Source organism: Mesoplodon bidens (assembly GCF_964165515.1).
Source record: "Mesoplodon bidens genome assembly, chromosome: 3".
In the NCBI taxonomy this organism is placed as follows: Eukaryota; Metazoa; Chordata; class Mammalia; order Artiodactyla; family Ziphiidae; genus Mesoplodon; species Mesoplodon bidens.
In genome coordinates, this window is record NC_138178.1 from 80887660 (window position 1) to 81031838 (window position 144179).

General features: G+C 46.3%; 1 protein-coding gene across 2 annotated transcripts; it reads right to left on the minus strand.

The window, feature by feature from the left end:
• Nucleotides 1-51411: 51411 nt before the first annotated feature.
• On the minus strand, nucleotides 51412-118128 carry ST8SIA2 (ST8 alpha-N-acetyl-neuraminide alpha-2,8-sialyltransferase 2; the record flags this gene model as incomplete). 2 transcript variants are annotated; one of them, XM_081226814.1, is made up of 6 exons in its annotated part: nucleotides 51412-51697; nucleotides 65137-65430; nucleotides 70071-70328; nucleotides 74633-74761; nucleotides 76816-76878; nucleotides 118031-118128. In XM_081226814.1, the coding sequence occupies 6 exons, from the start codon at nucleotides 118126-118128 to the stop codon at nucleotides 51412-51414; spliced, it is 1128 nt and encodes a 375-aa protein (XP_081082940.1). The 2 variants fall into 2 exon arrangements, with proteins under 2 accessions (XP_081082940.1, XP_081082941.1); XM_081226815.1 differs by lacking the exon at nucleotides 76816-76878.
• Between the last annotated feature and the right edge of the window lie 26051 nt (nucleotides 118129-144179).

Sequence of the window (144179 nt, forward strand, 5' to 3'; positions counted from 1 at the left end):
AGCCCAGGAGACATAGGAGAGGGGAAATGCATCCGGCAGGGATCAGCTCCTCTCCACTGTGCGCGTGCGCACACACGCACACACACACACTTCAGCAATACAGAGCAGAGCAGGGGAAGGGTGAAGAGATTGTCTAAGGACAAACTCACCACCAACACATTGAAATTATATGGACATGTGGTTGATTGCGACCATCCGTGTTCTTCCCTTCCATTCTTTTTTTTTTTTAGGTAAAAAGTGAATTTATTTAGAGAGATACACATTCAGTAGATGAGAGGTGGTCCGTCTCAAAAGGCAAGAGCAGCCCTGGGAGAAACACATTCCACAGACAGAGTGTGGACCATCTCAGAAGGCCTCTTCCCTTCCACCTTGAGTGGCAGTCAGGTTGACGGGGTGGGTTTGTCACTACTCCAGCTCCAGTGGTGGGCCCTGATTGGTTTCCATGGCTAAACCAGGAAGGGGGACCCCACTCCCCTTGCTATAGTGATTGGTTACATGAGTGTTGGCTTAAATCAACAGCTCAACACATTCCTCAAGCCTCAGTTTAGGTCTTAGGGTTCTTTCTCCTGGATGTGAACCAAAAAAAGCACATAACCCCCCAGTGCTCCTAGCAGCCATCTGTGGCTGGGTCAGGACAAACCTGAAGGGAGAGGCACAATACTGAGTCTCTCTCTCTCACACACACCTCACACCAAAGCAGAGACAGAGCTTACCTCACAATCCTGATGGTCATTATTCCCCAGGGTCCTCATTTGTTTGGACCAGATCAATCCCCTTTCATGTCCAAGCCAGTCTGAACTGGGTTTTCTGTTGCAACTAACACAATAATAAAAATAAGTTAGGTCGGCATTGGGAGTCCCAGAGATAAAAAGTAGTGTGTTAACAGAGGTACAGACATCGTTCAAGCTTGGGAAACACTAGCAACTGCCAACAGCCCCACATCTTCCTTTCCGCACTGGAGATGAATAAAGAAGAACTGCACCAGGCGTGGACCATGCCAGGTCACGGAGGCCTTTGGATGCTAAGCCGAGAGCGTGTGATGCTTCTGCAGCAGCTCCACGGCGCACCCCTGGCTCTGAACCAGGAGGAGAGATGGTTGCTTGGTGAAGTGAGGACCTCCCAAGCAGCTGTGCGTGGGCTAAGCACAAAGTGTGGAGTCAGGCTCTACAGCATGGGTGAGACTTGGGCCAAACAAGCAGAAAAGGGGGTCGATGCTACCATGTCAACATTCTCTCTTTAGGTGGAAAAACTAATGGCTTAGAATTTTAATAGGTTAAGAATTTGTCTTACTGAATTTGGGGCAATGCTTACATGTTAAATCTATTGACAAGAATGTCTGGCCTGAGTTTCCTCAAAAGGAAGGCCTGTTGGAGCGACTCCCTTCTACCAAGAGAGGCCATGGTCTTGTAATTCCTGGACAAACCACCAGGATCCATGCAAAGTCAGGGAAAGTGGGTGGGTTTAAGCATTATGGAAGCTTCTTCCCTCTGCGGGATTTTGGTAGCAAAGGCCTCTGAGCTCGCATGAACATACTGAATAGGGTCCTTTGGGTTTCTGCAGACTGATTTTTGAAATAGGAGGATTGTTCAGCCTGAGTCCTTTGTCTCCTCCTGAATTAACTTGGGACCGAAGGTCAGTATGGCCCAGGGGAATCTAGAGAGCACCTTCCCCAGTCCCTCTGGTCCCCTAAGGCTTGGCTGGATTAGAGGATGGGGGTTAGAATTCACTATTTCACACTGGACCATGAAAGAGTTGCTATTTCTGTTACTGGCTATGGCGGTTTGCCGCAGGTCATTTGGGATTAACTTGGGTCCCCTACAAAGTGTACATATAACTGTTCCCCTCTCTTCCCTGGTCTGGGCTGCTGTGGGTTTTCTCTGAGGCAGACCGAAGTCTGGTGGGTGGAGGAACAGAAAGCGGGTGCTGACATTTGCTTGGGGACCAGCAGGTATTTCAGGGAAAGTTTTCATGGAATAAATAAACCAGCTCAGTTTAATCTTTAGCCGTAGTCTTGGAGTTTTGGGGTCTCCTGGGCTTTAGGGCAACAGTTTTGATTTGATTTGCCCAAAACCACCCTCCACTGAGCAGTTGTGCATTTGGAGCTGTCTCTGAAACCTCCATCACTCCCAACGTCTGACTTTCATTGTTCAGGGAGCAATTTTAGGGCAGCCTGCATCTAACTCCTAATGCATCCATTGATTTCACTATCAGTTGAAGTCAGTTTTCTCTTCTTTCTGGTGGTGGTGGGGACAGCTGGTAGACCGGAGATGTGACTTGGGCAAAGTTAACAGAACATTAAGGCAACAAGTTTTCCCTTTTCTTCTTTGGTTCCACAGCTGAGTTCCTGATACATTGCCCTGGCGATTCAGCTTGGATTCTCAAACCTTTCCTCAGTCCCTCTTTGAGTGTGAAGTCCTGCTCATTTCTGAGACTCAGGAAAAATTTAGTGACGGACACTTCAGATCCTTTGGGAGGATCTTTCAGAAGATCTCAGAGGACAGGAGGCTGACTCAGTCGGTTGAGTTCGTACAAGACACTTACCATCATGCTGAAGGAAGTTTTGGACTGACCATCATGTCTAGCTGCTGGTCACGAAGTTGGGATGGCGAACACTTGGAGGTCACCACTGGCACTGGAAATAAGAGCCTTCAAGCTGTTCTGTTTCCTCATCAGGAGATGCAGCCTTTCCTTTCTGCTGTGTGGTTAGTTTAGGAAAACCATGCCGTGCAATAATATTTCAGAACTCCCAATTTGGGGACTTCCCCCCGTTCTATGTCTTCTCTTTATTCTCTCCCCCATTGGGGTGATCAGGCCTTTCTGGGTCCATTGGCCCAGGGTTTAAAGGCAAACAAAGAGGAGTTTCCTGGACTTTAGCCTCCGAAAGCTTAAGCCCCTACAGAAATGGTAGACAAAATGTTTTGCCTGCACAGAGTCTATGCAGATCGGCAGCTCCATGGAGATTTCCACACCCCACTGGGACAGGAAGCACCAGAGTGGTTCCAGAGGGGCCCCCCAAACAAGGCAGGCAAGGAACAGAGTAAGTTTCAGGGCCTGAATGGGCTAGGCACCCACAAGAGAGGTGTCTGCAAGAGGACATGCCTCGACAGATGTCTGACAGATGTACAGAAAGAGGTATGAATTGGGGATGTCTGTAGGCACAAATGACTTGAGTCCATGGAGTGGACTTTTCTTCCCTTCTCCCTGTCCCATTACCCACCCACCAGGCACCTTGCACAGGAACCCCATAGAGTGTCGACTCTACGATGGCCCAAGCTGGGGATACCCTTAAATTTCATTAAATGTGACCTTCTCAGCTGCCAACACGTACTGTGTGGTGGTATGAACTGCATAAAAATGCCCCTTCTGGGTGGTCAAATGCCAAAATGGTGCACCTCCCCAGGCTGATTCAGCCATATGCTAGGGTGTGTGGCTTAGCGGGTAGGGTGCAGGCTGAATTTCAGCCCTCACTGAGGCCCTCAGCTGTGAGGTGCTTAAACTGTGCCACTGAATGTGGAGGCCCCGTGTGGACTGAGGCTCATCCCCTCCACGTGTGACTTTAGGTCACCTATAGCTGTGTAGAAATGAGCATTATGACCACCTATGAAAGGGGTGAGTGATTCAGTGGTGGTGTGGCAATACTGGAAATCAGAAGGTTCGGTCCTGGAAGCGTCATTTGTTCTCAGTGCGGTGGAGGCAAGCATTTAACATTGGAACCGCAGTTTCTTCATCTGTTTAGTGGGGATAAGAGCTCTGCTGCTCTTTCTCGCACAGCTGCAGTTTGGGTCAAAGGCAGGGATATCCATGAACCTGCTCTGGGAATGGTGAACTAGGGCTGAGCCCCTAAAGTTCACGGAGCCACCGAAGGAGGTGAGATTATAGTGCAACCCTCTGTGAGTGAGAGGAGAAGGTCAGGAGCCCTGGAATCTGCTTTGGTGGCAGACTTTGTGAGACTGGGGAGGAAGGGCAGGAAGAGAGACCCAGGGCTGCTGGGTGACCGAGGGCTGGCCTGTGTGACAACTATAGGTCATACTTTAAGGCTCTGTGAGGTGGATGTGAGTGTCTGCTGGGGCAGAAGAAGTCTGGGGCCACTGCTATTTGGCTGTTAGTATAAGTGGGCCCAATTTGCTTGAGGTGACTTGTCATAAGTCTGTGCAGCTTTGGGGACGTGAGGCCTGGAGCCTGTGGTAATCTTGGGCCAGTCAGGTGACAAAAGCCACACAGGAGGTCAAACAGGGAGAGCTGAATATAAAGAATGATAAACTCAGGTGGAAGAGTATCTGTAAGGTAAAAGAAACTGCATGGCTCTCTAGGGCTGAGGACATCCACCCCAGGAAGGACGAATTTGGAAGGGGGCTGGACCTCACTGGAGGGCGTGGTTTGCTCACTGGGTAGCAGAGAGGTTTATTGGTTCAGCCAGGCTGGAGTGGGCCTGGAGCAGCCGGACAAGTAACAGGCCACCCTCAGGAGTGCAGCCATCCTCAGTGAATGGCTGGGTGTGCAGGGGGAGACAGGGAGGCCTTCAGAACACGTGACCCACCTGTACACAGGCCCTGGTGTCTGTGTCAAGGATACTGCAGAAAGGTGATCGCCAGGCCAAGGCTGCAAGGTTGCAGAGGGACTGTGTTCTGAGCTGCGGGGAGGGGGTTGGATGGGTTGAGGGGGCAGGTTCTTAGATGCCCTCATACCACCTCCAACTGGCATGGAACTGCAGGCGACCCCCTCCTGCAATGTCCCTCCACTGCCCTCTGAGAAGAGAGCTCACGTCGTGTTTACTGTAAAGAAGCCAGGGCACTGGCCACACTCCCAGACTAAGATCCACAGCCCTTTCATTTCCACGAGCTGCCTGCCTGGCCTAACCTTCCTGAGGCGACATCTAGGATACTCTTGAGAATATGTGCTCAAATTCAGGGTAGAAAATAAATGAAAGCGCCATTCCTTCCTCCTCATCCCAGGGAAGAAAGAAAATTCATGCAAGGTTTCTCAAACTAGACTCTATAGTCATCCTTCATAATTTTGTTTGCCATATTCACAGTCCATCCGTACTATGATTTACTTGTTTTCTTTTTTAAAGAGTTGAGTCACTTTTTAACCCTTAACAAAATGATTTGAAAATGGAAGTCTGTAAAAAAAAAAAAAAAAAAGAAAATGGAAGTCTGTATGGCTTTAATTAATGGAAAATCAGAGAAGGGAACTTCAAATACATTGAAAACAATCTTTTAAAATCAGGCTAGATGCTATGTCTGGCCAAAGACACAAGCATGAAGCCTGTTGCTTCTCTGCGAAAAAGAGAGAGTAGCAAAAAGGCCTGACTGAGAGTCTTTCATTAATCAGGACTCAGAGAGTTGGAAAGGAAATAAATTTTTCTACCTGGTATTCAGTGGTTTAAGACCCTGTCACATGGCACCTTGAGCATCTCAGATACACTGGGACAGCCTGGATTCACTGAGAGACCTGGACGTGGGATCAGATGCATCTGTGATGAATTCCTCCCTTGTGACATGAGGTGAAATATTTAACGTTGCTGGTGTGCAGGTCAGTTGTTAAAAACTTGAAAAAAAGTGAAGCCTTAGAAATACTCCTTAATGCAGAAATTTATGTGTGTGTGTAAAATATAAATAAAACCTGGGAAGTGAAAAGACATATGTACAAAGATGTTTATTCTAACATTGCACAAAATAGAAATCACAAATCCAATCTCCATGGTCCAAAAGAGAAAGTTGATAAAATAAATTATGATACCATCCTAAAGAGAAATGCAGTGTTGCTATTATAAATGATGTATATTTTTTCTATCTTAATAGGAAAATTAAAATTTTTTGTATGTTGATGAGGTGTGTAGAAATGTAACTTTTAATGTGTGTAGGTGTGAGAGTAAAACAATGGCATCTTTGTCAGGGTTATTTGGAATCAATCAAAAGGTAACATGGTCTTTTCTAACAGGAGCCTTTCTTACTGTGATATCTACAAGAAAAATTTAAAATAGAAAAACACGGGACTTCCCTGGTGGTTCAGTGGGTAAGACTCTGCTCTCCCATTGCAGGGGGCCCAGGTTCAGTCCCTGCTGAGGGAACTAGATGCTGCATGCATGCCGCAACTAAGAAGTCCACATGCCACAACTATGAGCCCGCATGCTGCAACTAAAAAGATCCTGCATGCCGCAAATAAAAGATCCTGCATGCTGTAACGAAGACCCAGCAGAGCAAAATAATAAATAAATAAATATTAAAAAAATAAAATAGAAAAACACAAAAGTCCTAATTCCCTTCAGTAGGGAATAGTTGAAAACATTATCGTATTTCCATAATGAAGAGCCATGCAACCATTAAAAAGAATGCTCTAGATCCTGCACATGTACTGACAGAGATGTCCACACTATATTGTTCAGTGAAAAAGGTAAGTTGCAAAACAGAAAAAATGGTGTGTTCTCACTAAAAATGTATACACACACACAGAAATATGTGTATATATGTACACACATATATATCTTTAGTTCTGTATGAAAAATATCAGGCCAGAGTCCATTAGTCCATTAAACTATTAACAGTGGTTACCTGTGGATATCAGGACTGGAGAGGCAGCACATTGGCAGGAGAGGTAGACTTAAATGATGGAATTAGGGATGATTTTTACTCCTTTTAAAAAAATACCCTAAATAAAATAATCTTAAAAAATGACAAGCTCTCTCTTTCAGGTTACAATTTATTTTTATAAAATTCTGTAAGTAATTTTAGAAAAAAAAACCCCAAGGTCATATATAAACACACACACACATACACACACACACACACACACACACCTGAATTGACCAGAAAGAGTGTTTATATTTACAGCCTAGGTTAAGGGAGAAAACCAGGCCACAGAGCATTATGATCCCAATGTTGCTAAAAATAAGTCTATTTCAGAGTACAGTATATGCATAGAAAAATAACTGGAAAGATACATAGAGAATTGTTAGCAGGGTTTTTCTCTGGTAGTATTGTGGCTAATCTTTGTTTTTCTTTTCGCTCATCTGTATTTTCCAGTTTTCTATAATGAACTTGAATAAGGAAGGAAGGAAGGAAGGAAGGAAAAGAAAGAAAGGAAAAAAGAAAGAAACAAAGAAAGAATGAAAGAAAGAAGGAAAGAAAGGAGGAGAGAGGGAAGGGAGAGAGGGAGGAAGGAAGGAAGGAAGAGAAAGAAAGAAAACAAGAGAAAACCCCTGAGCCAACCTGGACAGGGATGAAATGTGAAGAATGCAGGTATCCAGCACAGGTGGGCATCTGACACATCTGGGTTGCTCTGTCCTTGCTTTACCTGGTGGAGGAGAAGTGGTCCAGTTCTCCCTGTTAGGACCTATCCCCTGCACCCTCAGAGCTGCGCTCTGTCCCTTGTGTCGCCTGCAGGGAAAGTTGTGGCCTTGGACACTCCTAAGGCTGCAAGCCCTCCAGATCATCCTTCCAATCTCCCAGGTGTGCAGCTGGGGGTAGAGGAGAGGCCAGATTGCAGCCTCTTTGGCTAAGCAGGTCCCACTTTTATTAGACACAAACCTAGGGAAAAAAAACCTCAACCTGGGGAAAGATTTCTATTTAGAGCTGGGAAACTAGGCCACTTGGAAGATCAGTGACCTACATTTCCTGCTATAGAAATGTAAGATGAAATAGCGGTTGTTAGTGCTGTGTGCAGGCGCTGAGACTCCATCAAAAGGCAGGGAGGAGAAAGGGAGGGAAAAAAGGGAGAGAGGGAGAGAGGGAGGGAGGGAGGGGATTTTAAAGAGCTTCTGTATTTGAAATCTTTTTCATCCTAGCTAATGATATTTAACCATGGAGGAAAAAATGGGTCTCTCAGCTGTGTACTTGTTTTCCTGGAAGAGGAGTGTTTGGTAACTGGGGGCTCCTTCAGCAGGTAAAAAATCCATCCCCATTCTGGGCCTGTTAGAAAAATAGCAGCTTCCCCAGGCTCCCGCTAGCCTCCCACAAAGACCAGTCTTGGTATCTCATGCTGGCCTCCAGCTGTCTGCTTTTTGCTTTAGACTTCTGAGAAACTGTTTGCTTGATCTCATCGATCTGGGCTCTTTGCATTGGACCCTGCGGAGCATCTAAGGTTAATAGGCTTTTGGAGCCCGAGTTCCCATGAATCTTGGTGGTGGAGGTGCATGGCTGTCCAGAGGAAGAAAAAATAAAATGGCAGCCTCACGCAGGGCTTCTTCTTATCCATAGCTGCCTCATAGCAGAGTCTGGGGCGTCAGGGCCAACGTTTAGATGGTAATCACTAGATGGAGAACACTGAGGCCATGATCATTTTATTCATTGTCAATTCACACTGGGGTTCTCTGTAATCGTTAAAATGTGGAGACAAGGAGATTACTGAATCCATACCTGCAGTTGACGTTTCTAATATTCCTCAATATCTAGTTCTCTCCTAATTCTGGTTCACTGAGCATTGCCATTTCCCATGCCAGGGGTTCGAGCCATGGTAATGTAATAGAAGTTACATGATAGACATAAGCATTGAAGCACTGATGCTGGATCCTCAGGCCTCCTCCCCTGCAGCAGCCAACCCAGCTGCCTCCTGTAGAGATCAACTTCTCAAGAAGGAACAGCCCCTGTCAGTCTGGGTCCCAGAGTGAGGGTGTCAGGGAGCAGAAGCTCTCCAAGCCCAGCCCAGGCTGACGGGTCATGTGAGCGAGAAATCATCTTGTTATTTCGGTCACTGGGCTGGAGACAGTCTGTACACCTATGCTGCTTGAGGCAGTACCATATCAATGCATTGCTGAACTGGTTATAGTTTTGGTCATACAACCGAAAAACCAAAACCAAGGAACAACTACACAAAGCGAAAAAGCCAATGATCGTGTTTGTTGATGGAGACACAGCAGGAATTACTCAGACGCAGCCTCTCCTCTCCCGGATCTTACGTGCAGATACAGGGAATTCACACATTCTGGGATGTGTTCGTAATAACAAATAAGTAAATAATAATAAATAAATTTGCTGTAGCAAATTATCACAAACAGTGGCTTACGACAATAGGAATTTTTTTCTCTCACAGTTTCGGAGGCCAGAAACCAAGGCGTCAGCAGGGCTGTGCTCCTTCCCAAGGCTCTGGGGGAGAATCCTTTCCTACATTTTCCAGCTTCCGGTGGCTGTTAACATTCCTGTGGCCACATCTCTCCGCTGCCTCCATGGTCATGTGGCCTTCTCCTCTGGGCATCTCAAATTTCCATCTGCTTTTCTCTTATAAGGATACTTGTCACTAGGGTCCACCTGGATAATCCAGAATGATCTCACTTTGGATCCTTAATTACATCTGCAAAGATCCTTTTCAAATAAGGTCACATTTACAGGTTCTGGGTGGACGTATCTTTTGGGGACCACCATTCAACCCATTACCGGAATATTTTCTAAGTGCCAGCCACTAGGCAGTTTACGGCCATGTTTTATCTGACTTTTTCTCCCAGTCAGTCTCTGAAGTAGATATTATTGTGCCCATTTTAAAGGCAGAGAAACTGAGCTGAGTTTCAGGGATGTTAAGTAACTTGTCTAAGGTCACACAATGGTGGGAGCCAGACGACATTCCAGGTCTTATTCCTAAACCCGTAGAATTTCATGTCTATATCTGTATCGTCTATATATTATATGCCTATATCTATATCTCTATCTATCTATATATATACATCTACACCTCTCTCTCTCTCTCTCTCTCTCTCATCTATCTATCTATCTCCAAATAATTGTCATTTTCTCCAAGCCACTGTTGCTTAAAAGATTTCTGGAACCCCTCTGCTTCTAAACCACTTTACAATCCACACAAAAAAAGTCTACCTACTTGCATTATCGTCACAATTTGTCTTATATGTGGTCTCAGGCAGCTTTATTTTCATATGATGTAGTTCCCAGATTAAATTCTGCTCACAGTAAACAGGCCCCAGTACCTGACGAATCATTGCCTATGGATTTCTCAAAGCACTAATTACTCAAGAGCAAAGTAAGCTGGTTAAATCCAGCTGAAGGCTTTGCTCTGCAATTGAGGGGCCCAGGTAGAAAGACAACGTGGAATGCTCCCAGTACAATCTGGGTTGTCACACCAGTGTAACCCTTCTGCTGTGTCCCAGGGATGTCTGGAAGGCATGCAGGTGTGGCTCATTAACCAAACATAAATATATGGAGTCCATGTTGCAGAAAGCCTTCCTTTTCCCATTGAATTCAGTCTGAGCCACATACTATTGGTGCCATCCCCAACAGCTATCTCCTTCTGTCTCCTTTGCTGGAAATACTGCCTCCCCACTTTTTTAGAGGCCTTGTGGCAGCTGGGAATGCCGGGTTACCTTACAATAGTGGGGAAACACTTCTTGACCTCCTGCAGATTCAGAACAGAATGACGTAGAGCAGCTGGGATGTAACCAGAGGTGCCTGGAGCTCCCTACCTCTGGGCTCACAGCAAGGGAATCAATGCCTTTATTTGAATCTTGCGTTACCTACACTAATAGCACACTGCCTGATCACAGGAATTATAACAACAATAAGGTAACATTTACTGAGTACCCAGTATGTGCTGGGAACTTTTCATAGATTATCTCATTTAATTCTCACATCAATGCTATGAGGCAGGTATTGTTATTCCTTCCATTTTACAGATGAGAAACCAAGGTACAGAGAGGTTAAGAAACATACCCAGGGGAGCACAGTAAGTATGATGGAGGCAGAATTTGAACCCAGAGCCATGTGCTTAACCCCTATGCTATGCCAGCTGAATGGGCATCTGGGAACCTCTCTTCTCTTCCCCCCCTAGAAAGCCCTATTCTGCCACCTGCTTAGCCAATTCTTCCTGAAGTGGAAAGAGTAATTCCACTGGGAAATACTCGCAGCCCTTAGGACCTTGGGCACAGAATAGATATTTTCTCATTGGAAGGGGGATGACAAGTTTGTTATTTGGGAAGAAGGAACATTTAGAATGCCTTGTTTCTTTTGGGTTGATAGGGATCCTTAAGCTGAGATCAGCGAGTTATGTCTGCAGAGGGCTTGAGTAGGATGAGAGGTATTGTGTGTGCTAGGGGTTTATCATTCCCGCTATGATGAATAACAAGACATTACATCCAACAGAGGAAAGGAATTTATTGCTAGAATTTATTGCTAGGTTGGGTGGCAATGGATCGTACTACTTTTAAATAAACTTGGCCTTGAATGTCACCCCATAGGTAAACAAGAGAATGTGTGTTTGGCACATATGATATAAATGTCAAGGAGGGACACCTATGTGGGATGGTTTTCCATGTCTCCTGCCATCCTGATTACAGTGTGGGAGGAAAGCCCTGTTGCCATAGGTTGAGGGTAAGCTTTAACTTGGCCCAAATTAAATGGCTGCAGATTATGATTAATTGATTTTGATTAAATTGGATTTTAATATCTATTGCCTATCTCTATAAATGTAATTTCTTGATGAAGGCATTCTTTATGTAGAGGTTTAAAAGAAAAATTGATAAATAGCTTAGCCCGGCTGTTGGATTTCTATTTCCTCTCCAACTCCTGCCTGTACCATTGCTGCCTGCGCTTCTCAGAGCCTTCCTTGAAACTGTCCTGTTTTACATGTCCTGGTCATTCAGTTATTGGCTCCTTTGTTCACCAGTAAACTGAGGCTCTGGCTAGCGTCGTCCCACGGGAACACCTCCCTGAGAAGCTAGTTTGGGGAATCTCTCATAATGTGGCCTACTTCCATGCCCTGGAAGCATGTTTCTTTTTTTCTTTTTTTTTTTTTTTTTTGCGGTACGCGGGCCTCTCACTGTTGTGGCCTCTCCCACCGTGGAGCACAGGCTCCCGTCGCGCAGGCTCAGCAGCCATGACTCACGAGCCCAGCCGCTCCGCGGCATGTGGGATCCTCCCGGACCGGGGCACCAACCCGTGTCCCCTGCATCGGCAGGCGGACTCTCAACCACTGCGCCACCAGGGAAGCCCGGGAAGCATGTTTCTTGATGGGGGCTCCTGGCCCCTGAGGGCTAATGGTTCTCCCATGTCTCACCAAATGATGCTCTTAGTGAATTAAAGCTGTTCCCATTTTGCTCATGGCAGGTTCCAGAGTGCCTTTTCAAGAAACATGCAACCCTGCCTCCACCAAGGCTTGTCCGGGCCTCTACATTTTTATAAAGCGCCAACCTATTTGTTTTTCTATTTCCTTCTGTGGCTCCCTTTGTGTTCAAGGCTCTGTGCAAAACTGTGAAGTAACTGCTGCTTTTCTTCCCAGCCTTCCTTGCTGTGTCCCATTACTCTGTGGAAGCTCTGCAACCATCTTCCATGGAGAGTTTCCCATTCCTGAGCACCTGCAGTGAGCTAGACCTGCCTTAGCAATGTATACCCTAACACTCATTTAAATTCTCTCAGTAAATCTCTCTGCTGTTTTATAGAAGAGGGAAATTGAGGCTCAGGGAGGTCAAATAACATTGCTAATTTCCTCCCCAGTAAGAACGTGGGTTCAGCTCAGGTCTGAAGTCCGAGCTGTGGAGTGTCCCCCGTAGGCTGTCTCCCACCCCGCCCTCTGACCCCTGTTTTCTCCCGTTCCCTATAACATCTGCTCTCAGCAGCCTCTATTTTCCTAACCATTGTCATTTGTTCTCATTCATTTTCTATTCCATTATTTTCCTCGATGACAGTGCTGCCTCTTTAAAATACAAATCCAATCACATTCCCACTTAGGATAAAATTATTCCTGGCTTCCCATTGCTTTCCAGACAGAATCCAGACGAGCACAGCCTCTCGGGCCTGAGGGGCCTTTACTCTCCTCCATTCTGTCTACTCCTCCCCTCCTCCACCAGGGATGCTCACCCCTTGTGCGCTGCACAGAATTGTTGACGGCCCCTAGAAGATAATCCTGACTCTCTTTTACCATCATTCCTTTGCCTGTGATATTCTCTGCTGCCTAAAATGAGCACACTTCTGCCTGACCTTGAAGATTCAGCTGAGGAGTCGCTGCTCTGGGAAGCCAGCTGGGCTGGGCCATTCTGTGTGGAACCCCTCCCTGCAGGACAGCCTGCCCTGGGTTCGGTGCTCTGGAGGCCCCTCCTGCAGCCGGGCCCTCCCTGCCCAGCCTGTGCCCCTCATCTAGACCACGCCCGGAGTGTCAGGACCAGGAATATTCTTCCCAGAGGGCCCCAGCCTGCTTCCAGGGCCTGAGGGGTCAGAGTGACAGCCAAGGGGAGGCCACTTTTAAGGAGAGGAATGTCACGTGAACTTAGGTTTACAGACTGGGTTGGACACGAATATGCTTGGGAGGCCTTTTGTGATATCCCATGAAGCCTGGATGGGAACAGAAAGTGGGGATGGTGAGCTGGGGCTGGGAGCACGCCACTCCTGGGTGCTACAAGTACTAAACATGGCCTGCAGCTACCACTGTGCTTCCTTTCCTCCCCTTCTTCCTCCCTCCCTCTCTCCCTCCCTCCCTTCCTCCCTTCCTCCCTCCCTCCCTCCCTTCCTCCCTGCCTCCCTCCCTCCCTTCCTCCCTTCCTCCCTCCCTTCCTCCCTTCCTCCCTCCCTCCCTTCCTTCCTCCCTCCCTCCCTCCCTCCCTCCCTTCCTTCCTCCCTCCCTCCCTTCCTCCCTTCCTCCCTCCCTCCCTCCCTCCCTCCCTTCCTTCCTTCCTCCCTCCCTTCCTTCCCTCCTACCTCCCTCCCTCCCTCCCTTCCTTCCTTCCTCCCTCCCTCCCTCCCTTCCTCCCTCCCTCCCTCCCTTCCTCCCTTCCTCCCTCCCTCCCTCCCTCCCTTCCTCCCTCCCTCCCTCCCTTCCTTCCTCCCTCCCTCCCTTCCTTCCTCCTTCCCTTCCTTCCTCCCTCCCTCCCTCCCTTCCTTCCTCCCTCCCTCCCTCCCTCCCTCCCTCCCTTCCTTCCTCCCTCCCTCCCTTCCTTCCTCCCTCCCTTCCTCCCTTCCTCCTTCCCTCCCTCCCTCCCTTCCTTCCTCCCTCCCTCCCTTCCTTCCTCCCTCCCTCCCTTCCTTCCTCCCTCCCTTCCTCCCTTCCTCCTTCCCTCCCTCCCTCCCTTCCTTCCTCCCTCCCTCCCTTCCTTCCTCCCTCCCTCCCTTCCTTCCTTCCTCCCTCCCTTCCTTCCCTCCTCCCTCCCTTCCTTCCTTCCTCCCTCCCTCCCTCCTTCCTCCCTTCCTCCCTCCCTCCCTCCCTCCCTTCCTTCCTCCCTCCCTCCCTTCCTTCCTCCCTTCCTCCCTTCCTTCCTCCCTCCCTTCCTTCCCTCCTTCCTCCCTCCCTCCCTCCCTCCCTCCCTCCCTCCCTCCCTTCCTTCCTCCCTCCCTCCCTCCCTCCCTCCCTTCCTTCCTCCCTCCCTTCCTCCCTCCCTCCCTTCCTTCCTCCCTCCCTCCCTTCCTTCCTCCCTCCCTCCCTTCCTTCCTCCCTTCCTCCCTTCCTTCCTCCCTCCCTCCCTCCCTCCCTCCCTTCCTCCCTCCCTTCCTCCCTCCCTCCCTTCCTTCCTCCCTCCCTCCCTCCCTTCCTCCCTTCCTTCCTCCCTCCCTCCCTCCCTTCCTCCCTTCCTCCCTTCCTCCCTCCCTCCCTCCCTCCCTTCCTCCCTTCCTCCCTCCCTCCCTCCCTCACTTCCTCCCTTCCTCCCTCCCTTCCTTCCTCCCTCCCTCCCTCCCTCCCTTCCTCCCTCCCTCCCTCCCTTCCTTCCTCCCTCCCTGCCTTCCTTTATTGTTGTAAAAAAACACCTAACACCCTATTTACCTTGTTAACCCTTTTCTTTTTATCAATATTAAGAAGGATCCGCTAACACTCGGGGTGTGGCTTTTTCATACGAGGAATTCTGGAGGTGAGACCACACCTGAGCAGCCAAGGCCAGGGAGTTTGACTTTGGTTGAGAAAGAGTAAAGTTTGGATTCGAAGGCCAGCTCTGGGCAGGTGATGGGTGGGGTTGGTCAGAAGCAAGGTCAAAAGCCAGGGCCTTTGAATTATTGTCAGCACCGTGAAACGAGACTTTCAAGTTCAGGTCCAGAAAGGGTCGTGACACAGGCTAAATCCTTGCAGGGTCCTGTGGCTGAATGTTATGCCAGGAAAACACCTTTTAAACTGCCTTTGCTCACTTTCCAGGCCTGGACTGGGTGTATCCCTGGTCAATATACTTTGAGAGACAGTGACAAGCTGGAGTTTTCCAGAGTAGGGTAAAGAGGGCTCTGCACGTGTGCCCTGGAACAGTGGGAGATGTGTGCTCTGAAGAGAAGACTCACTGGGGCCATTGATTCACCTTCAAATCAATGTTATATATAATTCATAGCATAAAATACTGCATAAGTAACTGGAGAAAGAGCCCCCAATGCACCACGAATCAGAAGAAGCCAGTTACAGAACAGTGTGCTTGGAGTGTCCTCATGTTTTAAAAATGTTAACAAACATATATGTATGCATACCTGTGTATGTGTGAGTATTCATACATATGTGTGTGTGTGTGTGTGTGTGTGTGTGTGTGTGTATAAATGTATTGGATACAATGTTTCAGAAGTCGGGCAGTTTGTAAAACTCAGCTTTTCACTTTACAAAAATGAATTTTCTTTCATCTCTCCATCCACATTCACCTTAGAAGAGGTCCTCGTTTCTATGAGGGTAGGAAAACAGAAAACTTGCCACCACAGGGCACTTAATCATTTCTGGCCTGAACTTTGAGCTTTTGGGGGAAATGTCAGTTAATTGAAGGTTGTCACCGTGACACTGTCTCCATGAGGTGGTGGCCGTGTGTCTGGTCAGGGAGCGTCTGCTGGCTCCATCCTGGACCTCCTGCTTCTGGGCTGGTCCAGGTGGGCCTGGCCCAGTGTCTGTGCCTGCACAGTGGTCTCTGCCAGGCAGAGATGCAGGTTTCCTTGGGCCATGATGGCTTCACGCTGGTTTCCTGTTGCAGGTGTCCCTCAGAGGTGCGGCCTTGGCTCCTTTTGGCCTCTGACGGTCTTGTATGTGACACTACCGCCTGGTTTCATCCCCAAGTCAACCACTGATCCCTTGGGGTGACAGAGAGATGCTGGGTCCCTTTCCATGGCCCCTGATCCTCAGGGAATTGGTGATTATTGATGATGATGGGGTAGTAGAAGAATATGGTAGAAATAGTATGGTAGAAATTAACACTTTCCAACTCAGATGTGAAAACCCGTCTGGGAATGTCAGTTATTTCCAATACTGGCAGAGATTGAATTTCTTTCTTTCTTGTTGTCTGATGAACTTGTTAAGATAAATACTAGAAGCAGAATTGCAAGGTCAGATGTATGTTGATTTTAAATTTGGAGAAGTATTACCTAATTTTCCTTCAGATACTCTACTATCAGCCGAATGTGAGGGTTAATTTTCCTCTCTACCCTAGTCAACATTGGCTATAATTAAAAAAAATTTTTTTTTGCATAGTCTTTTGTAGTCTTGTAACAGTTCTCATAAGTTATTTCTAACTGTCCTCTATAAATATCTAATCAAATTCAATGTTCAAACCTCTACCAGGCCAATATTTCTTCTTTCAAATGCTTTGTTCTATCTTTTCAAGATGGTGTTTGGGTATAGATATAGATGTATGTGATTTCATGGCAACTAAGGGGTCCTTTTACCATCCCCTGGATTCTTGATGACTCCTCTGGAGAGAATCTTTGTCATGCCTGCTCAATGGGCATCCTACTAGCATCTGCCACTTACACCTGTTGAAGATGGGACTTGGTTCTATCACTACCCCATTGGCTAAATCCCACCTGGGTTCTTTTTGGCCTCACAGAACTTGAGTCTCGCCACACTTTCCCTCTGGCTGCTGGCTTGGGCCATCCCCTCTGCAACCTCTGCCTTCCATGGACTCCCCTTAACTCTCACTGCAGGCCTGATGCCTTGCAACACTCTACTACTTCCTGCGTTCCCTAGGGTAAAGCAGTGTGAGGATTCTGTCTGCTTTCTCACTAGGGAGACATCCTCAAAGTATCCCAACATACATATGCTGAGGCAAGGCAGATAAAGGCTGCCCAGCCTAGCAACTAGTAGGTACATAAAGTCTATTTTCCTTCCCTTCTCTTTCTACAGTAGGCAACCAAATGCCTGGCTCGGATCCTGTCACTAATCAACCATGCTAGAATAGTGGATTAAGAAAGAAAAGGAAATAGTTCCACTGCTGAGAGATAATCACTCTGACCATTCTGATAGATATTCATCTTCAGACTTTTTTTCTGTGAATATTGAAATCCATGTTAAGGTTGGGGTAGGGGGAACCTCCTTTCTCTTGTCTCCATGTTTCCAAATGGTAGAACCTCTAGTAGAGTAACATCCTAGCCTTTCTCTAATGCCTCACTAATCCTCTGAAGAGAAGGGGCTGGGAGAAGAAGCTGGGTCTGTGAGGCTCAGCACCTCCACCTTCCAGAGATAGGCTGAGAGCCCCCCTTCTGCCTTGGGGCTCCCTCCTGTGAGTTTTACAGAGACAAGATTTGGTCCTGCTGAGGGAGCCTGTGTTTGTCCAATGTAGCCTGTGATCGAGTAGGCAAGGAAGTCAGTTGTGGGGCTCTGTATTGGGAAGGTCGTAATAAGTATTTTCTCTCTCTCTGTCATAGAGTGTTTAACCCCCTATGGATGGTAATTAAGTTGTTTCCATATTTTACTATTAAAACACAGGCTTTGTAAACATTCTTGTACATATTTCTTTTCTGCTTGCCTGATGAACTCATTAGGATAAATTACTAGACACAGAATTGCAGGGTCAAATGTATGCTGATTTTAAATTTGGAGAGGTATTACCCAATTTTTCTTCAGTTACTCTCTCATCACCACAGTGTGGGAGTTCCTTTCCCTCCACACTCTAGCCAACATGAGCTATAATTAATTAAAAAACTTTGCTCATCTGCTAGCTTAAATATTGTTTTAATTTCCATTCATTTTATTACTAGTGAGCTTGAACATATTTTCAATTTTTTCTCTTTAATTTGCTTATGCATGTTCTTTGAGAATTTTTCCATTAGAGTGGATTTTCCCTCTCCTTTGATTTGTAAGAGTGATTTTTTGTGTTAAGAATCTCAATCCTTTGTTGATGGCAGATTAGTGTAGCGATTGACAGCTTGGGTTTTCCAGATGTGACTTTGGATTAAGTCACTTAAATTCTGTTGTCACTTCTTCATCTCTACGTTAGTTCATATATATCTATATCCCTGTCACTCCTACTTCTCTATGTTAGTTACAGGTATGAATATCACTGCTCTCCTCTCACACCCTCCACCTCGACTGCTCCAGGAGTAACGTGGATAGACAGTATTGGTAGTAGCCAGAGGATCGGATGACTTTACATGACAGTGACTTATCTAGAGAGGGCAGCAATCATAAAGAGAAGAACCAGGCAATGTTTTGGAGGAGGGATGTAGAGAGAAGATTGGAGGTAGCTGCCACACTCTGTGGCATGTGGGGAGGATAGATGGGCTAAACATTTTTTAGGGATGTTTTTCTGAGTGTTATAACCTCTTTGTAGTCTCTGACCCTGCAGAGCTACTTATTAAATAGTGTTCTTTTCCGGAGCTTTGATTCAGAATTGTATTTTTTCATTATCTTCCTCTGTGTGGCACTGGATTTAGAAAGAGCAAGAAGGCTCACTTGACCAGAGTATTAACTGAAATGGGGTATGTAAGGTGCATGTTGCAAATATTTTCCCCAATCTGTTATTAGCCTATGCTAGGTTTATGGCATTTTGCCATAAAGAAAAATTGTTTTAACTTTAAATATTTTAAAATAATATCTTCTAGGCTTGTGCCAGTTGGGAAGTATTTGTCTGCAGGTAACAGGAGACACAGGGTAGAGGGGCTTGAACTGTAATCAAATGTATCGGCTCATGTGGAAGGAAGTCTAGCAGTGGGATGGACCTCAGATACAGGACTCAGAGCTTTTCATCTTTCTGCTCCACCTTTCACAGTGTCAGTGACATCTTAAGGTTGATTTCTCTTGTGGTTATAAGATACCTGCCAGTAACAGTCAGGGTTTCATCACTGTCCTGCTCGTGTTTGGGTTGGGGGAAGAGAGAGAAAGTCTGGCTTGCCCTGTGCTTCTTTTTTTAAGAGAAGGAAGTGTTCTCCCAAAAAACATCCCATCAGACTCACATCAAATATCTCAGATGGTGTAGGTGCCATAGCTCTGAAGCCATCGTTGACAAAAAGGAGGAGTTTTCTGGCTTAAATCATGGGTTCTCAAGATATGGTCCACTGACCAGCAGCATCAGTGCTTCTTTGATATGAAAATTCTCAGGGTCCCCCCTCTAGATCTACTGAATCAGACACTCTATGATTTAATAAGCCCTCCAGCTGGTTCTGATGCCCCCTCAAATCGGAAACCCACTGGCTCAGGGCCCACCACTGGAGCTGGGTAGGTTTATGTCCCTTGAATCACATGGGCTGCTTAAGGGATGGATGGAGTCCTGAACAAAACTGAGATTCTGTGAGGGAGGAAGGGAGAAATGGATGCTGGGGAGGTACCAACAATGTCCACTATGTGGGACAAATGGTTCATAATTCCAATCCTAGATGACTTTTTAAACCTAACTTTTTAAATCGAACAATTAATATATGCACATAGTGAAATTTTGTAATTGTGGAAAAGTATAGGTGGGCATACAATGCTCACGATGCTCCCTTGTTTTTTTCATGTAATATATCAGGGAGAAAATTTTATGTCAATGCCCATAAATCTCTTTCATTCTTTCTATTATTCCGTTTTATGAATGTTTCATAATTTCTTCCATCAGTCTCCTGTGGATGGACTTTTATGTTGTTTCTAATCTTTTGCTAATACAAACAGTGTTGCAATGAATGAATATCTGTGTCCATATATCTTTGCATGAGAGCAGATATGCAGAAGTGGAATTTCCAACTCAAAGGGAGGTCCATTTTAAATTTTGATAGATCTTTACAAATTGTCTTCCACTGAGTGGCACCAATTTACACTCCTACCAAGAATGTATAAGAATGCTCCTTTCCTCACATCCCATCAACTCTAGGTATTACCACACTTCTAGATCTTTGATTATCTGATAAGCAAAATATTGTTTTCATGTTTTTTTTGGTTATTTAAATTGGCATTTGCTCATTTATGAGAAAGGTTGGGTTACTTTGTGTTATTTTCTTATGCTTAAAATTCACTTTTACATCTTCTCCTCGGGGTCAGCCACACAGACATCCATATTTATGTGGTTTCCTCAAAGAATTCTGGCTTCTGCATCATGCAAAAAAGAAGGGCTCTTTTTTGTGTGTGTGTGGTACGCGGGCCTCTCACTGTTGTGGCCTCTCCCGTTGCGGAGCACAGGCTCCGGACGCACAGGGTCAGCGGCCATGGCTCACGGGCCCAGCCGCTCCACGGCATGTGGGATATACCCGGACCGGGGCACGAACCCGTGTCCCCCGCATAGGCAGGCAGACTCTCAACCACTGTGCCACCAGGGAAGCCCCAAGGGTTCTTAACTCTAAGATTTTAAACAGATGTTTTAGGGACTTCCCTGGTGGCACAGTGGTTAAGAATCCGCCTGCCAATGCAGGGGACACGGGTTTGATCCTTGGTGCGGGAAGATCCCACATGCTGCAGAGCAACTAAGCCAGTGCGCCACAACTACTGAGCCTGTGCTCTAGAGCCTGTGAGTCACAACTACTGAGCCCACGTGCCACAACTACTGAAGCTCGCACACCTAGAGCCCATGCTCCGCAACAAGAGAAGCTACTGCAATGAGAAGCCCGTGCACTGCAACCGAGAGTGGACCCTGCTCACCGCAACTAGAGAAAGCCCGCGTGCAGGGACAAAGACCCAACGCAGACAAAAATAAATAAAATAAAATAAATTTATTAAAAAAATAAAGTGATGTTCTAATAGGTTAAATAAAGCATCTCTGGGAGTGATAATGAAGGTCAGTGCTGTTCCATTTGCAAAAATTTGGCTTGTTCAGACGTTTCAGGGATTCCTGAAAACGTCTTGGGCACAGAGTGGCACAGGTGTATTTCTTTACCATCCACAGGCCTGGTTAAAATGGTTTTTAACCCTTCCATTGAACAATTACGAATCGCATCAAGTCTGAGCTTTTGGTGGAGACACGAACTCTCCTTGTGTAGGACGAGGAATTTACAGCTCCAGCATGGGGCTCTGATGGAATCCCTCACAGGACGCCCTGTTCTCACCCTGTTGTTGTTTTCATCCCATTCCTAGGGCCTAGTTGATCCTCTGCGAGTAGCTTTCAAATACCAGCTCCTATGGGTCTTGTTAAAATACTTTATCAATGCCCATCTTTCTTGGCAGGGATGACCTTTAACTCAGCTTTACTGTCACTACCTGACTAGGATAACCTCCAAAGGAAGGTTGCCATGGCGATCCTGCATTCAGCTCAACCAAATCTGGCTTCTGTATCTTATTAAATGTTCCCTAAAAAGGAAATCACACAGAGACACGGAAGAGGAGGGTCATTCACGTGTAGCTGTCATGTTCTCTCGCCCTCTCCCCCTCCCTGATCACCAGCGTCTCTTCCTCCTCCAACGTGAGTTAGTTCACTCATGGCCCTTCTGCTTCTTTTCCTAATCCCAGCTGCCATGGTAAGTGCTTAAGTCTTAGGACTCGAGGGGGTGGAGGGTGGTTAGGCAAATGTCAATTTGCCTTTCAAAAGACATTTTTGCAGCTCAAATCTAACACCACTGGTAAATGTCAGAAGTGGATGTATAATGAGGCTATGTTAGAGACACTAATTGGATGGATATTCTTTTTTTTTTTTTATTGTGGTGCTTTTCCCCTTTTTCCTGGGGACTCTGTTTTCACAGTGGCTCTCATTAAATCTGAAGAGATTATCTCCTTTAAACTACAAGCTCCATGCCCCTTGTTCTGGGAGAGACAATTGCTGCTGTGGACTTTCAGGAGATTGTTTTGTATTCACCCCATGGCTGAAGGAAGAGGGGAGAAGGCAAGAAATATGTGACACTCACAAGAGTCTGCAGGAGGGTAGATCAGGCACTCCATTTTTGGCTAACAGTCAGTCTGGCGAAAGGGATGATTGAGCATCAGGGAAGATAAAGTCCGCTCTCAGAAATAGCACAGGGAACTCTGCTCAATATTATGTAACAACCTAAATGGGAAAAGAATTTGAAAAAGAATAGATCCATTTATAGGTATAATTGAATTACACCTGAAACTATCACAACATGGTTAATCAACTATACTCCAATAGAAAATAAAAAGTTAAAAAAAAAAGGGCAGTGCTGCCCTCAGTCCCTGAGGGTCCCCTACCCACCCCCGTCTCTAGGAGCAGGGGGCCCACATCTGTTCTGAGAGGAGGGGAGGCCTGACTCTCATCCAGCACACAGGACACAGAGAAGAGCAGTGGGACGCTAAGCAGGCAGAGAAGAGAGTTCTGCTGCCTGGAGCCAGGTCCTCGCTTCCTTCTGGAAAGTCTTTCCCACCGTTAGTTTGCTAGGGCTGCCATAACAAAATACTGCAGACTGGGGAGTTTAAACAACAGAAGTATATTTTCTCCTGGTTCTGGAGGCTGGAAGTCTAAAATCAAGGTGTAGGCCAAGGCACTTTCTCTTGAGGCCTATCTCCTTGGCTTGCAGACAGCCGTCTTCTCCCTGTATCTTTACACGGTCTTCTCTGTGTGTGTGTCTGTGTCCTAACCTCCTCTTCTTATAAAGACGCCAGTCCTATTGGATTAAGGCCCACTCCAATGAATTCATTTTCACTTAATTACCTCTTTTAAGGCCCTGTCTCCAAACATAGTCACATTCTGAGGTTCTGGGGCTCAGGACTTCAACACATGAATTTTGCTGGAACACAGGTCAGCCCATTATACCCACCTGCTCTTGACCAGCCCTCTTTTCTGGGCCACCCTCGCCCTCATGCTGTGTTTGTGGGGGGAACAGCCAGAATTCCGTTCTGGAAGCATGTCTCAGAAGGAAGCAAACTGGGACAGTGTCTGGAACCTCATTTTTACCAGATGTCAATTGTTGTTATAATGGAATGCCAATAAAACTTGATGTTTAGGGCTCCCCTGGTGGCGCAGTGGTTGAGAGTCCACCTGCCGATGCAGGGGACGCGGGTTTGTGCCCCGGTCCGGGAGGATCCCACATGCCGCGGAGCGACTGGGCCCGTGAGCCATGGCCGCTGACCCTGCGCGTCCGGAGCCTGTGCTCTGCAACGGGAGAGGCCACAACAGTGAGAGGCCCGCGTACAGCAAAAAAAAAAAACAAAACAACAACTTGACATTTAAATAATATAATAATCTGCTGTTGAAAACATAATAAAATATGATGTTCCAATAAAATAATCAAAGTTGTAGATTAGGTTGCTCATAATATTCTCTCATGGTCCTCTGTTCTTCTCTTTTGATGCACTCAGCAGAGCCCTAATTAATACATTGCCTGTAGAATGATTATTTTCTTGTTCATCCATTCCTGGTGATGGATACTCCATCTGGTCCAGAATCATCACTGTTCTCTTCACCCTGTATCCTGACCACCTTGCACAGGGCCTGGCACACAGTGTGTGCTTAGAAATAAATGGTGAGTTAATGAATTTATATGCATTCTTATGTCTCCCTCTCTCAGAAAATAAATGACCATGGCATCAGATACTTTTCGAGCAAGTCAGTGTCCACCTTCCGCATACACTGGGGAAATCCACCCACAAGTTCTGAATGGGGAACACTTCCCTAGAGAGGAGGGGTCCCCCCCTTCTCCAGAAGTCTGCCTTGGCCCCAAAGTTAAACACTGACTCTTCCCTTTCCTTTCTTTTTTTTAGGCCAGGCCGTGTGGCATGTGGGATCTTAGTTCCCGTACCAGGGATCAAGCCTGTACCCCTGCATTGGAAGCGTGGAGTCTTAACCACTGGACTGTCAGGTAAGTCCTCTTGCCTTTATTTTCTTTTTATTTATTTATTTATTTACTTATTCGTTTCTGCTTTATAACAAAGTGAATCAGTCATACATATACATCTGTTCCCACATCCCTTCCCTCATGCATCTCCCTCCCTCCCACGCTCCCCATCCCACCCCTCCAGGCGGTCACAAAGCACCGAGCTGATCTCCCTGTGCTCTGCGGCTGCTTCCCACTATCTATCTACCTTACGTTTGGTGGTGTATATATGTCCATGCCTCTCTTTCGCTTTGTCACAGCTTACCCTTCCCCCTCCCCATATCCTCAAGTCCATTCTCAAGTAGGTCTGTGTCTTTATTCCCGTTTTACCCCTAGGTTCTTCATGACATTTTTTTTTTTAATTCCGTATATATGTGTTAGCATACGGTATTTGTCTTTCTCTGTCTGACTTACTTCACTCTGTATGACAGACTCTAGGTCTATCCACCTCATTACAAATAGCTCAGTTTCGTTTCTTTTTATGGCTGAGTAATATTCCATTGTATATATGTGCCACATCTTCTTTATCCATTCATCCGATGATGGACACTTAGATTGTTTCCAGCTCCGGGCTATTGTGAATAGAGCTGCAATGAACATTTTGGTACATGTCTCTTTTCATTTTCTAATAGACTAACACAAACATTGATCTTTTTAAAAGCTTCAGCAAGACTTGAAGGAATTACATGAAAGAAAATAAAACCTTAAAATTGGCTCTGGGATTTCACTTCCTGCAAAACACATCATCTTGTCTCTGTCCTTGCTCCCTTCCCTATAGCAACCTTTTGGCTGAGCTCCAGGTCTGCCCAAGTTATGAGGTTCCTCCTTCCACACCTGATTCGGTCTGGTGTTCCTATCCCCTCACCCCAACTCCCACCTTAGTTCTAGAGCTCCCACTCCTGTGTCTGGCCAGGTTGGAGCTGTCAGAAATGAGCTAGCATCAAAATCATCTTCGGAGAGATGTCCTCTAACTCCTGCAGAGATCTCCTTCTACGTTATCAAAACTGCAGATCCACAACCCAATAGGAGCATTTGCTTCCAGATTTGTTCATCCAGATACTTACACGGGACTTGTGTCTGCACCCTGTAAAAGAGACACTGGAATGCTCTTTCCCAGAAGCAGGGAGAGCCTCTTCCAAAGGAAAATCACAGCTTCTGCCCCAAAGCCACCTGAAATGAATACTTCCGGCTCTGGCTTCTGGCCATTCGAGTCTCAGAAATATTGGGACTCAATGTCAGAGACCTTGTTTTGCAGACCTCTTTACCCATCAACTAGGGCCAAGGTGACACTCTCAGACATTAAGGGACAGTGAGTTGGCCTGGAAAGTTCAGCTTATAGCAAAGGCAGTAAGACTGCCCAGTGAGGAGTTGCTGGCACAGAAGCAGCATGGTCTCAGGTCCCAGATGCTTACCTGGGTCACTCAGAACATGTCCCCCACGCAGAGTGAAGCCTGCTAAGGCTGAGTGGAGTGGGGAGGAAAAGAGGGTATTGTAATCAGCCCTTCACTCGACAAACGCAGGACAAAATCAGAGCACCCTGGCTCAGATCTTAAAAGACAGGGCTTGCCTGGGGACGGAGGCAGCGGGGGCCTGTGCCCGGCTCCTCGGAGGAAGGGAGCCACACAAACGCCCAGAAGCTCTGGGGAGGGTCAGCCCTGTCTGCATGGGGGGATGCTCTTTCCTAAAATACTCTGCTGCCCATTCCAGCTCACAACCTGCTTTCCAGGGACGGGGTCCTGGTTTGTCCCTACCATGACCACAGGCTGCCTTGTCTCCAACCCTCTCTTATTTTTATTTTTTTTAATAAATAAAAATTTATGTTTATTTATTTGGTTGTGTCCGGTCTTAGTTGTGGCATGTGGGGGGCACACGGGCTTCTCTCTAGTCGTGGCGTGTGGGCTCTAGAGCCTGCGGGCTTAGTTGACCCGGGGCACGTGGGATCTTAGTTCCCCAGCTAGGGATCAAACCCGCATCCCCTGCATTGGAAGGTGGATTCTTAACCACTGGACCACCAGGGAAGTCTCTTTCCAACCCTCTCTTGTATCACCTTCTACAAAGGGTGGCAAACAGACCACACCTGGGCTGCTCCTGTGTGGCCACCTGGAGGGTGGTGACATATTTCTAAAAGGTGTTGACTGTTTTTGTCCCTTGATTATTCCTGTCTTTGCCTCCCCTACTCCACCGTGATTATCTTGCAGCCACAGCAGCAAGAAGTTATGTCAAACTCAACAAATCCAACAGAGTCCCACACACGACTGTGCTTCAGGGAAGGTGAGATTCCCAGAGAGTGAGCATGTTTATGGAGACATCAAGGGTAGAACCCGGAAGCTGGGTGACCATCCTCAGCCCCACCAGCCCTACCCTGAGGCCCAGAAGAACAGAATCATTCCTGGACCCTCCGACAGGCATAGAAGCAGTGGAGGGCTGGCCTGAAGCGCATGGAAGAGAGGAATTAAGGGGGTGCTGGTGGATGCCTGGGTTGATAAGTTGACACCAAGGACCAGATGGCACCCCTGCCCCCATGCTGTGCACCAAAGAAGTCCCCAGGATTTAGGCATAGTCACAGGGAGGTGAGGAAATTCTGAATTGATTGAGTTAGAGTTTCCCCCAGCCTTGTGGAGTGATGGCTCAAAATAGAAATAAACTTGAGTTATAGAAAGATGAGGCAAGTTTTATTACTTGTGCACGGAACTGAGGACTGCGATTCTTGTCTGCAACACATGTTTTAAGACTGAAAGGCCCTTTCTTCAGGGGGCAGAACGCTGGGCTTATTTACATATTCGATGTTGGAGAAGGAGGGAGGGGCGGTGTTGAATTAGTGGGTAGAGGACACAGGCTTGTATGCTCAGGGGCAGAGTGGGGATGACGGGGAGGCACGTGGAGCGGGGGAGGGTGCGGGTTGCTGGTTAGCTTCTTTGTCCCGAGAAGGTGGTGAGGAGGCAGGGGGCCAGTGACTCAGCATATCATCAATTTTCCAGGACCTGGGCTCAGTAGGGAATTTTCTTTTAGAAGTAGGAGATGGCTCTGAGCTGTGCAGCCAGGCGCTCTTCCTGGGACCAAGCTCCAGCTCAGCTCAGCTCAGCATCTCCTCACACTACTTTTAAACTTTTATAATACAACCATGCCCATGAAACTTGCCGACATTGCCACTTGCTGGGTCAGCTGCTGACAAATAGCTTCTCAATGAAGAACTCTGATGGGTATGCTCTGTGATAGGGGAACCTGAAATAAATTGTGCTAAGCCTCATGCTGGGTGTTCAAATGAAGACAGAGAAGAGAAGGGACCACACACAAAAAAAAAAAAGCAAGAAAAGAAAAGAAAAGAACGTCTGATTTTCCAGCAAAGAAATTCCCTGATCCATTTTTACAAGAAATCCATATTTTACTCTTTTAGGATAAATTATTTTAGAATGGATACTGAAGAGCTAAAACCATCTCCTTTTAATTTCCTTATTCCTTTCGCCCCCATCTTGAAAGCACCAAAAGACACATAACAAACAGATGCAATGACCTCCTTCAAACCAAGTAATAAACAAGGTACGATCGTCTTGCACATGCCGCAGGCCTCTTGCAAAAGAAAAGCTGCTTCTGACCAAAGGGTTCTATTAACACTCTCTCCTGGAAATGATTCAAGCTTGAGTTCCCTTGAACTGTACCTTCTGTGATCACCTAGGTGGTATAGTTAGCTTAATGGGTGCAATTATGAAAATGGCTCTTGTTAACCATAAGCCCGGTAGCTTTCCACAATAACTGTGTTTCCTAGCAAGAAACTGGGGAACGTGTTCCTGACTCCAGGTCTGCCAGGATCCTTACAGGTAGAAGGAGGAAAATGGGTCTAAAACCCTGGATTTCCAATGGTGATGTTTGGAACCTTTAAGTTCCTTAGAATCTTCAGGGTTTGTCCTTTGGAGGAGAAGAAAGTTATGAGTCACCTACTCCCTCTTAAGATGGAGGGGTTCTGTTTGTCAGTTTCATTTGAGGGAGGTAAGGTCTATGTTGCTGAAATAGATTTGAAAAGCACGTGACTATGACAGCCCAGAATGGACCGTAAGTCAGTCTTCCCTCCAAAGGGAAAGATGGGCAATGTGGGGTTTTTGGTGAACTTTTGCCTTGATCAGGGGGCCCTTGATCTGAGTCACATAATACGGTACTGAGGAAACCAGTCCCATCCATGTGGGGATGATGCCATTGAGGTTTTGTGCAGGTTTCTGCCCTACACTGCTTGACTGAGGGTCATGACTAGAGCATGATAGCTTTTCTTGGACTGAGTTGACTAGTTTGAGTTGACTAGTTTGAGTTGACTAGTTGACTAGTTTGAGTTGACTAGTACTTTAAAGAGGCTGGGCTGTCCTATGGAGAGATGCAACAGCTTAAGTGGGTGTTCATAGGGACAGCTGCACCACCTTTTGCTGTTCAATCTCAGCATAGCCTTGGGGGCAGGAATACCGGTGTTCTTGGTCTGCCAGTCACTATCTCTTTGACCTTGGCACCTTTATAAAAAATATATATATTTATTTATTTATTATTTAGTTATTTTGGCTGTGCCAGGTCTTAGCTGTGGCACGTGGGATCTTTAGTTGTGGCATGCAGACTTCTTAGTTGCAGCACATGAACTCTTAGTTGCGGCATGCACGCGGGATCTAGTTCCCGGACCAGGGATTGAACGCCGGGTCCCCTGCATTGGGAGCATGGAGTCTTACCCGGGGAAGTCCCTGACCTTGGCAACTTTTTAAACTTCAGCCTCTTCATCTGAAAAGTGTGGAGGACAGAGACTATCTTATGAAGTTATTGTAAGAATGGAATCAGATACTTCACATGTAATGTGTAGCATGATTCCTGGCACAGAGCAGGATCTCAGTGCATCATTCCCATTATCATCATTATCCTGAGAGTGGACGGCTAGCTCATTGACTGAACAGTGCTGGGGCTGCACATGAGCCCATGGAGATATTCCAGTGGAATATGAGGCATGGAAGCCCAGTGCAATCATTCAAGGATGAACTCCAAGTTCTGTCCTGTTGCATTCAGGAAGGGCAAGGTCTCCTGCTCACTGGGTATGCTACTGATGCTAATGACAAGTGGTCCTTGGAGATTACTGGGAGGGCATGAACAAGATGGCTTCATTAGGCAGCTTTTGAAAGAGCATCTTCTTGAATTCTCCCTCCTAACCTGGTCTTGGGAAGTTGAAGTAGGATCATCTGTGTCCAGTGCTGTGGACTTTATGAAATGCAGCTCATTACAGAAGCCAAAATGCTTAGTGGATTTCCTGAGGGAAAGGGTACAAAATAACTTAACAGAGAATGGCTTGAAAGAAGGAACAAAAAGGCGTTTTGTTCCTTAAAGGAGAATGTCGAACACTCAGTCCAAACACCCCCATAATAATTCATTACTTCACACCAAGCAGACATCTTTTAAATTAGGCAGAATACAAATAAGTCTTGTTTTGTGCCATTAATTTCAATGGTTTTACAAAATATTTGAAGCACTGGCTTTTCTGCCTCCTTTGGAGGCAGACCAAGTCAGGCTGAATCTACTTGTATTAAAAGCCATTCATGGGACCCAGCCAGCCCCATCTTTCAGATGGAGCACCATATGTTTGGGCTTGCCCCTTCCCTACCCCCATATGGAGTGGTCATGTGCAGTCCAAGAATAGAAAGTACTATTTCTCTATGTCTGCATTTCTGGTTCACCTCTAACCTACAACCACTTTCCATTCTGGACAGAGGTAGGCAATTTCATCTGGAAAAGATTCAGAGAGATGCCGAGAGTCAGAAGGGATGATTTTGGTGTTCTTTTGTCCCTTCTAGACTCAAGACATCAAAGGCAATCACATCCAAGAGCTTAGTGCATCTATAAAATGGGACTTGGAAGTATTCCATTTTTACTTTTCCAGGAATATATTAGGCCTTTTAACTTGAAAGCATAACACTGACTTTTTATTAGGGTCAGGGGGCTCTAGAAATAATGAATTAAGTGGTTCTGGCCCATTCAAAAGCATTTGATCTTAATTTGATGCTTCCTGGGGGGATCCCAGAATGGAAAAGCAGAAGTACTGTTGCTCAGATGAGACTGGTAAGTATGGAATCTGAATCATATCTACAACTAGAGTAAGCCTTGGGTGTTTGGAAGGACGTGATGGGAAGAATGGACCAAAGGTATGTAAGAGAGAAATGCTCGTTTTCCCATTTATTCAGGCTGGAGTGGTTGAAAGAGCATGGAACAGGGAAGTCTGGTCTTTTCCCTGCTTTTGACCTTGTGCAAGTGATAGGACAACGTTCCTCACCTGTACAATAAGGGAATCAGGTAGAACTGGCCGATAGATTTCATCTTTCATGCCATCTTGCATTGATGGGTACTGGCTGAGGCTGGGCTTTGTGGGCGGCGTGGTGAGATGAATTAGATGTTTGCCATGAGCCCAAGATCTGAGAGCGAGTGTGCTTACCACTTATTGGATTCAGCCTCAAATGTCTCCAAGGTCCCCTCTAGCAGTAACATTTTGTAACTGTGATTCAGTTTGTTCAACAATTGACCTTCAGAAGCATGGGCGCCATTTGGAAACCTCTTAGTGACTGAAGAAGGGCACTTCAGCTTCCAAATCGTTCTCTAACACCAGGAGAGCCTCTGTACAAACTCCTATTTCCATTGGCCCATTGCTATGAAGTTTTACTTCCTGGCTAAGGTACTGTTCTAGCAACAAACAATTTGATGTCATGTTAACACAGATGCAGCTGATCTGAAATTCTGATTTCAATGAGATTGTAAACCAGAAGCAAGAGGCAGATAATGGAATTTCATCTTGTTTCAGATTGCTATAGTGTGGCCCACATCTTCTTACAGTTCTTGAAGTTTCAATCAGCCATAATCATGGTGCTTGAGTTACCAGATGTCTATTTTCTGGGTCCTTAGAGAGGGAGCTCTACAAATCTAGGTCTCTGACATCTTCTGACCCTGTAGGACAGGCTTTCAAGTAAGCTGCCTGAACCATTACCTGTAACAGCATGTTAAAACAAGACTTTCTGTCTCTCCTTCAGCTGAGATGCCAAAGGCCAAGAGCAAAACAAAAGCAGTCAAGCACCTTCATATTCCAAAACCAGGAGCTAGACATCTAAGCAGGGCTTACAAAGGGAGTGACTTAAACCAGTGTCCTGACCCTCAGTCCATCACCCATCTCAAGGGTATAAAGTAATCAAAACTGGAAACTGAAAAGGGAGGATATTTGGGGAGAGAATTGTTGATATGTGATGCGACCCACCCCATATCCCAATCCACACTCTGTAGGGGAGAGGAGCCATCTGGAGGGCCACCTGGAAAGTTATTATTCCCTGGAGTTGGAGGACACTGTGGGCTGTGACCTGACATATATCTGAGTTAGAAGTTAAGGTACCACAGCTGGGAGAACCAGGGCTGCTGGGTGGCACTGTGGTGAATTTCCCATGTGTCAAAGAAGATTTGTCCTAGAGATTCCTTAAGAGGGACTTTGACCAAGAGATACAATTGGAAGGGTGACAGACCAGATGTCTGATAATCCTTGAGTGCTCACATTTTACCATTGTATACCTAAAAGGTGTTTGAAAACCATGTGTGTGTGTATGTGTGTGTCTTTGTGTTAGTCAGGAGAGACTAGACTTGTGTTTTGAAACAATCTCCAGTTCTCAGTGGCTTAACACAATAAAGGTTAACTTTGCACATAACATAAGCAGTGAAAGTTGCTATTGAACTCTATTCCACACTCAGGGACCCAGGCTGATGAAGGTTCCCTCATTCTGGAGTTGTTTCATCTCAATCCTGCAGTCTCTTTGTGCACCTCATAGGGAAACAGACAGCCAGATGGTTGTATGCTGGTTCTTATGTTTTATTCCAGAAGTACCATGCCATGCCTGCCTACAGTCAACTGGCCAGATCTAGTTACAGGTAACCCCCAACCAAAAGTGGGTTGGGTAGCGTGGAGAGCAGATGGAATGCTTGTTGACCTTTGCTGCCTTTGCCACAGGCTTTTTGATTGTGAGCTTCAGTGTACAGGGATCTGGCTGGCCTCAGGTGTCAGTATCTTTATGTTTTTTTCTCTTGAGTTGGCCATATTCCAGAAGAAGTCTCTTCTACTCTCTTACCTAGAGACTGAGGCCTAGTAGCCAATCTCTGGAAGAGGGAAGGAGGCGGAATGGGTGGTGAGGGGAGTCTCAGCACTGAGTATGCATAGGGCCATTCAGTTCCTCTGTTCTGTACATATTCTTTGGTTTCATCTGCTTCAATGTTAGGTGTGGGAGGAGCCATCATCCAGTTTCTTAGAGGGGAGAGGAAATCAGAGGGTCTAATCACTTCTTTAAAGTCTTTTAACCAGTTTTCCTGTTTTTAGCCTCATCTTCATACCCAAATTCATAGGCACCTGGCGCCACCTTTCCTGCTGCCAGCTTACAGCATAGCCAAGCCACTCACCCATCTGTTTTTCATCTTCCCAATTTCTCATTTTCTCTCCCATTCTTTATGTGCCAGAGAATTTGTATCCCTTTTAAAATATTTTAATAGGGTTTCTGAAGGAAGTAGAGGTGGATGGATGCTTTAAACCTCCATCTTAATGCAGAAGACACTTTCTCACGATTTTTAGAAAACCCCCTTTCTAATAGGACGCCCACGCCTTGAGTTGTGCATACATCTTACTTCTAACTGTTTTTATTGGAACTTGGGGCAGCTCTGTCCGACTGCCATTCAGGAAGAGAAAATGGGCATTTTTACTCACTCTGTCTTCCTTCTCTTTAGCAAGGGTGTTAAGTAGATTTCTTAATTTTGGAGCATTTTTGTAGATGACAGACCATGGTTAATTCAAGGAAGCTTGGTAGAGTAGGGCCAATGTATGTGGAAAAGGGTGTTTCCTTTCTCATCATCCAGATCACAAACTCATCTACCCAATATGCCTTCAAGACCTAAAACGTTGTGCTCTGAATGGTACCATAACCTTCAGAGTGTGAAAGAAAAGCGTAGTGTGGCTTTATCATAAACTTTTTCAATGTAGAAGAGGCAGAGGGTCTCTTAATGTTTTAAGAGTTTATTTAATGGTTTATTTAAAGCTTGATGAGAGCCCAACTTGTTCTCTGTATAGGGAGTCATAAAAGACCTGATTTCCAGAAACACATTGTAATTTAGCTGGTTCTTTTTCTTCTCAGAGAATAGGCGGAATGAAGGGAGACTTTGGGGAGTGGGTGGTGTATGTGAGACACAGGGACACCATGTTGAAGTGACAACCTGGACTGAGCTCTCACAGGCTTTATTTTGTCTCCAGTAGAAACGAGTCATTGTTTGTGCTTTCCAAAGGGAGGACAAACAAATGCTTTTTGCTTGAGGTTTAGTTTCTGAACCCCGGTATAGTGTTTAGAAGATTATTGGGACTCAGTTAATCAACACTGCTTTTACATGCGATCATTTGACATCTTCCAGTTCCCTGGTGTAGAGCTAAGGCCCTCTGAGTTGAGCTCTGATGGCAGTCACCTGATGCCACGCATAGGAACCAGGGGCTAGAATTACGGAGCTAGAACAATGTCCTCTGCACCTTCCAGGCCAGCTTTCTGCCTTTAGCACATGCTAAGGAAAAGTTCGGTTTGAATCTAGCCTATGACTTAATGTTTCCTGGGGAAACCTCACTGTAATTCCATAATGGAAGTCACGTTGCCCTTTAGATTCTCTCTTAGGATTGGCAAGGACAACGCCTAAGTCATAAGCAAGCTGGGCTCCTCTTTGTGCCCCAGTTCTAGAAAAAGGCTAGACCCCCCTCATTGTGCATGTCCTTTTAAATAGGCTGAGTTCAGAGTTACCATCTGGTATAGGCAGGAGTGGAGCTGGTGTCTCGATTTCACCTTGCTTCCTCCAACATCTTTTCATCAGTCTTGATGACTGTCCTGTCAATTTATTACCTTAAATATTTTTGAAAAGGCACCACTTTGTAGAATGGGCTTCCCTTCTGTCCTCTACCCCCACCTCCAGATATGACTCAGGGGAGAGCCTCCTGTTAGTTTTTCCCCCTTTCTTTTTAACTGAGAAAGCAAAGTGTGAGGCACACCACTCTTTACCATGCTGCATTTATTCTTGTCATTCATTTCCTCCTCTTGTAAGTGGGAGGCTCAGATTGAAGCCTGTACATCCTTCATGTCCACAGAGAGGGTAAGAATAATGCCCTTGTTCAGGATGGGAAACTGGAGATTATGGTCACATTAGTGGAATCCTGACTGATGACATCATTAGGTGCTTCACCCCTGCTCATCATAGCCAAGAAAAGTCCTTTTGTCCCTAGGTCAGAAGAAAAAGTATAGGCTCCTACTAGCCCAGCTGTGCAATTTAAGGAGCTACCACTGCTTTCCTCCTCAACTCCTCTTCTCTGTCTATTTTGACTCCCATTAGAGGGTGGCAGGAGACTTCCACTGTCCCTGAAAAAGATCAAGATAAATTTGAGTTGCACCTGAATGGCCTATGCAGTTGACAGCAATCCTGGGAAACGGTAATATTTCCTGAAAGATTGGACTGGAGACTAGCAGACTTTCAGAGGTCATCACAGACCTTCTGAAGAGGCACCTTGGAAGTTGGAGTGGAGGCTTGCTGGGACTCCTCCGTGTACTAGCTTGGAAGTTAACAACATCAAGTTAAAAGTGGACAAACCCCAGATAACTAGAGATCAGTTGAAGCTGGTAGAAGAGACATGGACAGCCAGCATCAGGACCATCTGAGGCAGAATACCACTAGAGAGGGGGAGACAAATCTGCATGGAAATACTATGAAATAAGACACCCATACTGGCTGCCCCTGGAGTGGGAGAAATTTGTTCCTGGCAAGTTTCTGAAGATGCACTGAAGGAAGGACAGTATAGGTTACGAAAGTTTGTGTCCTAAATATTATATGAGACAGGAGAATGTTGTAGAAAGAGCATGGGCTCAGAAGTGAGATCAGTTGTCACTTGTTTGTTGTTATGTCCTTGGACAAATTACCTAACAAGTCTGATCTCCATTTTTTTCATGTGGAAAATGCAGAAATGTAGAATATATATCTATATCTATCTATCTACATCTATATCTATCTCCACTAACATAGTGCTTGGAGAAATGTGGACACTTGGTGTATTAGACGTGAGAAACTAACATTCATCCCTACTCCCTTATAACATCTCTGCTATATTTGTGGAGCTGGATTCTGAGAACTACACTTCCCAGCATCCCTTATCAGCAGGATTCTAATTTTGATTCAGAATGGGAGGTATTCAGGTGTGATTTAGAAGCAGAACATAAAAACAGAAGTCGCTATTGCACCTGCAAATTTTTGGACAGTTACATGAACTTCAGAAAACAGTAGACACGAGCTTTTGCCAGTGGCTTCTGGGACTGCCCCCTAAAGTTGACCCACTTTAGGGCAATGGGCAGCATAGATCACTAGTGGCAGTTTTGGGGGGGGGGTCTCTGTACTTTCTCATTTCCTGAAAGTTAGTTTTGGCTTTCCTTGACTTTATCTTCTCAGTTTATCCAATAGTATTGTAAACCTCTAATTCCCTGCACTAAACCCCTTCCTGTTCAAAATACCTAGAGAGGTTTCTGTTTTCCTGGCTGAATCTTACTAACATATCTGAGTTTTAAAAATACAGAAAGGGGCTTCCCTGGTGGCGCAGTGGTTGAGAGTCCGCCTGCCAATTCAGGGGACACGGGTTCGTGCCCCGGTCCGGGAGGATCCCACATGCTGTGGAGTGGCTGGGCCCGTGAGCCATGGCCGTTGAGCCTGCGCATCTGGAGCCTGTGCTCCACAATGGGAGAGGCCACGACAGTGAGAGGCCCACATACCGCAAAAAAAAAAAAAAAAAAAAAAAAAAATACAGAAAGAATGGTGAGAATGAATGGTCTTATGTTTTCCTAATAAAAAGAGGAACATTTGCAAATCTGAAAGATGACACTGAGGGCTAGAATTGTAACAACTGGCATTGAGAATTGGGAAAACTTGGCTCAGGTTTAACCAGGAGAGCTTGAGGAAGAGAGGATAGGAAGTCATAGGTATCTGGGTAAGAAGTGAAATTTTAATTATTTATCTTTCCCTGCCACTGGATAAGGAATTCTTGACAGCAGAATGATCTCAAGCAGAATAAAATGAACAAAGAAAAATGTAACCTGAATGGAAAAATAAGCTTCCTAATACGATGTACATGAGACTGTAGGTGGGGAAGAGGTGACTGAAATAAAGAGATTGACTCCATAATAGATAGAGGTGCACCCACGTAACCTATGGTGGGAGGAAGAAACCTATAACTGTAATGAAATGATATCTCTTTAACGTTTTATTAGACAAACCTCCTGACCCTTTTAAAATAAATGTCATCTGCACCCCATTCAAATAGCCCCTTCAAAGTTGGTTAAATTATAAGTTTGACTTCCTATTATCCGAAGGAAAGCATGAGCCCTTCCTCCCATGCAGACCACAAGGCACTTCTCAGAGAGGAGCTCAGGTTGCACCTTGGTATAACAGAAAGCCTGTAATTTTGATGCATTCAGCAGTGGAGGTGCAGTTGTCAGTCTGCTTCTACTTGTGAGAATTCTCTTCACCTTCTTCTTCCATGCAGCTTTTCAGTAAAGACAGAGCCTTAATTTTTTAAAAAAGATTGAAGCTTATTGTTGATTGCGTGGAGCCGAGAACGCAGCCAGGAGCACACTCAGCAGCACGCACCCACCTCAGTTGCTATGGTTAGAGGGTCTCCTGCAAGAAAAAGAACATAGTCCTGCTCGCCCAGCTCAGAAATCTATGGAGCTGCCACTACTTTCATCCTTAGCTCCTCCTTTCTATCCCCTTGACTCCCACTGGTGAGGAGCAAGAGAATACTATCTTCCCTGAGAAAGACCAGGAGAGAGAGGATATGGGCTTCAATGGCCAATGGAGTTAGCAGCCATTTCCTGGGAAACGCAGTAGCATTTCCTCAAGGACTGGACAGGTGACTGGTATTACAGGGAGAAGAGCTGCAAACCAATCAAGGAAACTGTGATTAGAAATGGAACACCGAGTTCTTGTTAGCCACACCTTGGGGGAAGGCACAGTGGGAAGAAGATGAAGCCATGAGGGGTGGGCTTGGATTGGAAGAAACAAGCTGACACAGTGGACAACAGCTGCCTACTGAGTGGTCACCTGCCTGTCCTTCCTCCCCCTGGCACGGCAGAGACCATTATCCACAAATCAACGTTCTCATGAATCCAAGTGGCCTCCCCTGGGGCAGCGTCAAGACCTAGAGGGGTGGCGGGACTGGTGATGGCAGGGCTGATTCCTTTGGTGGCTTTTGTGAATTGGCAGAAATTGGCAGCAGTGTGGCAGCCAGCTGCTTGAGCCGTCCCCTGTCCTTTGCTGTCACCAAGGAGGGGAAACTTCCCAGCGAGGGTAGCCGAGAGTCTATCCATCTATCAAAATTCCACACATTCAAGGCCCAGCTCATCTATCATCTCCTCTGTGAAACCTGTTCTGAATCCCCCCAGCTTGGATAGGTGGTTCCCTTTTATTTTGTCCTGCCTTGGTTGTACATAATTGTTCCATTAGACTTGAACTTGCAGGGGTGGAGGTTATGTCTCCCACAATGCCCGGAACAGGGCTAGTTCCTTGCTGCCTCTCAGTGTGTCCATGAAATTGAATGAATGACTGGAAGATGAGGTGGTTAGGCACACTGGGAGCCTTCTCCTTACCTGTTCTTGTTGGTGCCATCTGTTGAGTGCCATCGTTAGTTGGGGGTTGTGTACTGTACATGTGGACTACACCCCAGAGCTGTCCCAGAGCTGGACGGTCACCACGCTTTGGGAGTATGGGAGGATAAGGGCCGGAGGGTCCCATCCCTCCCTCTCCCTTCGTGGTCCCTGTGTGTGTAGAGGAAAGGGGAGCTGTCTTCATAAGTGCGTGAACTCAGTCCCTAGGAATTGTTCCCAAGTTCTGCTTGCCCTCAGTAGTAGAGGTCGTCATAAAGAATGGTAAGTTGAAGAGGAAGAATCTGTAGTGCGTGAATTAGAGAACTAGCAGCAAGGGGAACACTCATTTATTGCAGGAATTCAAATGCCCCCTCCTCTGTGAAGCATGTCCCCTAGTGTCTTCCCTGGTGTACCTTCCTACAAGCAGAGTTCTTTGCTCCTTTCTTTCTGTTCTCTCTCTCTCTCTCTCTCTCTCAGCAGCAATCTGCTCATTCTTCTACATTAACCCTCACAGCACTGTACCATATCTCCACCCTCCCTCCTCCACTCCCACCCCTGGACCATGAGTCCCTCAAGACCATGGACAGAGTGTTCATGTGTCATGACACCTGGTGGGAATGCCCTGATGTTTCTTAAAGGAAGGGATATAGAGATGAATGAATGAGTGAGTGAATGAATGCATGGGCTTCAATTGCTGTGCAGATAGGGAGGCAGAGATTCATAGAAGGAATTCTCAACCTGGGTTAAACTCTAGCTTGACCACTTACTAACCATCTGATAAGCTGTGGGCCTTGGCCACCTCATCTGTAAAATGGGGATAAATAATCCTGACCTTACAGCGCTGATGGAGGAGGGAGATTATCTAGTCAAAGGTCCCAAAGCAGTGGCCGACACATGCTAGACACTCAACAAATGGACAATTCTAAGACTACTTGACTCAGGGTGTTGCAGGGATACCAAGCTATTTGGAAAAAAAGTGCCTCTTCTGGAATGCAATAGGGAGGGAACTGAGAAGGTGCCAACACTAAACTAGGGGTGCCGACTGGCATTCAAAACCCTCAGCTGTCTGTTCCATTACTATGAACACTCCTGCAGCTCTCTGGTAGAGGGAGGTAGAGAAACCTACCTATTCTGTTCAGGTATGGAAACCGAGGCCTGGGCAGCCCATCTGGTGAGTAGCCAGAGAGAAATGTTTTCAGGAAACAGGGAAGCACCAGGACATTCATTCATTCATTCGTTCAACAGGCATTCCTTCATTATTGGGCACCTACTGCCTGTCAGGCCCTCCTACTTGCTGCAAAGACAGCCAAGGAGGTGAGCTGAGCCAGGTGGGAGCTGAGAACTCTCCACACACTAGTCCTTGCCCCCTGAGCCTGGGAGAGTGGCTGGAAAAGAAGGCAGTGAGTTGCCCTGCATTTATCAGCTGCCTTCTGTGGGTGAAGGACTCAAGGTGTCTCATCAGGTTCAATTCCAAGAGCATCTGAGCCAGGAGGTTTCTTTTTTTAGTTTACTGATGAGGAAACAGAGACAGGAGGTGAAGCAGCTGGACCCAGCCCACGCTGCAAGCAGAATGCTGTAGAGGAGAGGTTAGGCCTGGGTTGTTGAGGTCCCCAAGTTTCCCAATGCTGCGGAGGGCTGGAGGCCACCTCTCTGCTGTAACCCAGTCTGGTATGAACACCTAATTTTGAGGCATGCTATTGGAGCAAAAGTCCTGACTAGGATAGCTGGTGACGTCTTGCAGAGGCCACAGGGAAGCATACAGACATTTCCCATCCTGTATCTGTGGTCTTCTTGCTCGTCATTCATGCATTTCTGTCCTCTGTTTCACTGGTTTTACTTCTCGTTTCCAGCCTGGGCTCTGCCAGAAGGTGATTCCACATTTTTCTAGCAGCCCATGGTTTGGCTGCCCCCATCTCATTCCGAGACACCATGCCAGGCGGCCCAGCATGTGCAGGTGGGAATGTCTAGTCCCAGCTTCCCTGCCAAGTTCAAAAGGCAGCAGCTGCATCCACAGGGCCCAAAGCTGTGCAGCCAGTGCCTGTCACTGTCACTGAACAAATGAGAGTTTCCACTGGGTGGGCCTGGGGGTGACAGCTTGGGGTGTGGAGGGGCTAGCAGCTGAAACTGGTGTGGGAACAGCACCTGTGGGAACCAGATGGCTCACTCACCAGCAAGGCTAATGCAGACCCCAGGGCATCAAGGGATGCTGATCAAAGTGAAGCTTAGGGGCTTCCTGAACCCCTTTGGAACCTGAGGACTTGGGTTCAAATCCCAGCTCAACCACTTCCTAGCTTTTTGATCTTGAGCAAGTTAACCAGCTTCTTTGCCTCAGTTTTCTCATCTGTGAAGTGGGAATATTAATAGCATCCACATGAAAGGGGTGGCCGTGAGGTTTAAATGACTTAGTCCATGTAAAGCATTTAGTTAGAGCTCAATAAACATTACCTGTTCTTTTCTGGTCCTCTGCCACCTCCTCCATGCCCCATCACTCTTCTGCCTGCCAGCCCTCACAGATACTATTCAAAATAGCTGTTTCCCATCACCGGTCTTGCCTGACTGTCCTAAGATGCCTCTCCTTCTTCATGTGCCTCCCCACGTTTCTAGAATTGAATTTGCAATCTGTACTCACAGGGCCACACAGATCATGTTCTCTGGGTTAAGGGATGTACCCATGGAAAACAAGAGGGAGAAAAGGCAGCCACTACTCTAGGCTTGGTTTCCACAAAAACACCAATGTGATGAGGCTCTGGTGTCTTGCCCAGTGGTCCAAAATGCCCAAGCAGCCCTCCTGCCTGGAGGGTGTGGAAGCAGGGGTGATATGCAAAATATTCAACAATTCAGAGGGGCCCTGACCAATCAGAGTGGACTCTGGCCACAGTGCTGGATCACGGGGTACTGGGGGCTGGGGTCTGTAGCTCTTGACCAATTGGCAAGGAAGTAGTTTAACAATCGACATTGTTGCACAGGTGTGTTCTGGGTCTATAGCAGCTCCCCTGGTGGGAAGAGTCAATAAGGAGCCTGTGTGGAGTCTGGCTGGAAGGAAGGCAAGTCCTGTTCTCTCTCCATGACCACATGGTCGAAGGTTGAGAGAATTAAGTGGTCTTGAGGGGCTAGCAGGGTGGGCTGGTGTTAACAGTGTTGGCTTTGACATCAAACTATCCACTTATGAGTTTTGGCATCTTGTGCAAATTTTAAACCTCTGAGAACCTTGGTTATCTAATCTGTGAAATGGGGGCAATGAAACACACAGGGCTATTGCTAAGGATAAGTGTGATAGGAATCACCAGAATGCAGGGCCTAGCTGAGGAAGTGGGAGCAATCTCTGTTCCTCTTTAGGATGCCTTGGTGTTCTTTCCATCAGGTGGGACTCCTCCCGACTTTGGGAATCAATGAGGTACAAGTCTTTCTTCGAAGCACTCACACACCTGTGCAGCTCATGCTTGTTCTTTCGTTCATGCAATGGGGGTTTACTAAGTGCCTTCTCTGTGCCGGGCACAGTTCCAGCAGCTGGAGAGGCTTCAGGGAACACACCAGATGGGGCCCCTGTCCTCATGGAGTTTGCATTTTGGAAGGAGGAGCAAGAAATATGGCAGCCAAGCCTTTCCTCCTGCATCAAGCACTCAACAGTCCTGAGTCCTGGACGTGACTGACACAGGAGCAGCAACAATAAAACCTGCTAACCTGAAATCAAGGAAGAAAACCCTCAGAAGCCATAAATGAAAGCATGGCCTCCAACCAGAGGCCTGAGCTGGGCTGCTGTGGAAGATGTGCCGGGGTTCAGGAACTGCGTCTGGGTCAGCACTTTCCAGCTGGGGCTACACCTCAGCACCAGCTGGGGAGCTTCTGGAGATGCACAGGCCACACCCCAGACCAATCACATCAGAATCCCGGGGTGTGGGGTCCAGGTACCAGTGGGTTTTAAACTCCTCCAGTGGCTCCAATGTGCAGCTGAGCTGGCCAAGGTCTTTGAAGTGGGGCTGGGGATGAGCCTCCCGTGTAGGACAAGAGTCATGAAGGTCTCTGAGTAGGTGGAAGGAGACTGGAAAAACTCTACCCACCAGCTCAGCTAAAGGGGTAAAATGCTGGTCACCTACCTGCAGGGGCCACAGGGGACAAAGTGTCACTGTGAAAATTCAGAGCTTGTCTGTGCCTCCTGAGAGGGCCAGGAAAGTGGTCACACTGTAGTCTGTTGCCAGTGCCCCAAGAAAAGACATTAACCATAACTGTGGAGGGTGGCCACTTCTGCCACCCAGGGCACAAGACACTGCTATGGAAAACAAGTGTCCACTGAACAGTCTAGAAGGGCAGGCAAACAATAAACAGGGGAGCAAATATGTCAGTGTTTCCCAATCCTGGCTGTGCACTAGAAAGAGTTTTTTTTTTTTTAAACGTATCTGTCCCTCATTCGTTTCTGGAGATATTGATTAAACTTGTCCCCATTGTGGTCTGGACATGGGGGTCTTATATGAATTTTCTCAGGGTTGAGAACTACAAAATAAGTGAGATAATTCAGATGGTTTATAAGGACCACCTAGCAGGATAATGTGTATGTAATAGAGAGTGATTGGCTGAGAGAGACCTGGGACAGACTCCCCCGGAGGTGACGTTCAGTTTGAGACTTGAAAGATGAGGTAGGTGTGTCCTGCAAGGAGCTGGAGAAGAAGCTTTCCAGGCAGAGGGGACAGAATGTGCAAAGGCTGGAATGAGTCTGGAAAGTACTAGGAGAAGCAAAAAAGCCTGTGTGGCTGGTGTGTAGTGAGCCAGAGGGGAGGGGAGCATTCAAGACTACATAAGCTTACGTTTGGTAGTGTATATATGTCCATGCCTCTCTTTCGCTTTGTCACAGCTCAAACGTAAGGTAGATAGATAGTGGGAAGCAGCCGCAGAGCACAGGGAGATCAGCTCGGTGCTTTGTGACCGCCTGGAGGGGTGGGATGGGGAGGGTGGGAGGGAGGGAGATGCATGAGGGAAGGGATGTGGGAACAGATGTATATGTATGACTGATTCACTTTGTTATAAAGCAGAAACTAATTAAAAAAAAAAAAGAGAAATCTAGAAACAATAAATGCTGGAGAGGGTGTGGAGAAAAGGGAACACTCTTGCACTGCTGGTGGGAATGTGAATTGGTACAGCCACTATGGAGAACGGTATGGAGGTTCCTTAAAAAACTACAAATAGAACTACCATATGACCCAGCAATCCCACTACTGGGCATATACCCTGAGAAAACCATAATTCAAAAAGAGACATGTACCAAAATGTTCATTGCAGCTCTATTCACAATAGCCCGGAGCTGGAAACAACCTAAGTGTCCATCATCGGATGAATGGATAAAGAAGATGTGGCACATATATACAATGGAATATTACTCAGCCATAAAAAGAAACGAAACTGAGCTATTTGTAATGAGGTGGATAGACCTAGAGTCTGTCATACAGAGTGAAGTTAGTCAGAAAGAGAAAGACAAATACCGTATGCTAACACATATATACGGAATTTAAAAAAAAAATGTCATGAAGAACCTAGGGGCAAAACGGGAATGAAGACGCAGACCTACTTGAGAATGGACTTGAGGATATGGGGAGGGGGAAGGGTGGGCTGTGACAAGGCGAAAGAGAGGCATGGACGTGTATACACTACCAAACGTAAGGTAGATAGATAGTGGGAAGCAGCCGCAGAGCACAGGGAGATCAGCTCGGTGCTTTGTGACCGCCTGGAGGGGTGGGATGGGGAGGGTGGGAGGGAGGGAGATGCATGAGGGAAGGGATGTGGGAACAGATGTATATGTATGACTGATTCACTTTGTTATAAAGCAGAAACTAATTAAAAAAATAAATAAATAAACTTAAAAAAAAAAAAAAAAAGACTACATAAGCCGTGGTAAGATGCTTCGAATTCTCTTCCAAGGGCGAAGGAAAGCCACTGACACGTTTAAGCAGGGCAATTACATGAGCAGAATCCTAAAACTCACAGCTGCATGCATTTCATTGGCTCCCACTTACACCCACCCGACTTTTCTCTCTGCCCCATCCTTTATTTGCATTTTCACAATTACTCTGGGAAGAAGGTAGGTAGCTGTCTTCTCTATTTTATAGCTGAGAAGGCACCAGTGTTGAGTGACTCATCCATGTCCCCTGGGTTCTTGAATGGCAGGCTTCTGGATCATCTGGTACCCGTCCCAGAGCTCTTGCCCAAAGATACTCCTGAGCACGAGAAGTCACAGTTGTTGTTACAGTGAGTCCCCTACATATGAAGCTTCAAGTTGTGAACTTTCAAAGATGCGAATGTGCATTCGCATGTCCAATTACGTAACTTAGTTCACATGTCTGGCGTACATTGTCACGTGTGTGCATCCTCTGCAAGTAGTTGTACTTTTGTGTATTGGGTTGGCCAAAATGTTCACTCGGTTTTTTCCATCAGGTGGCTCTAGTAGCACGTAGTTGTCTTTAACTTCATTCGAAACAATTTTGTTAGATTGTATGTGACAGCTATCATATCAGCATGCATTTAAAAAAAAGACTTATCAAACTCAGTGAATTTTTGTGTAGCCATTTTAATATTGAAGATGGAAGGAAAAAACTCAACATTTTTGGCATATTATTCTTTATTATTTCAAGAAAGGTAAAAACGCAACCAAAACACACACACACACACAAGATTTGTGTAGTGTATGGAGAAGGTGCTGTGACTGATCGAACGGTCTTGTCAAAAGTGGCTTTCGAAGTTTTATGCTGGAGATTTCTCCTTGCTGGACGATGCTCCATGGTTGGGTAGACCAGCTGAAGTTGATAGTGATCGAGACACTAATTGAGAACAATGAATGTTATACCATGTGGGAGAGAGCCAACATACTCAAAATATCCAAATCAAGTGTTGAAAATCATTTGCACCAGCTTGGTTATCTTCATTGCTTTGATGTTTGGGTTCCACATAAATTAAGTGAAAAAAACCTTCTGGACCGTATTTCCACATGCGATTCTCTACTTAAATGTAATGAAAACATTCCATTTTTAAAACAAATTGTGACGGGTGATGGAAAGTGGATACTGTACAACAATGTGGAATGGAAGAGATCATGGGGCAAATGAAATTAACCACCACCAACCACACCAAAGGCCGGTCTTCATCCAAAGAAGGTGATGTTGTATATATGGTGGAATTGGAAGGGAGTCTTCTATTATGAGCTCCTTCTGGAAAACCAAACAATTAATTCCAACAAGTACCTCTCCCAATTAGACCAACTGAAAGCAGCACTCGACGAAAAGAGTCCAGAATTAGTCAACAGAAAACGCATAATGTTCCATCAGGATAACTCAAGACTGCATGTTTCTTTGATGACCAGGCAAAAACTGTTACAGCTTGGCTGGGAAGTTCGGATTCATCCACCATATTCAACAGACATTGCACCTTCGGATTTCCATGTATTTCAGTCTTTACAAAATTCTCTTAATGGAAAAAAAATTTCAATTCCCTGGAAGACTGTAAAAGGCACCTGGAACCATTCTTTGCTCAAAAAGATAAAAAGTTTTGGGAAGATGGAATTATGAAGTTGCCTGAAAAATAGCAGAAAGTAGTGGAATAATAGGGTGAATAGGTTGTTCAATAAAGTTCTTGGAGAAAATGAAAAATATGTCTTTTATTTTTACTTAAAAACCGAAGGCACATTTTGGCCAACCCAATACTTTACAGTACTGTATAGACTACAGTAGTACAGGTACCTTTATTTCAAACTCAGGATGTCTGGAAGCAAGCGTAAAAGCAGTGGTATATAGCCGATTGTGTTCGTTGGGTACCTAGGTTAACTTTGTTGGACTTACAAACAAAGTGGACTTAAGAATGTGCTCTCAGAATGGAACTCATTCATGTGTAGGGGACTTACTGTACATTGAGTTACATTCACTGCAACCCTGGCTGTGGGGATGGGAAAGCTCAATCTTGGCTTTCCTTGAGCAAAGCAGCTCACCCCAAAGTGGTCTTCTTTGCAACAGCCAACTTCCCATAAGTGCTGAGTCAGGCATCCCATCACAGACACTATCCTGCAACTCTACCGTGACAACCTTGTTCTAGAAAATGAAGGCGCTTTGAAATAAATCAAAGGGGTGTTTTGCGGCGCCAGCCTCACCTTGACTTACCTCAGTGTTCCGCCCTGGAGTCTGCAGTCCTTGTTGGCTGGACCTGCCCTGCAGGGTCCACGTGGGCCATGGGGCCATCTCCCCACTGCCTGGCTGTCAGCCAGGCAGTAATATTCTATTACTTCCCCAAGGACTGGCTGCTGACAGCTAGTGCTAGATCAGTTTTATGGAAGCCTCTTTAATACTTGAACATGTTGTCATGGATGGAGTATTTGGGGTTTTCTTGACACACATCTTGGAACCCCTTGGGAATCCCATTTCCCACCCCAAGTTCTAGGGGGAGGTGGGATGGCTGAGGAAGCGGCAAGGAAGATGGAGAGAGGCCACAAAGGACCTTCAGTGTCTTTGCTGGGTGGTTCTGTTGGGCTTTGGCTACAGCCAACTGGGGTGATTCTAAACACATGGGATGACCTGGGGTTGGAGAGCTCAATGCACTGTATGTGGAAACTGGTCCCACCACCTGGACCACTAAGGATGGAAATGAAACTCCTACCCTCGTCATGAAGCCCAAGGGTGACAAAAACATTGCTTCTAGACAGTAACCATGGAAACCTCTCATTGCTATGGATGGCCCACCACCAGAACAGCTCCTTGTTCTATGGCATAGAGTGCCCCCCTCTCTTCTCCTCTCCTGCCACTTCACTGCATTGCCCCAGGCCAGGGCTCCAGTCCCCAGGAAGAGCTATAACTTGGCTCTCCAAGGTTCACCTTGATTTTTGTGGGTGCCAAGGTAAAGAGCCCTGGAGAGGCGAAAACGAAAGGATGGGGATAAAGATGGGAAAAGATGATGACATCCGGCAGTGCTGGTGAGAGACAGGCAGGCTGGGGCAGACTGTCAGTGTCATTGGGGATGCTATTAAGGGCATTCATGAGGCAGCATGCGTGTCTGGAGTCCCATCTGACTGGCATCATTCATTCCTGTTCCTGTTCCATTCATTCTGGAAGGGGAACCTTAATTAGACATGAAGAGATTCATCAAACGGCAGCCCCTTGGAGCTGGTAGTCTCTTTGCCATCTGGACGGATGGTTTCTACCTTGTGACAACAGCAGCAGGAATGATTTACGAGGTCCCACAGCTCCACCCCCTGGGCCTGGTAAAACCTGAATGGCTTTTGTCCTCTCCAAAAAAGAGCGAGATTTTGCCTGTGCTGATGGGCACATGAGCGGGGGTTCACAGTAAGGTTTGCCCGACTCTGTGAAGTTGATGCCCAGACCCGTAGCAGCCAGGACCTTGCCTAGGGTCAGTTTTCAGTTTACAGTGACTCAACTGCAAGGATGAACAGAAAAAGCCCTGGAGTGGGGACCAGAAGACCTGGATGCAAATTCTTTTGGTGAGCTATGTGGCTTCAGGTGGTTTTTGCCTCAGTCTTATGACTTATACAATGGGGATAATGATTTCTGCATCATCCCAACTCACATGATTCTTTGGAAGTTCCTGTGACACTGTAAGACGCAAAATGACTTTCTAAATTATACAACCCTTGACAGGCATTGAGGATTTAATCCAACAAACATTTATTGAGCAACTGCTGTGTGCTATGCACCACCCCTGGTGCTGTGATGGACATGGATGAATAAAACACAGTCCCTGCCCTTGGCGAGCTTACAATCTAAGAACGGTCATAAGACAAGTGCACAATAACTATAATACAAGGCAGAATATGGTAAGTGCCATGAGAAAGGTACAAATAAAGTGCTACGGTGGTTCAGCGGAGGGAGAGATCCCAGTGGTTGGTAGATTGGGAGGGGGCTTCGTGAAAGATGTGGTTTCTGCATGGGCCTTGAAAGAACCAGAAGAGAGTGTTTCAGGGGATGAGAACAGCAAGACCAAAGGCACAGAGACAGGAAAACCGGGCACCCCTTCCAGGAATGACGGCTAATCTAGATGGACTGGTACAAGGTGTAAAGGAAGGATGGGGCTTAACTGGATGGTCTGTAATGTCAGGACGAAGACTTGCACATTATTTTAAAAGTTTGTGAATGGCTGGAGATTAAAAAAAGTCTCTATGAATGTTTAGGATGGACTGGAGAACATGCAAGTGTGCCCAGAGGAAATCTGGGAGAGGAGACTGCTGCTGAAATTGAGAGACCAGAAGGCAAGAGTAGCAAGGGAATGCACAGAGAAGAAATGAAGATGACTTTAGGGTCTCAGAATTGGGTGGTTGAGAGGATCGTGGGTCTTCTAAAAGTAAAAGGAGAGATTGTAGAGGAAGGGGAGGCAGAGATGATACACTTGGCTTCAGAGATGTTGAGTTTCTGGCGCTGCTGGAGCAGATGGGGTGAATGACCAACGAGCAGTGTGCAATTGAGCCTGGAGCTCAGGGGAGGCGCTAGGCTGCAGGAAGTGTAGGATGGCTCCAAAGGAAGGCGGGAGGTTGCTGATGAGTGTGCAGGGATGTGAAGAAAGGGGGCCGAGGAGAGGACGCCAAGGTGGGGAAGGTCTAAGTGTGGGGGCAAGAAGGAGAGAGGGAAATAATGGTTGGATCTACTTCAGCTACTTTTTAGATTAAAGTAAGGGTGTCAATAAATAAATCATAAATACATAAATAAATAAATACATAAATAAACAACAAAGGGGTGTTGGCAAAGGAGAAGAGTCATGAGAACGCGGCTTCCTGGGCACCAAGGGGACAGGGAACGTCCAGGAGGAGTCAGTGTAGAGCCAAGCAGTGCAGAAAGCTTGGTGATGAGAAAGGGCTTTTGATGTGGCAGCTGAGTCTCTGGTCCCAGGAGCATGGGGGCCACGAGGGGGTCGAGAGGAAAGGCGGTGCCAGCACCAGAAAGCCCCCCACCCCCAGGTCTGGTGGTGAAGGGACGAGCCACAGGAGCCAGGACAGGTGGAATGAGTGCCTGTTGGTGGAAAGAGAGGACAGATGCGGCAGAGTGGCTGAGGACCGGTGAGAGGATGAATGTCATTTCCTCAGAAGTGGGAGGAAGGAAGTGAAAGGAGAGGGGAGAGATCAAGAGATTTTGAGGAGAGACTGCATTTCAGATGATTCCACCTCTTCACTGAAGGAGGAGGCTGACGGTGGGGGTCATTTGGGGGTTTGAGGCAAATGGAGAAGATCTGAGGGGCTTCAGGGTGGGTGATGATGGGATGAGTGGGGATTGACTGATGGTCAAAAGGAGGTTGGCTGACTGACCACCTGCTCCCAGAGGCCTGTGGCCACTGTTATTACAAGGCAGCAGATCAGGGTACCGGGTACCAGGTACAGGCAGGACTCCGTGGGGCTGCCCCAGACTAGCTGGGCTGCGTCAGAGGCTGCAGTGGAACCTCGGGCAAATTGAGCTCTAAATAGGAGAAAAGGACAGGCTGCCTCCTGATCATGGTGCCCAGATGGAGAGGGCGAGGTGGGAGGAGAAGCCGAGGTCTCTGGAACTCACGCCATCACAGGGCCGAAGTGTTTTGGCAGTACGGGACCTGCAGGTTGGGAATGGTGACGTGTGGATTGTCCTGGGTCCCCAGCCTTCTCTGGAGAGAACCCAGAGGCAGGTTTTGAGAGTTCCTTCCCTTCCCACTCCATCAATTTCAGTTTAAGGAACCAAGACCAAGAAGAGACAGAAAGAAAACTGTGTTTTCCAAAGAGCTCTGGCCTCTTTACTCCCCTGCAGGTGGGCACTGGCAGGTCCGTGGAACGCAGGGCCAACTCCAAGACCTGACATCGGGTTCCTCTCTGCACTCACCACTGGAAACTTCTGGAACCCAAGGCCTTAGCTAATCCACTGAGGCCTCACTGGCAATTTTGCCTGCTCCCCAGGGCACTGCAAGCTTCAACAATGAAATGTCTTCCAAGGCCTCTGAGATCCTCAAGATGAAAGGCCCTGGAGAAGTGTAAAATATGATACTAATTATTTTCACTTCTTGTGAGAAGTCCAAACCACTCTGTCCCCATAGAGCCTGTTAGGGCTGTTGCTTTTTTAAATATTAATTTTATAATGCAAATCCCAAATCTCAGACTTCAGGCGTCAACAAGGAGAACAACAAGGGAAGAAACACAGAGACATAGTATCGTGATCTTGGTTTGGAGCTAGAGCGTCCGCATGCAGGGTTAATAGGTTCTGAGCATCCTTCCACTGTCTCCACTGGCTTCCCATCAGGCATTAATTTAGAGCAAATGTCCTGCTTGAATTGCCATTGATTAATTATGTCGTCTCATATGCTTGGGAGTGGATCTTGATCCCTTTTCTTAACCCCCTCCACCTTCAATATAATGTTTTTTTACTTATCTTTCAAATATATTTTAAAACACTGTTATTTATCAGGCAAGGGAATGAATCTAACAAATCAAGCTGGCTAATGCTTGTCTACATGTGACATGTCATTCCAGCCCCTAAATTATCATCATCAAGCCCAGGTTTCCCTGGGGAGAGTATGTCCAGTATTTGGATACTACATTTGGCTTTGGGTTTTAAAAAAAGTCTTAACTCTTAATTTTAATAGGGGAGAAAAGGATTTTGCCAAATTCTAAAATCACTACCTCTGTGAAAAGAAGGAGGTGGGGATGGACATTGGAACCTCTCCCCACAGAGCTGAAAACCTGTGTTGCAGCTCAGTGCCGGCAAGTGCAAAGATCAGGGTAGGAAAGTGACAAGAAACTGACATTGATACAGCAGTCTGGCTGCAGACACACCCCGCCCTGGAGTGCAGGATGAATAAAGCAAACACAGTGGCTGTAGAGAAATGGAGCTCGATGCTTAACGTTCTTCCAGGCCTCACACTCTGGGGCTCCTGAGGCACCCAGGAAGGCAATCATATGTATTTTAAAGGGATGACATTTATCTTTGCGGTGCCCTTTCAAGCTTTTGTGGCGGCTTCCCTGGAGGCAGAAGGGAATAGCACAGTCCCTCCTGTGACATTCTAACAGAGCAGGAAGGAGGCTAACCCTGAGGATGAAAGCCCAGGGTCCCTTCCTCCTTGATAACTTAAGTGGCTTTAAAGAACAACCACCACATTTTGGACACTCTTTTGCCTTATTCGGGGCTGGAGTGCTGACTCTTAGTAGGAAGTTGCAATTTTTCAAAAACACGATTTGGAACACCCTAGCAATTTAGTGTCATCTGCCTGCTCCGTCCCATGTTATTGGGGGATCTTGCAAAGCCAGAATAGGACCTGTCCACCGTGTCTTCTCCAGCCTTCTCTCCAGAGCTATGGAGGCCGGTCTGGGACAGGTGGGTCAGCTGTGGTTCATCCTGCGGGCAGTTCAGCTCTGAGTTCATGGAACCAAGTCCTCAGCTCTGACGTGGCCTCTGCTTCTTAGTGAACTTGTGCTCCTTGGCTGGGCTGAATGTTCCAACCTCCCTCTTCCTGGGAACAGCACCATTTTAGACTTGGGTCAAGTTGTCCCCTCTGGTCTTGGCTTACCCAGAATCCATATTTCTCAGAGGCTCGGGGCAGCTGCCAACAAGTGGTTCTCTAATCATCCATGAGCCCAAAGACCCCTCCAACTTGGGACGCAGTGTGTCATCCAAAGTCATGGGACTGACTTCTCTTCCTGTCAAGTCCTTCTTGCCCCCAAAGATGCTCTGAGTCTCAGTCTGATCCGGGTGGGTTCTCCACACCTTCTTCCTGTGGCTTATCTGCCTAATGCTAGATGAACACCACACAGTTATAAATACTCAGGTCAATATATATATGCAGGTATAGATATATATATTCTGGTCACTGTTTTACACTTGAACAAAGAAAACCACTAGCCTGCTTGTTCTAGAGTTTGTGCCACCCCGACTCCCATCTGCCTGTGGTATAGCTGGCAGGAAATGTGAGCCACTGAGTCCCACGGGGCGCTCACCTTACGTGGCCCCGTCGCACTGGCCGACAGTCAGTTTCAAAGCCCCCTGCTCGTGCAGGCTCTTCAGGGCCTTGAACTCCAAGGGCATGGTATGGGGACCGGTCTGGGAAGTGTAGCCGTACTTGAGGCTGTCGTAATAGTGGTACTTGACAGGGTTCTGGTTCTGATCTAGCGGAAAGGGCCAGAATCCATAGAGGTAGATCTGGTTGCAGAAACGCGTGGCCAGGGTGTACATCAAGAGGCCTGTGGTGGGTCTTTTGATGTGAACTTTGTTAGTCAGCCAGTATCTGGGAAAGAAAGAAGAAGAAGAAGAAGAAAAAAAGTGAAACAAAGAAACAAAAGAAACAGTTTGCGAATTATCCTTTCCAGGAAGGGGAAGATTTTGTCCTGGGCCACAGCCTGCCTCCTGCTGAAGAGGAGCTGCAGACATGAGGTTCAGAGATTAAAGGGGCTTGCCCAGGTTCACCTAAGTAGAAAGGGCAGGACCTTGACTTGAGCTCAGGCTGGTTGAAATCTAAAGCAGGGGCTGGCAAACTTTTTCTGTAAAGGGCCAGGTGGCAACAATTGTTGGCTTTGCGGCCATACTCCTGGCCTCTGCCACTGTAGCCCGAGAGTGCCATGGACAACACACATGGATGTGGCTGTGCCATAGTTTGCCGACCCTGATAAAGGGCCGCCTCTTGCATGGTGCCCACCGCCTCTTGCCACATCTGACTTTGGCAGGGGTTGACCTCCTTGCCTCCTAAGCATCATCAGATTTCTTTTCCATGCCTGCCCACAGGCCCCACAACCTGCCCCCTTCCGCCTCTGATGCAGGCTGCCCATCTCTGAGCATATGTGGCTTCCCTGGAGGGCAGAGGGAGCAGCAAACAGCGGCCTTCCCTGTGAGGCTGGGTTCTGCAAAGGAATCTGTCAGAAGTATGAGAGGAAACATGGGGCGGGGGCAGGGCGGGGAGAGCAGAGCCTTAGGCTAAGGGCTTCCTGTGTTGAGTGAGGTGCTGAGCTGCCTTTGTACATAGAGGGCTTTGGTTTACCGTAATTGAGAAAGAAGTGAGGAAGAAACCATCTTCATTTCACAGGCTAAGCAACACAGGTTGAGAGGTGGTTTCAGTGACAGTTCTGTCTACAACTACCTGTGTGCCTTTGAGCAAGTTGCTTCTCCCTGCTGGACCCACTTTTTCACATTTATGCAGTGATGGGGCACAGGCCAAGGGATTGCCAAGACAGCCTCCAAGTTCCACCACAATCCAGAAGTGTCTTCAGAAGTGGGAAAATAGACACTCTCTTTGCCATCATTTTTGTTTTCCATCATGGTTTTTCTCCTGCTTGGATTTAGAACCCACTGGGATGTGTGGTCCAACCTCTTTATTTCTAGTAAAACCTTCCACTTACCCAGTGCTGAACCCTTTTAAAAGTAATGCGTATGCCTTGGTGGAAAGCTGTACTTCCCCAGCACAAACTCCTTACTACTGTGTCTACACCAGACAGTGTCCGTGGTTTTCTGTACTCAAACACACTCTGTGGGCCCCCATCCCACGAGCTCCCATTTGCCTCTGTGAAAAACACTCACTCCCCATCGGAAGCACAGGCCAACGTTCCCCACGGCACCTCGGCACAGTGATGCCCGAGACTATAAAGTCACACATGTCAGTTAAATTCATGCCAGAAGGTAAAACGATGCTGGACAGAACACTTACATATTGCTGAAAGTTACAACTGTTTTACATTATTAACAGTGCTTCTAGCTCAAAGTTTGGGGGCAGCTTCTCTAGAAGCCCAAGTACACCTTTTTGCAAGAGGTTCCTTCTGCAGCTCCAAAATAGGAACCCCCAAACATTTCAGAGACTCAAGCTTAAATCCTTTAGCTTTTACTTTTTTTTTTTTTTTTTTTGCGGTACGTGGGCCTCTCACTGTTGTGGCCTCTCCCGTTGCGGAGCACAGGCTCCAGACGCACAGGCTCAGCGGCCATGGCTCAGGGGCCTAGCCGCTCCGAGGTATGTGGGATCTTCCTGGACCAGGACATGAACCCGTGTCCCCTGCATTGACAGGCGGACTCTCAACCACTGCGCCACCAGGGAAGCCCAAACCCTTTAGCTTTTGAGGGAGGCATCAGCCTTTGTATCAGACAAGGTTATAGATTCCTAATAACCCATATAATTTCAGTAAATCATGTACTATTGGATATAATAAAACTTATTTCAAGACTCCCTCCCACCCCATCCTGTCAGGCCAGGGTGATCTGAATTTCCCCCCTAACATCGATGATGGAGTCTGTGGTCCCCAGTGGCCAGAATCAGAGTGAACATGATTCTTCTGGGCACTGCAGGTGACCCCCTTTCACAACTGCTGTTGTTTCATAAGCCTGTCAGTTGAAGGCCCCTTTCTTTGTACCCTCTCCTTTTTCATCTTGTCTGAGACAAGAAACTTCCCTGCAGCTGAATTTTCCAACCTCGAATCAGACAGAGGGGTAGAGGCAGAGGACAGAAGAATGGCTCTAGTAACTGCAAACACAATAAAAAAATAATAGGAAAAGAGTTGGCGGACATACCACAGAACTTCATCATTTCTGTCCTGCATGGTTGAGAAGTTTCATCCCAGCTGATATGTAGGAGGCATGGTGCTGGCTCAGGGGGATGCTTGATGCTGAGACTGGGGCTTATTAGATAGGGAGCCCTTCCTTAGACTACTTCAATACTCTATATGCTCAGTGGGGCTGAGCTGAGCTTGGGAGGACCCTGGGGGTTGAAGGCAGGAAGAGTGCATGGAGGAGAAGAATCCAGAAGAGCAGCAGCTGACACCTCGGCTTAACTACATCTAATAATGGGGAGCTCACCCCCTCTTGAGCTAGTCCATTGCACTTTCAGCTTTAACTTAATGGTTCTTAACCTAGGCTGCCCCCTGGAATTGCCTGGAGCTTTAAGATGACCCATCCTGGGTCCCACATCCAGGTGCAGCCTGGACGCTGGGATTTTTAAAACCTCCCCCAGTAATTCAAATGTGCAGCCAAGGTTAAGAAGCCCTGCTCTAACTGGTAGGTGGTTCTGCCAAAAGAGCCTAAGAACAAGACTTATTTAGAGAAAAGAGGGGGAAAAATTAAGCATAAGGGATAGTCACTGAGTTTTAAAGACAGTTGGGCCTGGAGAACTCATCTAGCTCAGCAGCCTGACAGGGGATATAGCTGAGCTAGCTGGGAGTTGGGACATGTGTGTAAGGAAAACTGACACTGGCCTCTGTGTTGCCAAGGCAATAGGGAGTGGTGGGGACTGTGGCATCTAAAGGGGTAGCTGGTTTTATTGTTATCTTGTATGGTCATGTCAAATTTTCTGATTTTTTTCAAAGTTATCAGAAATCTGGATTTTAACACAAATTCTCCAAATTTTTAAATGTTGGCAACTACTTAAAAATTTTTTTTAAAATCCGGTGAGTCCCTATTGGGTGAGTTAACAGACCATATCTATGGGTAATCTATGGTTCTCCTGGATTGAACTTGTCCTCTTCTTTCAATTTACAGAGGAAAAAGTGAGAATCCAGGGTGACTTGCCTGAGAAGAGGCAAACCTCTCACACAGCTGGTCAGATAGAGCTTGGATAAAATGCAGCCTCCCCACTCCTGGTTCTTGGGTTTTTTTCACTCCATGGTGATTCTGGGGTGGGGGGTGGGGGATTGTTGGGGTTGGGGATGAGCTGGCTGCAGCTGCTGTTGACACTATCCAGGGACACATGAGCCACGGGCTGTGTCCCCTCATGAGAACATCTCAAAGACTGTTCACTCCCTGAGAAATTCAAGCCCTAACAACGGCCACATGACAGACTAGGGATTTGCGGTTTGTTTATTTTCTGATTGCAAGGGCTTAGCAGGGTAAGGCTTTCAGAAATAAATTTCTTTTCAAGCCATTGATGCTCTGCCCACAGAGAGGCAGGGAAGAATTGAATCAGTGGGGAAACGTCCAAGTAGCTCATAGGTGGGTCTGAGTTTACCCAGACAAGTGCAGTGCCCTCCCCGTAGGTGTGCCTTTCCCCTACATGTCCTCTTGGTGAACTCTCTTTTTTTTTTTTTCCCCTCAAATTGAGCACGTGAATCACGTCTTCCTGGAAATGCTCCCTTTGTTCTACTCTCTTCTCAGCTCAAACTGAATTAGTCATTCCCCCCTTATTATTATGAGTTTTGTTTCCATGGATCCTATTGTGCTTATCAACCCGAGCTGATCCTTCATTACTGTATGGGTTGGACTCCCACTTGAAACTGTACTGTGATCTCCCCAAGAGAGGAGGCCATGCCTTACACTCCTTTGTGGGGTCATCAGAGGCACCTGGCTCAGTGTGTGGTGCAGCCAAGGAACTATGGCAGAGACAGCATTGCTCAACCAATCCTCCATGGGCTTGCCTATATCTCTCAGCATCCCTTGTAAATGAGCTGGGGTCACATGACCAGTTCTGGCCAATAGACTGCAATAGGAAATGGTCCCTGCTGGACCAACTGTTCCCTGAGAGCTTACTCCTGCCTTGGAGAACCTCAGTGCCTCCTGGAAAGATGATGTCAGCCTAAGATGAAAGAAGCCTAAATCCTAGAATCACTGGTAGGAAGACAGCTCCAACCAACCTACATCACACTTTGCGAGGATGAGAAATAAACTTCTGTTGTGCTAAATCACAAGGGTTTCAGGGATTGTTATTGTAGCATAAACTAGAATTGATTATCCTGGCTTCCATGGCGCTCGGCAACGTTGGACTTAAATGGAATCGAAAAATGGGAAGAAGTAGAAAAGGAGAGGGGGGAAGCTAGCAGTGCACGCAGCTTTGTGACTCTGGCCGGCTAGGACAGGAATAGAAACGCCCAGCCTCTCAGATCTGCTGCCCAGAATCGCTCACTGGGAAAGGTGTTAACAGCAAAAGAGGCTCCGGAATGAATTGAGAGCTCAGTGGCAGGGAGGGACCCTCTCATTTCCGATTCTGCCTCTGTGGGTAAACAAGAGCTCCTGAGTGAGGTCTGACAGGGACACGGGGGCGCCGTTTAATGAGCAGCTTGTTCTAGAAGCTGACAGTTATGCAGGAACAAATCACTCTCCATTTCCTTTATCGCTCCTCAGTCGCCCTGGCCAATTTAGAGACTGTGTGCATGGCCGACTTGTAGACGATTTCTTTCCTTGAGATAACAGCTGGGTGTTAAAACGCAAACTAATTAATTTTGCCTTCCTAAACGAGGTTAGCTGGGTGCATCCAGGATGCTTTGCGAGGATGAGAAACTTCGGTTGTGCTAAATCACAAGGGTTTCACAAGGATGCTGTATTGACAATGCACCTTTAATATCCCAGTCTGGAGGCTTTAATTAGAAGGCAAAGTAATCTCCAAAAAGGCAGTAATTATTTTTCAAATTTGTTACCCCAGTTGCCAAGACAATTAAGTGCCGTATTTTATGAGCATGGACAGCAATAAATGAAGATTGCCAAAATCATCACCAAAGCACACTTGTCCTTCTCCCTGGATTCCTGTGCTTGGTATGTGGCAAGCATGGTGGCTGCCATGGTTGGAAAAAGTGACCAAAGGGGCTTTCTCTAAGAAGCTGAAAGCACTTTGTGGGATATAGCTCATATCGTCCTTATGGAACAGGAATGCCTCACAGGAGGTCATTGAGGGATACTTGGTGATGCTTTGCACAGGATCATCAGCCAAGCCAGAAACAGGGCTCTCAGACTCCTGTTCTCTTCGTCATCTACATCACCAGCCCGGTCTCTGGTCCAGGGGCCTCAAAGCCCATTGCTGTCTTTCCTTGGGAGCACCTTAGAGCTCTGGTGTCGGGGGGCATCTCAGGATGTAGCTTCCCAACTTTGTGGAAGTGGAGATCGGGGGGTTTGTTTCAGAATTTGGGGCTGGTATGCAGAGCTGGTTAAGCCCTGGGGATGCTTGAGGCTGATTCCTGGTCCCCAGCCCTCCATGCTTACCCAAGCCAGTGTTCTCACTCAAGTAAGCCAGGCTAGCCTCAAGTATTACCATGCCACCAAAAGCTCCCCCATGACTCCTGGGGTCCACAGGATAACATCCAGCAGCCTCAGCCCAACTTGTGAAGCCCTTGAGATTTGGGCCTGAAATCCCTCCCACCACCTGGCATGCACAGCCACACTGCCACCAGGAACTTCTGGTTTCTTCCAGGACACCACCACCTCCTACTTCTCCTGGCTGGCAACTCCTTCTCAGCTTCCCTGAAGGAAGCCTTCTAGGACCTGCCTGGATGGTTTTGTGTCCTGTATGTTGTTCTTTTCCTATCCTAGCACTGATCATGCTATGCTATAATGATTTATTTACTTGTCTTCCTCCTCCCCTACAATTTAAACTTCTATGAGCAAGTGGGTTGACTTCTTGTTTCCATGTAACCCCAGATCCAAGCACAGCTCACCCACAGAGTGGGTGCTTCACAGATCTTTGTTTAATGAAGCAGTGAGTAAAGATTAGCAAGTAGGGGTTAATGTCTCCCTTCGGGGGCACTGGCAGGAGAGGTGGAAGGAGCCTGCCTTACCCTAAACCCTTCTAGGCAGCCACTGGGTTCTCACATGTGAAAGGTGGGCTAACAGCATCCTAGACAGTATGTTGCCAAAAGAAAGAAGGAAAAACCATGATGCCGGTTACTTAAGGCGTTCCTCCTTGCTACACGTGGGGGTGGCCCCAGGGAGTCTAGAGACCGCTGCTCCCGCACAGGTATCGCTTCTGTCGCTAGAAGCCCTGTAGGGACCCAGCAAGACCATTTCTTGGGGGTTTAAACCTTCTGGCTAGATTCTGGAATCTAAACTGAGGCCACTACAAATAGAAAAAAAAGTTATATTTAACCTCATTCATAATTAAAGGAATTCAATTTCACACAACGAGATGCCATTTTTCACCAGATTGGCAGAGATAATAGTTGTTGATAACACATCATGTTGGGGAGGTTATGGGAAAACAGGTATTTTCAATAATCATAGGTGGGAGTGTAAATTGGTATATACGTCTGTGGTGGGCAATTTGGCAATCTCTATGAAAACTAACAATGCATATAGCATATATCCATCTCCCTTTTTTAGCAATGGCACATCTAAAAAGCAAGACTACATATATACATATGTGTGTAGATGCCAGTCCAGGACAATTACTGTAATACTGATCATAGCAGCAGAGTGGAAAAGCTTGTGATGCCCACTGATGCCTTCTGCTAACAGAAATTATGGTCCAGACATGGTGGAGTGTAAGGCAGCTGTGAAGGAGAATGAGGTGCTGCATGTCGATATGGAATAATTTCCAGAATTTAGCAAAGTGCAGTACTTAAAACATGCTCCCTTAGGTGTGAAAGTGGATGCTTCTGGAAGGATACATATAGAAAGACCAGTTTAATAGGCTGTTTCTGTGGAGAAGGGTTCACTTTTCACTTGAAATCCTTACATACTATTTGGCTTTTTCTTTTGACTATGTCCATTGCTATTTTAAAAAAAAATGGAGACAATCCATTAAAAATGACCAATGCCATCTGTGCTTTAACACCCCAGACCTTCCTCCCTTTATTTAGGTAACACCACCAGGCAATGCACTTCCACACTCCGTGTCCACTGGAGGAGACTGGGCCTCAACTCCTGTGACCGGCCCTGGAGACATGCTCTGTGGACTCTGATAGGCATGTCTGGGAGGGGCCCCCTCCAGCCTTAGCTGGTCTCTCCCCTGCCGCCCTGCACCCTGCTTCCTCTCACCCCCTGCACCTGCCCTCCAGCCTCGGGTTCTGCTCCCCTCTGACAGGCAGCAAGGCCTACTTTGCTGAGCCGCTTGCTCCAGCCCTGGCAGTGGTGCCCGCTGGATCACTGCCTTCCGAGGGCCTAGGCTCAGCACTCCTGATGCCTAATTAAGCATGAATTCACCGGCCTTCTGTGCCCTAGGCTTGTGGGCTGGGTGGCTGGCTACACAGGCCAGCCAGCGAGCTGCTTTCCTGCCCGAGGGCAGCCCTCTCTGTAGGTCCCAGCCTTCCCCATTGTGGTAACTGAATTAGAGCTATTCACTACCAGCTGCTGATCAGAGCTTCCCACTTCCTGCAGCCAAATTCAATTGCCTGGGTGTCCTTCCCCTCCATTGCTCACGCCCCTTGCCAACAGCCAGCCAGGGCACTGTGCCACCCTGAGGGCCGGAAGAGCCAGAAGCTCCTGGAAGCCAGGTTGGGTCAGGGGCAGTGAGTGTCGAAGGGCAGGCCTTCTGCTCAGTCTCTGCCCCATGATGCCCACTTCCCTGCAATATCCAGGACCGATAACTGCCACAGATGGCAGGAATCTTGAGAGTACATGGTGGGTAGAGATTCTCCTAGCACAGGTGTGTTGAATCAAAGGCTCTCTATGGGGGGGTACTATCTAGCCCAACTGTTAAAGGTTGAATTGCATCCCCCCGAAACTCATATGTTGAAGTCATAACTTCCAGTACTTCAGAATGTGACCTTTGGAGATAAGGGTCTTTACAGAGACAACCAAGTTAAAATGAGGCTACTAGAGTGAGTTCTAATCCAATATAACTGATGTCCTTAAATCTGGAGACAGACAGGCACACAGGGAGAATGATGAAGATGGCCATCTACAAGTCAAAGAGAGAGACCTGGAAGAGATTCTTCCCTCAGAGGCCCCAGAAGGATTTCTAGCCTCCAGAACTGTAGGGCAATTCATTTCTGTTCTTTAGGCCACCCAGCCTGTGGTACTTTGTTACAGCAGCCCTAGCAAACTAACACCCTAACTGTATAATACGTATTTCCCTCTCCACAGCCCAGTAAGGGGCATCCCTTGCTGTCTGGACATCTCCAAGAATGCAGAATTCATCCGTTCCTAAGAGGCAACTATGCTCATTTCAGATGATCTTTATTTGTTGGAATGTTCTTCCCAGTGTCCAGAGGAAATCAGACTTACTCTAGATCCTTTCCCGACCCTAGTTCACACCTGGAGACTCACAGTCCAAATCTGCGAGCCCTTCAAGGGCAGGAGCCTTGATTTATTGATTTTTATGTTCCCCCAGCACAGGCCTGGAACCCTTGAGGTGCCTGTAAGTATTTGCTGAATAAGAAAGATTGCTCTCATACTCCTTGGAGACTTCTCTTCCCAAATCCTTTCAACTTTTGAATTTCTTTGTCACTGTGGCCCCTCTCCAGCCTGGTACCCAAAGCTGAATGTTATTCTCCAACAAGGCCATCGCTGACCTCCCTGACTCTCAAAGATGTTACCCATCCATCCATTGCTGTGGATGTGTAATGCTAAGATCACATTATCCCTTTGAGCAACCACACATGTGCTGATGGTTGGTACTGTTTATCCCTCTTTACCTGTACAACTGTTTGGAACCCAAGTACAGAATCTTGCATTCATTCATATGAAATTTCTTCCTCTTAGATTGGCTCGTTGTTTCAGCCTGTCAAGAGAAATTTGGATTCAACTCTGAGGCCCCCAGTATTGGGAATTCCCCAAAAGTCACATCACCTGTGAATTTTCTAAGCAGACAATTGATGCCTTCAAGTAAGTCACTGGTAAAAATGGGGACAGTTGGCAGGACAGGATGCTGGTGGCCTGTTTTTAAAGATCTCCATGAAGTCAACATTAATCTAATCAATTAGTGTCTTTGGGGCATCAATGGTCAACAGACAGTGGTCAGTCTATGTGTCAAGGATATGGGAAGGCGCGTGGCAGTGGGAAAAGCAGAGACTTTGAAGCCTCTACATGTGGATTCTAATCCCCCTCTTCCCATCTGAGTGATCTTGGGCAATCCTCTTCACATTCCTGAGCCTGTTTCCTTATGAGTAAAATGGGGATGGAAATAGTATCTATCTTATAAGCCTGTTCTGAGGTATCCTGACCTTGCTGCTTGTTCTGCTTGGTGGGGAAGCTGCCCTGTGCTTGCGATAACGGTGCTGTGCAGGTGGAGTCTTGACACGCTGCTATCCACTGTGGTCTCCTAACACCACGTCTTCAGTGCAGCAGCTCCCAGCCCCCTGAGCTAATAGCACCCCCAAATCCAGAACTGGGTGGGTGTGAACTTCTGCTGCATCTGGTGCATTGCATTAAAGCGAGACAATGTGGTTAAGTTCATGGTTGTGACTCTTACTGGTTGGGTGACCTCAAAGAACTTCACCCAACTTGTCTGGTCATCAAGTTCCTCATTTGTAAAATGAAGACACTAGGGTGCTCAAAGTCAATTCCCACTTGACATTCTGATCAACAAGCACAAGTATTCTAATTTCCTCACGCTTGTTATTTTCCACTGTTTTGATAATAGCCATTCTAGTGGGTGTGAAGTTGTAACGCATTGTTGTTTTGTCTTATATTTCCCTAGTGATTAGTGATGTTGAGCACCTTTTCATGTGCTTATTGGCCACTTGTATATCTACTTTGGAGAAATATCTATTCAAGTCCTTTGGCCACTGTTGAGTTGGGTTGTTTGATTTTTTGTTGTTGTTGTTGAGTTATAGGAGGTCTCTATATATTCTGGATATTAAGCCCTTATTAGATAATATGACTTGCAAATATTTTCTCCTATTCTATAGGTCACTTTTTAACTCTCTTGATATATTGTCTTTTTGGCACAAAAGAGTTTTAATTTTGATGAAGTCCATTTTAATCTATTTTGTTGTTTGTTGCTGTTGTTGTTACCTGTGTTTTTGGTGTCATACTTAACAAACCATTGCCAAATCCAAGGTCATGAGGAGATTCCCTATGTTTTCCTATAAGAGTGAATTTCTTCTAAGTGAATTGTACACTTTAAAATGGTTTCAATGGGCTATACTATCAAAAAACCAAAATAATGAGTGTTGGCCAGGATGTGGATAAATTGAATAACAAGCGTTGGATGAATGTGGAGAAACTGGAACTCTTGTCACTGTTGGTAGATTGTAAAATGGTGCTGCCACTATGGAAAACAGTATGGAGGCTCCTTAAAAAATTAAAAATAGAACTATGGTATGATCCAACAATTCCATTTCTGAGTGTATATCCAAAAGAATTGAAAGCAGGGTCTCAAAGAGCTATTCACAGACCCATGTTCATAGCAGCACTATTCACAAGAGCCAAGAGGTAAAAGCAACCCAAATGTCCATTGATGGATGAATGGATAAACAAAACATGGCATATACATACAATAGTATATTATTCAGCCTTCAAAAGGAAGGAAATTCTGACACATGCTACAACATGGATGAAACTTGAGGACATTACATTAAGTGAAATAAGCCAGTCACAAAGAAGCAAATACTACATTACTTTACTTATATGAGGTATCTAAAGTAGCTAAAATCATAGAAACAGAAGTAGAATGGTGGTTACCAGGGGTTGGATATATGAGGAAAAGGGGACTTGTGTTTAATCAGTATAGAGTTTTGGATTTGCATGAAGAAAAAGTTCTGGAGATCTGTTTCACAACAATGTGAAAATACTTAACACTACTGAACTGTACAGCTGGAAATGGTTAAAATGGTAAATTTTATGTGGTGTATATTTTACCACAATAAAAAAGTGTTTATCCTGTCCCACCCCATAAATGGGGTGTTTATTGGACAACAGATTTTTAATAAGGAAATAAGATTATTCTGCAAACTACAACCCATATTGGAACTTTGAGGTAAAGAACTCCTGACAGGTGAATTTGACTTAGTCCATTGTTCTATAGACTCCTTTATTAAATGGAGGCTAAATAAATTTCCCTCCCAGTGATTTCACCCTCTGGTCCTACTTCTACCTCTTGAGTCTACAGTACAAGTCTAATCTCCTGGTTGGTGGTTGGTGGCAGCTGCCATGATCACAATAGCTATGACTGATTGTCTGTCTCCCCTGTGTTGGCACAGGACACACATTCTGTCGTAGGTATTGCTCCCCAATATAAATACAGAAAGCAGGGCACAGGAGACAAGCCACCTGGTCAAGGATGTTATACAACCAAGGGAGTAACGGGGCTGGGATGTAAACCCAGGTGTCCCTACCTCCAAAGCTCATGTTCTTGATGCTAGGCCAGATTGCCTCTTAGCCAGACTCCTCCTCAGCCTTCTTCTCTATGACCCCTTGCTGTTTTCTCAAATGCCTTTGTTCTGCATCCCTCACCAGCTCATTCTTTCTCTTGCAGTAAACACCAGGTAAGTTCCCACCTGGTGGGAACAGAGGCAAGCCCTTCCTCTCAATACAGACATTGCCCACCTTCTCAGTGATGCCCTACTGGACCCAAACCCTAGAGGGCCCAGTGTCCGCACAGAGGGAGGGGGCCATTGTCAGAAATCCATCCCAAGGCCCCTGAAGCCCTCATTCCTGCCCCCTCCCCTTGCTAAAAGGAGAACCCTTTCCCATCCGTCTCTCCTGCAGTATTTCCTCCCGGGAGTTCCTGCAAAGGAAGATATTGCAATCTCAGGATTAACAGCCTGTTTGTTTAAAGGGCTTATTACTGGTGCTTAATGCTATTTTGACAGGTGAAAGTGAGTCAATTATAGCTGGAAATAGTTCTGGCTGCATAGTTTCTTCCAGGTGGTTGCCCATTCCCTAGCCAAGGGACTTTTTTTCTCTTTACCAAAGGGCACTTTGTCTCTTTCCCTCATATCCTCTGACCTCAAAACCACATAAAGACTTTCCTCCTTCCAGGAGGGAACAATGTTAAAGGCATGGAGCCTAAATCCATGAGATGGGGGTTGCTGCAGCAGCCCCGCTCCATGAGGGGGTGAAGTGGGTGCTAAAGGGAGGCTTGACAGGTCAACCTCCAGGATAAAGAATGCAGCCCCAGCGAGCCTGGGTCCATACAGGTGTCACTCTTCTCCATCAGCCATGAATGTGGCTGCCTCTCATTGAATGTCTCTCTAGGTGTTTCTTGAGGGCAATGGGTTTCTGTATTGATACCCATCCTAATTAGACCAGTGCTGGTCACAGGTTTGGGTGTCTCAGGTCGGGGGTCACCTTTATGAAGACAGCAAGAGTTCTTTCTGGGTGGCTCAAAGAACTTCCTAGGGTCACACCGAGTTAGGCTAAGGCCCCAGTGAAGATCATTCCAATGTCCCCCAGAAATTGTCTTATGTCAGCAGAGCAGGACTGTGAACTGCCAGGTGGTTGGATGGACCACTGGATGCAGGGCCAAGCTGGCAGTCAGGAGTGTCATGAGATATATTTGTAACAGGTATCTCACACTTAATATGCCCAAGAAAGAGCTCTCTTCCTCAACATGCCCAAACACACAGAGACTTCTTCCAGACTCTCCCATCACAGAGAATGGCACCACTGTCCATGCATCTGCTCCAACTCTAACCCTGAAAGTCATCCTGGATTTCTCTCTTTCTCTCACCCCTTGAGGTCCTTAAATAGAGTCCATTAGCAAATCCTGCTGCCTCTACTCTAAATGTTCTAGCAAATCTGACCAAAGTGTTGCATATCTACTACCACTGTCCCAGTCTAAGCCACAGTGATTCCCAACCTGGACTCTTGCAATGGCTTCCCAACAGATATTCCTGCTTTCCTTTTTGCCCCTCTATGGTTTCTCCTCCACCCAGTGGCTGTCCGAGGATCATTCTCCACAGAGCTCTCTGGGTGGAGGCAACAGATTGCTCAGAACTGGCACGCCACATGCCACACATTTGCCAGCCTACTTCTCCAGGAAGGGAGGCTCAGAAAGGCCAGGTGACTTGCAGAGGTCAGATAACGAGTGAGTGGTGGAGCTGGGCTGCAAATGCACCTGGGAAAGGAAAACTGCCTCTCAAGCACCCCCCACACCCCGTGACTGCTCACCCGCGGACGGCGTGCAGCAGGCGCAGAGAGGGGTATGCAGTACGCACGTTGACGCGGTGCTTCAGGATGAGCTCGTTGACCCACTCGACCCGCTCCTTGCCGCCCCTGGCCATGAAGGCGGGGATCCACAGGATGCTGCCGTTGAGGCTGTGCAGCCGCTGCAGCAGCTTCTCCCGCCACGTGGCGTTGACCAAGTCCTCGAAGGCCCGCTGGATGACAGAGGGGTTCATGGTCACCAGGTCTGTCTTGAGCCCCACATCCCGGGCGTACTCCTGCACCGGGGCCAGGTTGCATCTGCCGGAGAAAAAGGCAGCGATGGTCCTTTTGGGGAAGCTTTATCTCTCCTCACATCCTCCTCATCCCCAAACAAAGACCCAGGGCATCTTCCTGAATTCACCAGGCCCTCCTGTCATCCCTGTTCCTTCTTCTCCTGACACACATATTTACTGGGCCCTTAGCACATACATAGAACCTTGCTGGGCCCCAGGGTTGGACAATGCCTGCCAGTAAGTCAGCCCTCAGCCCACAAGATGAGCATGCTATAGGCAGGTGTGACCTGGTCACATTAGGTGACAGAGTGAGGGCTCTGAAGACACACTCCTGGGTTCAGAATTCAACTCTGATATTTTCTTTCTTTTTTTTTTTTTTTGCGGTACGCGGGCCTCTCACTGTTGTGGCCTCCCCCGTTGCAGAGCACAGGCTCCGGATGCACAGGCTCAGCAGCCTTGGTTCACGGGCCCAGCCGCTCTGCGGCATGTGGGCTCTTCCTGGACTGGGGCACGAACCCGTGTCCCCTGCATTGGCAGGCGGACTCTCAACCACTGCACCACCAGGGAAGCCCAGCTCTGATATTTTCTACCTGTGTGATTCTAGGTAAACTGATCAACCTCTCTGTGCTTTCTGAGAGCTTCCTCCTGGTTAAGGAACAGCCACAACAGTTTTTTTTTAGCTATGATGGAGATCACAACATCATCCCCTACCAGGGATTAAGGCAGTCCCTAGACACCCAGTACTTAGAACGCTGCTGGACCACAGTGAGAGCTCAGTACATGTTCACTGTTATCATCAACCTCACGGGGAGGAGGAGCATCGGGTGGGCTTCCTGAGGTGGTGACCATCACAGAAAGTCTAGAAGGACGGCAGAGCAGAAGCCCATTTGTGGATAAGGCACCTCAGGAGAGTGTTTCTCCAGCTTGCAAGAGCAGAAGAATCACCTCAGGCAGTGGTTAAAAATACAGAATCCCAGGCTTCCCTGGTGGCACAGTGGTTGAGAGTCCGCCTGCCAATGCAGGGGACACGGGTTCGTGCCCCGGTCCGGGAAGATCCCACGTGCCGCAGAGCGGCTGGGCCCGTGAGCCATGGCCGCTGAGCCTGCACGTCCGGAGCCTGTGCTCCGCAACGGGAGAGGCCACAACAGTGAGAGGCCCGTGTACCGCAAAAAAAAAATAAAAAAAAATAAAAAAAAATACAGAATCCCCCGGTCCCTCACCTGGAGATCCAGATTCAGCAGGTGAGCTGAGGAACTGGTATTTAGTCTTAGAACCAGGCAGTTTAGGAAACATCATGCTATGGCATTTTAGGCCCAATAAATGTATCACAGGGGCCTAGGGGTATGAAGCAGTGTGGGCATTTAGGGGAAGGCAGGTGATTTGCTCTGATGGGGGCATATTGTGTGGAGGAGATGGGGTGAGAGAGGCGAACAAGGTGAGATAGCAAAGGGTCTGTGTGTCAGGGATGCTCCCACCTGGCAGCCAGTGGGGGTCTGTACACAGTGGCGCCATGTGACTTTTGTCCTGAAAAACCACACAAGTTGGCCCCACAGACAGGCAGATCTGTGAGAGCCATAGAATAAAGGTCAAAGTACAGCTACACATTGTTCTAAGTGGCTCTCGCCGTGGTGTTTCAGGTCCCTCTTTTCCAAGTGCGTGTGGACCGTTGTGGACGTGAGTCCTGGGAGGGGCAGAGCATGCTGTGGCCATGCCTCTCAACGTGCCGTCCACTCAGCGGCACAAGGGTATTAGAAATGCAGAGTGTCGGGCCCCACCCCAGACCTGATGACTCTGCATCTTGATAAGCTCAGGTGATTCATACGCTGGTTATGTCTGGAGACACTGGGCTAGAGCCTAACGGAAGGACTTCAGAGACTATCAGCCCCACCGCCCAGGTTACAGATGATGAAACTGAAGCCCAGAAAGGGGAGTGACACACTCCGAGTCACGTGACAAATGGGCAGCAGAGCCAAGACTGGACTCCAGGTATCATACCACTCATCTTGCTGTGCAAGTGTCAAAAAAACAAAACAAAGCAAAACAAAAAACTGTTGGTTAGAACCCGCTGTGGCCTCTGGAAATCCTGGGGCCGGACTGGGTGGAGAACTGAAAACTCAATATGGAAACCAGGTCAAGAAGGCCGCCTTCAATGCTGCCAGGCTCCCCAGGAGGTGATCAGACCCTGCCAGGGTCAGCTTTTGCCCTCTGACCATACCTTTAACGCCCTCCCCAACTACCCTCACCCCTTCTCTGGCTTCTAATCAGACAAACCTGCCACTTCCCTTCTCCTCTCCCCTCTCCTCTCCCTCCCCAATTTTTCGACTAGAGAGCTTGGAGAAACAGGACTGAACCACTGGGTATGCCAGGCACAGACAGAACCTGGCAAAGGACAACAAACTAAAACAAGCGTGGCTGCTGGGCTGCAGCAGCTCGTGCATCACAGTGGATGCAGGAGTCAGCACCCCATCTAATCCCATGTCCTGAGGTCCAGGGAGCTCTGTGATAAGGCCGCTTCCCAAAGCCCAGGACAAGGCTCTCTTTGCATCAAGAGAGTCCCGGTAGAAACGTGAGATGAGGTTCTGCCAGTGCTGGGGTGCTGTTTAGGATGAAACTTGAGGCTCTGTGTGCCCTACTTTTGACCAGGGGACAGCAAGGCCTTGTTTTTGAGTTGGGTTGGGGGTCAGGTATCAGGGCCGTGAGTAACTGTGTCCAAATGTGTCCCCAGGCGACTGGAAAATGAGAAATGAGAATGAGAGCTCATTCTCTCTTTGGAGAGAGTGATGGTCAAGTACAAATACAAGTCTCTCTGTCCCCCCTTCACTTCCCAGATTTTGTCTACAGGAGAATAAAGGTACTAGTAGAGTACAACTTAAAAGAGTTTTCCAAACTTGGGCCAACAACTGGCCAGCCCAGGAGACTTTTTAAACCAACCTTTTGTACTGGGCTCTATCCAGGGGTCAGCAAACTTTTTCTCCAAAGGGCCAGATAATAAGTATTTTAGGCTTGTGGGCTATACGCTCTCTCTGTTGCAATTCTTCAACTCTGTACAACTAATTCAACTCTACATCGCAGTGAGAAAGCAGCCACTGAGGATATGAGAATGAATGGGCATGGCTGTGTTTCAGTAAAACTTTATTGATAAAAACAGGTTATGGGCCATAGTCTGCCTGCCTCTGTTCTAGACCAACGGTTCTCAATCTTGGCTGTACAAGATCCTTTTTGACTCACGTCCTAGGGAAATGGAAATAAAAACAAAAATAAACAAATGGGACCTAATGAAACTTAAACGCTTTTGCACAGCAAAGGAAACCATAAACAAGATGAAAAGACAACCCTCAGAATGGGAGAAAATATTTGCAAATGAAGCAACTGACAAAGGATTAATCTCCACAATTTACAAGCAGCTCATGCAGCTCAATACCAAAAAAACAAACAACCCAATCCAAAAATGGGCAGAACTAAATAGACATTTCTCCAAAGAAGATATACAGACTGCCAACAAACACATGAAAGAATGCTCAATATCACTAATCATTAGAGAAATGCAAATCAAAACTACAATGAGGTATCACCTCACACTTGTCAGAATGGCCATCATCAAAAACCCTACAAACAATAAAAGCTGGAGAGGGTGTGGAGAAAAGGGAACCCTCTTGCACTGTTGGTGGGAATGTAAATTGATACAGTCACTACGGAGAACGGTATGGAGGTTCCTTAAAAAACTAAAAATAGAACTACCCTATGACCCAGCAATCCCACTACTGGGCATATACCCTGAGAAGACCATAATTCAAAAAGAGTCATGTACCACAATGTTCATTGCAGCTCTATTTACAATAGATATGGAAGCAGCCCAAGTGTCCAACGACAGAGGAATGGATAATGAAGATGTGGCACATATATACAACAGAATGTTACTCAGCCATAAAAAGAAAGGAAATTGAGCTATTTGTAGTGAGGTGGATGGACCTAGAGACTGTCGTACAGAGTGAAGTATGTCAGAAAGAGAAAAACAAATACTGTATGCTAACACATATATATGGAATGTAAAAAAAATGGTTCTGAAGAATCTAGGGGCAGGACAGGAATAAAGACGCAGACGTAGAGAATGGACTTGAGGACACGGGGAGGGGGAAGGGTAAGCTGGGACGAAGTGAGAGAGTGGCATGGACATATATACACTACCAAATGTAAAATAGATAGCTAGTGGGAAGCAGCCACATAGCACAGGGAGATCATCTCGGTGCTTTGTGACCACCTAGAGGGGTGGGACAGTGAGGGTAGGAGGGAGACGCAACAGGGAGGAGATATGAAGGCATATGTATATGTATAGCTGATTCACTTTGTTATACAGCAGAAACTAACACAACATTGTAAAGCAATTATACTCCAATAAAGATGTTTTTAAAAAAAAAATCTTGGCTGTACACCAGAAGCCCTCAGGCTCCCTGGGCTACATGCCCCCACCCCTCTGACAGATTTAATTGGTCTCGGGTGCAGTCTGGATGTTGGAACTTTCCAAGGCTACCGAGCAATTCTAATGGACAGTCAAGGTTGAGGAAGGGGACTCACCCAACTAATCTTGTTTGATCCTTTTGGGACAACGGGCAATGCTCAACTTAAATATGCCTGTCACTTTGTGTCCAGGACATCTACCGCGGTTACCTGATGACAAAGCTGTGTGTGTCAATCTCCTGCCCGCAGCCGCTGTTCAGCAAGACCCCGGAGTTGCCCACGATGGCACACGTCCCGAAGTGCTTGTTCTTCAGCGGAGAGGTTCTGGGGAGGAGCTCATAGAGGTTCTGGGACACGTTCATTGTGCTGTCTCGGTCGAAGATGTAATGAATAATATCTCCGGGTTTCAGGGTCCCCTTGAGGACAGAAATGTCCTTTTCAGCATCCAAGAACTTTAAGATTTGCTTCCTACGAAAACCAAACACACATGAGGAAAAAGTCTCCTGCTGCTACCTGCCCTTTGCCAACCTGGCTTTTCCTCTCCTTGGTCACCCTGCAGGGCTGATGCAGCCCAGCACACAGGGGTAGCTAGAGGTCAGATGCCCTCTGAGAATCTCTGGTTACACAGTTTTTAAAGTAAAATCTCCAGTTAGGATCCTCACCTTCCTAGGGGCAGGAATAAAATTTCCCTGTAATTCTGAGAGGATTTCTATCCTTTTTCTGACCACATCTCATCCCGTCTATGTGTTTGACTGGAGAATCTCCAATCTCTGGCTCTGGGCCGAGACTGGCAACATGGCCCAGAGGCCGATCTGGTCCTCCTTCTAGGAGACAGGATACCTGCCCTGGGAAATGACTTCATCAGGACTGAATGTGAGCTCATCATGAAGGGCCCTGGAAGGAAGGGTGACCTGCCACCCTGGTTTGCCTAGGAAAGCGTGGTCTTAGACTGAAAGCCTTGTACCCCAGGGACAAACTGCACCTGAGACTGGGGCAAACCCAGACCATGGTCATCCTATCTCATACTCCCCTCTCTGAGTGGGATTCAGGGCCACCATCTGACAGGCAGTCCTGAATTAGGACCTGGAAACTGGAATGACAGGTGTCCCTCATTCCTCAGTGGCCTATTTTCTTCCCTGGAAGCCTTCTCTGGGCACAGGGGCCTCCCAGGGGGCTAGTGGGTGTGTGGACACTGTGAGGCGTGTCAACCACTCGCCGTTTGCAGGACTGCAAACATGGCCTGCCGTCCGTGCACTGGTCCTTTCTGTGCTGTGTGCTCCCTGGCCCTCTTCACTGCTGTCTTGTTTGGAGTTTATAAATATTGATACCTCTCTGGTCCCACAGAGCAGCGTTGCTTTGTGTTGTTTCAGAACAAAGGTGATCAAAAGACAGCTCTCTAGGCTTCAGCGTGACTTTGATTTAGGGGGAAAGCTCCAGAATCATCTAGCAAAGCACATAGATGGGATGGGATGTGGTCAGAAAAGGGATAGGAATCCTCTCAGAATCACCAGGGGAGTTTTATTCCTGCCCCCAGGAAGGTGAGGATCCTAACTGGAGGTTTCACTTTAAAAACTGTGTAAACTGCCCCAAAGGTTTTTAGAAATGATTCAAGTCATCCGGAGAAGGAAATCTGGTACCCAGATCACCTGGAATTAATTTCATTTCCTGCAGCTAGTGAGCCCCCATCTAGAACAGACACAATGTTGCTGTTCTTTTCCACCAAGCCCCAGAGGAACAGGACCTTCACACGCTTTGCAAATGTGAGGATTTGCAAGGTGGCTGTACCATTGCACAGATGGTAACACTGATCCCTGAGAGCCTGTGTGATCTGAGATGGTCACAACCTGTGGTGTATCCCAGAAGGATGCACATTCAATTATTTGGGGAACTACAAAGAATTTAGAAGCTCCAGGCTGATGCCTGAGAAATCCTGATTCTGAGTGTGGCCCAGGTCTCAGCATTTCAAAGGCTCCGCAGGGGACTCTAAGGTGGGTCCAGGTTTGGGAGCCTCTGGCGTCACCAAGGGGCACCTAGAATGCTTGACAGGGCACAATGCTCCTGTTCCACTGGTCTTTGCCTTATTAATAATTTGATCTCGTGCTTTCATGCAGGGGAAACCACTCTTGATGAATAATTTGTATCTCTTGATGGAAAACAGAGATACAACAGAAAACATCGTTTTTATTTATAGTGCTTTACCCAGGATTACACAACTTTACAAACTAATATGGTCTGGAAATTGCTGAAACCTTTGCAATTACTTACCCCCAGAGTATTTAAAAGCAAAGAGAGCCCCCAGAAATCCCATAGATAAACTCCTCTGTGGATGGGTTAATTTCTAACTAATTATGAGAAATTACTACTAATTATTAAACATCATTCCAAATCACTCACAGAATCTTTATTATGAATAATATTGGTGACTAATTGAAGGAAGATGAAGGAAATCCTTTTCTCCCCTGGGTGAAGGCACATTGTTCCTGTCAAGGTAGCTGTGTGTTTGCAGGATCCCCATGGCGGCCACAATCCGGTCTTCTCCGAAAGGGGGAAACCTTTTCTCTACCCAGTGGTGAGAGAAAGAGTGAGTGGAGATTGAGGTGGGCTTGTGCTGGCAGGAGGATTTCACTCACAGGTGGTGTAGTGGGGTGAATAGTGGCCTCCCAAATATATGTTCACCTCCTAACCCTGGAACCTGTGAGGTGCTTTATTTGGAAACAGCATCTTTGCAAATGTATTTAAATTAGGGATCTCGAGATCATCCTGATTACCCTGATGGGCCCTAAATCCAATGACAAGTGTCCTTATCAGAGATAGGAGAGGGGATACACAGACACAGAGCGAAAGGCCACGTGAAGACAAGGCAGAGACTGGAGTGACATGGCTACACGGCAGGGAATGCCTGAAGCCAGCAGAAGCTGGAAGTGGCAAGGACAGTTTCTCCCCTGGAGCCTTCAGAGGGAGCGCTCAGAATTCTGGCCCCCAGAACTATAGGGGAATACATTTCTCTTGTGTGAAGCTACAGAGTTGGTGGAAATTTGTTACAGCAGTCCGAGGACTCGTGCTTCACGAGGGCTGCTGACCAGGGGTGAGTAACGCAGGTTGGCAGCTGTTGGGGTGTAAGATGAAGGCTGAGGGCCCAGCCAGGGGCCCTCCGAAGAAGCCTTGAATGAGGGGAGGCAGAATGGTGGTGACAGGAGTCAGCTCCTTCAGATGCTTTCTCAGCTGCTAGGGCTCCAATCTCACACCTCTCTACTCCCCACACTTCCTCAGGCCCCAAATCCAAGCCTCAAGAACCCGGGGGTAGGGGCATTCTGACAGTGAGCCCACCTGAAGGGGGAAGCTCCTTGCTCTGTATGGTGACACTCTTGGTGGCTATGGTCAAGGCTGACCGCCAGGCCCCAGACCCCTGTTCTCAGCTTCCTCTCCATGATGAGGGGCTGGGAAGGTGGGCTGTGATAGTCAAGGCTTTCCCGTCTGGTCCTGGTTACTGCACTGACCTCATCACCCCCATCCCCTCCTCCTGATGGGTGCTCCAGCAACACAGCACAAACACCAGACTTCAGGCAGCAGCTTGGCATGCCTGGAAAACTCCTAATTTTCCTTCAAATCCCATTGCTCCTGGCAAGTCTTTCCTGGCCAGCCCTCTTAGTCCCCTTACAAAATGGAGTACTCTCCTCAGTATGATCTATCTCCAACTTTTTTTTTTTTTTTTTTTTTTGGTGGTACGCGGGCCTCTCACCGCTGTGGCCTCTCCCGTTGTGGAGCACAGGCTCCGGACGTGCAGGCTCAGCGGCCATGGCTCACGGGCCCAGCTGCTCCGCGGCATGTGGGATCTTCCCGGACCGGGGCACGAACCCGTGTCCCCTGCATCGGCAGGTGGACTCTCAACCACTGCGCCACCAGGGAAGCCCTATCTCCACCTATTTATATGAGGCAACACTGCCTAATGTGTACATCACACTGCCCTGCTCTATCTTTGTTACATTTGTGACTCCTGCCAGCATGTCTGATTCATGTCAGCGCCCCCGGCTCCCAGCACAATGTCTGCAAGTGAATGGTTGGGTTATACTGACCACTCTTTTCTGCATCTATCACAGCTCTGTCAAAGTCAAGTGGCCAAAGTGCTGACATTGGAATCCCTTCCTTACAGTTCCCCATTCCCGCCGCCCAACAATGACTGCACTGCTCTGGAAACATCACTCTGCAAAGATCAGGACAAGTGTTGCTCTCTGGCTAAAACAGACCTCTCCCTTTGTGGTTAGGTGTCCCATCAGCTCCTGGATCACCTGATGCCCAGTTGTAGCTTTTCTTCATGTCATCAGGGAGTGGCTGCCTACTCAAGTCACACGGGCTGTGGGAGGAGACAGCTCTCCAAAGACAAATGGGAGGACCATCGCCGCTGGAAGGGGATGGATGCCAGGCAAGGGCTGCTGCTTTGGGGCCCTCTGGGAGAAGCCATCTGTGATCCCCGCCCCCCCTGCCCCAGGCTCTCAGTGCTGCTGACCCAAGAGCCTCACTCCCTCCAAACCCAGGACCTCAGCCAGTTGCTCCTGTGTGCTCACCTGTGTGCTCACCGCACACATGTGCTGGGCTGCCGGGCTTGCCTGGGGTTTTTATTTCCAATTGATCAGTTAAGAGATGAAACCTGCCTCAGCGGGAGGTAAACATTTTATTTCTACCCTGACTTCTTTAGATGATGGAGAGCGGCAATTTGTCAGCTTGTGCCAAAGAAGCCCAAGTCTGTCTCTTGTCCTAGAGGTAATTACCACTACCTGATCCTCAGAGAGAGCGTTTGGTTGTGTCTCCACTTGGCTGAGGCTGGTTGGATGTTGCGCTTAAAGCCTTCATTACTTCTGTCAACAACAGCCGGCGACGAGGATCCATTTATTACAACTTCAGCTCTGGAAAGGGGAGGAAAAAAAAGAGGAAGAGGGGAGACATGATCTGTTAGCAAGCCAATGACAAGTCTAATAGTTTTGTTTTTGCACAAGCTTGAATGTAAACTTCTTCGGAGGAGCAAAATTGCGGTTATTACCTGAGAAGGGAAGGAAGTCTATTTATCTTCTAGAATGCACCAACTCTCTCCCTCAGGTATTACCTACATATATTCTGGGAGACAGGAAGGGGGTGATGAACTATCTTTCTCCCCACCCCCAGCCCCTGATGTTTCCTCCCAGTGAAACCTAGCCGTCACTGTCGTAATAGTAATACTTCTTCAAGCCACTTTTGTGAAACTCCGAAGAGCAGTTGCATTAACAACCAAGTATCATAAGATGGTTTACAAACTTAATAAAGAGGAAACAAAAACTCATATTGGGGCAATGGGATGTAGCTTTATCTCATTATCCCTCGTTTGTAAGATGCCACTTCAAACGTCTGTGTAGTTCCAGAGTTATCCGTGCTGTTTCTCTCTCCCACTAGACTGTAAACAGGGGAGTTCCCCCACTCATTTCTATATTCCCCAATGGTCTAACATAGCAGGTGCTAAATAAATAAATGTTTGTTGAATTTGAATTTGGATTTGACCTTGGGGGGTGCCTGGATGGATGAAGTTGCTGGCTGGCTCTGAATGCCCGGGGCCAATCATAATTCTGGGTGCATACAATCTTTCCACCTGACTCAGGCACTACAGGACCCGTTTGAATTCAGATGTTTGAAATCTATGCTAGTAGGTTTCTATGAAACTAGGTTACAATTACATCTCAAAAGGCAGTGTAGGAGCCAGCCTGCCTCTGCCGGATGCACACAGATGCATGTGGGTCACATCGCAAGTTCCTTTTGTCTGGGCTGACAGCAGATTCTCTCTGTTAGAATGATAAGTGGATTTCTGATGCCAAATTCTGGAGCTTTAAAGAATTCAAACCAAACAGCTATGTCCTCTGCATTTATCTTGGAACAGCCAAGTTAAAAAAGATGAAATCCTTTTAACAGGTCTAAACCCAATGCTCTATTTTGCTTTCTGTAGGTAGAAAGGAATTTATTTGGGGGTGCACTTTCTCCCCACATACCTCCATTCCCAATATTCCTGACTCCTCTGGCTGATATTCCTTGTCTGGGATTCAAAAATATGTAACTTTTGCAGAGAACAGAAAATTCAAGGGTTTTGAGTAAGGTGGATGCATTCCTCCAGCCTGCAGGCTTAAAGGGAACCTATGAAAGGAAACAAAAGACCTGACCCTTTGCAATTTTTGCTGTTTTCATGAACAGAAGCAGAGGGTGTAGTGAAAAGATTTCATAAGTTGTGTGACTATGGGCAAATCATTTTATCTCTCTGAGCCTCAGTTTCCCCATTTATAGAAAGAAGGTATATAAGAGGAAGATATCCTCTGGATGGGGACTGGACATGGTCCAACCATAGCCAGTGGCACGCCTGAGTCTGTTGGCTTGCAAATCGTTTGCTCACACTCCTGTATCAAGCTGTCTTCTGGCCAAAGACTGTCATTCGAGGAAACACTCTTAGAATTTAGAGTGTGCCTTCAGTAATCAAGGTTAACATTTCTGAATTGACTTCCTAAATATTTTTAAGAGGTCTCAGCAAAGTTCCTGAATGCTCTATTTTCCGTCTTTACCTCCTGGACAAGCCATCTACCACAATGAAATTGGGTGAAATTCCTGATTCCTTTCAGAGTCTCCATTATTCAGCAAAAATTCAAGTTATGAATAAGCTCATTGGTGGCTGAAGTGCCTCCAAGTGAGTGGGCTCTCTTGCAGAAAGAGACTCTTACTCATCTGAATTTTCTATCTCTGCAGCCTCTAGACCTTGGGCCATTTCACGGGCTCTTCTATTGACAGCTCCCCCCTCAAAAGTGATTAGGGAAATGCAAAGCCAAAGTGAAACGAAACAGATCTCTTTGCTATTTGCTAAGTAAGAAGGGCACCATCCAGCAACGAGGAGAAGCAGATTAATAGCTGCCTTACAGCAAAAACAAATGAACACAAAATCTAATTTACAAACCTATTAGATTTGCTATGTAAGCTGTTCACAGCTGATCTGATTGTACCTCTGCCTCCAGAATTCCTGCAAGACAAAGGAAATGCATTATTTATAAACCCAGCTCTTCTTTGCAAAGCCCTCTTCAGTTGCCAGGAGATCTCACAGCCCGCCTTGGAGAACTACAGAGGGACAATGAAATCTCACCTAGGCCTCTCCAGAAATGGGCAACCTCCTGGCCCAACCACAAACCCAGGCATTTTCAAGGAAGTAGACCTCCTAGATGCTCCCCCGCCTCTCACTTGAACATTGTTTCAATTCTCACCAAGGTTTCCACTTGAGAATTTCATTTGAGCTTTGAGACAAACTCCTTTGTCTCCTCTGGTTAATCTCATAGGCTAGCATGCTTGAGCCTGACTAAGCACCTGCTGTAGCATGACTCAGTATTTCCTTTAGCCTGACTCATCATTTGCCCCTGGTCTTCCCTGGCTGTCACTCACCTGTGGTAAGACGTTGTCCATCATATTATCTCCAAACTTGAGACATCAGAAGTCCAACAGAGGCAGCAAGACTGACTCAACCAGCGCCTCCAACCAAATGTGAGAATGATTTGCTTTTTGGGGGCAGGTAAAATAATATTAAGTGGTGTCACTTTACCAGGGAGCAGGAGATGGGTGAGTAATGGGGTCCTTCGCTTCTTCCTCTGGAGGAAAAGTTTTTGGAGTAAAAGCATTCTAAGGCCCTTTCCAGCTCCACCATCTCTTCAGTTCTGTCGATTCCATTCTGGATGGGGGCCATGAAGTTTCACCCTGCTTTGCTAATCACACTGGGCCAGGGGAGAGATGAATCCATCTGCCCCTGGTACCCAGCCCACTTTGTGCTCTGTGTGTGTTTTTTTAAAGTTGTATGTGAGACTAATTATTTTTATTAAGTTAAATAATTTTTTCACCACTGATTTATAGGATATGTGGTTTGAGGAGACACTTCTTCACACTTTTCTCATTTTTTTTTTGGAGAGCTATAATTTTTTTGTGATTTTTGTTGTTGTTGTTGTTGTTTTTTGCGGTACGTGGGCCTCTCACTGTTGTGGCCTCTCCCGTTGCGGAGCACAGGCTCCAGGCGCGCAGGCTCAGCGGTCATGGCTCACGGGCCCAGCCGCTCCACGGCATGTGGGATCCTCCCGGACCGGGGCACGAACCCGTGTCCCCTGCATCGGCAGGCGGACTCCCAACCACTGCGCCACCAGGGAAGCCCTTTTTGTGATTTTATTTTAATTTTTGAATTAACTTTTATTGTAGTACAGTTGCTTTACAATGTTGTGTTAGTTTCTACTGTACAGGAAACTGAATCAGCTATATGTATACATATATCCCTTCTTTTTTGGATTTCCTTCTCATTTAGGTTACCACAGAGCACTGAGTAGAGCTCCCTGTGCTATTCAGTAGGTTCTCATTAGTTATCTATTTTATACATAGTATCAATAGTGTATATATGTCAATCCCAATCTCCCAATTCATCCCACTCCCCTTTCCCCCCTGGTGTCCATACGTTTGTTCTCTACGTCTGTATCTCTATTTCTGCTTTGCAAATAAGATCATCTATCATTTTTTAACATCTATCATTTTTTAAAAGTTCCATCTAGCCTTTCAGCCAAGGTGTTGGTACACTCCAAAGAAATAATTAAAATCACTGCAAAAGCTGTATATTTAAAGAATCCTGTGATTTAATAAGAACTCTTTGGGGGAAGTTACTGCCTAACTCCTCACTGGTTTTAAATCTGGATTTTTCTATCTGCTTTCTTTAGGATTCACATACTTGTAGATATAACATTGTGTGTGTGTGTGTGTGCACGTGTATCTTTTCCTGATAGACTGAATGTCCTTTCAACATTATTTGGCAACAGGAAATATTCTGCCTCATAGCTGGATGACCAGGCAACAGGATGTGTGCTATGACTCACCCAGTGCCTCCTCTCAGGTCTCCCTTCAGGTCTCAAGTTTCATTACACACAGTCTAATTCTTAATTACACAGAGTATCATTGGTTCTTCACATTTAAGTCAATGCGTAATATCTCTTTTTCGTCTCTCTTCATTTACCCTTGGGATGGCGGCATTCTCACACGTCTAATTCAAGGGTCTGGGGATACCTGGCCATCTCTGGCCTGTAACCATAATCTACTTAGGTCAGCGCCCAAGGGCTTTCCTGGGCCCACTGCTGTCCACATGACACTGACCTTTCACATGTACTAACCCTGACCCCAGTCCTCAAAATGAGCACTCCTTGGGGGAGGGAAGACTTGCTGGGCCAGATATTAAGTCAAGTACAGTAATTAAAAGTGTGGTCATAGCTCAAGACTAATGAAAGGTTACTGGAACAAAAAAGATTGTCTAGAAATGCTGCACATGAGAATTGATGTATGATTTAAAAAAATCATTATCAACGAGAAATTCAATAAATGGTTTGAAGTAGTTGATTAATAATCTGGAGGTGAGTTGGAGGGAAATCATGTAAGTGTTCCCTGACATAAATTTCAAGTGGATTTAACTAGTGTTTCTCAGACTTTAGTAATTCTCATATTCCTAGCAGCAGTTTGCCATATTTTGTTTATCACCCATACTACTAACTACTTAAGTTTTTAAATTGACTCATCTTTTAAAAACTTCTTAACCTACACAATGCCATCTGTGAAAATATGGGTTTGATATCATGATTATATACTCATTTGAAAAGAACACAAAACCATTACCACAAAAATATTTATCAATGGAATTCCTAAAATCATCTTACTTATTACCAAGGACACTTATAGCACCTCTGGGGAAGACTGAATTAAACAGTTAAATATTTAAAGAAGGCAGCCCATACAAAATTGGTAAGAAAATGGAAGAGGATATTTATCAAATCTTGATGAGGTATGAGGAATATATGAGAAGGACTTTTAAAATTCAGAAGTGGAAGAAGAAATTCTAAGAGAAAATACAGACAGACAAAAAATCTTCATAAAAAATTAAAATTCTGCTTATACAAACAGCAAAACTCAACAAACTCTGTTCAGCATCTTTCTTGAAATCTGAGAGGACTCCAGGTGAGGTGAGCACTGCATCTGTGCATCTATCTGGTTTAATGCAACCAGGGGTTTGGAGAGTACTCAATGCTGAGCAACAACTTCCTCCTGCTTTCTCTTCTCCTGCCTCCAGGCCAGGTCCTGGGGAGCATCCAGTCCTGCTGACTTGGCCACCACAAACCATGCACTTTTTCATACCAATCCTTCCTCTAACTCTGGGTTTCCCCACTTCGGCCCTATTGATATTTCAATGTTGGTGTTGGGGGTTGGGCAGCTATCTGTGCACTGTAGGGTGTTCTAGCTGCATCCCTGGCCTCTACCCACTTTAGGCCAGGAGAAGCCCTCCCCACACCCCCAAATTGTGACAACTAAAAATGCCTCCAGACATTGCCAAATGTTCCCTGGGGCAGGGAGGCAAAATTGCCTCCATTTGAGAACCTCTGCTTTGACGTTTGTTTTCTACCTAATACCTCTGAGAAGATGAATCCCCTCCATCAGCCAACCCATCCAATCGCCTTCCTATGCTAAACCCCAAGCCCAACACCTGTGCTTCCCCTCAAAACCATCTTAGTTTTCAATTCTCAGCCACCTTTTCCTTCTCTTCCTAAAGCACTCTATTACGGCATTTGTCACCTTTTCATATTTAATTATTTCATGGAATCACAGATGGGAGACTTTAAAGAAATTTTGTCATTGAGATAGTCTAAACTCCTCCTCTTATAGTTGAAGAAACCAAGGTCTAGAGATTTGGTTCTGGTTTCAGCTTCCTCAGCTGCTCGCCACACTAGAAGGGAAGCCCCTGGATGGTGTGCATTAACCATGTCTTTTATTTTCTTTATCTGATGCTTTGACATCTGGGACCTTGCTGACTGTGGAGGGACAGCTCCTCTCAGGGTTAGCAAATTCCTAGAGATAGTAAACAACTGGCCTGGGAGTGCACCTTTCCAATACAAATCAACTAATCTAGAGCCCATACCCCTGCCACCTCCCTTAGTGGGATCTTATTCTCTGGGCCACTATCCACCTGCCATAATCACCTGGAGCTAGGTACAAGACATCTATGCATCTATCTGGTTTAATATAATGAGGGGTTACAGTTGTCCCAGACAGGTAGGACAGCTCCTATGCCCCAGAGTCTGCTGAAGTTATCCAAACTAGCCAATCCTAAGCCTGCTTACCCTGCCTCACCCTTCCTTCCCATGGAAACCACAATAAAGGCTTTTGCCCACAGTTCCCCCTCCCCTCCCTCCTAAGTGACCTAGTGCTACTCCATGTGGCCCTGCATGATGTGGTGTGCCAGCCCTCTTGGAATGTGGGAGTATAACAAACTACATTTTCAATGGTGGTCATCTCCGGATCTGTTGGCCTGACCATACCTAAATAATAATAAAACCTATATTAAAACAGGGGGACCCTGTTTTGTTCACCTTCCCTGCCTTGCATAGTACTTTGTCCAAGTGGGGCTCAGTGAATCAAATCTAACTTTAGTGCTAAGTGGGACTTTTCTTCCAAAGTCTTCCCTGCAGTTTGCATGCTGTGTTCACACATATTACTTATACCTGTACAAGACACAGTTTCACGTCTCAGATACCCAGAGAATGGGGCAGACCGTCATTCAAAGAAACTCAGGTTGCAGATATTTGGCTCAAAATGAATCACATGAATTGGCAAAGGATTTTTTTTTTCTAATTAGGTTTTGCCTCCATTGTTATTAAAATAAGCTTACATCCCTTGTGATTGGGGAATGCTGACACCTGCTTGGTTGAGTGACAGAGGAAGATGATCAGGTGAGAAAAATTTGCTAAAGATAATTCATCAACTTCTGAAATCATAGAAACAAAGATGCTTAGGTCATCCAAATGAGAAAATATATGGGAAAGCTCTTTGCACACTATAAAGAACTCTATAAAACAAGGTATAATATTAGTAATAATCACTGTCCACTTGACCCTGCCCAATATTCCCAGCCATAGTGAGGATGGAGGTTGATTACTCCAAAGCTCTACATTTTAAGATGTCAGTCTCCTTTCCACCATGAACATAATACTCTTTCCGAGCAGTAAGCTAAGACAAAAAATAAAAATAGCCTGTTTAAAAAAATAATAACAGGGACTTCTCTGGCGGTCCAGTGGTTAAGACTTTGCCTTCCAATGCAGGGGGTGCGAGTCCGATCCCTGGTCAGGGAGCTAACAGAAGCAATATTATAACAAATTCAATAAAGACTTTAAAAGTGGTCCACATCAAAAAAATCTTTAAAAAAATAATAACATGCATAGTTGGATTTGTTTTCAGTGAAAAGCAATTAGCAAACCTGAAAACTGCATTTCTGTTTAGCCCAGTGGTTTTATAGGTAAGGTCATGTTTCAGGGTGCTGGGGTCTCACAGCTGTTTGAATCTCCCACATCCTTGGTTCCTCACTGAAGAGTTAGGCTCAGTAAATGAACTTTCAAGAGCTGAAAGCTTTAATTAAGAGTGCGGACCCAACTTAAGCAGTTGATTAGTCCTGAGAATAAAAGATTAAACTATAACACAATTCATGAATTTGCAGATGATTCTTCCTTTACAGTTTTGGGAAGATAATGAACGTGTGCTTTCAACTTGTGTATATAAACCACTGGGGTCCCTGCCTGTTGATCCTCCAAGGACACATTATAAGTATGTGGCCCCACAAACACATGATAGGGAGAAAAGAAGGAAGAGGATGATTTGCAGTCATCACATGAACAGAGCAAGGGATTCCAACAGGGTTCAAGGGTGTTTTTTTAAAGACTTTTTCTTTTTTGTGGTAAAATATACATAACATAAAATTTCCATGTTATCCCTTTTTAAGTGTATGATTCAGTGGCATCCAATATATTCACAATATTGTGGAGCCATCACCAGCATTTATCTCTAGAATTTTTTCATCACCCCCAACAGAAACTCTATACCCATTAAACAATAACTCCCCAATCCCTCCTCCCCCAGCCCCCTAGTACTCTATTCTATTTTTTTTTTTTTTGCGGTACGCGGGCCTCTCACTGTTGTGGCCTCTCCCGTTGCGGAGCACAGGCTCCAGACGCGCAGGCTCAGCAGCCATGGCTCACGGGCCTAGCCGCTCTGCGGCATGTGGGATCTTCCCGGACCAGGGCACGAACCCATGTCCCCTGCATCGGCAGGCGGATTCTCAACCACTGTGCCACCAGGGAAGCCCCTCTATTCTATTTTATTCTTCTATCTCTGTGACTGTGTCTACTCTAGATATTTTTTGTAAGTGGAATCATACAATATTTGTCCTTTTATGCCTGGCTTTTTTGACTTAATAAAGTATTTCAGGGTTCATCCACGTAGTAGCATGTCGGAAACCTGGCTTTGGATGTGGCTATTCTCAGGAGCTAGAATATCACAGAGACGGGGGAAGGAAATTCCCTTCCAAAGTGTTTGTGTCTGGATCATTGAGCACCTGTGATTAGCACAGGAGCAGAGGTCCCATCAGTTGACAAGTGCTTGGGGCTCAAGAGCTCAGGGGCTCTCCTGCCCAGAGCGTACTTGGCTAGGAACTTCCTGAATTTTTTGCTGGCAAATTGAGCTTTGATGCCCATTTCCTCCTCCATTTGAAGAGCTGGTCGTACTTGGCCAAGTGCTCAGATGGGCAAGGGGGCACCTGCCTTGGCTGGTCCAGTGCAGATCCAGTCACAAAGCTGGCAATGACAGTATCTTCAGTTTCCCTCGCACAGTGAGAAATATGGTGCCCCATCCTTTGGACTGGGCCAGTTTGAACTCCTGAAAAGACCCTGTCACAGGGTCTTTTTCATTCACTCTGAGCAGAAGGCAGTTGCACAGAGTCCTTGCCCATAGGCTTGGGAATACATTTCATGTTGGTCACTGTGCAACCATCCCCTACCACCTGGGCACCACCTCCACTAGTGGAGAACTTCCAAGCTTTCCAGTCATACTGGTCTAAGGCATCTTCAGTGGATGCCACTAGGTAGTCCTTGATGAAGGACTTGTACTCATTCACCAACTCATCAGAGTGATGTAATGGCTGGGGTTATCAGGAGACCCAAAGTTCAAGGTCATACTTTCCAAACTCTAAGAGTTAGATGCTGCTGCATCTGTGCCATTCACCAGCCTTTCCCATCACATTCCACAGCAACTCCAAGGCCCTGAATTCTTTAGGATATAAGTTGGCAAACTTTTCCTTAAAGGGCCAGACAGCAAATATTTTAGGCTTTGTGGGCCAAGAGGAAAAATTGAAGATCTTATGCAGATGAAGATACTTAAACAACAAAAGAGAAAACAAATTTCGACAAAGTTCTTATTGATGAAATTAAAAATATAATAATAATGATTGAGAACATTAGTTTGGGTAACAGGTCTATTAATAAGAAGAATGTAATTCTTTTTGGGGGATAAGACTTTAGTTAACTGAGGTTCAAAGTTAGTGTTCCTGTCATCATGGTAGAAAGGTGGCCTCATTCTTCTATACAGCCTTCCCTTGCTTCTCTGAAACACTGTTACCTTCCCTCTGGTGAACTCACCAGATTGTGTTACCTGAATCTCTCTTTTGGACTTATACTCTGTACACCCTAACAGTGTTGAGGAACCTGTCATATGGGGAAGCAAGTTAAGAGCACAAGCTCTGAGATAAGAGTCCCAGTGTCTGCATTCCAGCTGAACTAATCATTAGCTGTGTGATCTTTGACTACTGCTAACCTATCTAGAAGCTTCCATTTGTTTCCTCATCTAAAAAAATGAGTAATAGTATCTACTTCATGGAGTTTTTATAAAGATTAAGTGAGCTAATGAGTGCAGAGATTAAAACAGTGCATGACATATTATAAAGCACTTAGTATTAGTGTTATACTTATTTTGATTTTTTGCAACTCTTTAAGGATATAAAATCATCTCAGATGGAGAGCCCCATGATAACAGGTAGTGCTCGGCTTTGACCTGTGAGCCGTGCTTTGCTAATTCCTTCTCTAGGATGTTAGGAGCAAAATGCCCCTCCACAAAGCATCTTTGCCACATTTCTGATGACATCCTTCTGCTTGAGGTAGGCTTCTGCTGCCATGAGCACGGCTTTCCTGAAGTCACAGCTCCAACAGTGAGGATCACAAACTCCTGTATTGTTGGCTCGTTAGCAGTGTGAGAAATACCCTGGATCACAATGAAAGCTGGAACTGGTCAGTCACTTCTGCACTGCCAGCCAGGACTCAGTGTGACGGTACAGGGGCTCCCCTCTCAGCAGCTTCAGCTTTACAGGCAGCAAACGACACTTCTGGTATGATGTTTGCACCAAATTTAGGTTTACTCCCAGTGCCACCCGTGTCTGACACCAGTTTGTTATCCTCCTCCAGGTCCACCCACTCAGCTTCCAGCTCTTCAGGCCAGGTCTAACACCTTCACTGATGTGCTCAACAGTCTTTGAGATGCCTTTTCCTATTCAGCAAGTCTTATCATGGCACTGGAGCTCTTGGACCTCAAAGACACTGAAACACTGCTGGGCACAGAGCTCCGAAGAGACCAGCGTAGGTTTCAGCCTCGACAATGGTGTTTCCATGAAAATTGAGACCTCTGGCTTCTGTGGGTGTTGTAGGCGCTAACAGGAGGGTTACAGCAGCAAGCACATGGGCTTCTGTCTTCTTATGCCCACCTCACTGAATGCTCAGCTTCTTCTTTTGCCATCCCCTCTTCCTTCACGTTAAATATTAGCTTGGTCTGATGTATCCACTGGCTGTAATTGCAGCAAACTTTTGTTTGTTAATCAACTTCCATCAGTGTACAGAAAGGTACCAGCTCACTCTTGGCTCTTCCCTCTGCTCGACCTCAGAAAATATTCGTAAGAACGGAGGGCTTTGATTCCAGCCAATTTCCCCAGTCTGTTGTACTAGTCATCTGCACATCAGAAAAGTAAACAAGCCACTTGGATGCCACGAATTTCCCACAACACTTATTCCTGATCTTTTCTCTTTCTCATCATGACCAACAACCAGGAGAGAGACCATATAATTTATCATCCAGACCAAACACTTTCGCAGTAAACCGAGTCATCAACCAGAAATGATACATGAACTGGGATGACCAACTCATGTGGTACTGGTCCTCCTCCAATCTACACTCATTTTATAAAGGAGACAAACTTTATAATACAAAGACTTCTAAGAGAATGCTGCATTCCAAATCCAGACCACTCAAAACCCCAGAAACCAAGGCAGTTAAAACTCAGAGACGATACATATCTATGCAGTTGGTTGAACTGGAGCTGGTGAAAGCTGTCAGTAGAGAAGACTTCTCCAGTAAGTGGTTCATGGCTATAGAGCCTTTTCTGAGTCCCTCCCACCCCCATTCTGAAGACCCTTCTTTACAGTGAACCAGCGTCCCTTGACCTGCCTCGTTACACCTTTCCTGGTCACACCTGCAGCAAGGTTCTCCCTACACTCAGCTACCACTGCAGCTTCACCTAGCACGTGGCTTCACCACCAGCCTCTAGACTGGGGCCAAGCCTAGGACAGGGTCCTGCTCATCTCTGCATTACCATGGAGGGGTGGAGGTCACATATCTCCTGCACATCCAATGTGCTCCAAAGAGGACAGCTGAATGAATAGATGAGTCAAAAAAGCTGAAACCATCCCTTCGCTGTAGAGAAGAGGATTCAGCCTCCGCCGGAAGCATGTCTCGGGGAGGAAGAAGGGAAACCCCAGCCTCACTCCCACCCCCACTGCCCACCTACCCACACCTGCCAGGAGTGCTCCAGATCCAGGGCCTTTGCACTGGCTGTTCCCTCTCCCTGGAACATTTTTCCAACAGATACCCCATGGCTCACTTCTCCCTTTCCCCTTTTTCAAATCTTGGCTCAGATCGGACCTTCTCAGAGTGGCCTTCCCTGACCATCCCATTTAACATAGCATCTGCTGTCCTACTCCCCCCACTCCCATCTCCTTTTGTCTTCTCATCACCATATCATATATCTTGTGTATGGTCTGCCTCTGCCACAGGAGTGTAAGTTCCATGATGGAAGCACTGTGTCTATCTTGTTGACGGCTGCACCCCTAGTGCCTGGACATCATCAGAAGTCAGTGAATATTTACAAATAGAAGGAATCCGCCTCCTCCCGTCCTTTGTTACAACAAGAAGCCAGCTGTCCTCTTATCCAAACCCAGTACCTCCACCTGTGTTCGGAATTGCATCCCTTCCTGCCTTTGGCGATTCTTATTCCATCAACTACTTCTTCTCTCTTCTCCATATATTTACAGCTTCCTTTCAGCTGTGTAATAATTCTGGTCTTTATCTTGGACCTTGTATATGTCAGACTCTGTCCTACGAATTTTATATTACTTCATTTAAGCCTGACAATAGTCCGAGAATGCAGAAATGATGATCCATTTCTACCTGAGAAGAAACAGAGGCAGAGAGAAGGGGAAAATCCTGCCCGGGGCCACACAACTACTAAGAAGTGATGCCAGGATTTGAACCCAGCAGGCTGGCTCAGACCAGCACCTTATGACTCTGCCATGTTGCTGGCTCATCCCCACTAGCATTTATATATATGTTTGCTTTTCTCATCTTCAATAAATGACCCAACCCTCCTTTCATACACCCCTCAGCTACATCTCTGTCTCTCCCCAGCACTTTGTAAACTTCTACACTGTCTGTGATTCCTTGCTCCACCCTCTCCCCCTACCACTCCATTCTGGTTCATGTCCCCAACACTCTATCAAAAGCACTCTTGTATGAACACCTTGTGATGGACATGTCTGTCCCCATCTTATTTGAACTCTGTCAACATTTGGTGGCATGTCCTCCTTCCTGGATAAGTAAAGTCGGGACTTCCTGGTTCTGGCCACAGGGTGGACCTGGACAAACCTTCTCCCTCTGGAGGAAATAAGCTACTGGGAAGAGACATGATAAATGATCCCAAGTGAAGAGAAGGGTTAGAGTCCTCAGGGCATCTTTAAGATTCCTTCTGGCTCTGAAAATCCATTATTTTAAATCATGCTCCTCTCAACACTTTAAGGTTCCATTAACAACGACATAAAATCCCTCCTTGATTCTTTCTGTTCCCCTGACAGAGGGTGCCCCCCAATTAAAAATTTCAATTTTTCTCTATATTCACACAAAACAAGATTTTGTCCAGCATTACTTTCTATCAAAATATAGAAAATATTTTTCTTACAAAATATTAGTTTTATAAAATTTTCAGATACAAAATATGGTTGAATATTTTTTTCAACAGCTTCCTGCCCCCCCACTAAAATTTACTCCCCAAGAGCGATGGCTTCACTATTCCAGGTGACAATCCCAGTCCCAGACGTACATGTTAACAAAACACATCCTTAGGAAGGGGATGTGGATTCCAAGAGAACGGTGAAAATTATTAATAACTTCATTTGCTTGAGCTCCACCCTGTGCCAGGCACTGTACCAGTGGCATGTTAATTTTCATATTTTGGTTTTAGAAATAGGACATGCAGGCTCAAAAAGTTTAAGTGATTTGCCCAGGGTCACCCCCAGCAAATAAACTGGCAGAGCAGGGATTCAGTTTGCATGTAGTCAAACCACGTGTGCCTGCAGAACACTGGCTCCTGCACCCTGCCCTTCACCTGCTGCATGTAAGAATTTAATACACAGTCAAAAGATGCCAGAGACTTAAGAGGAAGCAAAGGTTACTCAACAAGTAGTTATGAGACACTTGGTGAGCTAATTGGGAAAATATTCAAGTCAGATTCTCCACTGGCACCACACCAAAAAGGACAAAATGTGATCTAGCCATTAAAAACTAGGCTTAGGAAGAGTTTTATATGAAAATTCATTCAATCCTATTTTAGTCCATTTGGGCAGCTAGAACATAATACCATAGTCTGGGAGGCTTATAAACAACAACAATTGATTGCTCACAGTTCTGGAGGCTGGAAGTCTGAGGTCAGGGTGCCAGCATGGCCAGATGAGGGCCCTCTTCTAGGTCACAGATGTCTTTTATCCTCACATGGCAGAAGGGGTGAGGGGTCTCTCTGAAGCCTCTTCTATAAGGGCACTAACCCCATTCATGAGGCCCCCACCCTCATGACCTAATCACCCCCAAAGGCCCCATCTCCAAATACCATCACATTGGGCATTAGGATTCCAACATGTGAATTTGTGGGGTGGAGGACACAAACATTCAAACCATAGCACTTCCACTGGCCCGTCACTTAGCGTCCACTATTGACAGTTGCTGTGGCCTCCTGCTGCAGACACAGTGTTAGCCTTGGCTGTCGTTTTCCGCTTTTTTATTGTATTAGAAATATACCACTGTAAAACCTTAACAGAGAGGTTGGCAGCCCTGAAAACTTCTCATTTCATTCATGTCACATGGTGTGGATAAATCCGTGCTCTTTAAAGAGAAGCAGAACGTCTGTCCAACGTGCCATGCTCTGCTCTTGAACCCGCCTTGCTGGGACTTGAAAGCCCTCTGCCTTAAGCCAGGCTTTCATCCCTCCCCTTTGTTCACTTCTTGACAGACCTGCATTCAGAGAGGCCGTGTCCTTATTAACACAGCTGCAGCCTTTTCCTGAGAAAACCCCTGGAGGGCACCTGGGTTGGGGATGACTTTAAAGTCACTTTTCTTCTGGGTGTTTGATATGTCTTGCCCCCTTCCCTACTCTGCGGGACCTGGATAAATGCGGCTCCCCTGACAGCCGACACCACTCAGGGAATGTCGCCGTCACCTGGAAGGAGGACGGCGGGACCATCAGTAAGGGGGCTGGAGTTCTGGTTCCCAACGTGCTCTAGCTTTGCAGCCCTTGGCCTCTCGAGGACTTGAGGTCCTTCTCTGCAAAGCGGGGTCGATTAAAGCAAGAAGCTCCGGGCAGACGTGAATGTCAGTTGCAGTGTTGTTATTGAAGGTGATGGCTGCTGCCTTCGGGGTCAGAAGAAACCACTGCCGCGTGTGGACTCTGCCAAGCCCCCTCGGATCAGCTGTCCTCCGGGAAGCTGCCTTCCAACAGCATGGTCCATTAGGGAGAAATAAGGAGCGGTGGATGGAAGAAAATGGAATGTGTTATCTGTGGCAGAACTGTGATTCTCACCGCTGCTGCTGCTGCTCTGTCGGATGGCTCTGTGGCTGTCCAGTGGGGAGACCTGCCCGAGGTTAAATTAGTGCATTTTCTTTTCTTCAGCAAAGAAGTGCTCAGCTAACTAGCACAAGAGGCACATCTGGCAGTCATGTTGCCAAGACCTGGGTGTGGTTCATCCACTGGCCATGGGGCTGTGCTGGATGGAGCCCCAATGGGACCCACAAGGTGTGGCCTGGTCCCTGAGTGGGTTGACGACACATCAGTTCTCCTGAATGAGACCCTGAAATGTCCCTTAGGTCCTAGATTCCCTCCTCCTTCATCAAGTGTCAACACTCCTCCAGGTTTTCCTTGAAACTCTTCTCTGTTGCTCCCTCCCAGCCCTTCCTCCTAGGCCCTTCCCCTAGATGTCAGGGTTGCTCAGAGCCCACCCTTAGCCCTTGAGAAGCCCCGGCTTCCATTGTTCATCTACATGCCCACAACTCCCGATGCACTTCCAGGTTCCAGAATCACAGAACAGCCTAGTCACCGCCACACAGACCTCAGACCTGACCGGCACTCACACCCCCAACCTGCTCTCCCCCAGGTTTCTCTCAGGGAATGGCACCCACCCAGTCATGCAGAATCAGGGTGCTGTGGACACTCCCCATCCTCTCTCACCAGGTTTCCCCTCCAAGATCACCCAGCCTTCAGACTCTCCCACCTGATGACAGCAGGTGCCATGCCTTCATGCCTTCCCTCAGGTTCTCCGCCATGGTTTCTGTCTTAGCTCCCTGTCTGCAGAGAGTCATCCTTTGCCAAACGCTCCCACGTGGGACCTGGATTTCCAAAGTGCAAAGTGCAACATGGCGCTTCCTCCTTGAAGCTCTTCTGGGTTCCCTCACCGAGCCCCATTGCTTTCAAAATAAAGTCGTGCTCCTTAGCGTAGCACAGAAGACTCTTGCTCAGCTGGCCCTCTTTGTCCTCATCTTCACTTTCTCACACATCCACCTGCTAACTCCACCAAGCAATGGGTAGTTTCCAGAACGTGTGAGTCAGATCACAAGATTGTGCCTTTGAACATAATCCTCTCTCTCCAGAACCCTTTATTCTGTTTTCCATTTACTTAATTCAGAGTTTATGACTTGCCAGCCCCAGGTCGTATCTGGCTTGGGGAGCTTGCACAATGTTAAATCTTTTAGGATTAAGATTTGGTAAAAACTCAAGGGATTAGTCATTATAAAATATCTTAAGTTTTGGCTTCTTTTGAACAATCAGAAGCACTGGCAACCCTGGACCATAGTAACTGGTGGAGATGAGAAGCAGCTGTGCCTCAGGTTGGGGGGGGTATAAACTATATTTTCCCACAGTCCACACCACTCCTTACTGTCTTACACTGAACTGTTTCACTTATTTATGTGACCTGCCTAGACCTTGAAGGCATTTGAGTTTGAGATCCCTAGACCCACTCCTACTCAGGTAGCAAAACTCAGCTCATGTCACCTTCTCCATGACCTTCCCTGACTCAGAAGTCCCGCTTATGCCAGGTACAGCAAGGCTATGGGACCTGAGGGTGTATAGGAAGTGGCAGGGGGTACTAGTTCCTTGCTCCCTTTCAATGACAACTGACAAGATGCTTATTGATAAAATCAACTGTAGCAGAAGAGGGACACCCAGAGGCACCGTCGTCCCCACCCCACACACAATATTCAGAAGACTAAAGTTCTGGAAAAGAAAATTTGGGAGCTCCATTCTCCTTATGATGTGGGACGAGGCTGCTTTCTTGGACTTGCTGATTGAATCACTAACTGAGAGACTAGTAATAGAAAGCCAGCCCTGGCTCTGGAAGGATACTCAGCCCTAACGCCTTACATGTGAGCTGTGGTCTCCATCCCCACTCCCCAGCGCATGTTCTGTGGGAGTCCAAGGCTCTGGGGAGGAACTGGGGGGGGGTTCTGCCCTTTGGGTCCCCCTTATGAGCTGCTTTCTTTGAGCTGCTTTCTTTTTCTTTGAGAAAAGCCCCGAGATAGTGCTCAGGGTGGAGAAAATGAACTCCAGCCCTGTTGCTTCAGGGCATGGAAAGTGACATCAGCCAACAAACATCACTGCAGCTGGTAGCAGGTGGGGGGTGGGATGCAGATGGGCATAGGGAGGATGGTGGCACCCAAGGCTGTATCCAGGTTGATGCTAGAATCGGGTGTCTGAATGGGGACTTGAGGAGGCATGTGCTCAGATGGATAGTGGAGAAGCGACCATCACCAGAGTTAACACTGACTAGGCACCACGGGGCAGACACGGACCAAACCCTCACTGTGGATTTTCTCCTTTTGTCCCTATTGCAGCCCTAAGAGGTGGGCCTTTTTATGACTCCCATTTTGTTTAGGGATGTTAAGCATCATATCCAAGGGTTTACAGGGAAGACGGAGCAGGGGCAGGATTTGAACCTGGCTCTGTCTGACAGATTATCTCCAAATCAGGAACGGGTGCAAGAGGCTGGGATGGAGTGGTGGTGAAAGTCTGAGCTCAGTCAGAACTGGGGCATGCTGTAACGGGAGCAAACCCAGAAGAGAAGCCAGAGAGCAGGGCCAGACGGTCATCGTACCTGGGACTCTACACCTGACTCCAGACATGCCTGCAACTCCAGCTGCCACAGCTGAGAGGAGGAGGTGTGAAGCCATGTCAGGACAAGCGGAGTGTACAAGTGACCTGGGATCCTTCCATACCTCTTGATTCCCACCCCTCGTTCTAGGAGACTTTGACCCTAACACTTTGAATATTTCCAGCAGCTTCGGACAGGAAGTTCAGGCTGTGCAGAAGGCTGGGAACCTGCTTCCTGTTCTAAAGAAGCACAAAGGAGAGGAACAAAGATGGGTTAACAGGAAGCCCCCCTCCTTTGATTTTCCTCTTGCCCTAAGCATCAGTCCAGACATCCAGGGTGGGCTGGGGCCTGAGGCGGCATCACAGTCACAGGCCTGCCTACCTCCAAGGTCTGGGCTGGTGGCTCTGGACGGTGCCCAGGGGACAGTGGCTCAACTTGTCACTGAGGGCTCTGCATCTGGGGGCTGCTTCAGAGCCTCACCCTCTTCCCATTTCTCCTGACATCACATTCCTGTAGAAAGTGCCAGGGGAGAAGGCTAGGGTGAAGGGGGACACCCCGGCCCCTCCTTGAGGTTTAGAATAATCAAAAGGCAAAGAGAATTCTCTACCTCCCGACTTCTCGTGTGACCGCAGTGGACTGACAGGTGGACATGAAATTTAACCCTTTTTTTTTTCTAGATAGTAGAACACCTGCACATGCTTTGCACGGGCACATTGAGAACCAGGTGATGCTGTGGGCGGGAGCAGGGAGAGGATACACAGAGCCTACCCATCCCCTGGCAGAGGGGATGGGAGAAAGGGATCTAGCCTCTTGTTTTCTTGATGGAAATGCCTCTTTCGTCCAACACTGTCATTAACACAGGCTTTGGTGTGATCCCTAAGTCCACCCTCACTAGCGGAACATGTAAAATGGAGCTTCCTCACCTCTTAAAATGAGTAAACAGTGAAGAGTAAAAGAGATAATGAATAGGTATAAACAGCTTGCCAGATGCTATTTTTAATTGTATTTTTATTGTTGTTCCTATTAAACTTTTCTGAGAAGAGAGAGTAGGTCATGGCTGAATTCTTCCTTCTCTTCTTTTTGTTCTAATTAACGTGCGTGATGGGCCCTGGGCTGGGCTCTGGGGTCACAGTGGGGGATGGAGACAGTCTCCAGTCTGAAGGCGCTTAAAATTGAAATTTGGAGACAAGAAACACTCACACACATAACACATACAGGAGACACTGCAGCAAAGGAACAGAATCATAACCACCCATCCATACACTGGGTGATGCTAAGAAGAAACCAGGAGAAGCAGTGATTAGAGACTGAGAGTATACTTGAGAGCAGGCAGGGAAGAGCTGTTTGGGGGGATGGCATTTTGTCAGAACCCCAGAATACGAGGAGGGCAGCCTCAAAAGGGCTGTGGGAAGAGCTCAGGCAGAGGGGTCTGCACAAGCCATGGTACCAAAGCAAGAGGAGCCTGATGGGTGAATGGATCCCAATCTTCCCTCAGGTAAAATTCATGTTGTTTCTGGGCCCTCCTCGCCCCATAAGATGGTCTCTGAATCTTCATCCCCACCTCTGTTTATTGGTCCCATTTTCTCCTCAAGATTGTGACTTTCTCATATAACCTCTCCCTCTTTCCTTCTCTCCCCTCATTGTTTATTTACCTTATTTTTTCAAATACACTTTTTTAATTTTTAAAATATTCTCCTTCTGCCTGGTCCTGCTCTTGACCTGCTTCTCTTTGCCTCTCAAACCTCTAGCAAGGCCAGACTGTAATCATGGCCCCCTTTTATCAGGGACCTCTCTGAAATCTCTCATCACCTCACCACACCAAGGAAAGAGGTCTCTCAGCTGTCACCCAGAGCCTGCCAATGCCCCAGCCAGTGGCCCTGGAGCATCCTCATCCCATGCGCCCTTCTGCCAGGGGCGCTTGCCCCCCCCTTAGGCACAGCGTTGGTCTCTCGGTTCTCCCCTCACTTCTTTGTCCTTCTCCATGCCCTTTGCTCCCTTGGTTCCTCCTTCCAACTCTCTAAATGAGGGCAAAGACCGAAGCTTAATCCTGGGGTCTCTGCTATGTTAAAGATGGCTACACTCATGGCTTCATTCGTCTCCCTCCAAATGGCTTCTGATCTCCATCTCAGCTCTGACGTCTCTCCTAAATATTATTTGCTTATGTATTGGTTACAGTTGCCCACCATCTAGGTGACCATGGACAAGTCCCTTCCCATCTTGGGGTGTCATTGCTGTACCTGGAAAATACAGGGGAGTGGGCTGGCTGGCCTCTTTTGTACCTGCACTCCAATAATTGGTGATTCAATGATTTTTAAATATCTTCATTCCTACATAGATGAACTCGATCCTCTTAAAATCATCATGTTTAAAGTCAAACTCACCATTGGACCTTAAGGCACCGCTTTCCCTCTGGATTCCGATACCCACAGTGGGCTCAGCCATCACTGACCACCCCAGAGTACTGTCATTTCTCCTCTGTAACCAAGACTCCCTAGCTCTCTCTTCCTTTCCATTTATAGCCCCTGCCCCCCAGCCCAGACCCTCCATGCTGCTCCTATAGATGACCTGGGTGGTCTCCCTAGCTTCTGCCCCTTCCAGCAACATACAGTCTACACATTCCTGTTCAAAACATTTCAAGGGTCTCAACTGTTCATAGCAGCTCCTCTTCAGCTTTGTGGAATCCTTTGAGAATCCTTTAAAATGTATGGATCCTCTGCCCAGAGAAATGCCCAAGATTTCAAGAGGTTCATGGATTTCCTAAAACCCATCACAGACTCTTTAGAGGTCTTTGGACCCCAGATGAGACCAAAGCAACCCCCCAAAGAATCAAGTGTGAGTCCCTCAGCCCCTGACAGCCTGGCTCTGCACCCCCTGTCCCATCTTATTTTCCTCCACCCTCAGGTCCTCCCGAAGCCCCCAACTCCAGCCAAGCCCCAAAGGTAGGAACAGCTCTTTGATGTGCACTTGAACCTTCTTTGTCTCAGGCCATTCTCCCCATCTGGATCATCAATTTCATTCTTCTTCCAGCTACGTCTTGGACCATTCCTTCAAGTTCCCACCCTGATCCCACCTCCTCTAGAAAATGTTTCTCTTGCCACCACCCTTTGTGGGGACTCCGTCTTTGGAGCTCCTACAGATCTGAATCATCATCACTAGGAGCACAATATTGTCAATTTTTGTTTCTGTGACATGGCAGGGCTCACCACTGAGGACAGGGACGCTTACTAGGTTGAGATGCTTGCTGGTGATAATGAATCTTCCTGATAACTGAAGGAAGAAGGCTTCCGAAATCCTCCAATTGAGCTATGACTGATGCCAGCTTTTCTATATTTTATAACATACACTCACATGCTTTTCTAAAACGTGGTATACTGAGCATAATTTATCTGGAACACCCATCCTGCTGTAATAGAATGAGTCTCCAAGTAGTACTGAGAGGCGGGGAATAAAGATGCTGCTGAGCCTGCCTTGCCAGTTCATCAGGAGGCTTCGTTGAGATGTGAAAGCGTCCACTGTGATGCCTGGCATGTGGCAGACCCTCAGTGTGTACGTTTGCCTTCCACCTCCCTTAGAGTGGCTTTTCCCCCTTTTAAATGTAGAGCAGGTGGTAGGTGAAAATAGCTCAGCACCTGTATATTGCCCTACTCTAAGATTTCAGGGCAAGGAATTTAGAGGCATAGAAAAAGGATTAGCTATTTCCAGTGAGTCTGGACTCACTCAACAGGGAAGGTATCCAGTGGTGATGCTTTGCAGCTAGAGGAGACCCGTGGGGTTGTTGAACCTCATTTACAGGTGGGGAAATTGAGGCCCTGAGAGCTTAGGGCCTGCCCTTGAGGTGGCAGATCTCCCAGCTCTCACTCACCCCAGACATGTTTCTCATCCTCACAGAAGATGATGTGTGATGCACATTCCTGTTCAAAACATTTCAAGGGTCTCAACTGTTCATAGCAGCTCCTCTTCAGCTTTGTGCTATCCTTTGAGAATCCTTTAAAAGGTATGCATCCTCTGGCCAGAGAAATGCCTAAACTTTCAAGAGTTCCTCCTCCATCAGACCACAAACTCCTCAAGCACTTTTTCTGTGCTGGGTTCATCTTTGCATGTCACCAGCATCTCGCACAGGGCTTGTGAGCCCTTGTGTGTGACGAATCAGATGCATTTTACTCACACAGCTTTGTGATGACCACACAAGACTCGTGGTAACAGTCACGGAAACCAGGTACCAGGGAGACTTCCTGAGGCTTTTCTCCAGGGGCACTGGGATGCCTTGTAAGGCGGCTGTTTCTGCACCTAATTGGGAACAGACTGACTTTTCCAGCAGACTTGGCCCATGGCAGAGAGTGTGCTAGTTACACTAAAATGCTGTACTTGAGATATAGTCATTGAGCATTTACTGGGCGACATGCCCTGGGGTATATGGAGATGAACAGGATAGAAATGGATCTTTCCCTCATGGAGAATCATCTTGTGGAAGATGAAAAAAAGAACAGAAGTAAATATTCCATCACCTGGTCCAGGCAGAACAACCCTCTCCGGTGGCAAATTTCCACCTATTTCCAAGACAGAAAATAAAAACAACACTACACAATGGGAATCTGATGAAGACCCCAAATCCAAAAGTCAACACAGTTTGCTTTATTTTATCTCAATTGATCTCAACTCTCAAAGATTCCAGCTTCAAAAGGTAAGATTAGGTACCATTAAGCCAGCCAGACCGGCATTGATTTAAAAACCCTCCTTGATACTACAGGATGGAGGAGGTTGCAGACCCTTATTAATCTCTTTGTTATCAGCATGATCTCAGCCTGCCAGGAGCCAGCGCACCTGATTCCCAATTCTGGCCACATCCACATCCCTCCGGTCCTCTGGTTTCTGCGTACCAGGCCATGGAGCTTGTGTATAGCACCATGAATTACCCTGTTAAGAAACCTTTAATAGTGGGCTGGTCTTTTCTCCAAGGAATCAGGGAAAAGGAAAAGTGCAATTCATCTATAACGAAGACGGAATTCAACGGATTTCAAATCAGACAATTATGTGGGAGCTGATATAAACCACCATATTTTCTCTCCTTTGGCCATGGAAAGGAATATATAAATGATTGCAGAAGGTAGGTGGCAGGAGCTGTTCTGAGCTTCTCTCTGGAACTAACTCCCTCCTTCCTGCCCTCCCTCCTTTCCTTTCTTTGTTCTCCAAACCAGCACTTACTCTCTGCCAGGCACTGTGCAAGGGGCTGAAAGTACAACGCAGCACAGATGTGAAATGGTCCTAGCCCTCCTAAAGCTACAATCTACCAGGCAGGAAAGGCACCATGCAAGAAATATGAACTGTAAGGAGGAAAATATGGAGGGCGCTGGGAGACTCTAAAACGGGAGTCTCACCTAGTGGTGTTTCTGGGAGTTGGTGGCAGGGCTCAATCATCCTTGCCTTTTGAGTCATCCACAAGGTTGTTTCATCGGAGAATTCTTTTTTTGAGCACTGGGCAATTTCCCAGATACAATGAGAAATCGTATCTGTAACTAGGTACTTTTTTGGAAGATTAACTCACTTACTCTCTATAGAAGTTTTACAAGGACTTGTCGCGGCTTTGCTGCCAAGGGGGCAGATAATGGTCGTAAAGAGAAGTAAAGCAAGCACATCATCACAGCATCGACTTCAGTCATTTTTGGGGTCTACCTTTACGTGTTTTGCTAATCCCACTTTATTGACTTAATAGTTTTCTTTAAATCGACTCAAAAACTTAAATGAATTAATCATCAAAGGAACCTTTATATCACAACCATAAATAGAATACCAATATCCCTTGCCCTAAATAGAAAGTAATGGCAAAAATAAATACAATTAAATTCTTGGCTTCCAGCCTGCCCAGAGGCTGTCTTTATCTGAAGTAGCAGATTGGTTTTAAAAGGCTCCCCTCTACTTGCCTTCGATAGCCCCTAGAGGCCTCCACCATTAATTCCTCTGCTTTTTATAACTGAGAATGGAGTTTGGAATTAGACTGCTGGCTGGGCAGGCCACCAAAACCACTCAGGAACCCCAAGAACTCTAGGGAACTGTAACCGCGTGTGCCAACTGTGAAATGGGGCCATTGGCTGTGTGAATGATCACATCTAAGCCAAGCTCATGAGGGGACTTAATGACACAGTCAAGGAGTACTTGGCTGACCAGCTTCTCTGGAAATTTCTATCACATGCTCCAGCCCTGGGTCAAAGTTATTCTGGTACAGACATTGCGGCCTCCTTAATTAAGCTCATTTAATAAATCAATTCAACCCTTGGTTAAGATTTCTCCTTGCCTTGGGGCTTCCCTGGTGGTCCAGTGGTTAAGACTCTGTGCTCCCAATGCAGGGGGCATGGGCTCGATCCCTGGTGGGAGAACTAATATCCCATATGCTGCATGGCATGGCCAAAAAAACCCCCAAAACCAAAAACCAAGTTTTAAGAACTTCTTGGCCAAGAAAGTTGCAAAGACAGGGGTAACTGAAATCAAGATTTAAAAAAAAAAAGCCTCATGGATGAGATGGAAAATAAACTGCATTAAAAAAAATTTCTCGACACTTCCGGGTAAGATGGCGGAAGAGTAAGACGCGGAGATCACCTTCCTCCCCACGGATACACCAGAAATACAGCTACACGTGGAACAACTCCTACAGAACACCTACTGAACGCTGGCAGAAGACCCCAGACCTCCCAAAAGGCAAGAAACTCCCCACATACCTGGGTAGGGCAAAGCGGAGAGATCCCCACACAGAGGATCGGTGCCGAGCGGCACTCACCAGCCCGAGAGGCTTGTCTGCTCGCCCGCCGGGGCGGGAGGCGCTGGAAGCTGAGGCTCGGGCTTCGGTCAGAGCGCAGGGAGAGGACTGGGGCTGGCGGCGAGAACTCAGCGTGAAGGGGGCTAATGTGCCACAGCTAGCCGGCAGGGAGTCCGGGAAAACTCTGGAGCTGCCGAAGAGGCAAGAGACTTTTTCTTCCCTCTTGGTTTCCTGGTGCGCGAGGAGAGGGGATTAAGAGCGCTGCTTAAAGGGGCTCCACAGACGGGCGCGAGTCGCGACTGAAAGCGCGGAGCCCAGTGACGGGCGTGGGACGCTGGGGCTGCTGCTGCTGCCGCCAAGAAGCCTGTGTGCGAGCGCAGGTCACTGCCCACACCGCCCTTCCGGGAGCCTGTGCAGCCTGCCACTGCCGGGGTCCCGGGATCCAGGGGCGGCTTCCCTGGGAGAACGCACGGCGCGCCTCGGGCTGGTGCAACGTCACGCCGACCTCTGCCGCTGCAGGCTCGCCCCGCACTCCGTGCCCCTCCCTCCCGCCCGGCCTGAGTGAGCAAGAGTCCCCGAAGCGGCTGCTCCTTTAACCCTGTCCTGTCTGAGCGAAGAACAGACGCCCTCCGGCGACCTACACGCAGAGGCGGGGCCAAATCCAAAGCTGAGACCCAGGAGCTGTGAGAACAAAGAAGAGAAAGGGAAACCTCTCCCAGCAGCCTCAGAAGCAGCGGATTAAAGCTCCACAATCAACTTGATGTACCCTGCATCTGTGGAATACATGAATAGACAACACATCATCCCAAATTGAGGAGCCCGGAGTCAGTCCTGTGCCTCTGAGGTGGGAGAGCCAACTTCAGGACACTGGTCCACAAGAGACCTCCCAGCTCCACATAATATCAAATGGCAAAAATCTTCCAGAGATCTCCATCTCAGCAGCAGCACCCAGCTTCACTCAACGACCAGCAAGCTACAGTGCTGGACACCCTATGCCAAACAACTAGCAAGACAGGAACACAACGCCACCCATTAGCAGAGAGGTGGCCTAAAATCATACAAAGTCCGCAGACACCCCAAAACACACCACCAGACGTGGACCTGCCCACCAGAAAGACAAGATCCAGCCTCTTCCACCAGAACACAGGCACTAGTCCCCTCCACCAGGAAGCCTACACAACCCACTAAACCAACCTTAGCCACTGGGGACAGACACCAAAAACAATGGGAACTACAAACCGGCAGCCTGCAAAAAGGAGACCCCAAACACAGTAACATAAGCAAAATGAGAAGACAGAAAAACACACAGCAGGAGAAGGAGCAAGATAAAAACCCACCAGATCTAACAAATGAAGAGGTAATAGGCAGTCTACCTGAAAAAGAATTCAGAATAATGATGATAAAGATGATCCAAGATTCTATTTCCCAGATCCAAAATCTTGGAAATAGAATAGACAAAATGCAAGAAACAGTTAACAAGGACCTAGAAGAACTAAAGATGAATCAAGCATCGATTAAAAACACAATACATGAAATAAAAAATACTCTAGATGGGATCAATAGCAGAATAACTGAGGCAGAAGAACGGATAAGTGAGGTGGAAGATAAAATAGTGGAAATAACTGCTGCAGAGCAAAATAAAGAAAAAAGAATGAAAAGAACAGAGGACAGTCTCAGAGACCTCTGGGACAACATTAAACGCACCAACATTCGAATTATAGGGGTTCCAGAAGAAGAAGAGAAAAAGAAAGGGACTGAGAAAATATTTGAAGAGATTATAGTTGAAAACTTCCCTAATATGGGAAAGGAAATAGTGAATCAAGTCCAGGAGGCACAGAGAGTCCCATACAGAATAAATCCGAGGAGAAATACGCCAAGACACATATTAATCAAACTGTCAAAAATTAAACACAAAGAAATCCTATTAAAAGCAGCAAGGCAAAAACAACAAATAACACACAAGGGAATCCCCATCAGGATAACAGCTGATCTCTCAGCAGAAACTCTACAAGCCAGAAGGGAGTGGCAGGACATAATTAAAGTGATGAAGGAGAAAAACCTGCAACCAAGATTACTCTACCCAGCAAGGATCTCATTCAGATTTGATGGAGAAATTAAAACGTTTACAGACAAGCAAAAGCTGAGAGAGTTCAGCACCACCAAACCAGCTTTACAACAAATGCTAAAGGAACTTCTCTAGGCAAGAAACACAACAGAAGTAAAAGACCTACAATAACGAACCCAAAACAATTAAGAAAATGGGAATAGGGACATACATATCGATAATTACCTTAAATGTAAATGGACTAAATGCTCCCACCAAAAGATACAGATTGGCTGAATGGATACAAAAACAAGACCCATCTATATGCTGTCTACAAGAGACCCACTTCAGACCTAGAGACACATACAGACTGAAAGTAAGGGGATGGAAAAAGTTATTCCATGCAAATGGAAATCAAAAGAAAGCTGGAGTAGCAATTCTCATATCAGACAAAATAGACTTTAAAATAAAGACTACTAGAATAGACAAAGAAGGACACTACCTAATGATCAAGGGATCGATCCAAGAAGAAGATATAACAATTGTAAATATTTATGCACCCAACATAGGAGCACCTCAATACATAAGGCAAATACTAACAGCCATAAAAGGAGAAATTGACAGTAACACAATCATAGTAGGGGACTTTAACACCCCACTTTCACCAATGGACAGATCATCCAAAATGAAAATAAACAAGGTAACACAAGCTTTAAATGATACATTAAACAAGATGGACTTAATTGATATTTATAGGACATTCCATCCAAAAACAACCGAATACACATTTTTCTCAAGTGCTCATGGAACATTCTCCAGGATAGATCATATCTTGGGTCACAAATCAAGCCTTGGTAAATTTAAGAAAATTGAAATTGTATCAAGTATCTTTTCCGACCACAATGCTATGAGACTAGATATCAATTACAGGAAAAGAGCTGTAAAAAATACAAACACATGGAGGCTAAACAATACACTACTTAATAACGAAGTGATCACTGAAGAAATCAAAGAGGAAATTAAAAAATACCTAGAAACAAATGACAATGGAGACACGACGACCCAAAACCTATGGGATGCAGCAAAAGCAGTTCTAAGAGGGAAGTTTATAGCAATACAATCCCACCTTAAGAAACAGGAAACATCTCAAATAAACAACCTAACCTTGCACCTAAAGCAATTAGAGAAAGAAGAACAAAAACATCCCAAAGTTAACAGAAGGAAAGAAATCATAAAAATCAGATCAGAAATAAATGAAAAAGAAATGAAGGAAACGATAGCAAAGATCAATAAAACTAAAAGCTGGTTCTTTGAGAAGATAAACAAAATTGATAAACCATTAGCCAGACTCATCAAGAAAAAAAGGGAGAAGACTCAAATCAATAGAATTAGAAATGAAAAAGGAGAAGTAACAACTGACACTGCAGAAATACAAAAGATCATGAGAGATTACTATAAGCAATTCTATGCCAATAAAATGGACAACCTGGAAGAAATGGACAAATTCTTAGAAATGCACAACCTGCCGAGACTGAACCAGGAAGAAATAGAAAATATGAACAGACCAATCACAAGCACTGAAATTGAAACTGTCATAAAAAATCTTCCAACAAACAAAAGCCCAGGACCAGATGGCTTCACAGGTGAATTCTATCAAGCATTTAGAGAAGAGCTAACACCTATCCTTCTGAAACTCTTCCAAAATATAGCAGAGGGAGGAACACTCCCAAACTCATTCTACGAGGCCACCATCACCTTGATACCAAAACCAGACAAGGATGTCACAAAGAAAGAAAACTACAGGCCAATATCACTGATGAACATAGATGCAAAAATCCTCAACAAAATACTAGCAAACAGAATCCAACAGCACATTAAAAGGATCATACACCATGATCAAGTGGGGTTTATTCCAGGAATGCAAGGATTCTTCAATATACGCAAATCAATCAACGTGATACACCATATTAACAAATTGAAGGAGAAAAACCATATGATCATCTCAATAGATGCAGAGAAAGCTTTCGACAAAATTCAACACCCATTTATGATAAAAAACCCTGCAGAAAGTAGGCATAGAGGGAACTTTCCTCAACATAATAAAGGCCATATATGACAAACCCACAGCCAGCATCGTCCTCAATGGTGAAAAACTGAAACCATTTCCACTAAGATCAGGAACAAGACAAGGTTGCCCACTCTCACCACTCTTATTCAACCTAGTTTTGGAAGTTTTAGCCACAGCAATCAGAGAAGAAAAGGAAATAAAAGGAATCCAAATTGGAAAAGAAGAAGTAAAGCTGTCACTGTTTGCAGATGACATGATACTATACATAGAGAATCCTAAAGATGCTACCAGAAAACTACTAGAGCTAATCAATGACTTTGGTAAAGTTGCAGGATACAAAATTAATGCACAGAAATCTCTGGCATTCCTATATACTAATGATGAAAAATCTGAAAGTGAAATCAAGGAAACACTCCCATTTACCATTGCAACAAAAAGAATAAAATATCTAGGAATAAACCTACCTAAGGAGACAAAAGACCTGTATGCAGAAAATTATAAGACACTGATGAAAGAAATTAAAGATGATACAAATAGGTGGAGAGATGTACCATGGTCTTGGATTGGAAGAATCAACATTGTGAAAATGACTCTACTACCCAAAGCAATCTACAGATTCAATGCAATCCCTATCAAACTACCACTGGCATTTTTCACAGAACTAGAACAAAAAATTTCACAATTTGTATGGAAACACAAAAGACCCTGAATAGCCAAAGCAATCTTGAGAACGAAAAATGGAGCTGGAGGAATCAGGCTCCCTGACATACTACAAAGCTACAGTAATCAAGACAGTATGGTACTGGCACAAAAACAGAAAGATAGATCAATGGAACAGGATAGAAAGCCCAGAGATAAACCCACGCACATATGGTCACCTTATCTTTGATAAAGGAGGCAGGAATGTACAGTGGAGAAAGGACAGTCTCTTCAATAAGTGGTGCTGGGAAAACTGGACAGGGACATGTAAAAGTATGAGATTAGATCACTCCCTAACACCATACACAAAAATAAGGTCAAAATGGATTAAAGACCTAAATGTAAGGCCAGACACTATCAAACTCTTAGAGGAAAACATAGGCAGAACACTCTATGACATAAATCACAGCAAGATCCTTTTTGACCCACCTCCTAGAGAAATGGAAATAAAAACAAAGATAAACAAATGGGACCTAATGAAACTTCAAAGCTTTTGCACAGCAAAGGAAACCATAAACAAGACCAAAAGACAACCCTCAGAATGGGAGAAAATATTTGCAAATGAAGCAACTGACAAAGGATTAATCTCCAAAATTTATAAGCAGCTCATGCAGCTCAATAACAAAAAAACAAACAATCCAATCCAAAAATGGGCAGAAGACCTAAATAGACATTTCTCCACAGAAGATATACAGACTGCCAACAAACACATGAAAGGATGCTCAACATCTTTACTCATTAGAGAAATGCAAATCAAAACTACAATGAGATATCATCTCACACCAGTCAGAATGGCCATCATCAAAAAATCTAGAAACAATAAATGCTGGAGAGGGTGTGGAAAAAAGGGAACACTCTTGCACTGCTGGTGGGAATGTGAATTGGTACAGCCGCTATGGAGAACGGTATGGAGGTTCCTTAAAAAACTACAAATAGAACTACCATATGACCCAGCAATCCCACTACTGGGCATATACCCTGAGAAAACCATAATTCAAAAAGAGACATGTACCAAAATATTCATAGCAGCCCTATTTACAATAGCCCGGAGATGGAAACAACCTAAGTGTCCATCATCGGATGTATGGGTAAAGAAGATGTGGCACATATATACAATGGAATATTACTCAGCCATAAAAAGAAATGAAATTGAGCTATTTGTAATGAGGTGGATAGACCTAGAGTGTGTCCTACAAAGTGAAGTAAGTCAGAAAGAGAAAGACAAATACTGTATGCTAACACATATATATGGAATTTAAGAAAAAAAAATGTCATGAAGAACATAGGGGTAAGACAGGAATAAAGACACAGACCTACTAGAGAATGGACTTGAGGATATGGGGAGGGGGAAGGGTAAGCTGTGACAAAGTGAAAGAGCGGCATGGACTTATATACACTACCAAACGTAAGGTAGATAGCTAGTGGGAAGCAGCCGCATAGCACAGGGAGATCAGCTCGGTGCTTTGTGACCGCCTGGAGGGGTGGGATAGGGAGAGTGGGAGGGAGACGCAAAAGGGAGGGGATATGGAAACATATGTATATGTATAACTGATTAAATTTGTTATAAAGCAAAAAATAAAAAAAAAGACTCTAAACATGCAGACAAAATAAGAAACAAGAAACACACACACACACAAAAAAGAAGTTAGTACTGCCTTGACGAGGTTTTGAGTCTTCAAAAGGCAAAATTCTTGGATGTCCCTACAAATTGTTTTTCTGATGCCGGTGCGATACTGCACTCTCTTTTTTCTTCTTTGCAGAAATTGGGTCCCCTTGCTCATAAATGGGCCCTACGGTCTGTAGTACATTCTGCCTAAGTAACGCTGCCATAAGGACATGCACACTCACATGCCACAAAAGGAAAAAAAAAAAATTTCTCCTTGCCTTACTTCATGCCTCAGGCCTCATTTTTGGGAGGGTGAAAGGGAGAGAAGTAGGTTAATCCACAGGCCTAAACCCCGGCACCCCGGAAATGGTCAGGTAGGCCTTCACAAAATTCAGTTCTTTTTTCTGTGTTTATCAAGAAGTTACTTTACCCGAGTCTCAGTTTACTCATCAATAAAATGGGTTTTTCCAGGGTTTTATAATGAAATAATGTATGAAAACCCCTGGTGTGCACACAGGCATCCAGTTGTAATAATAACCATTACTGATTTTTCTGACATCCTTTTGAGAGTCAAGGCCAACTCTGATGGGCAACAGGGATCCTCAGACAAGTTTCCCCTTGGTTTGATGGGCCAAGGTCTTTGGCTTGGGCTGGGGCTCTGCAGAAGGCCATGAAACCAATTATTCCCACCAGTGCAGGGATTGTGTATGGTAATTACCTGGGGTCTTGTTCTGATGCAGATTTCATCAGGTGTGGGCCTGGGGTGAGGCCTGAGATTTTGTATTTCTACCAAAACTCCAGGTGAAGCCCATGTGGCTGGTCCAAGAACCACACTTTGATTGACAAGGCCCAGTGTTTCTCCAAGTGTGGTCCTCGAAAGGGCCAGAGATATCAGCATCACCTGGAACTTGTTAGTGATGCCAGTTCTCAGGCTCCACCCACCCCAGACCTGCTGAATCAGAAACTCTGGGGTGGGGCCGGCACTGTTTGTAACAGCCCCCAGTTTTGGGACTGCCTGACCCTGGAAACCACAGCACTTGCTCACTCCAGTTGTCTTCTGGGAGTTGCCTGGCATGAGCCTAAATGGGGAGAGTCAGCTGTATCTCAGCAGGTTCCAGACTAGCAGGAGCCAAATCTCTGGGGATCAGCATTTTGGGACTCTGTTCTCTGTTCCCTTGAGCCAAAAACACTAACCATGGCTACTCTGATGCAGATGGTAAGAAAAGTGCAGCTAGGAACCTGGATCTGGGAGGGGGGCGCGTGGTCTGGGCTATCTGCACCCTTGGCCTCCCACCTCTCTCCCCCCTGCTTCCCTCCCCCACCACTCCCTGACTTCCATGCAGTTTAGATTTTTTTTTTTTTGCGTTACGCGGGCCTCTCACTGCTGTGGCCTCTCCCGCCGCGGAGCACAGGCTCTGGACGCGCAGGCTCAGCGGCCATGGCTCACGGGCCCAGCCGCTCCACGGCATGTGGGATCTTCCCGGACCGGGGCGGGAACCCGTGTCCTCTGCATCGGCAGGCGGACTCTCAACCACTGCACCACCAGGGAAGCCCCAGTTTAGATTTTGACAGAGACCTTATGGGCCCCTCCACTGAAGTTAGACAGGAAGGCAGGCCAACAAGTAGTTACAGAGAGTCCACGAAAAGTATATGTTTGCACTTTCCAAGGTCTTAAATCCCAGGTGTTGGGAATTTGGGCCCCCTCCAGCAAGTGTATCCAGATATGCTCACAACAAAGAAATGGTGTGTATGTCTCTAATTCTAGTCTACGTCCCTTTCTCTTTTTCTCCCTCTACTGCCTCCCCACCATGATTTTTGTACTATATCATTTTTTGAATTAAATAGTACTCACATTGATGTTGCTTTGTTAATACCACAACTATGCTCTTCAAATAAATCACTGTGTCTTGAGCACCTGCCAGGCACTCTTCTGGCTGCTTTCATTTGTGTGTGTGTGTGTGCGTGTGTGTGTTTAGTTGTGGTAAAATACATCTAACATAAAATTTACCATTTTCACCATTTTCAACTGTACGGTTCAGTAGTGTCAAGTACATTCACGTTGCTGTGCAACCAATCTCCAGAGTTCTCATCCTGCAAAACTGAAGCTCTGTGTGCCAACTGAACAGGAACTCCCCTCCCCCAGCTCCTGGCAACTACCACTCTACTTCCTGTCTCCATGAATTTGACTATTCTAGTTACCTCATATAAGTGGACTCATACAATATCTGTTCTCTGTGTCTGGTTTATTTCACTTAGTGTAATGTCCTCGAGGCTCATCCATGTTGTAGCATGTGTCAGAATTTCTTTCCCTTTTAAGGCTGAGTAACATTCCATTGTATATACATACCACATTTTGCTTATCCATTCATCCGTTGATGGACATTTTTTGGCTATTGCAAATAATACTGCTATAATATACACGGGTCTAAAAATATCTGTTCAAATCCCTGCTTTTGATTCTTTGGGGTATATACCCAGAAGTGGAATTGCTGGGTCATATGGTAATTCTATTTTTAATTTTTTGAGGAACCACCCTGTTGTTTTCCACAGCAGCTGCACCATTTTACATTCCCACGATTTATAATTTACTCCTCAGGACACTGTGAGTTGGATACTAGTAACTCCATTATACAGGTTAGGAAACTGAGGCTCAGAGAGGTGAAGCCACCTGCGTGAGGTCACGCAGGTAATAAGTGTTTCATCAGTGATTAGAGCCTCAGTCTTTCCATAGCAGCTCCCAGGGGCTCCAAAGGTGTGGCCTAGTGTCCAGAGGCATGAGCAGTGAGTCTGGCTCATAGGGAAGACTTGACAGTCTTTACTGACCGGAGAAAAGGAAGGCCCCAGGCTGGCAGCTGGGAGAGATTTACAAAGCCCTAAGGGAGTCATCCTAATGACGCTGGAGGGTAGAGCTTTGGTGGTGGTTACCCTCTGGGGAAGGGGCTGCGGAGGCTTAGCTGGCTCCACCCCCAATGCTGGATGGTCCCGCTCTTCTGGAGGCTATTTGTCAAGGAGCTGCAGCTCTTGTGCTGCAGTCTAAGAGGCTCTCTGCCCGGGCCAGGACCTGTACACCACTGTGGGTTTCTCTCTTGCCCTTCTCTTTGCCTCTCCTGGGAACTAAACCTATGGACTGGGGTATAGTTTGGACATCAGGCAGAGTCTGCTTAGAGCTAACTCCCAAACTTAGGAACCTTAGAGGTGCAGTAGGAGGGGCTTTGCTGCTTACAGGAGAAGAGCAAACGAAAGTCGCCTGACCTATCAATTTACCAGCTCATTTTTTTCCGGGTATCTTAGCCTCCCCGCTGCATTATTTAAGCCACGCTGGCATTTACTAAGCAAGAAGGTGTGAATTAATCCTGTGTAGTGCTCCTCCGAGCATGGCCAATATTCTTGTTCTTGAAATTGGAGATGGGAAACCTAACAGCAAGCGCCCACACCTCGCTGGACAGAGTTCAAGGGTGTGTGCCCCTCCTCAGCATTGGCTGAAACGTTGCACCCAAGGGCGTGGTCGCCATAGTGCTTGGGAGGCTCACCTGACATGCCACGAGTCCTTTCTGAAGTCCTAATGTTTCCAGTTTCCCTTGCAAACTGTCTTTGTGGTACAGAAAATGGCCCAAGGCAGGAGATGGGAGGCAGGGGGAACAGGGGCAGGGAGCCCGGTGATTCGGGGACACAGAAGTCACTATGAACAGAGTGGGTGATGGAGTCAGGCAAACTTGGCTGGCACCTCATTTCCTTGTTACTGGCTGTGTGACCTTAGCAAGTCTTGGCCCTCTTTGGGCCCCTACTTCCTCATCTGCAGATGAGCAAACATGGCGGTTGTGAGGCTTAAAAGATTGCCCTGTGCAGCTCTCAGCACAATGTCAGCTCCCAGGAAACGGGCTCCCTGGGCCTGTACAATCTCCCTGCAGAAGCCTGTCCCCTCCCAGCCTACTTTCTTCATTCCTTGCCAGGTTCCAGGAAGCTGACTGCACTAGCCCTTCTCTCTTTCCCCAGAAGAAAATTCCTCCAGGCCTAATCGTCTGTGTTGTTTTTCTCTCCCATCAGTGTGTGTGTACGTGTGTGTACGTGTGTGTGTCTACTCTAATGAGTTGGTCAAACAAATATGCTCCAGAGCCACTCTGATGAGACCTGGTGGGGACAAGGAGGGGGCTGGACGGGAGGGAAAGGGGGAAGGTGGAGTGGGGGGCACCGTTCCAAAACAAGATGCTGTGGATCTGGCGACCCTAAACTGCATTGATCTTCTGGGCTGCCATATTCCATTACGGCCTCACCTCTGGTTTCCTTTCTCCCGAGTTCTCTTCCAGCGTTGCTGCTTTCCGGGTTTCTCTCTCCCACAGGCCTCTCTCTTTCCAAGCTTTACCCTTTGGAAACAGGAGCATGCATATTTTCCCCACTGGATGTCATTTCGTACATCAGTTTTGGATAGTTCTACTGATTCCCTGGAACCTGGGTTCCCATCCCAGCTCTGCAACTGACTAGCTATGTGACCTTGGCCAAGTTACTTAACTGTTCTGTGCCTCAGGTTCCTCATTATAAAATGGAGATAATAACAATATGGACCTCATAGGATTGTTGGGAAGATTACAGGTGCGAACAGAACTAAAGTGCTTAGGCTATCATATGGCACACAGCAGACCCGCCCCCCCCCAAAAAAATGACTGTTGTTACTCTCTGCTGGCGTCAGCCTCCACGGAGAAAAGATGTATGAGGAATGAGCCCCTGTTTCTAGAAGCGATGCCCTCTGTTTACTCTTCAAGGTAAACTGAGACCCCAGACTATAGATTTCAGTGATCAGTAACATTTCCAAAGAATTGGGGCTGGGGACTCAGTTTAGGAAAAAGATCACAACTACTATTTACCATCACCCTCTTTCAGGAAAGAAAGGACATCAATACCCAAAAGAAAGAAGAGAACATCATCTCAAAAGATAGTTCTCGGGAAATGACAGTTGGCATACCTGAAACTAACATAACTGTCATGGCTACATTGTGTTTTTTATTTTTTCTTTTCTTTTTTCCTTCTGGATCACCACCCATCTGCAGATCAGCACTGGGAAATGCTGATCTCAGGGTCATTTCAACCTCCAGCCATCAACTAAGAGAAGGAGGAGAAATTGTAGCCCGGAGCCTTAAAAGGGGACTAGGAAGCAGAGCTGAGCGTCTCCGTGTTTCTCCAACAATAAGAGCAAAGTGCTGAGGAAACTCTGTGACAGAGCCAAGAGCTTCCTTCTCACAGAGCAATTTCAGAACTCAAACACACACCCACACAGCAAGGCAGGACGCTGGGTTTCCAAGAGCAGCGAATCAGGATTCCAAGTGCTAGAAGTGTCCGGAGGAGCTGCTCCCTGCCGAAGCCTGTGACAGCTGAAGCTAAGAAAATGCTGTGACAAACAGGTCCTGTCAGGACACTGGGCGGCTTCCTAGCCAAGTGACCAATTGCAGGAGACTGGGGAGAATTTAAATCCAGCCCAGCTGTCCCCCAGGAGAGTGACTAATCTCAACACTTAAGGACAAGCCCCAGACCAGCAGTCACTCAGTCACAGGGGATGGTTTCCCTGCGCGCAGATGGCACCCAAGCATCTCACCTTGGGGCTTCTCCTGGAGAGAAGGACCTGTCCCTGTTCCCTGGCAGGAGGCAGCCACCTGACCAGCTCCCTGGTGGCATTCATGTTCCTGCCCCTCCCTTACTCCTTTCACTGTATCTTTCCATCTGCCTCTTGAACTTGTTTTCACTTGAGGCAGCTGAGAGGTGTGAGGCTCCTGAAACCCACTGAGGGTCCTTGCAGCTGCTATGAGTCTTGGCTGATCCATCATGATTCCCTGGTTTGACCAGTGTTTGAAAATCATAACACCACTTAAAAGTGCTTAATAGAGAAAATCTTTGAGATGACACACATCAACCTGACTTCTTACTCCCTCAATGTTTCAAACACACAACACAGCCTTTCTGTTCAGCATCCTTTCTGGGGACCAGCCCTTGGAAGGAAACAGTTGGCACCAAATTAAGTCTGCTCTTAACTCCAGTGTGGAAGCCGTTAAGGTGATAAAGATGGACAGAGCAGGAACTTCCTCTCCAGGCAGAAGGAGGATGGGGGAGGCGCTGGCACTGTTGGCACGGGCAGGGCTAGAAAGGGTCTCTGGAGAAAATGAGCTGGACAGAGGCTGGGAGGTGGGGCTTTACACCTTTGCTTTTTGTCTGAACTGACAGTGGGAAACTTATCACTGGGTCCTCCTCTTTTACAAACTAGAAAGGTGCTTTCATTCCCATTGGCCTGTTCTACAACATTCTGAGACAATGAAAACTGTGCCCTTAACTGGGCTGTGGCCTCCATGTTGGATACACATGTTGGGAAAAGCAAGGGGCTTTCTGAGCAAGTGGAGGCTGTTTAATTGTTATTAGAATCGTGTAGACCTTTGGGGTCAGAAAGGCTGAATGCTTACTTTTGCCATGTGCTAGGCCCAAGTTTGTTCATTCTGAAAATACTTTATGGGCTCTATTTACTAAACCATATACTTATCACCAGGGGCTGGGGATAAGGGAAAAAATAAAACAAAATTGTTGAGTCCATCTCCATAGGATACTGTCATGATAGATGTTAAGTGTACACACAGGAGAGGCAGCTACCCCAGACTGTCCAAGGAAGGTCTGGGGTCTTGGAATTCTTTGCAAAGGAGGTGATACTAGCCTTCGCCTTAAAGGAGGAGGGAGGGGAAGTAAGGATGGGTGGGGTGTGGGGTTAAGAATAGTGTGTGCAAGGAGGTTGTTCTAGAAAGCAGTAAGAACTTGTGCAAATGGGCTTCCCTGGTGGCGCAGTGGTTGAGAGTCCGCCTGCCGATGCAGGAACACTGGTTCGTGCCCTGGTCCGGGAGGATCCCTCATGCCGCAGAGTGGCTGGGCCCGTGAGCCATGGCCACTGAGCCTGCGCGTCTGGAGCCTGTGCTCCGCAATGGGAAAGGCCACAACAGTGAGAAGCCCGTGTACCGCAAAAAAAAAAAAAAAAAAAGAACATGTGCAAAGGCACAGAGGCATGAAGTCATGGTACATTCCAGGGAACTGTGAGCAATAGCAATACAGAATGGCTGGAGGCCAGGAAGGCTGAAGAGAGAGGCAAGGACCAGATTAGGTATTACCTTGTATGCCATGCTAAGAGCAATGGGAGCCTTTATAGAATTCCACTATTTCTGAGAAGTATTTATCATTTGCGATCTACAACATCCCCAATTTGTAAAACCTAAGCAATTTAAAAATCTAGCAACCCTGCTTTACAAGGGGAAAGAGGCCCTGAGTGGTGAATTGGTTTCTAAGATGGATATCTATTTGCAATTTAAATTTGATGCTAGGAACAGTTGGCAACAAGGGCTTGGAGCAAGTCAGTTAAACACCAGACTTTCTTTCTGTCCTATTTTATCCTCCAATCATGTTTATACTTGAGTGAAGTACATGAGGACTGGGGCGAAGAATGGGCTTTAAAAAAATGTTGCACGGTCTTGTGCAAATATGTGTGTTTCTTACAGAGTGCCTGGACTGCAACTGCCCAAGCTCATTTCCTTTCACATCCACCTGGACTCATCCACTAAAAGGTGCACCTCACCTCATTCTCAGCTGATGGCAGGAGTTGCCAGCTCACGGATCTGAGGGTCAGAGCTAGCCCTTCCTTGCCTATTACCTTCCCAGACAGTGTCTGATGTTTGGGGGGCACCAGGACCCTGACCATGGTGTACTGGACAGCATCAGTTCTGACCAGTCAGATGTCCATTCTAACAGGTCAGTGCCCGAGAGGGACCAGTTGTTAAGCATCTTTACTATCACCTAGTCTAGGTTCCTGGATGCCCAATCTTATGGTGTGTAGAAGTGAGGAAGGCGCATTCAACTGACATCAGAATCAGGGTTGCAATGGAATGGGAGTTTTCTCTCCTTCAGAAGCTTTAGCCCAAGGTCCCACCTATAAGTCTGGGATGCTCAGGCCCGTGGCCAGTGAGCTTGTCTGGCAAACCAGGGTATAGCATCACACTGAACTTTGACTGGACCAGAGGGGCATTTTGGGGAGACGAGCCCCGAGTCCTTCTCCAATCCTCAGTACTCACCTTCCCTCCTTCTAAACTGCTGAGGGCAGGGGAGCGGGTAACTACTAAGTCAGACCAGGCTCTTAGGAAAACTGAGCCTTTGGAAGAATGCAGGGGGATGAGTTAGGAAGGCTAGTTCTGAGACCTATTATGTAATGTTATTGCAGGGGGCAAAGAATTCAGAGGACAGGGCAGTCTAGCACGGCAGTCAAGACAGGGGCTTTGGCTTCTCATAGAATTAGGGTCATTTGCTTTATCACAAGCAAGTTATACAACCTCTCTGAGCCTCAGTTTCCTCACTGATGAACTAAAGATAGCCACCCTACCCAGCTTCAAGAGGTTTGGTGGGGACTGAGTGAGCTGGTGCTTTAAAGCAGTAAGCACGGTGTCTGGCACTATTTGTGCTCAACAAATAGTGGCGCCACTAGTAGGTGACCATTGGGTTGCCAGGAGGATGACATGTGTTAGCGCCTGTAAAGCACTTGGAATAGCTCTTGGTTCATAGCAAGCACTCAATAAATAAATGAATGTTAATGACCACCATCACCTTCATCTTCACCATTGCCATGATTTCTGTTATTACTAGCTACATCCTCTTTAACAAGAGTTCTGTAACTCTTTTATGATTAGAGACCTCATTTGGGGACTAGGGCATTGGGTTATAAGAGAGGAGACCTGTGCAGGCTTGCCCTGTCCCTAATCAGCCAGGTGTGATCTTGGATAAGAGACACTACTTCTCAGAGTCAAATTTATCCTAATTGTAAAAAGAGAGGAGGTTTCTTAGGGGGAGCCCTGCACTCCTTTCCCATCCTAAGGCTCTGTGAGTATCAGCCTTCCCTAAGGATGCCGTGTATGCCCATCACTGGGCCAGACCCCAGAAAGATATTTATCCAGTAGATGTTTACTGAATGCCTTCTGTGTGTCAGGTTTTGAAGGCACCACGGCGGGCCCAGGGGATAATCAGAAAAAGAGTTTTAGCTTACGACTTGGTCCAATTGACTCTAAATTTGGGGTGCTGCATGAGTTGATGGGGGCTGTTTTACCAAAGCTCCACCCAATCTCTGATTTAGAATTTGAATTCACTCTTTGAATGCTTTGAAGAGCATTTTACGTTTTTTTTTTTTTTCTCATTCAGCCCCAGGGAGGCATTTTCCCAAGCAAGCAAGTTAGAAACAGAACTTTGAAAATCATCACTTAGGAAGAGATGTGTCTCTAGGGAAATAGCCTCTGGAAGAAAACCCCCGCCCTTCATAACCCGTTCTATGATTCCTTGGGCAGGACAGAACTTCTGAGATCACCACAGCAAAAGCCTTATTTTATAATAAAAGGAATCAAGAGTTTAGCAAAAATATATCTCAGTTTTGTTCCTCTAGACGATACACATGAAATTGTCTTTCCTCGTTTACTTCTCATGTGTTAATCCTTGGAAAATTTACTTCAAGAAGAGATTTTTCCTTCTTTCCTTCCTTCCTTCCTTCCTTCCTAACAGATCACAGGGTGCCATCATTGCCTTCCAGAAACAGCCATCCTTTCACAGAATTGTCTTCTCCCAGGGAGTGGTCTTGGCAGGTAATTTGTAATCTTCCCTAGCATAGGTCAATATCAAGTAGGGGAAGGGTGGGCAGGGCTGGTGCAATAGCACTGTGGTCTGGAGTATGATCCCAGGTCTCCCGGAAAGGCAAAGCATAGGGTGAGGAAGATAAGAGTCCTGCTCCTGGCGCCCCCTCACTGGCCACTGTGCTAGGGCACTGACCCCTGCTGGCTGCTCAAAGTTGGGGTGCTTCCAAGGGTTAAATAAGTGACTAAGCTTGAAACTTGGCTTGAAAAACAGATATAGGGGGCTGCGGGGATTCTGGTCCTCTGTTTCATGTCCTTCCTCCCCCAGTTATGGCAAATCCCAGATGAGTTAACAGTGTGTGGGGAAGACTGGGGGTGGGACTGGACAAGGGGCTGCGGGAGAGGGGTCTCAGGCCTGGGTCAGGACTGGTCAAGTCAGGGGTCAGCCTGAGGACAGGGGCACCAGAAGGGGGGATAATGTCACATAAGATGACACAAAATTTTTAGACAATTTTCCCCAGTGTGGGCCCAAGCAGGACCCGCCCCCCCCCAATGAAACACATCCATAGCACAAGAGCCCTGGGATTTAAATATATATGTAAATGCCCTTCTTAGCTCAGGCCTTGCAACTTATTTCTGGATACCGTTAGAACAACCTAACGTGGGGAGTAGGGGCTTTACAACACATTTGGCAGGGAAGTGTAGCATTATGTGCACAGTGATTTCCTGATTGCATTTTAAAACTTAAAAGTCACTGGCCTAATGGACATATATACAATACCAAACGTAAAATAGGTAGCTAGTGGAAAGCAGCTGCATAGCACGGGGTGATCATCTCGGTGCTTTGTGACCACCTAGAGGGGTGGGATAGGGAGAGTGGGAGGGAGGGAGATGCGAGGGGAAGGGATATGGGAACATATGTGTGTGTGTGACTGATTCACTTTGTTATGAAGCAGAAACTAACACACCATTGTAAAGCAATTATACTCCAATAAAGATGTAAAAAAAAAAGTCACTGGCCTATAGAAGAAATTCGGTAAAAGTTCAGTGAATGGACAAGCGAGGGATGCCTGAATGGGTGCAGCTCTTACATTTTCATAGCAGAACAATGGGCAGCTGCTGGCCCTTCCCTCACATGTCAAGGTCAGCAAGTGGTCTGGGCCAGGCAGAGCCCACATCTGGGAGAAGAGTGTGGGAGCCGAGAGGAAGGCCCTCCCCACCGCGTCCTCCATCACCTCAGGACTTGTCTTGCCTGATTTCCTTTCCGATCCACGTTTTTGAGGCGAACAGCTACAGAACGTAGCGTTTCTCTATCTCCGCGTGGGAGCATGTCGTGTATTAACTGAACACTATTTGTGAAAGTTTTCTGAGCTCTTGGGGAAACCGAGAATGAGGAGGAAGAGGCAGAGAAACGTTTGGTACTTGAAGAGCACTGGAGTTCACAGAAGGAATTCTGCGGGGGCCAAGATGGGAAGGGGCAAGGAGAAAAGGAGAGAGCAGGTAGTGGCGCCTGCCCCAGGTTTGAGTCCTTAGGGCCTTGGCATCCTGGACCAGGACTGGCATTTCCCTTTAGAGGGATCTGTCAGCTTAGCGAGCCCTCAACTAGCGCTGATAGTGAATGAAATAACAGATGGGACAAAGGAGGGGCGCACGCTGTGCGGGACTAGCCCCACGGAGGAAGGGACTTTCCGCCCACTCTGTGACCTCACTTTCTCTCTGCCCAGGGCCAGGAGGCTCTCCAATGGGCCCCTCAGAACCCTGGCTGCCCACTCCCCCCACCTGCCTACAGCGGCCTGGAGACTCTTTGTAGCGTCGAAGCGGAGAGGGGCTGGCCCAGGGGCGGGGCGCGACTCTCAGCCTCCAGGACCCACAGCAGGTGCGTCCCGCGCCGCAAGCGCGCACTCTTGGAAGTCCAGCGGCAGGGCAGGGGCTCGCGGTCCCCCCGCTCCCCCCGGAGAGATCGGGAGAAAAGCCAGGGCTAGACCGCGTGCCTGGGCACCCTCCACCCCAGCCCCCGAAGACGAGAGGGCGGTGGTACAGACTTTCCCGAAAGGTCTCCACCGCGGCGCTGCGAGCGCACAGGAACCCGGGGGCATAGGGGGAGCCGCGGGATTAGCTGAGCGCCCAAAGCCAGGTGAGGGTGGGGAAGGGATCTCAGCTAACCCCCGCGCGCTCCGCCTCTAGCGGTGTCAGCCCACACCCCTGTGCTGGGCTCCCGGGCCGGCGGGAGGCGCGTGTGCGTGTCTGTAGGTACTGGGGACACTCGCCTTCCCGGGAGCCCGTGAAGAGCCCCCGCCTTCCGCCCCGGCCCGGGGATCCCTTCCCCCAGCACAGAGATCCCCGCGCGCCCCCTGCCCACTTTGTTCAGGCGAGAAAGCGGCCGAGCAGGAGACAAAGAAACTCCTGCCTCCTCCACTCTCGGCCCCTCCGCCCGCCCCAGACACTCCCGGGCGCCCTCCCTCGACCCCGGCGACAACGCGCGCGGACATGCAGAGGAAGGGAGGCAGGGTGGGCGAGTCCGCTCCCCGACGCGGACCAGCTGGAGGCTGGCAGTGCTCCCTGCCCGGGGACTCCCAGTGGCAGCCGCGCCCCCACCCTCCGCCCCCCAAACAGTCCTGGGCTCCCGGCACAGCCACCCCCAGCCAAAATCGTCCCCCGGCTCTCCAGCGGAGCGACAGGGGGGCGCGGCGCACACAAAGCGTGCGTGAGGGAGGATGCGGAGTACCGGGGTGGTAAGAGATCCCGCCAGGGCTCGGCACGGGCCCAGGCGCAGCTATTTACCCGATTTCTTCTTCGATCTCCGAGATGTCTGCGAAGATGAGGAAGACCACGAGCAGCGTGAGCGCAGCCAGCATCCAGCTCCGGAACTGCAGCTGCATGGTGGGTTCGCGCCCACCGGGACCCGCGCGGGCCGGCGCGAGGAGCTGGGGCTGGAGGGCGCAGCGGCAGGCGCCGGAGCCTCCGCGCGTGGCGCCCAGCGGGGCAGACACCCTGCGCTCCGGGCGAGTCCGGGCCGGCGGCGGCGGCGGCGGCGACAGCGGCAGACAAGGGTTGCTCAGGCGCGGCGAGGCGGCTCGCTCCCTCTCAGCTCCCGTCCGCCCCTCCTCTCTACTCCCCTCCCCTCCCTTCCCCCGCCCAGCGCGGGGCTCCGCGCGCAGTTTGACAGCTTCGCTCAGCTCCTCTGCCCTCCTCCTCCCACCCCAGTCAACTCCAGTGTCCAGCCTCCCGCCTTCGCTTCTCCCGCCTGGCTTCTTTCAGCTCCCGAGGGCGGTGGGATGTGGCCGGAGCCTGCCACTCCCCGCTTAAGAAGGCTGGGCTCGGGGCACCGGGTGCGTCCGCGTACAGAGCTGAGCCCAGGGAAGAGCGAGCACCGCCCGGCGTACCCCGCCGGCTGGCAAACGCCCTCCCTCGCTCGCTCTTTGTCCAGCGCCCTCGGTTTCTCACAAAGTTTTCCCGACACAAAGACCAACACCTGGGGACAGTCCCCAGCGCGCGGCGAGGAGGCCGTTTCAGCCAGGCAGATGTTTCAGCAGTTGACGAATTAGGAGGGGTGGTGGAGGAAGGGGAGAGGAGAAGAAATATCTAGGACAGGCCAACTTCGGCAGAGATGCAGATTGCAATTTGTGGGCGAGGTGCTCGACCACCAAGAAACCACCGCCTTCAGGCGGTCATCTTGGTCTCCACTGATAGACCCAAGGAGACCGGGTCCAGAGAGTCCCCTGAGTTGACTGAGCTCTTGCAGCCTTGCCTAGAACCCTGGCTCCTGCTGGAGTGGCTGCTCTACCCACAATGGCAGACTCAGTGCCCGCCCTGCCTGGGCCCTCGCGGTGCTAATTCTGAGCTGGGCTTCATCTTACCAGCTCTTGCCCTCTCCTGGCAAAATCAATAATTCCCACCCCCCCTCCCCCGCCCTGGAGTCCTATCTTGATCTAAAGGTCTGCTAGAAAATATGGCTCCCACAAGGGGTAATGCCCCCCATGCTGAATATTTCATGCTTCCCCAACCTTAGACAGCTTAACTTAAATTACACTTTGCACCAACCATTAGCCTGGGGTGGGAAGGGCCCCATTAAGTTTGACTGGAATTAGATAATTACCCAAATTTTCTTTTTCTTGCACTAATTGTCACAATCCTGAAATCAGGAAACTTCCCAGAAATGACAAGCTGGTTATGAAAGTGAGAAGCTATATGGAATATCCTCTCTGGAAAGCCCTGGTAAATGAGTGGGAGAGGCAGATTGGCTGTGCCTCCGGGGCCACCCATACAGAGCCAGGTCCCAGAGGGGCTTGGAGAGGAGCTGGCAGTGTCTAAGCCCCTTCAGAAGAACCCTGGGTTGGTAAGAGGGCCTTTTTGATTTCCCCTCCAAAGCACTGGCTGTGCTCTTCCTCTTTGTGTGTAGGAGTTGTATTTGTTATCATTTTGCCTTGTTCTTCTGAGACGAATGGTTGGGATTGTGGGATAGGGAGAGGACAGAACAGGATACAGCTGTTATGCTGCTTAACATTTCAATCACTCAGCCATTCACTCCATCACTTGGCAGTATTTATTGAGCACCTACTCTGTGCCAGGCTCTGTGCTAGGGGCTAGAGACAGCGTAAGAAGAGAGAGGCCCATGTTTCCTGCCCTCTAGTGGTTCATGGTTCTTGAGGAAGACAGACCTGGAAATTTGTAGTTGTGGTAGGGGCTGTGAGCTACAATACAGCTATGGCCTCTCGAATAGCTTATAATTGATTAATAAGATCACCCGCAAAAGCAAGAAGGAACTGGCTGGCCTCTCTCTCCCCGGCTCTCTGCTTCTCTACCAACTACACTCTTACTATGGGGAACATCGTGGAGAGATTGCCATGATCCTAAATTTATCCCAGGTCAGGTAAACGTCACTGCTATAAGCACTGCTACAATAGAGTCTATTTCCACTTCTATTAGGTGACCCATGTTATCATCGCAGCCTCAGAGGCTTCCTTCTTTGGACTCACTTGAGGAGTTATTATGAGTGGCCAGGAGGAGTAGAAACTTGGTGAATAGTTCCATCCCTTATAGAGAAATCCTTGTAACCAGACCCAAAGAGCAACATCCCTCAAATACATGTGCTGGGAAACAGCGCTAGCTTTGTAACGTGGAGGCTGTCCTTGCACTGAGAGTCATTGAGATGGGATTTTACTCGGAGAATAATAGGGAACCCTTGTGATAGTTGATTGTGGAATGCTGTCCCTAAGCACTTGGACTTGAGTCTGTGTGGGCCAGCTACTCTTACAGTGATCTGTGTACATTCACCGCCCCTTGCAGCTGTCTCCAAAAACTGAGTTTGCTCCTGGGATCTGGAAAGAGGAAGAATGATTGGATCAAAAGTGTCACATCTGCTGATACTGGGTAACCTGCCCTCTGGGCACATGCTTGGCTTGGCCATCCTGACCCCTCCTCTCCTTCTGACCCCTCTATTTAAGTGTGACTTTTTCCTGCCTTGGTTTGTCCAGGAAACTGGAAGGTCCCACAGTAATCATTTCTTTAAGCTAAGTCATTGAACATGTGGGTTAAAATATAGGAGTTTATGAGAGTGGCAGCAAATGAAAAGTCACTACCACCCAATAACATTTTAGCTCAAATTAATAGAGTCTATTAGCTATTCAGGCACCTCATCAGGCCCCAGGAAGTACGTATTAATGAGGGAAAGAGGAACAGGAAGCTCTGCAGAGCCCTGAAGGGGCTCAGTCGAGTCTCACCCAGTCATGGGGCAGTCCCTTCTCATCCCTGACACTGGCTAAGGGCGTGCTTCCCCTTCCAGGGGACAACTTCAGTAGTGGGGACCGCCACCCAGAGCTGAAATTCGGAGAAACTCACAACTGCATGTACCATTTACACATCTAACTAAACTCCCTCCACCTCTCACCCCCAGATATATAGACTTTTCACCAGAACTACTTCTTAGGTGGTAATGAAGAATCCTTTTGGCAATCCTTTCACATGAGTACCACCTTCTTCATTTTACACTGGAGGAAACTAAGGCTCAAAAGAGGCTAAACTGCCCAAGATGTTTCACCTGGCAGAGAGGAAATTTTAATTCAGTTAGGCCTCCCCTGGGCCTCAGCAACTTCTGGGATCAGATTGCCAAGGCCCCTTCCAGCACTCCAGGCAGTTCTAAATGGATTTGTAAGCTACCATCACCTTTGATTCTTACTGTATCTTCTTAGTTCTGGGATGTCAGGATTCAAGGAACAAATTTATCTTCACTCCCTGCACACCCTTCATCACTGGAGAGACCATGATCATAAATCTCAATTTTTGTCTTTCCACATCAAAGAGCCTAGGCCTTTCAGTCAATCCAAACTTGTTTTAAACACTTGGTAATAGGGCTTCCCAGGTGGCGCAGTGGTTGAGAGTCCACCTGCCGATGCAGGGACACGGGTTCGTGCCCCGGTCCGGGAACATCCCATATGCCACCAAGCGGCTAGGTCCGTGAGCCATGGCCGCTGAGCCTGCGCGTCTGGAGCCTGTGCTCCGCAACGGGAGAGGCCACAACAGTGAGAGGCCCGCGTACTGCAAAAAAAACCCCCCAAACGAACAAAAAACCCTCAATAGTAAATAATAATTTTCTCATTCCGAACTCTTAGCTGGTAACTAACACCCTTGAACTCTCTCCGAGAGAGAGAGAATTTTGACATTTTTAACATTTTAGAATGTTAAAAACCTGAAAAGTGGTAATGACCTGACTTTTTCATCATCTCTGAAGCAGAAGCTATGAACAGCTATCGGCGGAACAGGGTGGGTTGGGGGGTATAAGGAAGTAGAATATCATAGTTAGAACAGACTCATAGGCTGTTGTGTTTCTGCACCTCCAATAGCTGAGAGAACCTGCCTTCCCTTCTGAAATTTACTCTAAATTTGAATGTTCTCAGAAATGCAACTTTTCACCCTTCAAAATCAGAATCGAGCCATAACAAGGAAAAGTAAACGGGCACATTTGCATTCCATCTGTAGCTTTTGTAAATGGTAAAATTGTATATTAGCCAAAGAAAGGAAGGAAATATATCCAGGCAATTGCTGTAAATGTTTCTGGGATTATCAGCAGGAGATCTTGGAAGGGACTTGGGAATGTGCTCCCCAGGGAATTGGAGGTGTTAGCAGACAGTGGGGAAATGGTTCAGTTTTGCTGGGATTTTTCTAACCCTTCAGACGGTATTAAAGGAGGTTTGAACCAAAGCATGAAGTCAGGTACCAGATGGCAAAGATAAACCTAAAAGAGTGTCCTCACTTTGCTGTACATCTGAAACTAGCACAACTTTGTAAATCAACTATACTTCAATATAAAAGGGTTTAACAACAACAAAAAAGGAATCATACAATTAAAAAAAAAGCATCCATTATACCAGTCCTTTGTCAGATACACATATTAAAAATACTTTCTTACAGTCAAAAAAAAAAGAAAAAGAAAAGGAATGTCCTTTCTCTATTCTGACCAGTGCTTCAGCGAAATTATCACTGCGATCCTGGAATCAGCTTTCTCTGAGTCAGCTCACCCAACTTTGCTCAGAGTCCAGCATGACCCCTCACCTGCTACCACCCCTTGGGGCATCTGAGGAAGCTGGCCTGAGCCGGCCATCCGTGGCACTCAGTCCTGTGTCTCTTCTTTTAACCCCAGTTTGGATCATGGACCTCCATATTTTCAGAGCTGGAAGACTGGGTAGAGACAGCTCCTGGCCACTCATTTACTTAAGTGTTACTGCATCACCTGTCATGTGTCTGGAACTCTGCCAGAGGGCTGGGATGTAGTGGGGATCCGTAGACACAGTTTCTGCTCTCCTGCAGTTTGGAGTCCTGGGGGATTTTACAGATGGAAAACCCTGGGACCCAGAGACCAAAAGAGTTGACCACAGCCCCACTGCTAATTTCAGAACTGAGAACAGAATTCAGCTCTCCTGTCTTCTAGTTGAGTTCAGTGCTGGCTCTCCTGCACATACCAATTTTATTTAGTTTTTCATGACATTTCAGTGAGATTGTAAATTCTCAAGGGGTGTGGACCTCTATTTCTCTTCTGGTCCCATGTTATCCATTGTGATAGAAACTAACTCAATACCTGTTCCAGCCATGGCCAATCTCAAGCCCCAGCCATCACCTCACTGAAGGCGACGTTGAGAAGAGTGGATATAGTATTTCTACCATGTACAGACCATATATGAAATAATCTCAAGAACATAGATAAGGGACTTCACTGGTGGCGCAGTGGTTAAGAATCCGCCTGCCAATACAGGGGATACGGGTTCAATCCCTGGTCCAGGAAGATCCCACATGCCGCGGAGCAACTAAGTGCATGTGCCACAACTACTGAGCCTGTGCTCTAGAGCCCGCAAGCCACAACTACTGAAGCCCGTGTGCCTAGAGCCTGTGCTCCGCAACAAGAGAAGCCACCGCAATAAGAAGCTCGTGCGCTGCAATGATGAGGAGCCCCCGCTCGCCACAACTAGAGAAAAGCCCATGTGCAGCAACGAAGACCCAATGAAGCCAAAATAATAATAATGATGATAAATAAATAAAATTTAAAAAAACATAGGTAAAATGAAGAAAATAAAATTAAGAAGTGATGCATTCCAAGTATGTATTGCCTTTAATATAATTTATTTATAATTTATCAATGTAAGTTTGTATATTTTAATGTTTAATGACAGCCCTTTTTAACAATCAGGCATTTCCAGTGCAACACTGGTGACCAGTGGCAACAGGAAGTTGCCACAGTCACATCATCCTGGTGAGCAGGTTAGGTGAAATACCATTTCTAAAGTAGAATCCAGATGAGATAGTCTCCAAAGCCATGGCAGCGTTCATCAGAATATCCACCTGCTGGGATCATAGCACAAAACACTGGTTAAAGGGGAGTGCCCCTTGGCCCCAAGTGGGTTTCTTGTACAATGTCCCTTTAGGAGTCCTCTTCTACTTCTCCTCAAATGTATTATTTTGGTTGTACATCTTTTTTTCCCAGTTCCCCAAGTCAGGTTTGATAAAGCAGATTGGGAAAGTTGCAGAAGGATCAAGAGACCAGTGGTTTTATGAGTGTTATTAGTTTGGATTAAGTTTAGCTGCAAGCAACAGTAAACACAAAATGCCCTAAAACAAGTTTGTTTTTGTTTTTGTTTTTTCTCATGTGCGAGTCTCCAAGCACATAGCCAGGGCTGGTTTGGCCATGGGGTCCCCAAGGTCCTTAGGGACTCAGGTCCTTCCAGCTTTCCTCTGTCTCATCCCTACAGTGAGGCCCTTTCCTTGTGACCCATCACATCCAAGTTCTAAACAATAGCATGGAGGAAGAGACAAAGGCAAAAAGAAAGTTCTTGAAACTGGCCACATGATACTTCTGCTTCTGCCCCTTTGTCCTGAACACTGTCATGTGGCCACGCCTAGCTGCAAGAGAAGCATGAACAAATCTCTATTCTGGCCTTCTATGTGCTCAGCTAAGAAGTCTATCATGGAAGAAGGGAAGGAGAGATGTGGGGGACAACTGGCAGGCTCTCCCACAGTGGGGATGGAAAAGACCACGGCAGGCTTTTTCTCTCCCACCTCCAGCTCTGCACACAAACCCTCATTAGGCCTGTCTTCAGATGATTGTGTGAAGCAAGGACTTGCTGGAAGTTGCTGACCAGAAATAAGCATGTGTGTGGGTAGCAGAGATGTTTCTGTAGCTGAGTTTCATGTTGTTGCATTTTCTGTTTCTTAGCACACTATTTTCCTACCTTTATTTCATTGTTATCACCCTAGGAGGCAGTGTAGTGGTTTGTATTAAGCAGGTATTTTGATTCTAATGCTTTGACATCTGGATCCTTGCTGACCCTGGAGAGACAGACTACCCTGCCCAGGGTAGTCAGTTCCTAGAGATGGTAAAGGATTTGCCTGGAATTGTGCCTTTCATGTGCAAGCCAAACAATCCAGGGTCCACACCCCAACCACCTCTTTATGGGGCTCTCAGTCTGGGCCACTATCCCCTTGTCCTAAATACCCTAAGGCCAGTAACAGATACCTAGAGAGAGACCCTATGCCCCAGAGCCCACTGAAATTATGCAAACCAGCCAATCCTAAGCCTGCTTATCCTGCCTCACCTGTTCCTTTCCATGGAAACCACAATAAAGGCTCTTGCCCACATTTTTCTCCTACACATTCTGCTTTCTTACTGACCCTGGTGCTTCCCCTGGTGGTCCTGCATGGCATGTCATGCCCCCCTCCTCTTGGAACTGTGAGTGACAAACTATCTTTCTGATGGCTCTCCCGATCCATTTGCCTCACTATAGCTGAATAATAACACCTACTTTAAAAAGAGAGCAGTGCTCCTCAGACTATTCATGGTGCAGGACCAGCATTTTTATTAGGTTTTAAATTGCTCATTGATTGCAGACCAGTGCATGTCCTTCTGCATGACTAGTATGCAGTTCACACCATGGGCTACTCACTGTGGGTGTCAGGCATCCCCAGACCCTCTTCATCTAGGGGAGCCCTTAATCACACACAGAGATGTTGCAAATGTGAAATTGTTATAAAAGTTTCTAAATGTTTGTCTTTACTTTCTGTACTTATCTCAGCAGGGATCAGTAACATACAGTTCACACACCAGTACTGGTCCATGGACCATACTTTGAGTAGTTCTGGTTTAGAGTTGATTTCCAGATCATACAGATCACTGTTCAGAACTTAGTTTCTTGTGTGATCTTGATTCAAGTTTCAGTCTCCTAAATATTAAGTGAGGAAAATAACAATACTCAACTCACAAATTTCAGTGAGAATGAACTAAGATAATGTAACTAAAGTACATGGAATTCTAGCATAAAGTAAATGCTCATCACATATGGACTTTCATGTATTATTTAGGATAATGCAAAAATGGAAAGGATATATATTTATAAAATGTGAGCAGTGGTTATTGCTGGATGGTGAAACTTGGGTTGATCTGTATTTTTCTACATACGTTTCTCTGTTTTATAAAATTTTCTACAATGGTCATAAATGACTGTAATCAAGAAAAATGTCATTAAAATTTGTCATGCCTATTTTCTCTGCACTGAATTTTTTTCTCCCAAAGTTTAATATTCTTTCTCAATAACCCAATATAAACACACATATTAAGAAAATTGGTTTTGCAAACAATTTCCAATCTTTCTTTGATGTTTTGTAAACATCTACCTAGTATTCATATTGAAATTTCCAATGAAGGAAAGCACAGCCTACAAAACCTTGCCCTACTCATGTTGGGAGCCTTGGAGATTCTTCCCTCTCATATACTTCTCACCTGATGTCACTGATCATCACTTAACCTGGATTTCTCTGTTGGTTGTTCTACATCTCAGCCCAGCTCCAGCTTCTGGAGCAAAGGGGCGATTCAGAGAGCCACCTGCAGGGAGAGGAGACAGTGGCTTAACGCCCACATGGTGCCCCAAATCTTGCAACTCCCAGGGGCTGAGGGGGCCTCTTCCCCTCTGCCCCACCACTGCTCAAATTCTGCTGACCATGGTTTCACGCTGGCAACAATACTGACGATCTGTTAAAATGAAGGGTGAGGGTGAAAGAAACATGAAGTTCATAAAGACATCCTTTCTTTTCAAATCTTCACAAATAAAGATCTTGGCCAGGGCTTCAAGGCATCCTATGGTGCACAGCTCTCTTTGAGAAGAATAATCCTCACTTTAAATGCAGTTAGGTGACCACTACACATCTTGAAATATCCTCTTTTTTGCTGGGAGGAAATTTATTGAGATGGAAAAGCAAGCAGTAATTTAAGTTTCCCCAGACAACATTTTTTTTAAGAAATTTATTAAATCCAAATTGTCTCAAACTCTTCCAAACTCTAAAAGGGTATTATTACTACTCAACATTTATTACAGTGAACATTTTTTTTTGGAAAGACTATCTTTACCACCAAGTAGGGTTGCATGTTTTTATGTTACAAATATTCTTCATAGTACATTGGAATCCCACATGCAATTGAAGCTTAGACTAAAAGTTTAGATACAGGGAGATAATTTTGACAATTCTGAATGATTATGGAGATTTGTAGCTGTGTACCTGCCTTTACATAAGCATATTATTGGTGATAGCTATGACTTACTTGCTTCCAAGTCCTTAGTCAGTAATAGAACCCCAGTTATAACCGTGATCCAATGAAGAAGTACAGTCCATTTCTTAGGTTTCTGGAAATTCACTGAGATGACAGATGAGAGCTGGGTCACTCTTTTGGTCCGAAAGCTGTTTAGTAAATTTTCCTGAGTGGCCCTGGGAGCCACCTCTAGCCGTCTGACATCAATGGGAGGTAGATTGGGCACCTAACAGCCACCCTAGTGAGCACTTAAATTGCTCACATACTGAGTCAGAGAAATGCCACAAGATTTTCCCAATATAGCAGCTCATGGGTCCGGGAGAGATTAGGAAGGCCAGTTTACTCTTTCAGTTTTCTTCCAAAAGGAAAAAAAACTGGGGTCTCAGATCCAGAAGGGCCCCATTGTGGGTTATTTTACCTCTGTAAGTGCTCATAAGGTCCACGGCCAAACTCTCTCACATCCACTGTTTCAGCTGTTTGTGTGGATTGTGCTTCTAGAGCTTACAGGGAAGGTCAGGAAGAAAGAGAGACCCGGTGACAGCTGGAGAACTTGGAAGACTTTCTTTACAATGTCCTTCCTTTCCCCTTTTCCTCTGTGTGAATAATCCCCATTTGGACCATTTGATGAGTTTTGTAATTCTTTTTTTTTTTTTTTTGGTGTAGAGTTGATTTACAACGTTGTGTTAGTTTTAGGTGTACAGTAAAATGAATCTGTTATACATATACATACATCCACTCTTTTTTAGATTCTTTTCCTATATAGGACACTACAGAGTACTGAGCAGAGTTCCCTGTGCTATACAGTAGGTCCTTATTAGTTATCTTTTTTAGATATAGTAGTGTATATGTGTCAGTCTCAATCTTCCAATTTATCCATCCCCTCCCCTTACCCCCCAGTAACCATAAGTTTATTCTCTACATCTGTAACTCTATTTCTTATTTTGTAGTTTTCAAGATATAAGTGAGTTCCTTTGACTTTTTATAACAAACCCCCCCTCACATTCTGAGCACTGTCATCCTATTTTCTACTTGAATTGGTAACGTCTTAGCTTTTATGTGTTTTATAAACCTTTTGTTTTTTTCCCTATAGTTCAGCTCATTTCAAAGGATACTACTCTCTTGTGGTTCCAGGCCTAGCAAAGGGGATGGCATCTTCCCCTCCCCTTCCTTACCATGTCTGTGTGCCAGCTGCTGAGAGGGGCAGATGTCCTTCATGCAGGATGAGTGCCCCAGGATCAGACCACAGCTGGCCTCCAGCAGAGGTGTGCCACTGCAAAGGGAGAAAACAAAAGCAAAGCTGCATTCATTTCAAGCTCCATTAGGGGCGTGTGTTGGGAAAGGAAATCAATGGGAAAGATGAAGCTGGCAGGAAAAGAACTTCTCTTCCTTCGTTTCTAGAATGGAATTGACCACAAATAACGACAAAGCAGAAATCACTAAGTGGCATCTATTTTTTAAAATAGGGAAATTTAAAAATCATATCCCAGAAACATTTTGTTGTTATTTCTAAAGCATAGCTAAAAAAAAAAAAAAAAAAAAAGAAGAAAGTAAATACTAAAAAGATTACTGCCACTTGGTTCTTTTTTCCTTCACGTGGCAAAATATTAGCCAGGACCCAGGACAACAGTGCACAGCTAGCCATTGTGAGATTATGAGAGGGAGACTCTTTGAATGAAGCAGGAATTGTCATTCCAAGGTTGCTGCAGCCGTTTGAAAGGATAAACTCTTAAGTATCAATAATATTGATGATTCATCATAATTTGCTAGATAATAGAAAACCATTTTGCAGTTTTGCTTTCAGAAGCCGGTAAAAAGAGGGCTTCCATAGGGAGAGGTTTACCACTCAAAAGCCATCCTCATTCACTGACAAAATAAAATATAAAAGGTATTTTCAAAGAAGATGTGGATAGGAATATAGTTTTGGATGTTTGTAAACTAGTCCCTGCAGAATCAATCCTTACTCTGCATTCATACGACTTGTACATTTATGGCTGTTCCACAAAAGGAGGAAATTTTTTCTGTCAGTTATTTGATTTCTTTTATGCAATCAGTCCTGGATGCTTTCATTTCCATTCATTTGATAAGCTTTTCCCCCCAGCTGCTTTTGTTGTCCTGATGTAATAGCCGAGGGGAACCACCGGGTGGCACTGTGCAAGATGGGCTGCGGGGTGGGGGTCGGGCTTACCCAGAATGAAGTGGTATCCCTGGGCTGAGCCAGTGCCAGGAAAGTACTGGACCACCAAGAGTCGAAAGGGAAATTGAGAGAATGGGAGTATAGCGAGGAGACAATCACCTAAAGGGGCAAGAATCTTACATTTTGCTTATTGACCTGTCTCAGAAGCCAGTTTCAATCACAATGTAACTGGAATTGAGATGAAAAAGTCGTTACAGTAGTATCTCTGGAAATCAGTATCCAAGGCAAACAAGTCAAGGGGAGATGGATGTGGATTATCAAAAACTGGTTGGAAAATCCGAGTTATTTCTTCAGAGGAATCCAAGGTATTTCTTCAGAGGAGTCCTTTTCTTAATGCCCCTTCTAGCTTGGGTGAAGAAATTAAATTTGAGCAGTTCTTCAAACAATCAATAACAAAAGTCAGTAATAGAATGACACCTTGCACCATCAATGAAAATCAATAATAAATCAACACTTTGCACTATTTCTGATTTGGGCACAACCACAGTAAGATGTACGTTTCTAGCTGTTTAAATCAAAAAGTTAAAAATATGAAATGTTCCCACTTTCCCCAGATATCCTGACATATAATTAGACCAAAAACCAGAGTCTTTCTCTTGACATCCCTTCCCCTCCTCCAAAGAAAGGGATATAAAACAGCAAATCCACTTCCTTGAAGGAGGAGGAAGAGGGTGATATTAAGACAGTATTTGTGTCCTCACAGCTCACACACCTGCCACAAGATCCTAGTAAACATCTTCCCATTATGTGCCCAGCTCTGTGCCCACCAATCTGATTTTTAAGAAACTGAAGCCAGAGCTTTTCCCTCAGAGTCTTGCAAAAGATCCCCAATTCAATTATGAGGTGACGCTTGTCACATGTTGCATAGATATAGCTGCACCCAACTCCTCATTAACTTAATGGATTCCTATAGTCAGTCCTCCAGGGATGTGGAGTGAAGCTACTGAGATTCATGGCAAGTGTGGGAGTATTTATAAATGCATCTCCCATTACTCGCAGGTTCTGAAAGTGAGAGCGTTCTACTCCTGTAGCAGGTAGGGAGGAAGGGAACACAGTACCAGAAAAGCTGTCATCATTTGTTCATTCATTTATGCTTTTTATGACACCTAGTTTTGCTTCCCAAGAAGAGAATGCTTATTAATCTTCATGCCCTTTGTCCATCTTGGAGTTCCTGCTGTCCCATTTCATATGACATTTTTGGAGTAAAGACTTAAGTGTCACCTATATGGGGCAGTTGGCTTTGCTTACAGATTGCTTTTTTCCATGTCCAGAGGAAATTATTTTTTACCAAGTGTCTCTCAAGTATAAATCATGGATCATAAACTCATAGCCCAAGTTTACGCTGAGTCACAAAAATATTTTCTTGGGCCAGCAAAGTAGTTTAAAATGTTTCAAGTCTAAAGGCCTTTAGTGGACCACAGACTTCAGCTCTCAACAGGGTCCACCACTCCCTGTTGTTTTTAACATCTAGTCTGATTCACATACCTGTGATCTGTGCTTGGCTCCAGGGGCATCTAAGAGCTGGATCTGTGTGAAACTCACATTGTTGTTAGGAAAATAACCCAGAATGTGTGCACTTTATTGAGGATGGGTCAGCACCTTCTCATATAACAGATTTTAAATAGAGGGGGATAATCCCATATACTGTTCACAGGGGGGTAATTTGGAGCAACTTCTCTGGAGGGCAAACTTAGTGATATAATGGAAATCATGTTATATGGGACACCTGTTCTATAGAGGAATTGATGGTCAGTGAGAATGGAAATGTGCAGACCCACCAGGAAGAGACCTGCTCCTGCACAGCCGTTATGCTCTGGGAGCAGCAGTACAATTTACAGAGAGGAATGAAGGCCTTCTGTTAACCTAAGCCCATTAAATGGAGATCAGTTAAAAACACCTCATAACATAACAAAAGTCTTTAAAAAGAGTATGTCCTCAACCCAACAATTCCATCCATCTCTAGAAATGTTTTCCTAAGCAAACATATAAATGAGTGTGGAAATGTTTAGTTACAAGGATGTTCACAGCAACATAGAAATGGAAAATCGAAAACAACCAATTGTCTGGCAATAGGGTTTCATGAATAAATCATGTGATGGCTATTCAGTGGAATACTATGCAGTCTTTAACTCATAAATAAGTGACATTTGTGTATATAGAAGTTAGGTTGCATTTTAACCTAAGTGTCTATCAACAGATGAATGCATAAAGAAGATATAGCACATATATACAGTGGAATATTACTCAGCCATAAAAAGAAACGAAATTGAGCTATTTGTATTGAGGTGGATGGACCTAGAGTCTGTTATACAGAGTGAAGTAAGTCAGAATGAGAAAAACAAATACCATATGCTAACACATATATATGGAATTTAAAAAAAATGGTTCTGAGGAACCAGGGACTGGAAAGGAATAGAGACACAGACGTAGAGAATGGACTTGAGGATACAGGGAGGGGGAAGGGTAAGCTGGGACGAAGTGAGAGAGTTGCATGGACATATATACACTACCAAATGTAAAATAGATAGCTAGTGGGAAGCAGCTGCATAGCACAGGGAGATCAGCTTGGTGCTTTGTGTCCAGCTAGAGGGGTGGGATAGGGAGGGTGGGAGGGAGATGCAAGAGGGAGGAGATATGGGGATATATGTATACGTATAGCTGGTTCACTTTGTTGTACAGCAGAAACTAACACACCATTGTGAAGCAATTATACTCCAATAAAGATGTTAAAAAAAAAGTTAGGTTGCATTTTTAGTAAGTTGAAGTTTATAAAACAATATGATCCCACTTTGCAAACATAAACATGTACATATTTTCATGGTGGAGTGGACATCGTCCAAGATGGTGCCCAGGGGTGTCTGCCTCCTGGTATTCATGGCCTTGTATAATCCTCTTCCAATGAGTAACTTGTTTCTTACCAGTAGAACACAGCAACATTAAGGGGATTTCAATTCTCTAATTAGCCTACAAAAGACTGTGACTTTTGTATTGCTATCAGACTCTCTATTGCCTTCTTGGCTTGTACATTTTGATGAAGCCAACCACCATGTTGGAAAGGCCCATTTGGCAAGGAACTGAGGGCAGCCTCCAGCCAACAGCCACTGGAGAATTGAGGCCCTCGGTCCAATAGCCCATGGGGAACTGAATCTTGCTAGCAACCACTGAGTGAGCTTCCCCAGTTGAGCCTTCAGATGAGACCCAGCCCTGGCCAACATCTTGTATGCAGCCTGCTGGAAACTCCAAGAAAGAGGATGTCCAGAATCCTGACCCATAGAAGCTGTGAGATAGTAAATGTGTGTTGTTTTAAGCTGTCAAGTTTGTGCTAATTTGGTACTAATAGATAACTAATACCTAGGATAAGAGGTCTGGAGGTATATATTGGAAAATATTGGCTGTCAGTATGTCTGGATGGCATGAATGTAGCATTCTTAAAATGTTTGGGGGCTACAAATCATTTGCATGTGATACTGGCAATCTTTTATATTTTATTCTGATGAAAAATTTGAGATTTTGACACTGTTATTGAATAAACAGAAGAGTGTCTTAACAGTTTACAATGTATTTGGCTGATTTCATATACTTATGTCAGAGCGATCACGTCTCTGAGACACGCTCTCTATTTATGGTGGGGGTTGTGATTTGGGGTGACTTTAATTCACAGATTTTTCCTCCTCTTTATTGCAATTTGTGTTCTCTGGAAGCAGGTACAAAAATAGAGTTTAAGGTCCAAGATTGTTAGGGATCAACACCTGTGAAAGGAGGGGGAGGAGTGGTATTGTGTAGAAGGAGACAGTGAACTACAGTGCAGGTCTTATAAAACCTCATCCACCCAGAGGGGAACCTGGAGCCAATATTGTCCATCAGATATGACCTGAATGGGGTAAGAATGGCTAGGCCTCTGTAGCCTTGTTGCTCAGCCACTGGATGAAGGCTGCCCTGAGAAGGGAGTGACCTCTGATGCCTGAGACAGACCTGGAAGGAGCTGACAGCTGGAAGCTGTCTGCTGACCACACCTCCCACACTGGACAGTATGTCCTCCTTCAACGGGCTCCTGGGCAACTCATTCTTGTGTCAGCCACAGTGGAAGAGAGGAAAGGGAAGCAAGGCTGGGCTGAGGTGAGAGTTGCACTGCTACGGGGGTTGGGCCAAGTTGTGCTTGGCCAACCACACAGGGAACTCTTGACCATATTTGGCCCATCAGAGTTTCCCCCATTGGGTGGAAAAGGACAGATTTATATTCCCCACAGTGGATAATTGGATGTGTTAGCCTAGGAAAGGCACGCCCTTGTGTGAGGTCACTCTGTAGCTGAGGCCAACCCTGAAGGAGCTGATGGCTGGAAGTGGTCTACTAATAGCACTCCCGCAGCATCGGCAACAGGACCTTTCTTCCACAGTGATCTTGGTGGACGTCTCTGTGTCCACAGTCTGCTATTTGCACTACTCAGATCCACTTCTTCATATGCATTCTCGAGCAGCCTGACCAAATTTTAGTGACCTCCCCACTTCCCGTGGGAAACTTAGAAGAGGAAGATTAGAAGGAACTAACAGCAACTGGTCTTGGGGTCCCACCTGGAACTCAGTGTTTTCTCCACCACTACCCAGCCTAGATTCCTCTCACCCTCAGCTAACACTCCTGCTGGTCTCAGGGGCTCACTTGCTAAAATACCCAGAGGTCTGGGTCCCTGGTCACCAGGCCTTTCTTGGGTCAGGGATGCTGCACTTACTCATTTACCATTTACAATTGGCAAGGTCGGGGGGGACCAAAAGCCACCCAGTAGATCATCTGGAGCTCTACCTCCTCAGTTTCAGGGACAATTACCCCTGTCAAGATGGAGATTCCTCACTTTGCCTGTTGGTCCCTGGACCTAAAGAGTTTGACATGACCAGGTGGCAGCCATAGCTTATAATTCAGTGCGGCTCTTGCTCTGGTTCTGGCAAATGTATACCTCCATTGGGAACTAGGACCTGTAGCTCTGGAGAATCCAGCTTTGTAGAGAACAGAAGCACAGTGTTCTTCACTGGGTCACTGGCAGGGATGTTAAATATGGCCATTCCTCTTTCTACCTCTTGCCTCCCAGACCCATGCATTATTCCTACTGGGCACACAATACCATATAAAAGTCTTTAACTCAATGTGTATACTGCATCCTGGAGAGCGGCACCCCATCCTCATGGAGTATTTCATCCAAGCTGGTGCTTCAACTGAGCCTTCAGAAAGCTATTCCATTGCTCTGTGAGGCTGGTAGCTTCTGGGTGGTGTCTGATGTGATATGACCAGGTGATTCCATGTAGGCCAATTTCTACACCTTCTTTGCTGCAAAGTGTGTTCCCTATGATGCAATGTTCTATAAGGTCCCATGTTGGTGGTTCAAACATTTTAAGGCCTTGGATAAGCTGAGGCCATGTGGGCAGAAAAGACAAACCTGTACTTGGAATATATACTATTCCTCTTACAAGGACTCTCTAGCTCTTCAGGATGGAAGGATTGAAGTGACCAGTTGTAGTTTGTGAGTTATGTTCCCATATCAGCACTCAGGGTGGTCTCTGTGGCTGGCAGACATTGGGTAGCAGCAGTAGCTAAGTAGCCCTGGTAAGTGGGATCCCATGCTGTTGGGACCATGCATAGCCTCCACCCTTCCTTCTGTGGCCACTTCATTCATGTGCCCATTGTGTCAGCACTAAGGTAACCAGTGACCTAGGGTGGCTGACTCAACTGGCTGAGTCATCTTGTCTGGTTGGTTGTTTAGTGCCTCCTCCATGGTGGATGCTCTCTGGTAGATGTTAATATGTGATATAAAGATCTTCATACCTTGTGTCCTCTTCCATATGGCCATTTGCATGCTGCTACCCAAGATCTCTTTGTCCTCAATCTCCAAATCTTTCTCCGTCCAGACTCCTGACCACCCAGACAAACTATTCATATTACCCATGAGCTATAATGTGTTCTTACTATGGTCCAATTCTCCTTCTGCACAAAGTGAATGATGAGGTGTACTGCATGAAGTAGAACCCATTGGAAGGGTTTTCCTCACTTCTGACTTTCAAAGCCACCCCTAAGCAAGACTCTAGAGCAACTGCAATGGCCATCCACTTTTAGCTTGTATTCACATACCAAGATGACTGTCTCAGACAGCTCAGCTGCTATAACAAAATACCATAGACTGGGTGGGTTAAATAACAGACACTTGTTTCTCACAGTTCTGGAGGCTGGAAGTCCAATATCAAGGTGCTGGCAGATTTGGTCCCTGGTGAGGACCTTCTTTCTGGCTTGTAGACAGCTCCCTTCTCTCTTTATCCTCACATGGCAGAGAGAAGTTTTGGTGTCTCTTACTCTTCTTATAAGGATACTAATACTGTCATGGGGACTCCACCCTCATGACCTCATCTAAACCTCATCACCTCCCATAGATCTCTCCTCCTAATACTATCACATTGAGGGTTGGCACTTCAACATATGAATTTGGGGGGGAGCATAAATATTTAGCCCATAACATTGACCCATCTGTAAACCAAGCTTGGGTTTTTCCTCCTTCAGCTTGTCATACAGGCTCCTGTATATGATGAGCTGAGAGTGAAGTCATGGGGATCTAGGCTATCTGTTCATGCAGCTTGCTTGCACCCTCTGGGCCAACCGTTGCTCAGTCTCATCCTGTTCATTTTTGTTGGGCTGCTGCTGGGCCAGCCCAACCTGAGGACATGATGACAGACTTAGACCATGATGGAAAATTCTGGACTCATGGTCACCTTGTGTTCCATGGTCAGGTGCTCCATCTCTACCACGATCTATTTTCTAAAGGTGTATAATTCTACACTGCAGATCTATGGGCTTGCAGAACCCTGGGTTCTTCACTGTGGTTATTTCACTGGAATTTACCATTTGCTTCACACAGCATCTTTGCTCACCACCAACTCAATAGCATAGGTTCTGCTGGGTCATACAGCTCAAGTAGCAAGGCTGCTTGCACTGCAGTCTAGACTTGCTGCAAAGGCATTTCCGGCTCTGGCTCTACTCGAAGTATACAGTATTTCATTTCACCCAGTATATAAGCTAGAACAGTACTGCAAAGTATGTAACATGATACTTCCAGAACTTGACAAAATCTACCAGTGTTTTGTCAAGCACTGTGCTTCCTTCCTTCTTCATGGTGGGAGGTATAAATGCAATACTTTTTCTTGGGAGGAGATGTCTTGGCATGCCCCTGACCACTGTACCCCTAAAAATTGTATTGATGTGGCAACTCTGATTATTCGTTTCACCCTCAGGAGCATATGTGTCACACTAAAGCATCCCGTGTTTTAGCCAATTCTTTCTTATCTGACCCAAATTATTGCAATATCATCAATGTAGAGGATAGACTGAATGTGCTGGGCTGTGGGATGTTCAAAGCATTCATATCTCTTTTACAGGGAGAGTTCATATATCCCTGGGACAAAATTATGAATGCATATTGTTGCCTGTTCCATGTGGGTGCAAACTGTTTCAGATCCTCTTTTCTGGTAGGGATGTAAAAGAATCCATTTATCAAATCAATTACCACATATCATGTACCTGAGGCCATGTTAATTTGAGCTAAAAAAGTCAATACATCTGGCATGACAGCAGCAATTGGGGCTACAACTTGGTTGAGTTTGTGGTAGTTTATTGTCATCTCTCAGGATCCATCTGGTTTCTTCCAGAGTCCAGACTGAGGCATGTATGGAGATGGCATATTCTGACATCTTTAGATCACGAGTCAGTAAACCTTTTCTGCAAAAGGCCAGATAATAAATATTTTAGGCTTTGTGGCCATACAGTCTCTGATGTAACTACTCAACTCCGCTGCTATACTGCAAAAACAGCCATAAACAATATGCAAACAAACGAGTGGCTGTGTTTCAATAAAACTTTATTTAGAGAAACAGGTCGTGGGCCAGATTTTGCCTGTGGGTTGTAATTTACCAACACCTGCTTTAGGTCTTTAAGAGTGTCAGCTGGGCTTCCCTGGTGGCGCAGTGGTTGAGAGTCCGCCTGCCGATGCAGGAGACACGGGTTCATACCCTGGTCCGGGAAGATCCCACATGCCACGGAGCGGCTGGGCCCGTGAGCCATGGCCGCTGAGCCTGCGCGTCCGGAGCCTGTGCTCCGCGATGGGAGGGGCCACAACAGTGAGAGGCCCACGTACAGCAAAAAAAAAAAAAAAAAAAAGAGTGTCAGCAATTCCTGACATCCTTTCCAGAACGTGATCCTGTTTTTGATTTGCTCTCTTGTTTTGGAGGGGGATGGAGAGTCAGGCCAAGCAATCAAGCAGTTCATAAGGTTTGCTTTCTGCACTTTCATACATTTGATTGGTAAGAAAACAGTGAGGCAAAATGCATTCAGACAATATATTTATTAGTCATGGCACAAAATGTTTGCATGGGTACCCATTGTCCCCCAAGCTCCATGGGACAATGTGGAGTGGGCTTAGTGGATGCTACACACACACACACACACACACACACACACACACACACACACACACACACACGTCTATGTCGAAGGCCAGGAACAATGAGCTTAGGAAACACTAAATCCTACATGAGGCTGCTGGCAAACACACCCATCCTCCTCTCCAGAGAAAGATTAGGCTTATTACTCTAGAAGGTAAGAAAATCTTCTGGGAGGAGGGAGATTTTATCATCCTGGAATGTGTCTAAGGGTCTCTATCTTAGAGACACTATTTCTAGCTTCTAAGACTGTCTGTTATAGAAACAGTCTTACAGGGTGCTTGGCTCCGAAGATGAGCAGAAGTGCCATAACTATGGAGAATTACCTCCAAACAAGGACAGAGTTCCAAGGCTTCCCCTTTGCCTTCCCCACTATGATAGTTCCCACCCTACTGATCAAGAATCCTGTATGGGGGTTGCACCAACTACTGAATACATGAATCGCAAAGATGTATATCGAGACCACAGAAGTGACCACTAGGGGGCTTCCCTGGTGGCGCAGTGGTTGAGAATCTGCCTGCCAGTGCAGGGGACGCGGGTTTGAGCCCTGGTCTGGGAAGATCCCACATGCCGCAGAGCAACTGGGCCCGTGAGCCACAACTACTGAGCCTGCGCGTCTGGAGCCTGTGCTCCGCAACAAGAGAGGCCGCGACAGTGAGAGGCCCACACACCACAAAGAAGAGTGGCCCCCGCTTGCTGCAACTGGAGAAACTGCACACATAGAAACAAAGACCTAACACAGCCACAAATAAATAAATAAATAAATAAACAGGTAAATAAATAAATAAAATTAAAAAGAAAAAAAGAAGTGACCACTAGGTGGGTCCATGGACCCAGTGGATCCATTGTAAGCCAGATCTTGGCCAGGACCCCACTTATTACCTGGCTCCTATGTACCCCCAACTCTAACAGAGGGGGAAGAATAGTGATGCCTTAGTTTTCTCAGTATCAGTGTTAGCTCAGACTTATGTCCAACAGTCCTCCAAACGTTTGACTGTTCCCCTTTCCTCAGTGTACAGCTACCCAAGTAAACAGCTGTAGGTACCTTTGAGGAAGGACTGTGGGAGTCATTACTGTGTACTTGCCATGGTGTTGTAGACTCCTTCCTCCTGGGACAAAGCCAGCTCTTCAGTCAATTGGTCTGAGTCTGAAAACTGGCTCAAATCAAGAATATGGATAAGAGGATGTGACATTTTATTGGGGTGACAGCTTTCAGCCTTCTGCTCATCTATTCTTGTTTTCTTCTGGTGGTACAAGCTTAATGGTACCATTGTGGGATGCCCATCTATCTCACCTTTAGTGACATTATGTTCTGTTACTTGTCTCCATAACAGGAATTTTCTGTGGGTCTAGCTCCCTTGGATGCCACTCCTATCACAATTACTGTGTACTCATCACAATAACTGTGTCCACCTGGGCTTTATTGTTCCAGGGTCCCATCATCCCCATTGTTCTCAGTGTGCCTAGCTCTGTAACAGCCTCTCCGCCACCAGCCCAGGCTTACAGAGGAGAGCTGCTACTGAACTTTTTAGTGATGCTGGTGTCCTCCAACCACTGACTTTAGAAAGTGATGTCTTTTTTGAGACTTCCTTGGAACATGTGTTGAAACTTCTGGCTTTACACTGTGTATCCACTCCAGCCCATCCACTTCTCTGAGCCTTTTAATCCCTTTCTCCATCATCTGCATGGTAGTTCTGGCATTTCAACTTCACTTAGCATGAGCCATCACTACTCCATGCTTCTAGGTGCCATCCTTGTGGCAAGTCAGCACCATCTCCTGGGGTCCTTGCTAGGTTGCATCTTGTCCACTCTTAAATGAAGTCCTGAGCCGAGGCCTCAGTTTTCTTTGTCCTCTCACTGCAGGAGATGAAAACCCCTTTTTTGGCTATCAGGGAAGACCTCTGGCTTTCACACTTGACTTTTGTCAGCTTTTTGTGAACTTTCTCTAGGGTATCAGTGGTGCATAAAAATAGCCATCCAATCCATTGTCTTTATAGGTACTATGCCCCACCCCCACCCCAATACACTCTTGATAAGTTGCACCAGCTAATGCATTCCCTTCAGCTGGCTTACCATTCCAATTGATCAAAGGTGAGAATTCTAACAAATGAACTCTCTGCATTTTAACTACCACCAGTCATGGAGTCTTCATTGCCAACCAAGCAGCCAGTGATCCTCCAAATCTTCATCCTATTGCCTGCTTTCTTGGACCACTCCCAGTACCGGTTGTCCCAGGTTGGGTTCTCTCCAAGTAGATGCCAAGATGGGAGTTTTTAATGGGGCCCGAAACCTGTGAGAGGAAACATGATTGGGCAAAGAAGGAACAAAATTAGCATGCATGCTTGGTAAAGCCCTGGCCAACCTCCCAGAGAGTTCTGAAGCATGCATGGCCCATCAGAGTTGTCCCCTATTGGGCTGAAATGTCCAGGCATCAGTGATGAGTCACTGGGCATGAACTTCCCTGGAAAGAGCATGTTCTTGGGCAAGGTGGTGCTCAGGAGCTGAGGCAGACACTGAAGGACCTGACATCTGGAGCTGTCTGCTGACTGCACACTCAGTAGCTGAGGCAAAATGTCTTTCCTTGAATGGGAATCTGGGTGAGGCATCCTCCTGTCCACTATACTGCTGAAATGTAATGCCTCCTTTTTTCCCCTACAATGTTCATGTATTATTTTTCTAACTAAATTAATAAAATAAGAAAATAAGACAACATTTTTTATTTCAAGGTAAAATTCAAATCAGATCAACTCTCCTAATTTGATTATTTGTTTCAACTAACTTGTTTACAATTTCTAGGGTGCAAGGTAGCATATATGATCAAGCTTCCAAACATCTATTTAGAAAGGGGGTAAATTCAGTAAATCAGTTGATCAGTAGATAATTTTAACGCCTTTGTGGAGCCCACTACTGGCTCTCAGCCTTTCTTGGGTTGACTATAACAGGTGCATTTGACATCCACACAAGATGAATTCAGATTTCACAGCCAATCAGATAGCCCAGGCCCTGGGAAGTAATGTCATGTGATGTCCTTAGGAAGACAGTGAGTGACAGGCAGATTGTAACCCCATCCCAGTGTGGCATTGACTTGTCCATGTCGTACTCATTTTTGGAGTTCTTTTTTCTGAGTCTGGCTTAGATTCATGTGGCCATTAGAGTCAATCCATTTGCACAAATACTGATTTATTAACCTGAAACAATCAAAGGGAAGGAGTGTCTATCTTTCTTCTCCCCTTTATCCATTTGAATGTTCTCTTTCTGTGAAAGTGCTTTTGGGAGTGAATTAGTAGAAGTCCTTTGCTTTTGAAGATATGAAGACCTGCCTCATCCCTCAGCAGGATGGGGCCTCATCCCTGCTTCTGTCTAATAAGATCTCTTTTCTAATAAGAAAAGTCACCTTCTGACAAGAGGTTTTGAGGAGTAAGTAGGGAATTTAGTTTCTTTCCAATAACTACGGGAAAACAAGGCCAGAGGAAAAAACAACCTGAAAAATTGTGGAGGGTCTGTCTGGGGGAAGGAAGATAGCACAGGATTTGGTGACAGTCAAGCTCAGGGGTAAAGGTTTAAATACCACCTATTCGTATGAGACTTTGGTCAAATCATATAAACTCTCTGAAATATAGTTTCTTCCTATAAATAACCAAGATCCTGGTGTTGGGCCATTTCTCTGTCCCTTTTCATAGCAAAATGTGCTTGCTGTCAATTCTCTGTCTCCATTTCCTTTATGCTTACTTTTTCCTCAACCAATTCCCAACAGTGCTTTGCCCCACCATTCTGCTGAAGTGGCTCTTAGCTACCTCACCAATGGCCTCCCTCTTGCCAACCAAGGGGTCCATTTTCAGACCTCCCAGCAGCATCTGACTTGGTTGGCCCTTCCTTCCTCTTCAAAGACTTCCCCCTCTAGGGTTCCAGACAAAGCACTCTCTTGGGTGGCCCTTTCTTCTCTTGTTTTTGACCATTTCCTCTTCCTCTGGCAGACCAGGGCCAAATTATGAGTCTCTTCAGATCTTCTGTAGTAACACGCTTTCTCTAAGGATGTCATCTTGGGGATTCAAGGCTTTAACTATTACCTACAGGCTGAGGACTTTCACACTTAGATCTCCAGCCCTGACTTGCCCCTGAATTTCAGTCTAGATATCCAGTTGCTTACTTCACATCTCCTTTTGAATGGCTCATCAGCATCTCAAACAGACTCTTGTTTTTTCCCACTGTGCCAGTGGGGAATGGGCTCAGTGAGGAACCCAAGAGCATCCTCCCCTTTTTACTCTGCTCCCATCAAAGGTTCTGGGAATCTAACAACTCCATTTCCCCAAATCCCTGACAATGGGTTTCCAGTTTAGATTCCCTAACAAGAAGCCTTTGTATGAGATTTGGAGGAAATTAGAGAAGCAGAAACCAAATAATTGCTCTTCATGGAATCAGCAAATGAAAGATTTTGCCGTGGCCCCCAGCAATTTCCTATGAATCATCTACCTCTGAAGCTGAAATTATTTCAAGAGGTTTTCCGAACTTCCACAGCTTCCTCTCTCTCTGTAAACTGGAGGTAAACCAAGCTACCAGGGGCACCTTTCCCTGACCTGTATTCTTTCTCCGTTTCAAGGATTTGGTAACCACCTACTACCTTAAATCCTTTCCTGCTTAAAATAACTCAAATTCTTTCACTTCTGGTATATCCTCCAAATCACCAGCCCTCACACATTAGCATGCATCAGAAATACCTGGATGTCTGTTAAAATAGACTGGTGGGTCCACCACAGAGTTTCTGATTCAGTAGGTTTGGGGTGGGAGTGAGATGATGCTCATGCTGCTGGTCCAGGGGCCATAGTTTGAGAACCATTGACCTAAACCTTTGCTATCTGAGTTAATGGTACCACCATTTATATAGTTGCTTAGGCCAAAAACCTGGGAGTCATTCTTGATTCTCGTCTTTCCTCCATGGCCATGACCATGACCTTGGTTATATAGATGAAGAAACTGAATTTCAGGGAGTTATATAACCTGACCAAAGTCTTTTACTGATATGTGGCCTTTAAACCCATTTACTTCAGAGGCTGACTGTCACCAAATCCTATGCTATCTTCCATCCCCATGGTAGACCTACCACAATATTTTAAATGGGGAAAACAGTTTGTATCTGCATCTCTTCCTCCATGAAGACAGAGGAGGGGTCACCAGCTGAAAGAAGCTGGAGGTTTAAGAAGTGAGGGGCCTGTATGATCTGGTCACCTAGTAGAGCAGAAAGTCCTTGGACTAGGTAAGAGTTGTTGAATTGCTAAGCATGGTTGGGGTGCATTTTGAGATTTGAAGTTAAATTTTTGTTTTTTGGTGAATTATAGTTGATTTACAATATTGTGTTAGTTTCAGGTATACAGCAAAGTGATTCAGGTATATATACATTTATGTGTGTGTACATATATATAATATATATTATTTTTCATATTCTTTTCCATTATAGGTTATTACAAGATATTGAATATAGTTCCCTGTGCTATACAGTAAATCCTTGCTGTTTATCTACTGTATATAGAGTAGTTAATCCCAAACTCTTAATTTATCTCTCCCTTCCCCTTTCCCCTTTGGTAACCATAAGTTTGTTTTCTATGCCTGTGAGTCTGTTTCTGTTTTGTAAATAAGTTCATCTGTATTATTTTTTAGATTCAGCATATGAGATATCATATAATATTTGTCTTTTTCTGTCTTACTTAGTATGACAATCTCTAGGTGCATCCATGTTTTGTCAAATGGCATTATTTCATTCTTTTTTAAAGGCTGAGTAGTATTCCATTATATATATATATATATATATATATATATATATATATATATATATATATATCTTTATCCATTCATCTGTTGATGGACAATTAGTTTGCTTCCATGTCTTGGATATTATAAATAATGCTGCTATGAACATTGGGGTGTATGTATCCTTTCAAATTAGAGTTTTCATCTTTTCCAAATATATGCCCAGGAGTGTGATGGCTGGATCATATGGTAGCTCTATTTTTAGTTTTTTAAGGAACTTCTATATTGTTTTTCATAGTGGCTGCCGCAAGTTAAATGACCACCAACAGTGTAGGAGGGTTCCCTTTTCTCCACACTTGAGGTGAATCCAGTGCGTCCAGTCTGCACAGGCATGAAATTTTCTCCAGAAATGTTTGCATGGGCCACTGTAGCTCTGGGAGAGTCCAGGAGCAGAATTGCTAAAT